The sequence below is a fragment of the Larimichthys crocea genome, chromosome XI (genome assembly GCF_000972845.2).
Source record: "Larimichthys crocea isolate SSNF chromosome XI, L_crocea_2.0, whole genome shotgun sequence".
Lineage (NCBI taxonomy): Eukaryota > Metazoa > Chordata > Actinopteri > Sciaenidae > Larimichthys > Larimichthys crocea.
Window position 1 is genome coordinate 11,667,825 of NC_040021.1, and position 144,179 is coordinate 11,812,003.

The 144,179-nt window shown below is 39.2% G+C and overlaps 5 protein-coding genes across 13 annotated transcripts; 3 read left to right on the forward strand and 2 right to left on the reverse strand.

The window, feature by feature from the left end:
- The first annotated feature begins 1,885 nt into the window (after positions 1-1,885).
- On the forward strand, positions 1,886-27,937 carry si:ch211-278j3.3 (E3 ubiquitin-protein ligase RNF19A). 3 transcript variants are annotated; one of them, XM_019266034.2, is made up of 10 exons: positions 1,886-2,189; positions 12,395-13,006; positions 13,802-14,292; positions 17,442-17,647; positions 17,792-17,939; positions 21,070-21,232; positions 21,657-21,771; positions 25,295-25,426; positions 26,091-26,340; positions 26,619-27,937. In XM_019266034.2, exons 2-10 carry the CDS (start codon positions 12,854-12,856, stop codon positions 26,902-26,904), a joined length of 1,944 nt encoding a protein of 647 aa, XP_019121579.1. In that variant the 5' UTR covers positions 1,886-2,189; positions 12,395-12,853; the 3' UTR covers positions 26,905-27,937. The 3 variants fall into 3 exon arrangements, with proteins under 3 accessions (XP_019121579.1, XP_019121577.1, XP_019121578.1); XM_019266032.2 differs by having other exon boundaries at positions 1,892-2,189; positions 26,070-26,340; XM_019266033.2 differs by having other exon boundaries at positions 1,892-2,189; positions 17,798-17,939; positions 26,070-26,340.
- Positions 27,938-30,107: 2,170 nt separating this feature from the next.
- On the forward strand, positions 30,108-108,485 carry si:dkey-71h2.2 (low density lipoprotein receptor adapter protein 1). 6 transcript variants are annotated; one of them, XR_003463176.1, is made up of 10 exons: positions 30,108-30,459; positions 51,334-51,476; positions 53,546-53,658; positions 60,617-60,731; positions 61,128-61,200; positions 61,524-61,610; positions 63,965-64,092; positions 65,438-65,472; positions 105,748-105,903; positions 107,728-108,485. XR_003463176.1 is itself a non-coding variant. In XM_010735278.3 (10 exons), the coding sequence occupies exons 1-10, from the start codon at positions 30,375-30,377 to the stop codon at positions 70,739-70,741; spliced, it is 855 nt and encodes a 284-aa protein (XP_010733580.1). In that variant the 5' UTR covers positions 30,109-30,374; the 3' UTR covers positions 70,742-74,112. The 6 variants fall into 6 exon arrangements, 4 of the variants coding, with proteins under 4 accessions (XP_027139910.1, XP_027139911.1, XP_010733580.1 ...); XR_003463177.1 differs by lacking the exons at positions 105,748-105,903; positions 107,728-108,485 and adding exons at positions 67,907-69,970; positions 70,695-70,803; XM_010735278.3 differs by lacking the exons at positions 105,748-105,903; positions 107,728-108,485 and adding exons at positions 69,942-69,970; positions 70,695-74,112 and having other exon boundaries at positions 30,109-30,459.
- fndc4a (fibronectin type III domain containing 4a) lies at positions 78,768-99,543 on the reverse strand. Of its 2 annotated transcripts, none has more exons than XM_019268573.2 (6): positions 99,020-99,543; positions 91,945-92,060; positions 90,247-90,451; positions 83,631-83,720; positions 81,676-81,809; positions 78,768-79,790 (listed from the first exon to the last, which is right to left on the reverse strand). In XM_019268573.2, the coding sequence occupies exons 2-6, from the start codon at positions 92,026-92,028 to the stop codon at positions 79,749-79,751; spliced, it is 555 nt and encodes a 184-aa protein (XP_019124118.1). In that variant the 5' UTR covers positions 92,029-92,060; positions 99,020-99,543; the 3' UTR covers positions 78,768-79,748. The 2 variants fall into 2 exon arrangements, with proteins under 2 accessions (XP_019124118.1, XP_019124117.1); XM_019268572.2 differs by having other exon boundaries at positions 98,752-99,543.
- A 150-nt stretch (positions 108,486-108,635) lies between the features above and the next one.
- blk (BLK proto-oncogene, Src family tyrosine kinase) lies at positions 108,636-116,484 on the reverse strand. The gene is made up of 14 exons (XM_019268569.2): positions 116,362-116,484; positions 114,863-114,944; positions 114,597-114,687; positions 114,418-114,448; positions 113,993-114,086; positions 113,810-113,908; positions 113,590-113,693; positions 113,328-113,477; positions 112,715-112,867; positions 112,432-112,611; positions 111,728-111,804; positions 110,714-110,864; positions 109,302-109,433; positions 108,636-109,126 (listed from the first exon to the last, which is right to left on the reverse strand). The coding sequence occupies exons 3-14, from the start codon at positions 114,684-114,686 to the stop codon at positions 108,924-108,926; spliced, it is 1,464 nt and encodes a 487-aa protein (XP_019124114.1). The 5' UTR covers position 114,687; positions 114,863-114,944; positions 116,362-116,484; the 3' UTR covers positions 108,636-108,923.
- A 3,450-nt stretch (positions 116,485-119,934) lies between these two features.
- Positions 119,935-127,880, forward strand: LOC113746878 (putative protein TPRXL). Its single transcript, XM_027284288.1, is given in 7 exon segments — positions 119,935-120,028; positions 123,398-123,631; positions 124,028-124,300; positions 126,332-126,478; positions 126,800-126,931; positions 127,214-127,338; positions 127,734-127,880. Coding segments are annotated over 7 exon segments (1,152 nt in total).
- The last annotated feature ends 16,299 nt before the right edge of the window (positions 127,881-144,179 follow it).

Below are 144,179 nucleotides of genomic sequence, written 5' to 3' on the forward strand. Positions count from 1 at the left end.
GAAACAATAGAGAAAATTTAAACAAAACATTTATTATAACTCTCATCATACTGATGGCGAAATTTCATATTCATATTCTCCCACTCTCCTTCCAAGCATGTAGGAAAAACTCACATAAAAAGCAAAAAAAGGTCATATCTAGATCTTAGTTTGGTTTGTCTGCTCTGGGCTGCTTGGCAATTCTTATGCACAGGTTATTATGCACTTGTGAAAACATACTTATGAGTATTGTTTTCCATTCCTGCAAAAAAATACTCTTAAATCGTTCACACTGGACCTTTAAAGAGTGTCTCGGTGGTCTAAAAGAATTGGATGCATAACGTATACCAATTTTTAAACATATACATAATGTACTGCAAAGATACAATGTATAGTAGCAAAACAGCTGTACAGTTGAGCAGTCACTGGTTGAAAATTCCTGCTCACTTTAATGCCACCTTGTACTTTTTGTGACAATTTGGTAAAATTTCATATATTATAAAAATACTGCTCAGGCAGATTACTTAAATTTAAAATAGCTAAATAGGCTATTCGATTTCTCGTAGTGGTACCTCCAATACCTTAATACCCTTACTTTTAATTTCTTTTTTTTAAGTTATCTATCTGTCTTCGTAATCCGAGTTTTTATTTAATTGGTATTACCATTAGTTACAAAATGACAGTATTTTGAGACCAATTTCTTTTTAAAAGTTACATTTTTTGGGTTTTATTCTGAAGGCCTGAGGCGTATACCGGATGTCGTATTGTTGCTGGCGGGATGCATCTTGACTCCATTGTATCCATCGCTCTTCCGTTTAGTGAGGTGTTTCCGTTTCCGAAAATAATTTCCGGTTTCTATACCGCACTGAATCCTGGTAGTTGTAGTTTTTATGTATGTATCAGCTGACATATTCATATTATCAAGATCCTGACTGAATTCTTTGACAGTCTGTCAAAGAATTCAGTCAGGATCTTGATAATGCCTCTGTTTCTGTGTTTTAACCAGAAACAAAAATACAATTCACTAATCTAATGGAAAGTGGACTGACCTTATTCCATAACATACAAAACCATCCACTTCCATGTCATTTAAAACTATAAGTTGCATAATAGAGAATCAAATGTGATGGAGATACAAGTAGTGCAGTGTAACATGGAGCAGAAAGAAATGCCTCAAGCAAAATTGTCACTCTATGGAAGAATATTTGCAAAGATGTAAATGTTGCATCACGTTGGCTGTCTTGTTTAGTTCATAATCTGCATTTTTTTTTTACAAACAATCAGAGGTTATAATGAGGAAGATGTTTTTCCTCTGTCCCAATATTACTTCAAACTAGTTGTATTCTGTCAGTCAATTGTGAATCTACAGAATTAATGAATCCACAGTAAATCCCACAAATTTTAATATGTATTGCTTGTTTATATTATAGCCTAAATCTATACTGAAGACTGTGCAATTGTACTGGATAAAGTCCCAGAGACTTTATCTGAGTACATTATATAGAGACAACATAAACTCCCTTTACATTTACTTTTCAGTAACTGACTCTGACAGGGTGCATCAATGGGCCTATAGACTTAACTGGGACTTAAAACTAGTCTAAAGACATACAGGTTATCCTGCTTAAAAAGTCTCCACAGGATATTTATAATGATGTCACACGTATAATATGTGTTGTACGTATGTGCTCTTACTTAACAATCCCCATGTTTCACTCTTATGAACACTGGATTTCTGAAACCAATAATTCTGTGACAAAAATGTAAAAAGTCATAGCCTGTGTTTGTGTGTGTACATTTTTATTATGGGACAGGACATTTATGAATAGGAGATCCTGGGATTCTGCGTCACCTCATTGGTTCATGTCACCGCAGTGTGCCTCCCCTCAGGCCGCTGCACAGCACAGCCATCAGTCCTGCTGCTGCTGCTGCTGCTGCTGCTGTATAAACACGGAGGAGGAGGAGGAGGAGGAGAGAAGGCATCTCCTCCCTCAGCCAGCCATCGCGGATCTCCTCTCTCCTCTAGGACCTTTCCATCACATACACAGCTTTTGACGCTCGGATATGTTTTCTGTGCGGCAGTAGAGAGGAGGAGGCGGAGGAGGAGGAGGAGGAGGTGAGGGTGCTTTCTGTGCTACTGTTTGGTCCTCAAGGAGGAGGAGCCAGTTGTTGATTCTACGCTGCAAAAGACAAGGCGCCGTGCACAGGAGGTAAGAGACCGTTTACGTAATAGAAATGTATTGTGTGTGTTTTATCTGCAGACTTTCAAACGCGCATTTAATGCGCGGCTTGATTTGATCCGCTATCACTCTGTGTCCATGAGGGCTATCTGGAGCTGGACTTGGAGGTGAATGCGAATACGTAGCCTATTAAACATGCCACTCCCTGCAATAGCATACTGATGCCCTGGACAGACCTCTCTTTAAAATATAAAAAAATATATACATATAAGTATGACAATTTTTCAATAAATATGGAGGTTAATGCAAGGCTGTTTTTGCTTATACCGCTTTCCTAACACCTTTAACTTGCAAATGCATCCCCGATATTCAGCACACAGGCCTGCTCTTATGTTTTTTTTATTTTGGATATTTGGTTAAATAACTCTTGTCTATTTAATTTGTAGAGTTAAAACACTTAATTATAGTTATAATACACATACAGTACCGCTATGGCATTCACACACAAACACAAGCTGCTTTAATGTCATACAATGTTAAATATAATCCCTTATATTGTGATTATTCAATAACATAAAGTAGCCTGCTGGTTGCTGGAGGTCACTAAGACTCAGTGCTCAGCGCCACATGGTGCAGAAACAGAGGATTTTAGTCAGGGATGCCTGTGTGTGTGTGTGTGTGTGTGTGTGTGTGTGTGTGTGTGGGCAGGCTGAGGTCACTCTCATGCCTCTGAAACCCGCATTGCTGATGTGGGCTTGTGTCCAGTGAACAGATATTTAATAGGGTGTATCATCAGGTTTCCCCCCCCACACCACCCCTCCCCTCCTCTCCTGCTAAAGGCAGAACTCCACATCAGACTGACTGAAAGCTGACCTCTGTTCACTGATTGCATAGCAACAGCTTGTTAACAAGTGTCCTCGAAAAACACTGCAAAGTGAGGGAGATAACATGATTATGATAACATGGTTCATTCAAAGGACGAAAAAAAAAACCCCAGAAGGTGTCCCGTTCCTTCCCTTTTTTGGTGTTTCAGTGGGAGAGGTTGAGGCATGGGTGCTTCAGGGCAGATGCTTGGTTGTGTAATAATCCCATCTGTCATTGTCGTTTTTTATCTGTCATCAAGAGGCAGAGTGCCTCGCTATATGCTCTGACCCATAGGCAGTCATGTGAAATCACGAAGGATATACAATCCAGAATAACTTGCACATGCATGGGATTAATTACTGTACATTTTGTCCAGATTTGAGGAATGCATGTCAAAGATTTGATTAGAGAAGATCGAAGTCACAAGCTGCTGTTTGTTTTGAATGTGAAGAGGTCTGATTGATTTAATCTGATATTCTCTTGACAAAAAAAAAAATGTCACAGAAAAAGGTCATCACTTCCTTAAAGTGTTTCACTTATAGTTTATACTTACTATACTATGATTTTAGTGTAGGTTCGCCTGTAGATATCCTACATGGGTCATCCCTAAAGTGATTAAGTAACTCACTTCTATAAAGTAAGAGGACTCACAAGAGACAAGAGTCAAATTTGGAGCTGCAGCGTCTGAGATATCCTGACTTTTTGTACCTTGTCTGAGTCAAGCTGCAAAATCACTGGGTCCTACATTTCCCATAATGCAACCAACGGCACAATCACTGGGTCCTACATTTCCCATAATGCAACCAACGGCACAATTTCATTTGACCTTTCCTGTCTAATCTTTTCAGAATCAGGTTTATTGCACACGCCAGGAATTTGACTTGGTTTTATAGGTGCATAACAAGCATTAAGTAAAAGTATAAAAAAGATTAAAAAGTATTTAAAAAATAAAAACAATATGAATATATATATGTTCTGAAAAGAAAAGAGCTGAGCAGTTTGTGCAGAAATATACACGAGGTAATGTACAAATGCAGAATGTGAATTAAACTCTTTCCTCCGGTTTGTAGCACACATTGACTGACTTGGAGACTTTCTCTTAAGAGTGAAACATGGTGGAACACCCCTTTAAAACTTTGATGCATAAACTTTTGTGTGGAAAGCGTGTGTGGATATGTGCTGCTTTTGTTGTCAGATTGGAACCGGTGTGAATCATGCTGAATCATGTAAGTACGTAAGAAAACAAGACTCCAGCCAAAACCCTTGTACACACTGTAATGATGTCCGCTGCTGGTGTTTGCCAAGGGATCAGTTTTCTTTCGCCTGTTGGAAATGAATTAAAAATGAGGGTTTGCTGCTGTGAATCAAGACTGAGACGGGTGGCCAGAGCTTTTGTTTTTGTGTGCCTGTGTAGCTACATGGAGTTGCTGTCAGTCGTAAGTTGCTTAAGCAGGTCACAAGGTCAAACATCCATCTTGTTGACGTCTTCCTGAGCTCGGTGGTCAACATCCACTTCCCCTGACTGCCCCCCAGTTTTGGGTCAGATTACTTTGATATGGAGCCTTTTAGTGAATGCTAAGTACATGGCAACTTTTGTAATTAGTAACACAGTCCAGTGGATTATAAATAAATGTAGTCTAATCTGAATACTTTTGTATTACTTCACAATCAACTGTGAAAGAATTGCACCTTATAGTAAGAAAATGGATGCAGACACAAAATATTCCACAAATATTCTTTTGTGTTTTAACATCTCAGAGCATTTATCAATGCAAATACATGTACAGTTTGTGTTACGGGTCAAATCAATCAATTTTTCATTGATGGAAAACATTGTTTTCAGTCCCGTGATGCCTTGGGTTGAGTCTGATAACAGATGCTGCATGTGTGTGGCAGCTCCGATCTCAATTTATTCATTTACCCTATTCCCCTATCGAGATCCGTGGACCCCAGAGGGTGTTACTATGACACGTTTTTAAAAATGTAATCTGGGAGTTTAGTCCCTTTCCTTATTACATTGTGAATTATAGATTTGATAATGATACGTGGTCCATAACATTATGTATAAATTATTATGACATTATAAATTCAGTGTGCACGTTAAGAGGAAATGGGCTGAATGAGTATGTTTTATAACACATTAGTCTGTTATAAATGATATCCGCTAATATAACTGCAGAGTAATTTTTCCCCCCATTTCACTCCATTCAACATGATTTTTACAATCTCCAGTGGCTACTTAACTCTCAAAAGTACTACGTGTTTGCCAGACGTTGCAGCAGATTATGATTTTACTCACACACTACTGTAAAACTGTAAAAGTATGACACACTGATGAATTCGTACAGTTTCATTACAGTTATTCAACATCATTAAATCTGATATTTAGGTTAAATATTCCAGGGTGGAAAAAAAAACATGTAGAATTAGAGATTAAGCTCTTTGTGCTCTGGCGCAGAATAGTAAAAAAGTTCTAGGACAGATTTTGTGTTTGTCCTTTAATTCTCCGTAATCCCCCCGTCCCCCCCGAGAGGACTGAAGAATTTGAAGTCTTGTACAGTCTGTGTTAGCGGATTGTTTGTTCTCTGTGGCCAGGAGTTCTCTTGAAAGTGAGGGAAAACATCAAAAGAGCGTCAGCGTCCTGTAGTGTGAAGAGTGGAGGTCGAATCTTTAAGTGTGTCTTTGGCCTCAGGAGAATTTTATGGTATACTCTTTGCGCGCACACACACACACACACACGCACACACACACACACACACACTCATTCAAGAGAAAAGAAAACCATTAAGCTGTAAACTGATGACGTACTGAGCCTTCTGAGGACTCACATTAACGACAGCAACACTCTTCGTTCTCTTACTCTCTTTACACTGCACTATCACTGAATATATTTAGAGACAGGTCATAAAGTTACAAAATATACAGTATGTTCATCCGCTTATTCTCAAACTTTATTGAACTAAATCTGGGCAAAAATTCTTAAAAATCAAAGCAAACGTATTGCTGCTTTACCATTACTTTCAATCATATGTGCCTGTGTTTCATCATCATTTTATACACATTATAGCAGTTTTTGGGAGCTCAGTGTTTCCCCTAGATCCGCTGTCATTGAGGGGTGTAAGCGCATACTTATACACTGCACATTAAATAACTTATTAAGCAACTATAACAAAGCAAAATAACAAAACACGTGAATGCTGCTCAATTCGCAAATGCAACTTTTTCTCATATTGGATTTTGACAGTAATCTTCAATAACCCTGCCTTGCCAACATTGGATTTGAATTCCCCTGACCTTCTTACCCTGCTGCTTTAGAGATGCACACAACAACTTTTTCCAAAAACAAATGTGCAGCGCCAAAAGTTACTGTATCACGATGAAACTAAGTTGCAAAAAAACCCCAAACCAAATTATCGATGAGTCACGGTTTCTCTGCTCAGATTGGCGGTAGGGCCCCTCAGCTACCTGGCTCCGCTCAGACTGAGCCACGCTGCCTTCACTTTACAATCACAGCCCCTTGCAGACAAACACCGCACCACCAAGTTAAGGGTCAGGAGCAGCCAGTCCGTCCTCTTTGGGTAATAAAAGTTAAATGCTGCCCGTGAGTCGAGACATTCCTCCAGGGGACCCGATGCAATGGGCGTCCACTAATGTATGTGTCATCTCAGGCCTGTATCAGGGGAGGATAAACGACTGAGATGATAAGTGGGTATTTATATGGTGATGACTGTCTAATTCAAGACAGATGAGAGGACTGCAGCATTTGGCCAAATGATCTCTGGAGACAGTCTCTCTTGGATAAAGGGAAATATGATAATATGTAATAACATGATAATATATTTTATGCACCACCAGACTGTGTGTATTCACATTCAAAATTAGAAAGTATCAATTCAACGTTCTTCGGGACACTCCCCACAGTTTCCCCTCAGCAACTGCACCGTCTAAGAAGCTGGAACATGCCAGTGGAGTGTTGCTTCATGTCCTTCAGGTAAGATTTTTTGTTCGCATTGTGTCACATTTAACTCCTAATGTTTGTTTGCTAGTATCTCTGCAAGGAGTTTTTACTTTGTACCGATTCTTTGATTGGTTCAATTTTATTTATTTAAGTGTCCATGTGGTGCCCAGCCCGCATGCCAGGATGGCCACATGACAAAGTACAATGCACAATGCAGAAAGAGTGTGTTCATAGCTTTTTCATTAAAGATCTTGTGACTGAGGCAAGTTATGATTTTCATAGTGTTCTCATTAGCAAATATTTTCTTGGCTTTTCCTTTAGGCCATGAGTTTTCCTTTCTTTAAAACAGAAGGCAGACAGCTTTCCTATACCACAGGCGTGCTAGTATTGCTTCAATAATAGATATAAGCATGTACATAATGGTGTCTCAGTAGCAGGACCGCTCTGGCCTGAAATGAATTTCTCTTTTTTTCTTTCTTCTTTTTCTTTAGCCAACAGAAGAATTCCCCGTCTACCTCCAGAGGAGAGTTCGCCCCAGTCCTGATTTGCTCTTTGTTGGGACCCACTGTGTTGTCGCAGTTGGAACCACTCCCATTGCCACGTTTGCCAAGGGAGACCTCACTGAAGGTCCGCTTTATCTGCTTGCTAACTACGACACGCTGGATCTTACATATCCAAAAGTGTGTGGCAACGCTCAACAGAAATTTTTACAGAATGCTGTCCTTGAGTGAGACAGCAGCCTCAAACGAAAGAGCCACGTGGAAAGATTTTATCGGGAAGTAGAGCTGTTTTGAGGTGCTACGGGTAAGTACTGCTCAAACTACCAACTACTTTGAGTAACATCTAGCTTATGAGGGCGAGAAGGAGCCATGTTGGAGAATTTGTAAAGATTAGAGAAGCAGAAATATTGAAGATCTCAATTTAAATTCTTCCTTTTTTCGTTTATTTGATATAGTGTCTTTTTGTTCGCAACTATCAGAGCGTCTTCTGTGCCACAAACGTTCTGTAAAGCGGCTGTACCATGTAGAGTTTCACTAGTTTTACAGATGTTCAGTGATGATGACAGTGAATAACGCCACACTACTTGCCTTATAGCCATTATTATCTCCAGGTTATGTTTTATGTTACCTAAAGCCTAATAACTATTTGTTACTAGTTTGAGAAGCAACAACTACCATGTGTTACAAGGCAATCTGTCAGAAAGCAAATGAAATGAATAAATAATTGTTGATGTCAATTCTGTGTGCTGGATTTCATTTTGTGTGAATGCTTTGTCTCATTTTAAAACAGAGAAGCTGATCATGGCAACTCTCTAATTAAGAACAATCGTTTTGTTTAGTAGTGCTTTTAAGAGATTAAGATAAGAAAGAAACCAACACTGAAAGAAGATCGATAAGATGATTTGACTTAATATGGTGCTTTCTTTTTTCAAGAAATCTTACCAAGTTTAATTACCTTACTGTGCTGGCAGATAAATTCACTTGTTCCCAGCCTGTCTATCTATCTATCCATTCATCTATTATACATACCAGAGCTTCAGCCAATTTACAGTCCTCGTTTAACCTAAGCTGCTAACCTAAGGCTTTGGAGTGTGGGAGGAAACCAGAGGGACCCAGAGAAAACCCACACAGACACAGCAGGAACATGCAAACTCTTCACTTTGTGTGAGGCGACAGTGCTGACCACTGCTCCACTGTGCCGCCCTCTCCGTCTTTTGTTTTCTCCTCTTCTGCTCCTTCTTCGTGTCCTTCTCTCCAGTGGATCTCTATGACTTATACACCCCTGTAATCAATAGTGTATGGATTGAAGACACTAACGTCATATTATAATCTGAGCCGATACTGAGGAGTAAGAATCTTTACACTAAAATGCAGCAAAACATTGTTTTTATGGAGCTGATGTAGCTAACAAGCGGACCATCTCATAATAAGTTACGGCATTGATAAACGCCTCACTTCACATTTATGATATATTTACATCTCTCGTATTACCTCCTTCGTTCTGTCCAAATGCATCTTTACATCTGTATGAAGACTTCCATTCACAATCTTCACTGACAAACTAAACAAGGCCCTTATTGTCCACTAACATGTTTGTGATGACTGACCTTTTGGTGGGTCAGTGAGGTTGAGGTTGTTTCTATTCAGTAGTTTTTATTGACTTTGTCTCCGCCTGAGCAGTAATGCTCATTGTGTTTGTGTATCATAAAAGACAAACAGCTTCTCATCATCGAGGAGCTCTCCTGCTTCTGCCGTTTCTATCTTTGTATCCACATAATTCGAACGTGTATGTGCATCCCTGCATAATAACATTTGTCAGTGGTCTTTTCCTTTCTGCCGTTTTAGATGGATGGATAATTCGGTTCAAGATGATGATGGTGATCTATAACGATGCAGTGATGCTCTGCATGAATTGTGAACAGGACGATTGGAGGGAAAGAACATTATTTGTGGTAAATGGAAGATTTAATCGGAGGTTGAAGAGAGAAAGAAAAGAAAAAACTCAATTCTACGCAGGCAGCCAAAAGAGTTCGGCTCATCAGTGCTCTTACTTTGGCACAGTTAGTTGGCAGTCTCAAATTCCCTTCCAAGAGTATTTTGGCCAATTCCAGGAGCTGTAACTAGTCTAAGTGGTATTGTTAAAAGGAGCTGATTCCGAACCCTTAAATCCTCAAATTATAGATATATTTGTGAAAACTGTCTTTGTTGCGAAATGTGGTTAAAACTTAAAACTTTAAACTAACTCAGCACAAAGTACTTGCTTGTTTATGTTTTTGTGTGTGTGGTTTCTATCCCATCGTTTTGGTTTGAAGATGTTTTATTTCCCGTCGATGCAATATTTTCTATGATCTGATCTGAGCTTGCCTATCTTTTATCTTTGCTCTGTTGTGTAAGAGCAGTGAGGCTTTTGTAGACAAACATTTATACAACTGTAATTCTGAACATACTGACAACTTGTCTAAGTTGTGCAGTAAATTGTGTTGTCTAATTAATAAACACCAAATTTTCAAAGTTCATACATGTATCAGCGCGCCTGTCTGTGTCTGAGCGCGTATATGTGAATGTGTAGAGACGGCATGTTCACTGCGAAGCTGTTTTGAACACGTTATGTGCGTTTGATGTGTTCATATGTGGGAATTAGATCTATAAATAAACAGCAGCACAGTGATGTTTTCATCACAGAGGTCAGTCCCTGTGGAATATGGAGAGAAGGGAAATTCACAACACAGTTACTGGGAATTGAATGGCGAAAAGATGCTGAAAGTAAAGCAGAAAAATAAATAAATGAATAAAAATATGCATAGGGAGGACTCTTATTATTATCATTAGGGTTGGCTTTACTCGACAGAATGCTTCCACTGCTTCGCTGCTTCGTTTCTTAATTTTTTAGTCCGCAAACAAAAATTTCCACGAGAGAATTGAGCCTAAACTTAGTCACTACTAGAGAGCGGCATTTAATCAATTCTGGGAAAATGCTTGCAACTGGTGATAAGGTTATAGATCTTAACTTTTGTTGAAAAAGATTAAAAACAGTATTATTTAACAATTTTCCTTGCCTTTTGTTATTATTATGGTGTATTGGCCAACATATATCCAGCAAAAATACAGAAATACAATATTTCCAGCGGAGCTACAGAGGAAAAAAATAGCTTGCATCTAAAATATCAACACTAATCATCAGTTTATGGTGCCAACTTTTCAAAAAGCAAGAATGTCTTTTCTTTACTCTTAAATTATCATATGTAATGAATGCCGCTGTAAGAGGAGCCTGCTATTCATGTCGATTTTAACATATCCACAAGACTCGAATATAAATACAGCTGCAACTCTTCGTGTCTAGAAGAAGACAGGCTAGGCACTGCAGTGTTACATAAATAAAGACTTTTTGTGCATCCCCGTTAAAAGAAAGATGAAGTGTATAGCTCCTGTAGCCATACCCTGCCTCTGGCTATGGCAAAATCATAGATTTGACTTTTCCTGAATTACAGAATTATAGAGTTCTTTAAATAGATGATGGTCTATATCGTATTTCGTGGCGCATCCGTGCTCTGATTTGATGTAATGCCAATATGGAGACATATTTTAATTGGTCTGGGGTTGCATGAATCACCTCATGCTCTCGTTTCTCTCTGGGCCTGATTATGAAAGCTCGCTCCTGCCCTAATGGAGACAGAATGAGTTGTCTGTGCTGTCTATCACTGCCTCTCCTCTGCCTCACCCTCCATCTCCCCCAATCCTTTCTGTCAAACCAGTCACAACTCTCTCCATCCATCTGCTCTTTGTGTCTCGTGGCTGTGACCTTATTGCTCGTGTCTGAGGCTGTATGACGGGCAGCGCCAGGTCGCAGAGATCCCTCAGCGTGATTTTCGGTTTTCAGTTCAGTTTTATGTCATATAAACTCTCAAGGGGATTTTAAATAAGAGATTCAGGAGTGAAATGGCACAGCTTGTTTTTGAAATGGCTATTTTGGTGACATTATTGAAAGGTCAGATTTTAAAGATACTTCCTGGCTTCCTTGTGTTTATGTGGAATAGTTTTACAGTAATTAAATATTAAATAATAGATGATGAAGACAACAAATGAAACATATAATATCATATCACAGATTGAGCTATTTTTGTGTAGAAGTCGTGTACTTGTTATTCTGTATAACAGGACTGCAGCTGGAGGGAAAAAGTTCATAGATAACATTTATATTCATGTACTCAGGGTTCAGCGAGGGGCTATCCTGCATCAAAGATGTTCAAAGGGGTAACCTTGTTTAATGTTTTATTATAGTTATGTTTAAATGTTGTTACTTAGTTTGAATGAATGCTATCAGATTATGGATATGGCATTGATGTAGGGACAATATGATTTGGATCATTAGTTTACCAATCTATAAAATGCCTTAAAACAAACAACTGTCTTCTGGCAACGCTTAGTCAGCAGTGGGATAATTTAAATAAATAAAATCTCTCATGAAGTCACAAAGAAAGAGCGAAGATTTAAGTAAAATCTTAAAAATCAACAGAATTTTGCGGAGCAATGATAATTTTCTTTCCTCATTTTGGGGTCCAATGTCTGTTTTGGTTATTGATATTAACATAATATGGGAAATGAATGCATAATTACAGATAAAATACAGTAATTAAATTGATGTTGAAAGCAATAATTGTATGTTTTTTTTATATATATGTATATCTTTAAAACAAAAACTACAATAAAACTTTTAAATTTCACTTTTCTTGCAATCATTCGGGAAAATGACATAAATGTGTGAAACTTCAACACATAAACAAATCACCATGCTGTCATCCCAGTTACATTTACTGAATTATTGCCTCATATAGCAGCTCCACTTTCCATGTCACAAAATACCTTCTGCCTAAAAGTGACAGACACTGTAATTGAATCATGTTTGTTTGTTTCAGGGTAAAGGACTGCTACCTGTGAAGAGGCCTAAAAGGATGAAGGACAGTCGGCCAATCCAGGACTAGCTCATACCGAGGAGACTGCAGCGGAGGTGGAGGAGGAAGAGGACGAGGAAAAGAGGACTGAAGCAAGACAAAGCGAATCACATGATCAGGCCTTGGAAAGGCTCCAAATCAGTGATGCTCCCCTCGGGCAGGGATTACCTCCTCCCCGTCGTCTACCTCTCCATCTCTCCCGCTCGTCCTTCCACATACAGCAGAGCAGCCGCCCAACTCCAAGACTCGGAGCCGTGAGAGCTGACTGTGCTCACCCACCCCCTCACACACACACAAACTCTCTCTCTGTCTCTCTCACACATACACACACACACACTCACAAGCCACTCACAAGCTTTCGCATCCTGCTCATGGTCGTTGGCCTGTCATCCTCAGCTGCTGCTCCCACTTTAGTCCTAAACCATGAAGAGGCCCAAGCAGCAGACAGGGCCGCTGAGCTTCCTGAACTTCTTCAGCAGGAAGCCCAAATCGGAGCCGAGGCCCGAAAAGCCCGTGGAAGCCTGGCCCAAGGAGGAGGTGGCCATCACTCTGACCCCGAGCGAGCATCCAGAGCAGGTGAGACCGAGACGTCTGATTGAGGAAGTCATTTTATATTGTTATGTTTGTTATTTTGGCTTCACTTTTCACGTTTTAGTTCAGTAGTTTTCGAATTTTTGCTAGTTTTATAAAGTCCAAAAGATGTACTGATGTGTTGAGTATTTATATATGTTTTTCATTTTTCTTTCTCACTATACTTTCTTTCCTGGTTTCAGGAAAACATGTTTCCTCAATCCAGGAATCTGTGAACGATTTTGTTAAAACACAGTTCAAATGATACAGATGATTTTAAGCACTACTACGATCAAAAACTTTTACTTTTAAAACATGGGACATAATAATGTATATGCACCTTGATGGTTCAATATCCCTCCATGTGTGTCGTCAGAAGATGAAAACAGAAAATGTTTTTTGTTCATATTAGAGATAATACGAGATATAGATGTCTAGTTTTGGTGTTGACATGAAAGTGTCTCACAAATTGTTGTGTGAGACAGAAGAAGCTGAAGAGAGGCTGTAGATCATTAACTTTGGATGTATTAGCTTCTGCTTTCTCCCTCTCCCGTTCTGTTTGGAGTGTCTGCCCAAATCCATTAGAGTGTTTATTTAATTAATTGGTAATTTCGAGAAATGATGTTGCCAAGAAACCAAGTTGTCCAAACACAATAAGTATCCACCTACATGCACGCTCACCTAAAAAATACTGATTTTGACTAGAATGTGAGGATGTTGCATTTGCATCCATTTAAAATGAAAAACCAAATTAAACCATGATTGGATTTGCTAAATCAGCAGCGCTGTAACCTTTCACAGGACCTCAACATCACAGCAGAAGAGGCTGGAGACTCAAGGGTTTCTGGAGGAGAAAGAGGAGAAGGAGGAGGTCGGCCAGCAGCAGCTGAGGTAGGCGAGGGCGGTGCCGCCACAGCTGAGTGCGTGGGTGGAGTCAGCAGTGGCTCCACCGGTGTCCTGTCCCTCTCCTCCTCCAGCCAGGAGCAGCTTTTGGATGAACACCTGGAGGAGTGCCCACTGTGCCTGCTCAGTCAACCGCGTTGCCACTTCCCACGACTCACCTCCTGTTCCCACCGAACGTGCTCTGACTGCCTCCGCCAGTACCTGCGCATTGAGATCTCAGAGAGCCGGGTGGGCATCGCGTGCCCGCAGTGCCCTGAGACGCTGGCGCCACTGGATGTCCGTGCCATTCTGGATGACCGGGCGCTGCTGGAGCGGTTTGAGGAGTACCAGTTGAGACGTTTCCTGGCTGCTGATCCAGATACACGCTGGTGCCCTGCGCCTGACTGCAGGTGAGAATCAGACCACCATCATAAGAACAATTTTATTCACATTTACACTAGAAAGTATGCCATTTTATTTCAAAATGATGAAAAAAAACTCTGGTTATGATTTACTAACAGCATTAAGTGAAGATACTTGAATATGGGAGAGGATAAAGAGCTCTCTAGATTGCCTCAACTTGCATTTTTTATTGCCATTTTGTGCCACACAGTAGCAATTCACTGTAATTACCTTAAAAAAAATGAGGGCCATAATTCAACGTTACAACATGGCAGCTCTTGTCAAACCTCTGTCATCCCACCATGAGCTTTTTGTGGTAAAACACAAGACTGGAGCAGTTTTTCTTTTCAGTGTCAGAATGATGACTTAGATTTAAAAAGATGAACCGACAGCATAGTTTGAGTTTGACACACCCGTCCTCCATTTTGATGCAAACTGCAACTGCTGTACATACCTTTGAGAATCCATTTTAATCTGAACTGAAATATATTTATTTTTATTCCTGGGGACATTCTTTTTTTTTTTTAACTCACTTAAATGTGGATTACATCATGTCGCTAGATACAGCTACTGCGATTTCATTGCAGGATCGACCTTAGCTATAATGATAAATCATACAGGGAGAAAGTCAGTGCAAGAGTCAGGGATATACTTTTCCTCCATTGACAGCAGGCCCAGTAGACCACAATGCAATGTAACCACAAGACATGTTCTGAGTTAACTGTCATCTTTTCTTCACAGCATGCACAGACACTGATACGTTGCCGTATCGCCTTCATGTTCACGGATGGGGAAACAGGATAGGGGCTGCTGATGGGAAATCATAATGTGTGTGTGTGTGTGTGTGCATGTTATGTGTATGGGTGAACATTTGTGGTCAAAAGCACGTATGCACCAGGGTTCAGGACTCAGTGGTAGACTGTCTGTCTCCCCGACTGTCAGTGCTCACAGTCTGGTCATGATGAATGAGTGGAGCAAAAAAAAAAGAAATTAATACGCCAATCTGTCTGATGCTGCAGTGAATCAGATATAATCCAGAGAAACAAAAGATTTTGAAACTATCGACAGCAAATCTGCAGAATTTCGAGTTTCACATATCCATAACATGTTTACGAGCAGAGGCCCGGCGTGTGAAGTCTTGACCTGTTATGTAAAGTGATCATACACAGTTATGGTTTGCATATACTTCCAACATATACACATTCCTCGACGTCTTAGTGACAGAAGCTTAGCTGGAGATTACGTCGGCTCTGTGTATATCCACACACTTATCTATCTCTGTGTGCACATTTTGTCGTGCTGCTGCTGCATATGTGATTCTACAGTAGCTGCAAACAGCAAAGCACAGAACGGATCTATGGTATGCAAAAAAGTGGAAATCTTTCTGTGCCCGCGTTGATGTCAAATAGCAGAACTTTAATCTATAGTTTGATGTTTGACGAAGTATTTCTGCTCCAAAAAGAAGCTTGTGAGGTTTGTTTTTCGGAGCATAGAGTGTAAATCAGCTTGTCAACTAACGTGATTAGTGAATAAAAATAGAGAACATTCCTAATTGAATTTATGTCAATTATACCACATAGTCTGTAATATTTTCTCAGTTTGGAATATCCAATTAAAGGTATCATGCGGAGTTATGTTTACATTCAGTATTTCCCACCAAAGAGTGTTCTTTGCATCTTTTAAGCCTAAATGTACTGAATGCATTTCAGACTTTATTTACATTTGCTAAAACTTCTTCCTCCCTACCTCTTCCTGTCACACTGCTGTATTTCTTGGCACATTACTGCCACCAACTCAAGCAACGGATCAATGCACAGGATGCAGACAAAACAGGGTCCTTCTCATGAAAACATCTCTCCAAAGTGCCACTAGTGTTCAAGTGTGTGTGTGTATGTGTGTGTGTGTGTAACCCTCCTGCACTTAAAAAATGTTTTGCTTATAGTACTTCACTTGGATGTTTGATCTTCACTGTGCAAAATAAATTTTGACACTGAAAGGCTGTTTTCACGTTCATCTGCGACCGGGGGAAAGTTCATCTGCGCTCGCTTTAAATTAAAGTTGAAGACGTGTTTTTGCAAGCAAGAAGCCGGTCATGGTCCGGTCATATGTATGTAAGTTACAGGAGTGTGATGTGGAAACTTGAAAGCTCCAGTGAGAACATGATGTTTCCAGGAGTTGATTAAATAGATTCAGGATTATATATATATATATTATATATATATATGTTTTTCTTTTTTTCAAAAGACTTCCATCTGTCTATGATCTACTACACAATACGCAATAAATAAAAGTGCAGCACTGCCTGTCAAGTAAAATCCGTTTGATGTGAATGTTAGCAGCCTGTGGCGTTGCTGCTGTCACATCATGTTTGGTCAGAACCTTTTTAAACATCTTCACACAACGAATTGTGGAAGGGTGTTTCAGATTTAGGAAATCCAGTTATTGTAGCCAAAAGTATGTGACTGGAGAATCAGACACAGTCAGTTTAAATCCAGTCTGACACCAAAGTAGGACCCAGCAGACTAATTATCCTCCTGTGTGTATATGTGTGTGTGGTCTTTAGCCTGATTCATTTGCCTTTCTCACAAAGCTAAAAACAACATAACGGCTGTAGATACTAGAAAAAAAAAGCCTTTTCGAATACTTCACAGCAGCTTCAAGTCCTTATGAATTATTTGTGATTACTTTCATGGTCTTTTAATATTTAAATTTATGGTAATTAACCTCTAAGGAGTGAGATTACATCCACAGGTGGAAAAATCTCTGGATCAGGTGTTGACCAGTCTCACACGTCGTTGTATCTCTCTTTGGATTGTGATTCATTGAAGCACACAGTCTACAGATGCACCGTTTGTGAGCAGACGACAATGAACAGTTCAGTGCGCTTCACCAGGCTGAACAGACGAATAATAACAAAAGGAGATCGAGCGACCGATGAGACACTTTCTGCAGCTTTTCCAGCCAACCAAAAGCTGTGACATTTAAACTAGTCTCAGCTGAACAAGTAGGGGCAACAGGGTGATTTGACCTGACTTTAAACCTCTGTGATTCCTGCTGAGGGTGTCCTAACATCAAAGATTTCCCCTTTAGGGATCAGTTAACATATTAATGATGTCCATTCTGTCATTTTTTATCTGCAGTCTGTCTCTCTCCTCAGCTATGCAGTGATAGCTTACGGCTGTGCAGAGTGTCCCAAGCTCAGCTGTGGCCGTGAGGGATGTGACACGGAGTTCTGCTACCACTGTCGGCAGCTTTGGCACCCCAACCAGACGTGTGACCAGGCCCGGCGCCAGCGAGCCCGCCACACCTCAGGCGGCAACGATGCCTCCACGCTGTACGTCTTCAATGAAGAACCAGGAGGAGGTGAGACTTTCTTTTTTGTCTTCATTCTAAACCTTTTTGTGACGGAAATGTTTCAGCCTATGGTTCTCGGATCCCTATCATGAGTGCTAAATAAATATTGCAGCACGTGTGGTCACCCCTAACACATTGACTCTGTTGCTGAAGATGCAGAGGAGATCAAAGCCTGCCCTCGCTGTGGTGCCTACATTATGAAGACCAATGACGGCAGCTGTAACCGCATGAACTGCACTGTGTGTGCCTGTCAGTTCTGCTGGCTGTGTATGCAGGAGATCACCGACGTGCACTACCTCAGGTATTCATTTAACCCACATCTGCCCACATCTAACTAAATCATATTGTATTATTTACCTGGAGAACAGGCAATACAATGAATATATAATAATACTTAAATAATAAACAAACTGTAGTGGCAACTTTCCATTAAAACGGCCGCTAAGAGGCTGAGTCGTTGATTCAAAAGAAAAGTCCACGTTGTAAGTTTTATGATATTATTATTATTAACTATAACGGAACTATACGATATGAAATTAGATTGTGCTAAAACGATAACAAGAAGTAAAACGTGATAATAAATAGTGACACGGTCAACAGAAAATACTGAGCCTGTCACCCTCTTTGTCCAAAACTCCCGCCACCAGGTAAAAAGGTAAAAATAAGGTGCGACAACAACCACACCCCCTGTGCCAGTTACCAGAAGTAAAAGTCACCTACAAACGTGTGCGATCTAAAGAAATAAACAACGCAAACTATATACACACATTTCCTTTCACCTTCTTAAATGTGCAAATTTTCTGTTTTTATCTAAACATAATATGAATATATTTTGGTTGGGGGCTTCTGGTTGCTTAAAACAAGGTTTTTTTTCCAAGGTGTCACCTTGGGCTCAAGGACATTTTTCACTATTCTCTGATACTCTGACACAGACCAAACTACAACAAGAGACAGAATAATTGATTCTAAAAAATAATCATTAGTTGCAACCCTACGATGAAAGTCCATATATATACATACGGTGAAAGTCCTGCACAACAGCACAAGAGAAAAAGCAGCAGAATTTGATCCTAGTCCCACAGCGGCATGCGGTGAGAAAATGCTTGGTGGCACAAGTCCAATTATGGCAAATATAAGATACTGAAAAACACTTTCAACTCTTCCTAAAGGACAAAAACTTGATAACTAGCTTCATTTAAACCCGTGTTCACACTATTCCATCTGTACTTTTTAAAGCGGTACCCATTCGGAGTCATCAGGAAGGCACGGACAGCGTGTCATTGTTTAGAGGCTGCACTTGTCTGGCTTTCCATTGATTTTTCCGCTCCTGGAAGGGAGTCACTGCTGACTTGTCATCAATTAATCAGCTCTATCCTCCATATTTCCATGCGGCAAAATATGTAACTCAAGCTACAACACTAGCTAGGTCAAGGTTTATAACTACAGCGTATAAAGGTGTAGATGTGTATGAATTTTTCATGTAATAATAATAATGGATTATATTTACGTAGTGCTTTATCATTGATACTCAAAGCGATACTCAGAAACAGAAGGGGGTAAAATGACCTCAACCACCAACGTGTAGCTCCCATCTGGGTGAATCCTGGCAGCCATTATGCGCCACAACGCTCACCACACATCAGTATTGATCATTTCCACGTCTTGGGTTCTGTTGCCTGACGCATGTGTTGATGCGTCAGATGAGAAACATCTGCATTGTCTTTTGGTTTCCTCTCCTCCTTCTCTCTCTCCTCTCCTCCCCGTCTGTCTTTTACACTTCAAATTACAGTGAACGTCCTTACACAAGGGCAAAGCTTTTAGCATCTCACTGCAAATCTGCCGGTTCAGAGCAACAGAGCACAACGTTAATATCTCACCATAATTCCCCCCGGCTTTTAGAACCTCAAAGTGACATTTGCAGCTGTGATACAAAGGCGTAGTTTGAGAAATAGCATTGCCCTAAGGTGCTATTTGTGTTGCTGCTATTGTCGCTGACGCTTCTACGACTTCACTGCTGCTTCATTAAGACCAAACAGCATTAGTCAGAGTTGCGCTGCTTTGCTTGGCAGTTTGAATTACACCACAACACCAAAGGCTGATACTAGATTAAGGAAGTACTTTAAGGCAAGACTTAGTGTACCTAACATCATATCAAGAAGCAGAGAATTGACTCCTCGTAAACAGACTTAAATTACAGCTCTTCCATTTATCTAACGGCAGCATGTAAGATAAATGAGTGTGTGAAATGATTGTGACTGAGGGAGCGAAGCAAAGCTGAAATGAAAAATGCAAATGATTTCATTCAGTTTGGGTAATGATGTAACGACAGCAATCAGACAGGCAGTTAATGTTGTTATGTTGTCATGTCAGTACTTATTACTTATTTGTTTACTTGTGTCTTAAAAAAAGTAATTTTTCAAAATAGTTTTTTGAGTTTATTGTTTGTGGATGAGGGTGCATGAAATGTCATGTCCTGCATGATCATTATGATTATAGGAATGGAGGGGATGATTATGAGCATGTCTTTGCGTACATATCCTGTTTGTGTGATGATAATAATAATAAATTATCGGCACAAATGAGGTGATAAAAAGGCTTTACAGCCATGCTAGTGGTTCTGTGAGTGCGCCAGTGCTTTGAGTTAAATGCTAATGTTCTTCAGTACATATTTAACAGGTTCACCATCTTAGTTTTTTTTATTTCTTAATTAGCACTACAAAGTACAAGGCTGATGGGAATTGTGTTAGTTTTTAGTCTTAAATCAAAGTATTTGGCAAATTACATCTTTGACCTGGTGATGGCACTAGGTGGAAAAGTTCTTACCAGAGCAGGGGCGTGGTAAGAACTTTTCTGGTGGCGTGAGATCACCAAAATCTGTAGGATTAATCCTCAGGTGTTCATGACTATCTGTTCAAAACTTCATACCAATCCATCCAGTAGATTTAATAATATTTAATTCTGGACCAAAGTAGTGGAGGAACTGACAGACAGAAGGTGATTGCCACCCATAGAGCAACGACACTCACGTGGCTAAAAATACTATACATTTCAGGTTTATTTATCATACACAGGGTCAGCAATACAAAGAGGAACCAGTCAGCTCAGCAATATAAGTAAAATACAAAATATACTAAAATAGAATATAGAAAATATGTTTGAATCTTATCTAAACATTGCACAAGGCACAAGTACATATGATTATACTATAGAAATAATAAAATATTGATTGTAAGAGTAAAGTGACAAATTTGCAGACAGAGTAAAGTGACAAAGGTGTTTTACAAAGAATTGAACAAAGAAGTATCTAAAGTGGCACTAACAGTCTTTCAGTTGGATTGCATGTTTTTCACATAGTCTGTAGTTAATATGAACCATTTATTTTCTGAACTCTGTGCATAATAATATTTTGGACTCCTATCTGTGTGTCTCAGTCCCTCAGGATGTACATTCTGGGGGAAGAAGCCATGGTCTCAAACCCGCAAGGTTCTGTGGCAGGTGGGCATGTTGCTCGGAGCACCAGTGGTCATCTCCCTCATAGCGGGCATCGCCATCCCAGTCATCATTGTGGGCATACCAATCTACATGGGCCGCAAGGTACGAAACAGTCAGTTAATCTCATGTCACGTCAATCCACTGGTTTGAGTTGGGTGTATTTATTTTCTGTGTGACTGGTTGGGTTTGTGCAAGTGTCAGCAAAGACGGCAGATAGTTCAAAATATACAAACTGCTCCCATACAGCTCTCGAGAATGTATAATATGAACAAATAATCAGAATATTTTATTCTGAATCAACCAATATCTTCCATCATTTTGTATCTAAAATAATCAACAGATGTAAAATCATGTTAGAGCTCTGTGATAACTTATCCAGGTCTCACAGGGTGGTATGCTTTCCCCCTGATGCATGCTGGGATGCATATATAAATGACAGGAATAAGTGGTTGCAGGGAATGAAAACAACAACAAGGAACAAATGAAATTTCCATTATCTAATTTATGGTTTATTTATGCCTTCCAGGTCCATGGTCGCTGTAAGAAAAACAATATCTCAGGAAGTAAGCACTACTTAACCGTGGCAAGTGGGGTGATGATGTCAGTGTTTGTGTCGCCAGTCATAGCAGCTGTCACTGTGGGTAAGGAACAAACAACAACATGGCCACCTTCTGTCTATGTCACTGAGAAGAGTAATCAAAGAAGAAAAGAAGAAACTAGATGAAATTGCAACAGTATATAATAAAATTCTAATATTTGAGGAAAATATTTATGTAAATCAAAAAGGTATTAAAGATAAAGATGATCCATGTGGGTTTGACCGCCACATTGCCCAGATAGCAAATATTTTGGCTGTATTATGGCATACATTTGGCATTTTTGGCTTTCTTTTGGCATTAAGAAAGCCTTTTGGCTTAACTGTGGTATGATTAGGGTTATCCATAATAGATAAGGAGGCGCCGGCAATATATGGCTGAGTTAAGGCATATTTATGACATGCCAGAAGATTGGGTGTGAGCGGGAACAGCTGATTTGGGGCTTTTCTGGGACATTTATGGCTATATTTTGGAAGTCCACAATTTGTTTTGGGTGAATTTTGGCTCCCTTTTGGTATGATTTTGGTTTTCCTAATTTGGGCCATTTTTGGCCCAGACATCCACCCATAACCTTGCCAAAATGACAAGCCAGATTTGGGCCAAAGCGAAGCCAAAAGATTTTTGCTATCTGGGTGGCTGCTCGCCATGTATTGTCCCAGATCATTCCATCCATAATATTAACTCTGGACCATAGACTGTATAAAACGTGGACGTATAATCAGTGACATTACCCACAGCTTTTCTGATGAGCTGTTGTGTAGCTCATGGGTGGTTATGGCCTTCTTCATCTTGGCATTTGTCTATCAGGATCCCAGTTAATATAAAAAACGGGCAAAGGTTTCTCAAATAAACCACAAGCGGCCACACTTTTAATTAAGCAAAACTTTTTTTTTTTTTTTGATTATTTTTGGGGGCTTTTTATGCCTTTAGTGATAGGACAGCTGAAGGTAGACAGGAAGCAGGGGGGCAGACAGAGGGGGAATGACACGCAGCAAATGGCCGTTCGATGCGGGATTCCAACCGGGGCCAGCTGCAGCGAGGACTGTAGCCTCCACACACGGGGCGGCCACTTAACCACTACGCTTAAGCAAAACTTTAAGACTTAATATAATTTGAACTGGTGAGTTATATGAAAAATGTGTACTAGTGTTGTAATACTGTTTTTTAGGGTAAATCAGCTAAAAACCCAAAAGCTTTTTTTTTGTACCAGGGTGTAAACATGTCTTATGGAGATTGACTCCTTCTGTAGCCAACCTCAAGTGGCCAATAAAGGAACTGCAGGTTTTGACACTAAGTAGGAGTGAGGAAAGAAGTGAATAAGAAGAACAGAGGGAACCCCATGCTGATTCAAAGACAAAGTCTGACTGGCCTATCACCACCACTAAAGCTAACTGATTAACATGTTATATGTTGATGTTGTTTTTTTATGTGCAGAAATTGTCCGTGAAAGCAAAACATGATTTTTTACGCTGTTCTTGTCCCAGTACATGGATGTTGTTACTTTTCCAACTGAGTTAATTGAGTTAGCTAACTAAGCTGCCGCTGGCAGGAGCTCCATATTCACCATAAGAAAACACATGAGCGTCTATTCCTTTAATGAAATCACGAGTATGTAATGCATCCAAACATAGCAGTTGATTTCATTACCACACACATACACATGTCTCTGAAGGCTTTGCTGAAGGAAACATTTGCGGCTGTTACAGAAATCCTTAAAGCTTCTGCAGCCTCTCAGCTTCCCTCTGCAGTGTCACGACCGTCACTGTACCGCACAATGACGGGCCCTCCCTTTGCACACACTCAAACACATTCAGCTGTACTGTACACTCTTTACTCTCACCTCCTACCCCTGTGTACACCCCCCCTGCACTTGCATCCCTATTTTTTCCCACTCTGTTTTCACTCTCACTTTCTCTCCGCCATATATTTTCTCACATCTCCTCTGTTTCGTGCTCTCACTGCCACTATACTTGATGTTTTGTTTCTCATATTTCAGTCACAGCTCCCTGTCTTTGACTCACACCATCTCGCGTTCACTCCCCTCTTTCTGTCAACTGTTTGGCTGGCAGGCTCATCCACTTGCCCTGGTTTTACCCCGCTGCCGAGTCAATGGCGACCCAGTGTTCCCGCTGTGTTAATGATGTCCCTTTGTTTGGTTGGCACCATGCTTTGTGTTGCCAAATTCCTATCTCAATCACAGGTTGCATAATCACACAGAGCCTCCCAGCGCTGTGTGATCACTGCTCATCGAGTCAGGGGGCTTGTTGAAAGTACTTTTGTGAAGGTTATGAAGGGGAGAGGGGATAAATCAAACATATGAAAGACAATTAGCTTTGCTGGAGTAGTTATACACTGCTGTCTTCTCATTTTGATTTGACATAAAGACAGGTGATCCATCAAAGTGAAACTTCATTATTGTTATTTTTATTGTTTTGCCATAATAAAATATAAATATGTCTTTTACAGGAGTGTTCTGGACAACATAGAAGAGATGGGACATAAAGCATAATGGCTTCGAAACAAAAAGTATATCACAGATCACATAAGATCAAAAAGATAAAACAAGCCAGAATGAAGTAACAAAAAACAACATAAAAAAACAGATATGGAGTCGATTTTTATTCCTAAAATATAAAAAAATTAAATGTATGAATATTGCTAAATCGGCTTGCCTCCATTTAAAAGAGAATGGATAGTTCTCAGCAATATTCGGAACGACAAAATTGCATAAATATGGAGATTAAGATACCAAGAATAGCTTTGTAGATCAGTGTGTTTCCACAACTTTGTTGTGTGCGGTCCACAGAGAGACGGGACGGCTCCCTCTTGTGTTTGTTTTGTGTATAGTAGTGACAATGTGATGGTATTTAAAGGAGCACTCCACTAATTTAACATAAAAGAGCATTTGCTAGTGACGTTGAGTAATCCTCCTCCTGTGACATGAGCTGTGTAATGTGTTCTGTGGAGTTTGAAAGACGGGATGATGATGGAGGGTCCACTAAATGATTGTCTTCTAAAAACTTAAGACAAATCCTTTTAGCATGGCTTTTATTTAAGGTGCCTTTTTGTATGGTTTGTTGATTTGGTTTTTAATTTTTATGCAATTGTTGTTCTTTAACTTTTTGTTTTTCTTACTGGCTTTTTAAAATGTATTAATTAAATTATTATTATTATTATTATTTATTATATTATTATTTAACTCTATCATTGTTGTACATTTCGTTTTATTTTTCTCTGCGAAGCACTTTGAGCTGCATGCTACATAACGGTGCTACATAAATAAACAAATTATTGAGTTTTGGTGGATATGGGAAGTCTAGAACCAGTTTCTTTAGTGTCTGACCCATTTTACGGATTCAAATCCAGGGGATATTTTAGCCTCTGCTGCACATAATTTTTTGATTTCTTTCTTTCAAGCCAGCTTTATTAAAATGCAATATTAAATCTCATAGAATACCCTTTCAATAATCATTTGTAAGTAAAATATACTTTGGCTCTAACTCTAAACAAATGATTTTGAGATATATATTCTGAATAGGTCTTCTTATACTTTTCTGTTTTCTTGCAGGTGTGGGTGTGCCGCTAATGCTGACATATGTCTATGGGGTCGTTCCCATGTCACTCTGTAGGAATGGTTGGTGCCGAGCACAGAGTGAGCCCCCTGAAACACACAAAATCCAACTGGAGGACTTAGCCAGCTGTGAGTACAGACATTTTGACATTCCAGGACATATGGTCAGGTTTAGGGCTTATTCACTTTCTCAGCACCAGAGGAGGAGCTGGAGGCAATTAGCTCATCTTAGCATGAAGAATGGGAGCAGAGGCTTCAAAAATCTGCCTCTAACAGCATCACTAAAGCTCGGTAATTAAAATGTTGTATTTGGATCTTTGTATAATCCGTACACAAACTGCAAGATAAAACTGACAAGCTGTTGTTTTGTGGGGAGATAAATCCTGGAACTGCGCATCAGCCAGACTTCTTGTAGTCTCCAGTGGTTGCTTGGCAGCGGCAACAAAACTCAAGAAAGTAACTGTTACTGTTTGTGTTGGTTCAAACAAACAGTTAGTGCATATATCTTATCTGAGGTGCTGGTACTGTAGGCAGTTAGAGAGACCAACTGTTTCCCCTGTTTCAGTCTGTATGCTGGGCTAAGATAATCATCTCCTGGCTTCATATAATAAAGAGTAAACAAATGCAAATAAGTGTATATGCCGAATTATAGAGCCGTGCTTCAATAACTGTGTAGTTAATTTAGGTCTTAGATCTACATAAGAACTAGGTGCATTGTAATTTCTGCTCCAAAGTGTGCCCTGATCTGATGAAGTTTCAACTTCTCTTATAGATCTTCTATTCTCTCATGTAGTCAGTGACCACTGGACGGGTCAGAACAACTCAACGGCCAGCGACACCAGCGTCCAAGAAGTCAGAGTCAGTATACAGGAAGTGGGCGTACTCCCCAGTACAAGCACTACTCCTCCAGAGCTAGATATCTATGAGGAATTGGATGAAGCCACAAAACATCACGGATACACCCAGCATGACAGCCAATCAAACTGCGAGGTGGCTATTGTGCCTGACAGCAACACTGATGACAAAGAAGCACTTCCTTTGAGGTAAATGTTCCCTCTGTCTCCTGCTAGAATTGGATGGATCGCTGTGAAATTGTTGAGAGTTAACTGGTGATCATTAAACTTTTCATCAAGCGCCGCCATCAGGTCAAAAATATAGTTATCCAATGTATGTCCAGTTATTTGCTTTAGGGCCAAAACACACATAAAACTAATGTCATTCATGAGCCTCAATACCTTAATTTAAGCATCTCAAGTCATGATTTTGTTTATTGTCGAGCAGCTTTATATTGACTTCTTTATATGTTTCAATGTCACCACAGGGAAGGAACCAATATTGAGGTCCGTGTGGAAATTGAGACCCATCCCAGAGGCGCCCGTCAGTCCAGCCTAAGTAGCATCCTGTCTAGCCGAAGCTTGTCGGTGGAGTCTCTGGGACAATCGCAGTCCCAGTCCCAAGACTACCTGTGTGCCTCAGAACTGGAAGAAAGACGAGAGGGTGGAGAAGGAGGAGAAGGAGAGGAGCAGGAGGGAAGAGAGAAACCAGGAGGGGAAGCAGGAGGAGACAACGGGACAGTTTACCCAGTCTTTGAAATAGACGGTGTATGAGGTCCTCCAGTGCAGGTTTTGTACTTGGTTGAAGATTAGTCAGGTTTTATGGAAATAATCCATGGGCTGACGTGTCACCGGATTGACCTGAAAATCGTTGTCCAAGGCCACCTCCTGCTTGTAAGACAGGCCCTCCCACCAGTTGCCTTCTAGCTCCAGCCTCTAAGGAAGACGCGGGTTTAGAGAGAGCAAATGAAAAACATGAGAGCGTGCGTGAGAGTGTGTGTATGAGATAGCATGAGACTATGACATAAGAAATTGGAGGGGGGTAAATTGTAAAAGCAGACAGGATAGCATCCATCAGTGAATCTAAAACAGAAGTGACTGAGAGCATGTTAGCTGACTAGTTCAGTCTGTTTTTTTCTATGTTGTCCTTTTCTGAAAGAGACTACCTTATACTCCCCCTCTATGATAAATCTTTCATGAAGCCCTCTCTTCGTCTGGCTGTACTCTTATACTTCTTCTAGTGACCTCACCTCTTTCTTCACACTCCCTTTACAAATAAAGAGACCACCCCCACAAGCATGATTTGTTTTATGGGGGAATTAAGAATCTAACAACTGTCGTGTCACCGAGTAAATATAAAATAATTCTCAAGCCAAGTTGCAAGACAGTAGTGGTGATTTCTTTCTACCTTAGAAAATATATTTCCAATATTTTAAGATGCAGTCGTCACACCTGAATTGGGCGACCTTAAACGGACGACGCATGCTTCACTGTTGGATGACTCTTGGGAAAGAAGTCCAGTTGAAAATGACATCTGAAAACTGTTGAAACCTGTAACTGTTGTTCTCTATTGGAGTCCAAAGTGCTCTGTGACATTATGGCCATGACTGAATTGACCAGAGGGCTTATAAATATCATTAATCTATTAATCTTAAATCCACAGTCTTCCATGGAAGGAGACAGGGCAGCAATGTCACTTTTGCATTGTTTTAGTGCAGCTTTTAGCCTTCAAGAGGCTGTTTCCTTATAAACTGTGGAGGGAGACATTGCTTCAGTTTGTAAAAAAAAAAAAAAGACAAAAAAAAAACATGGCAGCAACACTGCAGACTTTTTCTGAAGAGTCTTAAATTTTAAAAGTAGCTGCATGATTCTGCTACTTTTGCTGTGTATCCAGGTTGACACATGAAAACACACGAGCGGATTCATACACGCACACTCACTCACACACATACGCATATGCCCACACGCACAGCAGTAATGTGTAGTTGCAGTAGTGTGCGCCGCTGAGAGCATTTAAATATAAAAGACCCTCTCAAATGATCACAGAGCACCAAAATTACAACAGCAGCATGCCACCTCAGGCTAAACTCTTAATAACCCCTTCTAGATGATTTATGAGAAATACATGACTATACATGCTCTGCTTAGTTTCCTGAGTGTGAAATACTCGTGAGAGATGACTTTATAACCTGTGCTGGGTTGTGGAGAGAAATGAAATAAAGATTTCACCATGAAGGACAAAAACACATGTTTTGATTCTGTCACAACCTGATTTATCATCAGTGGAGTTGGTGAGTTTCCCTATAAGACACATGTGGACATATTTTGGGACATTTTGCCTTTATTGCATAGCTTCACAGTATATGTACAGACAGGAAACTGATGGGTGTGTTAAACATCTTAAAGCAGTGGTTCTGAATATTTTATTAGGTTTTAAAAGTCTACTTCAACACACAGCGACACATTTTTGTGTTATTTAAATCCTTCCTGAAGTGAAATGATCCAGAAAAAAAAGCAAAGATTAGAGAAACATCTGGAAAGACCGTCAATCATTTTATGGCCCATCAGATACATTTCATGACCCCCTTGTGGATGTCTGGATCCTCAGATTGGGAACCACTGTTTTAGACTGCTTGGTCACCAGCAGACCCATAATTATTTATTAGTATATGACTGGTAATTCAAAGTTTATTTTGTCAAATAAAAGTTACTATAAGTTTAATATACATTAACTACTAAAATGAATGTGAAGTAAGTAATAAGATTTATGTAATAGCACTAATAATGTAGTAGCCAGGTTTATGCCCAAACCCAACGGCGAAAATGAATGCAGTCATTTTGAGTTTATTAATACTATTATATAAATCTTATTACTTGCTTCACATTAAGTTTGATTAAGTGGATGGACATTTTCTATGCAATTGAAATGTATAAATGGCCTAAAACAAACAAACAAACAAAACCCAAGAAACAAAAAAGTAAAAAAAATATAAAAGAAATAAAAAAAAGTAACAACAGTCTTGTAATAACTGGTTGCGATCGGTAGAGGACGCCAGCATACAAAAAAACATTTGAAGCATTTGTTTAAAAAAAGAAGCTTGTAGTTTATTTATTCACAGAAGTCCTCCTTAAGATCTTGGACTTAAAAATAGCAATGGCACAGTGTGGAAACTCTATAGTTACTGTACCAAAAGTACTCGTTATTCAGAATGAACATTTCAGAATAATCTAGGCTGTATCATATTGTTGGATACTTATTGGATGCAGTAACATAATTTCAATGTATACCTGGTACAGGTAGGGCATATTTTAATTACTTGCTATACTGCTGTGTAGCTTGTGATCAGGTTTGAGCTGTAATAATACACCGTAATGTATTTGTTGATTATATTTTGTATAATTAACCAGAATATCTTAAGTAATCAGATAAATGTAGTCAAGTAAAAAGTATAATATTTCTTTTATACTCTTTTTATTTCCATCTGAGATGTAGCGGAGAAGAAATACAGTGACCGGCCACTTCATTAGTTACTCTTTTAACTAATTATATTGTATAATATTTTGCCCACCTCATTTACATACATGAGAAAGCTATAACATTAAAACAACATAATGCAGTCCAGTTTAACATCAACAACACAATACATACCAACAATAATAAACATAGAAGTTTAATTATAAAACATAGAAGTTTAATTTATTAACTTCTCTGACATTATTAAGGTCCATAAAAGACGATTTATGGCAGAGTTGTTGTATTGGATCACATTGGAATTGTACCTAATGGTCAGTTTATAGTATTAGTAATAGTAAGTGGCATAAAATGGACATTTGCACATTTCAGGCCAAACATTAAACACATTAAAGGATAATAATTCAAAACTTGACGACAGTGCCTCTAAGTGAGACTAAGTAATTAACACTGCAGTCATGTTGTGATGATGCTCTCTCCCTCACAGTGAAGAAGCCTCCTCTCTGGGAGGTGATCAGGTTGGGAGGACACGCCCTTAACTTTGGGAGGGTGCAGGAGGTGCACATGCTGCTCCTCAGCTGCTGATCAGTCTCTTGTTGGGAGAGCAAAGCTCAGATATTCAGGGTGGGAACTTGAGAACAGTGAGTGTTGCTTTTTTTCTTTGGCACATCCGCCGTCGAGCTCAGCTTGCTTGTAATTTACCACCTCCCCGTGGTCCCGGAGATTTGGGGGGGGGCGGGGATCCACCTGCCACACACACACACACCTCGGGATGGATGCCCTCAAATCCGCCGGCAGAGCGATTATCAAGAGCCCCGGAGTTCCGCGGCACACATGGGGAACTTCAAAACACGAAAGTGAGTGAGAGACAGCGTGTGTGGTGACATGTTTGGATTTGATACAGATGATGCAGAGATGCAGAGGTTTGGTGATGGGAGGTAAAATGGGAAGAAGGACAGGATGAGCCCCCCGGCTGATCGTTAACGGACTGTTGACCGAGCTTTTGTTTGTCTTGTTGCAAAATGTATCTGTGCAGGATGTGCTGTGCTATGAAAGGATGCATAGATACAAGCTGTAGTATGTGCTGTGTGTCGACGTGATACACAAAAAAATTAGTCGAGTGGTCGATCAACCGAAAGAAATTGATCGGCAAAAGTTTTTATAGTCGATTAATCGTTCCAATGATCTTAATCAAGCAGAAAAAGGCATGTATTTTCTCCACTTGTAGTTATTTGCTGTTTATTTGTCATTTTGAGTTGAATATTTTGGGGTTTTCTTTGACTGTTTGTTGGATAAAACAACATTAGTTTGGGACATTTGGACTCCTGGTGGGAATTTTTCACTTTATTTAGAAATTTCATGGAGTGAACGATCAATAAAATTCAAAAAACAGATTTCCGGTGTTCAAAAATAATTAGTTTCAGCCCTAAAGTTAAATGCTGAACTGAAATTTACATCAATTCAGATAATTTAATACCTTACAAGTCCATTGTGTAAGATTGTAGGGGGCTTTATCACCTGACTGAGCCTGTAATATCAGGAGACTTTTATATTGACAAATCATCCAATCCATTAGAATTGTATATTTCCGAGCTAATCAATGCCTTATTGATTCTGGCGTGTTTTTCTCACGGTTGCACCTTTCAAAACAATGTCAATGTCTCTGCTTTTACGCTGCTGGAAGCTTGAAATAAGAAGGAATAATGGCAGGGAAGAAGAAATGATCCAGTGCGCCGCTTCATTTCACAAAGAAAGATGACAGCAGTGTCTGTAGATATTATTTCAAACAGATTATGTGATTCTTGGATACTTGAACAGCGTTGATTTTAATTTTAGAAATGAAAATCAATGCTGTACAAATATTCTCCAATTTCATACAATTTACATGATGACAGACAGCTTGTAACTACAGCCAGCACATTGTACACTGTATTCAGACTTGGAGACAGTAAAACAGTTGCCTTAATCATGAAAAGAAACAATAAATGGCTCAGGAATCAATAAGGAAATCAATAAAGATGGATCAATAAGCAAGAATTGACAATGGCGTTGGTCCATCTCTATTTACAGGGTCCTCCTTCACGTTGTTTCCATAGTAGCCCAGATCAGACAAACCTTCTGACGTTTTGTGGTCACCATAGTTTCTCCTAAATGTTGGGAATGAGATAGTGAGGCGAGGCGGCTTCAATTGCCAGTTAAACCGCTAGATGCCCCTAAATCCTACACGTGGGTCCTTTTTTTTTTTAAGGAGGATGTAATAGGATATATTCTATAACCATTTTTCATACAGTTTGTGAGGGACAATCATGAGGTAGTTCACGGTATAATGCTGCACCACTTGAAATAAAATCCTGTGTATTTTTCGGCAATACATTAAGAAATATAGTCCCTACTGGAAAACTCTGTCTTTTAGGATGTTGTCTAAACCACAGAGGTCAATTATGAACAACTTGAAATAGATATCTTCAAAACACAACCAGTACTTTGAATAAACTTCACTGTTTGCTCTGAGTTTTTCCAATTATTCCGATAATATTCTACAAACTGTGCAAGGTTGCTCCTTGGTTACTACAGTGTGAAGTACAGGAGGTTGTGAAGCACGGACTGGGTCGGGGTCAGAGCGGCAAACCTCGTCCCATCATCGGTGACAGGCGTAGTGAGAGGCTGCTCTGCTTGCCCTGCAGCTCTGCTGTCTCACTGATGTGTGAAGTGTTGTCTTGAATGCTCTCACCCTGCAGCTCCGTCGCCTGCAAAGCTTCTCACTGCTATAAATGCAGGCATGCTGCTTTTGCCTCCTCCTGTATCCCTGCTTGGTGAATAATCAGCCGCCCGTGCCAGCTTCCATTTAAACATGACTGATTCATTTCACAGCCAGGAAGATGTTTGGATTTCTTCTCTCTAGGAAATGGTCTGCATAAATTATTGAATATTCAGTATTGAATGTTGGATTTAAAAGTTTTCTTATTGGATTAGGGCTTTAATGAGTCTCTTTGGTGGCTTTCACGCTTTATGTTTCTGATTGTGAGCACAGGACGTCAACATTAATTGACAGGTTGCACTAAAACTTCTGATGTTGGTTTCTCAAACACTGATGGATGGGAGTCATTATTTTTCCTAAGCGTCACCATATTCTCCATCATCACCATGGTGACTTGGTAACACATGATGAACAAAAGCTGACAAACAAACCGTCAGCGTGTTTAATTGAAAGACATTGTCTGTGTCACATTGTCAGAAGGAGCCTCTGCATTCTGCCTTTCTTCTCTTAATGTTACTGGCGTCAGAAAGAAAGGGAGGCAAACGGCAGAACGATCTTGTCAGAAGCAAGAAAACAGCTTCAAGATTTTAGTGCTTCATGACAGAAGCAGTTTGTGTCCAGGAGCCACTAGAGAAATCAGGCTGGAGGGGAAAAAAAAAAAAGAACACAGCAGTCACAAACAGTCCAGACAGACAGGGTGACTGCTGATGTCCAGAAGCTACTTAACAGGCAATTTGGAGAGAGGACAGCGTTTGCATGCCAGCGTGTGGCAATGCGTCAAAGCCGGCTGTCGGAATGCAAATAAGGCAACATTGCAGCTGCTTGGCACATTCCCACAAATTGGGTGTGAGTAAAGTTTTAAAAAAAAGAGAGATGAATTATTTGCCTCCTGTCTACTGACTGGAGGAAATTTCATGCAGAATGTTAATGACAATATAGAAGTTGATTTGTGGATAAACTCTACATTAACTGCACCTTGCCAAGTAGTTATAGAGTGAGATTATGTCGAGGCATAATGTAAGGACTTAGTAATGGGAAATCAATATCATAATGAATTTTAATTATCACCAGGGCAGTTGAGTTTTTTATGGAAGTTAAATATCCGTGTTCAAGAATTAGTGCTTTGTCATAAATGTGGGGGTGAGATGTGACAGGGGCATTTTTTACTACATACTACAACATGATTCATTTGGTTAGCACCTGACCTTTCTGTGAGCACCACTGTAAGGTCGAACATTTCCCTTGACCGACACCTCAATGAACAATGTGTCTCAAAAACCCCTTTCAGACTTCCCTTTTTACATTCATGGTGATTTTACATGTCGGGCCCTAGGGTGAGTATCTCTTACGCAACTCTCATGAGAACATGTGAACAGGAAACATTGTTCTTTCTTGATCCCAGCACTTTCCTGCAGGGTCACTGTTCTCTCTCGTGCACCAGGTGCTGAACATTGCACAAGCATTGTGACTTGTTTCGTAAGGGTTCTGTCAAGTCTAAAGAAACACATAACAGACCTACTGTATGTCTAAATGCCGTTATTTAACGGATAGATGAATCCAGCAATGTTACGTGTTTATGTCTGAAAAGGGCTACAAAAGCAATCCTGGATTTTCATGAAATTCACTGTAGATTTATCCATTAGGGTTGCAAAATTCTGGTTATTTTCAAAGTTGGAAACTTTCAATGGGAATTAACAGGAAAAAATGGGACTAAACACACAGAATTGTGATATTTATGAGCCTTATGCTAGCTAACCCCCAGTTACTAAATGCCCACCAATTTCCAGTTAATACCCATAAATTTCCATAATTCTCATGGAAAGTTTCCAATTTGGAATCTTAATTTCCATAATTCTCATGGAAAGTTTCCAATTTGGAATCTTTCCAAAATCTCCCAGCTTAACTTCCCATGGACAGTTTCTGGAAATTTACTAGGAAATTGTCCACCCTTTTGCAACGCTAATACCCATGGCTCTGTGCATGGTAACCTCATTTTTTTTTTATGCACCAAAACATTAATTCAACAAACCGATTTGTTGTTTGGTTCTCAAAGTACTTTTTAATACTGCATTTAACGGACCATGTATGAGTCTGACTGATCCATTACTGCCTGTTTATTACTATTGATTACAGCCATATATCTTCCAGGCTATACTAGCCATGCGAAGAGGCAACATGATTTCATTTTCACCCTCCCTTCTAATATAAAAAAGATCTATTTCTGGACATGTATGAAGTCACTCTTCAGTTCCTTGGCCAGCAAAAAAACTGACATGTACAGCACTTCCCCATCTCCCCTTGTGGCCTTGCCTTGTCATCTGTTGAGGTCAAAGCCGCTGGCAGGACGGAAGAGGACGCAGCATGTGCCTGGAGTACAAGCCATCCCTTTGGATCCAATCACATAGAAGCAGTACGCACCTCTCTGTATCTCAGAAGTCACACACACTTGCCCTTGGCTCCAAGGACATCCACGCTGTACGGTCTGCATCAATTTGTGTAGCTTTGGGACAGATTGAGTTGAATCCAATAGGACTGTGTCTCTGTGGGTTTGAGATTGTTTTTGTAATTATTTTAGTGGTGCAAATACAATAGCTTTCATCTGCTGCGCAGCCGTGTGATCAATATGGAAGAAAAAAAAATGAAAATAACTAGCTTCATTTAGTTCTTGAATACACATATCAAGTGTGCCGCTGTTATATTCTCAGGCTTTATTGCTTTGTGGAAAATGTCAGAATATGCAGTTTGTATTGCTGTGCTCTGCAGTCCAGAGAAGAGTTTGATCTGAAATTACTGGACTCAACAGTCATTATGTTTCGACTGGCTGGAAACTCTGGCAGTGAATACAGCCTGCAGTGGTATTAAACCTGATGGGGGGCTTGACTGAATGACATGCAGGAGGCAGTGGTGTCAGTTAGCGCTGACCCTCGAGGAGCAATTATCTCTCAATGGCTCGTTAAGTTTTAGGAACCCATGAGGAGGAAAATGGTGGGAATATGCAGGATAACGATGATGGAGGTTGGGATTAGTGTGGGAGATTCCTTTGCTTTCAATGTGAAGGAAAATATGAGTTGATACTAGGCACTGATGGAGTGTTTGAATTTGTGTTATGATGCAGAATAATTATCAAATACTGCTTTGTGTACCAAATCCACTTTATTCTGGCTGTGTAGGCTGGGGAAACTCATTTAAAAAGAGATGTTATATCAAATTACAGAAAACATGTTTTCTAACCACCATTAGTGATAGCCAATGACAATGGACAGAGCCTGAGTGATGTCACCCATAGGTTTCTGAGGCGCTGTTTTGAAACCGAAAAATATGTGACGCTGGCCGGCCATGTTAGACACACTGCTTCTTTCGCCTCCCGCCTAATCTAAATATTGGCAAAGACGTGGTTTATCAGCAGACCTGAGGTTGGCCGAATGACGCCTGGGTGCTTGAATAAGCCATCTCTAACGGTACTTGCCTGTCAATCAAGCGGTCACGCTGTTAATTATGCATAACCTTAAGCCTTAATTTCATTAAATGCTCTCACAGTTGTCATGAACTGTGAAATTGGCTATAGAGACCAAAACCGTTGTCTGAACCAGGCTGTAAACAAGTTTTTTTTTTTTTCGTTTGTTTTTGTTAAGATATTTTTTTGTCCTTTTTCACACGTTATTGTATAGCAACAGCTGAAGAGCGACAGGAATGTGGGGATAGAGATGGAGAATGACATGCAGCAAAGGGCCACAGGTCGGATTCGAACCCTGCCCTACCAACTGAGCTAAACAACACCCAAACTTGTTTATTTCTGCTGTGAATTTGAACGTTTGTATTATGGAGATTTGTATTACTGTATGGAGAAGTGGCCGCTCGAGTAATTACAATTTTTAGCACTTCCGCATTGGCTTCATTTTCCAGCATCGGATGTTGCCGCTTGGTGATAACCGCAAGCAGATATCTGCCAATTATCTGTTTTTCTATAGATAGATAGATATATGGGATTATTTCTGAGTTTTCAGCTGCCACCAGAATGTAATTTTGTTTGTATTTTTCATAAAGCAGCAGCTAATAATTATTTTCACTGAATAATGTGTCAATTATTATTTTTATTTTTTTTCATCAGTTGTTTATCTGTAAAATGTCAGAAGTAGTGAAAATATGTCTCTAAGGTTCTCAGAGTCCATGGTGATGTGTTCAAATATCTGTTTTTGCCTGAATAACAGTCCAGTTTTTTTTTGCTATGAAAAAGTTTATAGTGGAAGGATTTGTATTCCATTTTCACTGCCTGAATGCTTTCAGTGGTTAGCCCTCCTGGATGATGTACAGGGAAGGTTGAATTTGCATAGAGTACATGACCTTTTTACAGCAGTGCCCTGTTTATAGTAGTAAACACACACACACGCACACAAAATGTACCAAGAACAGACAGACAGAAAGAGGAAAAAGGGACAAAAATCAGGCTTGAAGGTACAGAGTGTTTTCATTTTTAGGTGGCTTTGCAGAACATCTCATGCTGAAACAGTAGAATCTATAAAAAGTACTACAGTATATTATTCCTGTATTAGTTTTAGTACAAGGTTTCTAAAGCATCAGTGTGTCTGTCTGATAAATAGCTCTGGCACCAGGCATCACTTCCAAAGCCAACAAAGGATCATCTTTGTAAAAGTGAAACTTTATCAACCTACAGTACATTAAACTGTTGGCACTATGTGCTTTCTAAACCATGAATCATTTCGAAGGATTCAAAAGATTCATGTTGTTTTTATAACCTCGCGATCTAACATTTTCAGTCATGCTGAAGAAAAAAAATGGTTATTGCATCTTGCACTCAGCAGCACCTTTACAGAATCTGCAGTTATTTGATAGACCGGGTTAAGCCAATATGTGCTCTTAGCTGTGCTTCAGTGTATAAGTGTATCATTTCCCACCTATACTCTGCATAATTCATGCTCACACACTCATCCGTCTCACCAGTCGCAGGATAGATAAGTGCTGCTAATGAGTTTTCATGCAACGTTTTTAAAGATTAGCAGCAGCCAAAGTTGTGAGGTGCTGCATGCGGGGTAGCCATGATATAAGTTATTTAAACCCACAGTGTGTCCCCTTAGGGTCCTTTTTTAAATTCATGGCTCAAAAAAATAATAATCTAGACTTCATTTGTACTTCATAACTTCAGTGATTTCCCTTTTTAAGCGCATGTTTAAAAAATGACTCAGTGAGCAAGATGTATGAATGCAGTTTTATTCAGTTGTATGAATAATAGCAGAGAGGTTTTGCGTCAGTGCATGACCTTTTTGACTCGACTCTGGCCGGAAGAGAACTACATGAGCTAAATCCCCCCCCAACAGTCTGATTAGTTGGATTATTGTCAAGCACAGCTACCTCAGTGACAGCTCTGCACAGACTGGTCTGCTTCCCACTCGGCTTTTTTCTTAGTTTTTAAGTCCTCTGAGATTTTCTTTGCATTTTTTAGTGTCTTCAGTCTCTTTTTTCTGACCTTTCCTCTAACTGCAACATCGGGTCAATATTTCACTTTTGTCCATCAGCTGTAGTGTTAATCACAACCCTGACCTCAAACTGAGATGGTGAACATTGTAAACATTATACCTGCTAAACATTATCTTTTTAGCATTGCCATTGTAAGCCATGGACGAGGACAGGATATTCTTATGAACTCTGCTCAGTGCTGCATCAAGCAAAACAGTTTGATTTCCGGGCATGAAATTACCTGGATCTTCCGCATGGCATGGCCCATAGATAAAGTACGCTACAGACTAACTTCCAGTTTAGCCCTCTGCTTACTTGAATGGGGATAAATTGATTTAATTGTAGACCTTTAAATGCTATCGGACAAAATTAATGAAACTCTTGACAGTGAAGTCATTTTGCGAGTAGGAATTTTATATTCTAGCATGCCACATGGAGGTTACTTAGGGTCAGGCTTCGTGAGGTCGCTGTAGGGACAGTGTTAAACCAACAGAATAACGCAGAAGCTTCTAAAGAGTCCGATAACTTTATCGGACCACTAAAGTGTCAACACGTTTCCTGTTTGTATATGATATAATGACCAATGAGAGACATTGAGTAGAATCATGTCATGAGTATATTGATAAATTCTCACAAAATGTATCAGTTATAGCCACTTCTTTCTCAATGTAAGATTATTTTTTTTAAATGGACCAGGGGGCATCATGTTATGGAGGCCATTGCTGTATATCACTGGCTTTTTCTGGGGGGCTTGTTGCGTGCATGTTAGCATCTTTACGTTAGCATTTAGTTTAAAGAACTGTAGTGTTGAAGTACCGGATTAAGACTCTCAGTTTCGTTAGCCTCTGTCTTTATATCTTTTCAGTCCGGTGTCCTATGGGTAGTTGCGACAGTGTGTGTTGGTTGAAAAATGTGTGTACCAATCTGTCTGTGAATCTGTTATCTGTTTGTTTTCCATCAACCTCTTCTGAATCCAGTTCAGACTACAAAGGTGCTGTTTGGCATTTTCCTCAGTCAGGATTAGATACAGCATTAAATGGATTTAGGATTTCGACACGCTGAACACGGAGCAGCTTATATGAAACATATAAGCATTTTTTTTTTTTTGTTTGGGCAGGTGAGAACAATGCTATTTTAAACTTAGAGCGGGTTGACATGTGCGTCACTACACTAAATGCTCTTCTTGTAGCACTTGTCTTCTTGTTTGTTTTTTTTTACCCGGCTGTTGCTATGGGTATTTTTGAAATTTAATAATGCCTCATTCTTTTTCTGTCTTAGGTTTAAGGTTTAGTCAAAGCTTAGCGGGTGCACATCTGTCCTCTTATTCAACAACTGTCGTCTAAGTATTAATGCTTTAAAGTCTTAAACCTTAATTCTTGGTTTAAGATAACTGAAGACGTTTTAGCCCAAGATACGTTGTATCTTAGCTTCCTCTGTAGTCAAGACAAGGGAGTTAGTGGGAAGACGGTGGAACAAAGATGTGTGAAGGATCTTACAAGATGTGTGTGTGTGTGTGTGTGTGTGTGTGTGTGTTAGTGCTGCTGTCACTTTACTTACAGTGCAGGAGGTTCGGTTGGATCTATTAAAACTTATTTTTAATTTTGCTGGGAAGGTTACAGCAAATGAAAGGAGCAGCGGGTAACTTCTATATTGATTTTGTTGTATCCTCGGCTGACAATTATCCTCCAATAACTCAATTTCAGCTAATACTGGTCTTGTGCCTTGTTACATTTGATGCTGTGAGTTCATTTTATTCACTGTTGCTCTTCACAAATATTGATTTTAAAAGCCTCGGCCTCATGTTATTAAAAACTGCTCCACATCATATTCTATATTGATTTTCTTTGCGAGACCTTTGGGTGTTGTATTATGCCAAGTGCAAAACAGTATATATATGTGTGTATATATAGTATGTGTTGTAAGTGGTTATGTTTGGTAACTCATGTTCTTTTTGAAGCCTTCTAGGTGATCTAAGCCTAAATTTGATCACTGTTAGCCAGTTTAACACTGACAACCATGAGGGCATCCTTCAGTCCAACACAGACTGAATACATGCCTGGCTCCATATTTCATCTCCATGAACACTCAGACATGTAATCAAGCCACAGCTTTATGTCTTATATATAGCTCATTGTTATTCTGTTGTGTGCCATTTCTCTGGAGTGTTTTTAGCACCAACGAGGTTTCCTGGCCTGAAGTAAAGTGAATTATGCAACACAAGGAAACTGAGAGACCCTATCTTGGGAAAGTTGCCTCTTCACACTGCTGCAGCAACATACACATAGATACACACACACACACAAATGCAGATGCCAGCTTCCTGTTTAGTGTGTACTGTGACATACTAACATCCGAGTGCTCTTTCTATTTGATGTGTGTGACAGCTGTCTGTGAAATGGGGTATGCTGTCACTCGAGTCTAAGTCTTTTTTTGGGCATGGTTTCAATTGTTATTCTGTTTGTGTGTGTGATAGAGAGAGAGAGAGAGAGAGAGAGAGGGAGAAAGATTAAGTACTGCAGATGTGTGTGTGTGTGTGTGTGTGTGTGTGTGTGTGTGCAGATCAGCTGAACCTGCTCCTCCACTGGAGAGCTAAATCCCATCTACGTGTTGTGTTCGTCTGAAAAATTCAAAACCATTCCGAACACATCGTGTGCCTATCTGAGCTCAGCACCACTCACTTTTAAAAATGACTTCATACTGTCAACGTGTAAATTTAAAACCTCTGTAGCTTAGTGTATTAACGTGGTCAAGTTATCTTTAATTATTGAGATGAGCAAACAAGTTGAGATTAGTGCTTTAACTGTTTCCTCTGATCATCTTGGTATTAATTACAAAGCAGATATTGATGATCACCATTAACGTGTAAGAAAATTGCTGCTGCTCTTTACTTAAAGTTCTTTTTAGTTTGTCTGCACATCTATTTTACATAAAGGTATTTTTTTAGGTGCCCTTGGTTAAGTTGGATGAATTGCATGAATGCAGGGACCTGATTTCCACTGGGAAAGAGGGGGACATGCTCGCCTCACTTTTCTATTTTTGTCTCTCTTTGTTTCTTTTTGATTTGCACAATAACATCCCTATAAATATATATATATTTTTTCTGTTCGGCAGCTGAAATCTAGATGAGAGAAGCTCTAACTTGATAAAAAAAATTCGATAGGTTCAGAGCATTAAGCGTTATTTCTTCTGACAGGCTGAAAAAGCAGGAGAAACCCTTTTTCTACCACTAAAGATGCACAGTGCTCTTTGTTTGGATGGAAATATAAGATTATTGTAAAGCATCAAGTGTCCGTTGCCAGGCTCAGCCAACTCCTGTTCTGGTGCTCATTCCAGCATGAATCCTGCTGATAGTGCAAACACCAACACGGGTACTTTAGGCTTGACAGTCCAGGCAGAGTGTCTCTAATAGGGCAGTCGACTTTTTTTTCTCTCATGGGTTTAGTCGACTTTAGGGGGCTGCCCTAATAGTAATGTCGGTTTGTCAGTGTGTCCACCACTTTGGTTCAGGCTGACCGTTTCAATAACTGTCAGGTGGATCACCATGAAATTTTGTACAGACCCTCATAGTCCCAAAGGATGAAGTGTACTGACTTGTAATGTGTCCTCCAGTAATATCGTGAGGTTTTGTGTGAAATTACTTGACAACCCTTGAAAGGGATTGCGAGATAATTTGGTACACAGTACATTCATGTTTCAGATAAAATGTTAACGGCTCACCAAAATGATTACATTTCATCCTAACATAATAGTCAGGTCAAAATATAAACTTGTCTAATGCAAATGACACTCCTGCCATCAGTGTGGTGAACATTATATCTGTTCAGCGTCAACATGGTGGCATTGTCAGATGGTGGGATTTAGCTCAAAGCTTATCTGCCTACGTATAGCCTCACAAAGCTGCTAGCATTATGGAAGCACAATAACCAAATTTAATATACAATATAGCTAGATTGATGTAAATACAGCAAATGGCATTCTTTGGTTGACAAACCTGACTTCATTGTGCTACAAACCTTCTGTATGCCCCTGTATGTACAGTACCTGGAGGTCACCGAATCCAGCCCTGGATTTTTTTAATGTGAATACTGTTAGTGGAGGCAAAAATACATTTTAGTTTGAATCATTTCTATAGTGTACAGCACAGTTCAAGCACTCACCTTGATTACCCCTTTATTATCCTCTGATACTCCTGAGACCTGAGAAGCCGACGTATCTGGCTGTGTCAGACCAGCATCCATCACTTAGCTGGAAGGGTCTAAAGTGTTTCTGCGCATTAGAGGGGATTCCTGCGGGAAGCCCTCATCTATTAAAGGGGCGCAGAGATAGTCTCAAATGAGATCAGCAGCTCTCGAAGGTGACTTGTTTTGCTTCAGTGTGATAATGGATGGGAAAGCTAATGATTGCCCAAGCAAATTGTTGTTTTCCTGGCACTCAGCTTGGGCAGAGGGATTGGGGAAACGTGGGGATTCTGTTTTTACCCTTGAATAAAAAAACAAATATTAAATATGAGCCTATTATTCATGAATGTATTTCTGTTGAGGGAGCTGCTTATAGTTGATGAAGATGTTGAAATGAGAGCCAGCTCACTCCAGGGAGGAAAAGATCTGTATCAGCAAAGAAAATCCCTGTTTGAATTGCTAATGAAAACAATCCTTTCATGGCGCTCAGTGATTATACTTTATGAATAAATAGCTGCGAGGAAAGATTTTCTTTAGTATAGAAGTGTCTGCATTGTTATTGAGGTTATGTTATTTTTGCCTTAACTCCCTCCTACTATCACTGGACGTCATAATAAAAGTATTGATAGAGCTCTTGATCTCCTCATACTTTACCATTTACAGTTTAGATTTTCTCATATATACACATAGAAGCAGCTTTCAAAATGTTAAAGTAATAATTATAGGATCGAATAAGCATGCCGGATGTCAGAGCTATATGGAAATCTATGAATTTAACAGACAGCAGCGGTCTACACAAACAATGGCTGCTGAGTCACTCCATAAAAATGATACAAGGCACTTTGAGTGGACATTTACTGTGCAAGTCACCTCCATATTCAATGCCCTTTAGTCAATGATTAAGTATAACTGTCAAGAGATTGTTAACAGGCTGTGTAATAAACTTTTTGCAGTGTTATGTTTGATTAATTAGTACACAGTGAAGTAGATAAATGAGTGTTTAAATGGCTTTACACATGCTTTTCTGAATAAAGCTTTTATTTAATAGGCCAATAAGTCCTCTTACCTCAACTGCTCCAAAAAATGACTCATGAGCTTTTTCTGGTCCTGCCACCCCCTTGTTGAATTTATGTAACTAAAACGATATGGTTATGGTTAGGAAATTATCATTATGGTCACAAAGAAGCTAATGTTGACTAATGTTGTCAGGCTCAAATCTGAGATCTTCTGTGTCAAAGTCAAGTGAAGCCAGTGTGGAAGTGCCAAAAACTGCAGTTCCTCAAACCTCCACATGAGGCTGGCTACAGAACATGTCATCTCTATAAGCGCCAATGTTAAAATGTCCAGCTTCACAGCAGAAATAAACATGTTTCCAGCCTGGTTCAAAGAAGAGTTTTGGTCTCTATAGCTAATTTCATCGTTCATGACAACTGTACTGATGTTGAATTCACCTGTTCAAATTATATTAAGATAATAGTTATGCATAATAAAGAGCATGGCCACTTTGACTGACAGATGGGTGCTGCTACAGGCGGCTGGTTTCAGAAACCAGGCTTCATTCTGCCTGCTTCAGATCCACCCACACTCAACATCTTTGCCCATTTTTGGATTAGCTGGCAGCTGGGGGAGGCTGGACTGCCAAGATGGTGACTGCAAGAGCTACCACACTCTGAGCTACGTGGCTCTTCAGAAGCCTGTGATGCCTTAGAAAACTCTATTTTTCTATTTTTATTTTGTCACGCAACTTATGCTTTTGATTCAAAGAAAGAACAAGTGTCCCATTAATTACCTCGACTGTGGCATCCCGCCATTGTCTAATTTGTCTCGCCACAGTTTCATCATGAACTGAAAACATTTTTACACTTGAGTTTCACTATGTAAAGAGTAAAACAAATGATGGTCAAAAGCTGCCTCAGACACGATTCATGAAATTATTATACAATCATATTTATAGACCAAACGCTGCTTAATGCTCCAAGTTCATCAACTTTTTCTGTCTGTCATTTGGTGCTGAGCAGGTAACATTTTTTTTGCCGAAAACAGTCGCCTGCTGTGCCTGGAAACGAGGTTGATGAGAGCGATAAGAGCTGAAAGACTGAAGTACTGCAGAGTCTGATGATAATTCTCTTCAGGTTTGTCGACACAAGTGACCCATTTTACATACAGTCATTTCATCCATTGTTAAGGGAAGAAGATAGTGATTATAGCTGCTGTAAGCATTTGAACAAATGACCAGTGAGGACAGGCTCATATAGGCTTGACTGTGGTGTATATAAGGGTTAGAATATGTTTTTTCAAAAGCCAGTTTAATATGCATTACTTAAGAATACTGTCCTCTTTGTGAATTGTTAATAATGTCATCCTGGCACTGAGCAGGAGGTGATATGCAGTGTTACACTTTTATTCTTCACCTCCACTACTATAAAGAAGTGCTGCTGCAGTGGCATCCCAGTCTGCTTCAAATATCACTTGACATCAACCAGATATACACACAGTGCACATCAGCACTATGTTTCCTCAGTCCTCTGGGGAAAAACACTCTTACTGGATTACAGTCAGTGTTATTCTGCACTATGATTTCTGCATCCTGGAAATGCTTTATTGCTTTAAAAAAAATTAAAAAAAATTGTGTGCTTATCTGGCTCAGTCCTTCTGCACAGCATCATGCCAGCCAACTGTCACCGTGGAGCAAATATTAGCACAATTTTCACTGCGGGACGTCGGCTATAAATAGAGTACAGGAAGTCATTCAGGAACGAAACTCAAACGTCTGTGTTGGCTTTTTAATTTGAAGCATGTAATGATGCGTGCCCGCTAAATAACCCCCCGGTTCTAATCCTATTTCATTCTCTGGACTCTTATGAAGACAAAACAAGCTTCTTAGAGTAGATAAGGCTGTTTTAATAGCATATGTGAGGATGTTGGCTTGATCCTTTCTAATTAATGATTCACAGAGCTTTTGGAGGACAGTTCCTGATTGTGGGGGTGGGGTGGGGTGGGGGTCAAGGCTTATGCATAATAAATGCAGTCACAGACAATTAGCATTCAGCACATTATAGGAAAGTCTTTCATCAAGTTGTGCTTGTGTTTTGCAGTGTCAGCTTGGGAAATAAAATTTTAGCTGCGAGTTGAATTAATGCCACTCATGTCTGGACGTTAAATATTAAGCTGCAGCTAGCAGCTGGTTAGTTTAAGTTAGCAAAATTGGAAGGAGCAGGAGCAAATAGTCTGGCTCCAGACATCCTGTGAAATCACAACTTTACTTACTTATGCTAGACCAAGTTTAAATATCCTATTTTTCTCAATTTCTGCCGTACGATTACGAAGTTTGAAGACATCAGTCAAACTGCTTCCATATTAACAGATTGTCTTAACAGCTCCCACTGTACCGTCGCTCTATTTGCTCAGCCGTGCGTATACAAGATATAAGTCCCATCGTCATTATGATTAACAGCAGATATGGTGTTTGAAGTGAAAGCAATTAAGAGTTTTGGTGAAAAGGGATTATGTTGAAAGATCCACACCAGCACTGATTAATTCAAGGACCTTCAGGGCGAATGGCATATTCATGAACCTGAATTCTTTTAGTCCAGAGAGATTTCTCCTGTCGCTAAAAACGGAAAGAAAAAGCTTAAAGGTAATTGTTTTTCTAAGTACAGACACTTGATGACTATGTTACACACCAAATTAAATATCTGATGTTCTTATGTCTATGTCTGAAAGTTAGAGATCACTGAAATCTGCAGTAAAAAAAACAACAACACATAAAAACTTGAGTTAGGGATGATAATAATAATCATAATAAAGATATTATAATGAAGAAGATTTTTGAGGTCTGCTTCTTGTTCCTGTTCTTGTTGCTATTTGCTTTGTGTTTTTGGCACCAGGCCTTCAGCAGAATATGTATGTATGTATTTATTACGTATATGCATTTATTACTAGATTTCATTTAACAAACAAACACGCCGACTAACTAAGTCAACTCCTAAAACCACTATATCTGTTCAGTGTAATACCACTAAACATACAATAAACATAGTAAATCAGAAATCTTTGGATTTTTGAGGACAAAATGAACAATATGAAGGTGTCACCATTGGCCTTCGGAACTTGTAATGACTGTTTTCCATTATTTTACAGACATTATAGAGGTTCTGTAGTAGAAATGCTCTTCCTAATCTTAAGGCAGCAGGTGCAGCGTAACATTCCTGTTCTGGCAGGTTTATTTCAGCATGAATGGAGTCAGAGTTGGCAGCATTTTAATATAGTATGACATGAGTTTTTATATCTGGGCCCCATTGGATGTGTGATATTTAGTTCAGGTGGGAGTTTTGTGTACTGCTCCAGTTCAGTGCACAGGGTAACTGTACTGTGATCTGAGCACTTTATGTGGTTTGTACACTTCTTTTGATGCCTCGCCAACTTGTTCAGTCATGTAATTTGCAGGTACCACCTCCTTGATGCTGCTGCTGGTCCATTAGTGATTCTGCGGTTGCTTGGCAACATAGGCTGATTGATCCCATGACTCTTCGTTATTGTTGATGCTGTCAACATTTGAGGAGTAGCTTGTACTGTAGCTCTGAATGAGGGGTACCTCGTGTCCTCAAACCGCTCTAATAAGCTAGTCCACCAGATGTATGGGAGGAGGGGGATTTATTTCAATCGGAGCCAGAGGAAGTGAAGATACAGTAGGTGAGAGAGGTGAGCGGAGAAATTGAATTAGATAGAAAACAGTAAGAAGAGTGAGAGCTTGAAAGGAAGGACTTAGCTTTACTTGGTTCCCCCTCAAGGCAGAATCAGGAAACCAGTTACACTCACCCCCCTTCCCACACACGCACACACACACCATCCCAGCCCACCATCTTCCCTGAATGTGCGGCCTATTTTCCCTGTCAAGGTGGTGTCCTAGATTCAAAGTTCCATCGGATGAGTAAAACTGTAAAGCAAAGAGATTATATCAAGAACGATGTGGAGGATGGGGGTGTCAGTTGAGCCTAAAGAGCAAGCTGAACGTTTCCTTACTTGTGTATTGATGTTGTACTTATTCCATTGGATTTGAACCAAGAGAGTGTGTGTGGGGGGAAAAAAATAAATAAATGACCTACTTTCTGACCTTAAGGGAAATTGAAAACGGGGAATGCTTTTGTTATTTTGACCCCGGAGCACTCACACTTACTCCAACAGTTTTTGCAATTAACTCGGATGATGGTATCTTGAGGGGAATTCGCACGCGTGTGTGTGTGCACGCCCCCTGCATGCGTGTTCATATGCCCTCTCGTGCTATAATATCGTGCCTGTGTGCACATCTGTGCGCTCTTGTTTGTGTTATTAATTAACCGTCAGTGGAGGTGTTCAGGCAGAGGAATATTCACCCGGGTACGATTTTGACTTCTCGGTGCAAATTAAATTACTGAGTGTTGCAGCTCAAAGAGACAGCTGGTGATCACTGCATGTAGCTGAAGGCATGCGGAGCTCACGGTGTCCATTAAACTACAACAGTCAGATCAGCTGCTGTGAGATGCTACACTTGTCAGACGTTTGTTCGAGTGTCGATTGTTTTACTGTGCTCAACATCTCAGGGCGGTGGTATTATAACTTGTATCTTGAGGCCCAGTGAAGCAAAATGTCATAAACTCGCTCAGTGACATAATTGTAATGCATTGATTTTTTTTTTGGTGTGTGTGTGTATGTATGTATGTGTGTGTGTGTGTGTGTGTGTGTGTGTGTGTGTGTGTGTCCCAACTGTGAGGCTTTTGTGTGAACATAATGGAATCAGTGGTCTTGCTGCAACAGCCCAGGTGTGAAAATGTTGCCAGGCATCAGTTTAATAAAGATGCAAACGTCATCAGTGCACCACCTCCGCTTCGCCCTCCCTAATCTTGTTTTGTGCTCTTTTTTAAATTAGATCACCTTGACACACTCACACACTCACACTGATGACAAATGTACAGTGTATTTAAAGTTCTGATTTTTTTTAGTCTTCCTCTATTTTATTCAAAATCTTAAAATCCAATTAGCCTCCCTGCGCTTGCTCCTGTCACTCTTATAAGTCCCGGTCCCTCTGTACACTCACACAGGATTTATTAAAAATTTAAGCGCTTCTCTTTTAGGGGGATAATATATTGGAAACCCTGCAGCATCAACATGAAGCTCTTAAATAATTCATGTGTGTAGTCTGGTGAAGGCACAACATGAACTGTAGCACTTAAGCTTTGTAGTGCTGTGACATTTTTAAAGACCAACCCAAGCAGTGAATCTTTTGACCAAGAGTGTCTGTATCACAGCTTGGGATGACCCAAACTACACTGTAGGATTGATGTTGGAGTTCATAAATGTTAAGTATGTTTGAATTGTTTGGAGGTGACCCTTCGCTAAACACCATCAAGCTTTCAATTTTGGTCTGTATACCACAATTTACCGCTTAATCTTCTGAACAGTGGATGTCCGACTTCTATAGTGAAGAACCAATGAGTTTGACATAGTAATGCTTCTTCTGGTAATGGGTTTCGCTGCGGTTTCTAGCATCAAACTTTCTCAAACCAAATAAAGAGCATGACAAAACTACTATTGTTAGTCTAAACTCTGATATAGTAGCATCTTGGCTCCCACAAAGCCGATTTTCCAATCCCAAACTGAGAATCCCAATCCCTGAGTAATCCCCAAATAAACCTTAGTCAGATATACTACCTCTATAAACAAAGTATAGACGGTAAGCTTGTTAGCTAGGCGTACGAATGTTTGCAGTTTACGTTAATCCGATAAACGCATGTTTTTAAATCACAAAAAATGCTCTGTAGTGTCTAGCTGAGTTTGCTAGCCTATAAATGAACCGTGGCTGTTTGGGGTATGGGTTTAGTGAAAGATCAATTTGTGATACCCTTTCTTTTATTTGTTTCCTCAAAGTAGCATTTTACTGCTTGAAACATCTTTTTTTTTCATTTCTATACAAAATCCTATAAGTGTTGAAGAACCATGGAGGTAGTTTTGGTCTAATTTATTTATCTTATTTATAAGATTGTTGTAGCCTTTGCTGAGAATTTTGCTGTCAACCCCAGTAGGATGAAAGTGAATGGAATTAGGTTTGTTCTTTGTTGTTTTCAGGAATAATAATTTTAAAAAATCCTCTTTGAAAAGCTGCCATTCCCATCTTTTATTACACCTTTATGTTGTCAGAGTGTTCTTGAGGAAAAAGATTGAAACCCTTTGTGCCGCTCTGCAGATGAACCTGACCTCTGACCTCCTGTGGAGAGGAGGAAGGAGAACGGATGAATCTCTTCCTCGTGGATCAATAGAGCATTAAAGAACCATTCTTAAATGGTAGTGACCCTGCCCTCTCAGGACTATATTACATTTATTATTCAAATTGCTTCAAGTATTAAAGGCACAACTTCCATGGTAGACAAAGACTGTTAATCGTCACGCACCAATCATGCAAAATGGTCAAAAGCATCAATCCACGTCCACTTTTCACCATGCCACTAAGCAGTCTCATTTAATAACATTAAATGTGCTCTCTGGTTTTGAAGCAGCCCCCATCGCATGATTGAAGATTAGTTAATAATTCAGAGTTGTTGGAAGAATTGTAAGGGGATGGTGTTCTCTGCTGTTCGCCTTCACAGCTGCATGAGGCCTGCCAGTGACAGATGGCTCGGCCCATATGGAGAATCTGACGCCAGTATAGCCCAGTATAGTGTTGAACACTGACTGTGTGTGGCTCTCTTTCTCTCTCTCTCTCTCTCTCTCTCTCTCTCTCATCTTGTTCAGACCGTCTCTCATTTCAGTGTGTGTATTATTATTATATATATAATAAGTATAATAACCTGTGTAAGCAGAAGGGAAACAAAGGAATGTTTCGGTTTGTCAGGTGGTTATGCTTTTATTGCATGGCCGTCTTTTATCGCAGCATGTGTTAACAGACTGCTTTGAAATGCTGTGGATTTAATGGATCGTGATGTAGTTATTAGGCCCATTAAATTTAAAACACAGAATGTAGTCTGCTGCATAGTGTTGTAAGTTATATTACGTCTCCCGATGCCTTACGTCTCCTTACTGCAGGGTGTCCAGGTGTTGTTGAGAGATATTTTAAGTTCTCTGCATGGTTGCAAGTCCTCCTCCCTGCCCACAGTTTTTAGCGAGAGGACAGCTTGGTGCTACCTGTTGGAAATCACAACAACAGCAGGACATTGCAGCCATTCTGTGCAGTCTATCAGAGTCCAGCTGATATTTGGGTTTGAGCGGCCTGTGAGAATCCATACTGCCTTTTTTTTAAAAACTTTTATAGAAATATTCTTATTCACTAAGAGATGAATAGGCTGTATTAAAAGTGTGAGGATCACTTGTGGATGGTTTCATATGCAAAAGAACTAATCTCACCTTGTGTTTATTCTCTCAGTCGAGTTGGTTCCAGTGTTCTCAACTTTTACGATACGACGTGCAATAATACACATATTGCAGAGCTCTGACGGAGACGTTTTCAGCACTCCAAGAAAAAAAAAATTATCATACTGAAATTTCTGTGTGATCATTGTATCACACATAATATGTGCAAAGTCTGACTCTATATCCTCAGCAATGTCTGCTCAGCTGTGATGTTACCCTGCCAACTCTCATGCCGTCTGTGCTGAGTTTTGTAAACAGTCTGCTCAACACACCATGCAGTGAAGACACGCATTCTGACAGACTTTTAAATTTATATTCCAATAGTTGACATGATTTGAAGGTGAGGGTTTTTCTAACATATGAATCCCCTTTCAAAATAAGGTTATGTTGACAATTAGAGTGGATAATTTGACATTCATCTATCATTTGCAAGCATCTTTTCACGAGTCTTTGGATAGTCAAAACATAGTTCAGACCAACACCTCACTTTATTTTGCTGCATGAAACTTTTTTATACCATATAAATACACAGCTAAAGCAAGATAGCTAAATAGCCACAGCCAGCCTTTACTACTGTATAGTGATTTAGTTTGTAAGTCGAAATTGGTAAGGCAGAAACTTAAAATTGAGAGTAAAATAAGCAAACTCAGTCCTGCTAAAAAGGAAGAAGCAGGTTAGCACTAACTGTCGTATCTGTTTTTTATTCTAGCGGAATTTCCAGTTTGACAAATCAACAATTGTTTGTTGATTGTGTGATTTATCCTTCATCACATTTCCTGGAAGGTTTATGTCAATGGGCGAGTGTGAATGGTGGTGGTGGTGGGGATAAGAGGTTACAGATAATGGATGGATAGTTTTTGTGATTAAAATTATAAGCCTAGTATGCAAAGTAAAGCCGTTATACATCGTATCCATCTATATTTCTCTTTTTTTTTTCTAACCAGAGCTGCCGGAGAACTGGACAGACACAAAGGAGACTCTGCTGGAGGGCATGGTGTTCAATGTTAAGTACCTGGGTATGACTCTGGTAGGCCAGCCCAAAGGAGAAGACATGGCCTCAGCTGCCATTCGCAGAATTGTTGCCACGGTGAGTCACCTGCTCCGTTCTGACTCATACAACCGCATAATGGTTATGTTATTTTATATGAAAGTTATATTGACTCACTGCTTGATAAATCATGCATTCTGTACCTACATTTCAAGTACTGAATACTGATATTTGCAAACAATGTTGCATCAAAGTCGCCGAAGTTGGCACCTTCAACAGCAACATGAAATTTCAACTGTGACATTGTGAAGATTTCAATTATACAGCGATGCTTTTTATAGAAATTCTCTTGTGGATTTGTGAAATTAAGCCTCAAACTACAGTGCACATTATCAGAATGACTTAACTGGGAATACTTGTCAAATTTATGTTTTTATAAATGTTGAAGTGTTGCATCAGTATAATACAACTTTTGGTACCGACGATGATAGGGAGAGTGAGTTTGAATATAAGATATACTTTGTGTCTATTATTCGATCACAGCTCAGATTGTGGACACCGTCATAATTATCCAATACCAGTATTCATGGATCATCATGACCTTTTCAAGTTAGCATCCTGGACAACAATTCAAATGTTCTGTAATTCCCACAGAAATTACTTCATTAACCTTCAACTGTGAGATTCCCTTGGTATGTAGTTTTAGTTGGGTCAATATGGTTGCATGGAAACACAAATGCTAATCCAGGATCAACAAGGAGTGCGCATCACGCAGTCAAATCAGTGATATGTTATTTATTTCACAACACAGGAGATTTCTGAGCATGGCTTTCTAAACCGGTTCAGGATCCTGTCAGTCTTCACAAGACTGTTGTTCACAGTTGCTAATAATCTCTTAAACCAGTCAGTTTGTAAACATACAAATACCTCCATTATTTGCAGATTTATATGCACACAAGCTGTATATTATATTCAAGTTCCCTCCTGTCATTTTATATTTCATCCTCACACCCGTGCAGACCTTTTTCACCGAACGCTGCCAACAATAAGAATGTCTAATCGTTTGGTAGCGCTTTCTCAGCAGAAGGAAAAGCCTGGTGCAGGCAGCCTAATCATAAACCTCCCACTTCTCAATTAGAGACTGAACCGAACTTAATGGCAGGATTAAGATTCAATTGATTTACAACCAGGACAGAAAAAGCAACTGAGTTGTCTCTGTCTGTTCCCTTGGAAACCAATCAACCTGAATGGGATTACTGAATACATTTGTGACATTTTCATTTTCTACATGCTTCAGTCAGGCATGATAAGACCCAGACCAAGGGACCAAATGTATAGAGAGAGGCTGAACTTGGCGTATCTCACGCTGACAGATTGGTTTTTGCCTTGTGGCACGACATGAGTAACAGAAACGTGGTTGTTAGCACTTCCTACATGAATGAGCTGCCACAGAATCCGTTCCCTCTCCATTATGATGTCAGTTTTCCACATTGTAAGTGCTGCGGGTTTATTTAGTAGAGTGTTCTGTTCGTTGTCACCATCTCCAGGGCATTCAGGCTCCTACAGCAAGCCATGGCACCATTCCTGTTGCCCTTCAGGAGTCCTAGTTTTTGTTCAAGCAAAGATCTTGCTCCTTTTTCATCCTCAGCTTCTCTTCACCGTTGGACCTCCTGCAAAAAATGAAAGAGCTCTCATGCAGGGTGAATGTAGAAATGTGCAGTAAATTCTGAAGTCGTTCCTCCTTTCTTCTTTCCCCTCTAATATCTCTGATATTACGTTGAACTCTGAACCTGGGTGTGAAACTAAACTGTTCTCATTTGCTAGCTAATTGCATGGTAAAGAGGTCATTGTCATTGTCAACAGGCGCTGTCACAGACTGCAAGCTCAGCCGTATTTTCTGAATCTCCAGATGGAGCAGAGCAGCAGGGGGAGTCAGTGGCTGCCAGCCCGACCTCAAGTTCTCATTCTGGGCTCTACATTGCAGCTTTCCTCCCCCCCTGTTCTGTCACCTTTTATAAATTCCCCACATTTCTGGGGCAACTCATGTAGGCTGCTTAATTTTGCTCAGCAGCTTCTGTCACATCGGAGGGTTGTTTGCTATACCTGTAACAAGATTTCCTCTGTCTGATTTTAATGTGTACATGTGTCCTTATATTTCATACCAACAGGCCAGAGCCAGTGCAAAGAAGTTTCGGAAAGTCACACTGACAGTTTCACCGAAGGGCATCGTCCTCACAGACACAGAGACTACAGACCTCATAGAAAACGTCTCCATATACAGGTAAACAAAGTGCTGAATAGATTTTGAAGAAAAAACCTGCACGGTGGTTGAGCTCCAGCAGAGCGCACATTTGTGCCGTACCAGACTTTACTTGGATTCCCATTCAATAAAGGTATTTTTAGCCGTGGTAGCTGCATGGCTCCAGGGATGGCAGTGTCAGTCTGTTCATATGTCTATCTGTTCGTTAGCCAGGCCACCCATTTGGTCCAGGCTGAAACGTTTCAAGGGCCAATGGATGAACTGCCATGAAATTGTAAAAGAACATTCATGGTTACATGCGGCACTATGGTGAGGTTGATATTTGTGCTTTTGAATGAAATGGCTTTACAACTATTGCATTTTGTCACCAACTTTGGTCCAAATATTTATGTCTCCATAAAGATGAATTGGACTCACTTTAGTGAAGTGCCACCACCAGGTCAAAATTATTATTATCCAATGTTTGCTATCATGCTGAACCAATATGTTGACCACGGTCTACACTAAAAATGCTAAACATTGGCATATTAGTCATTATGAGCATGTTACCATTACGTGTAATGCTGAAGTACAACCTCACACAGCGGACAGCATGGCAGTAGACTTTCACTGAAAAACACTTAAGAAGATTCAGCAGAGAACTGTTCAAGACGCAATTTAGTCATTGTGTCAAGCCATTTACTGTTCAACAGGAAGCTTATTCAATGTAAAAAGTGTAAGCTTTTAGATATGCTGGCTTCATGCAAATAATTAAAAAAACATCATGTAAAATCGAAATGGATGGGTTGACAGTGTGACATGTTTGATTAATCACTTTACGTGTTAATTAAATGGAAGATTTATGAACTAAATTATTACTGTTCTATTCATTTCTTTTTACTTAATGGTTCGTCACATGTGCCAACAACAGTTCTGGTACTCATTTAAGTTGAGTCCTTAAAAAAATACAAAGTGGATTCATCTGATGTACATATGATATCCTCTATATAGGTCATTGGTCACTTTCCCCTCCGTACATGGCTTGGACTCCTTTTTTGCAGGATTAAACTGAGCAGTTTTCTCCTCAGAGCTGTTGTGAGTCTCATGTTTGATCAATTCACTCAGAAACCGATAATACGGCAGCAGGAGGGGGGTCGCTGGAGGGGTGTCTGCTACTGTCTCTCTGTGTCAGTGAGAGGTAACCTTTTCCAGCACCATGCTAGGTTTCATTCTACTAAATCAGTGAAGAGAGCTTGAGTGGTGGGGGGTGCGTTTTTTGATTTGTTTGGCTGGCTTCCGCTCTCTGGATAGTTTCCTGTGATTTAGACTGGGCCTTATGTCATTGAGGATTACAGTATAAATATCATATAGCTGTACTGTGATTACAGAACAAGCTGTGATAAAGACAGGGGGTGTTAGTGAGAGATAGTGTGTGTGTGTGTGTGTGTGTGTGTGTGTGTGTGTGTGTGTGTGTGTGTGTGTGTGTGTGTGTGTGTGTGTGTGTGTGTGTGTGTGCGCGCGCGCATCCCAGTCTGATCCACCTTATCAGCGGTAACAGACCACAGGCCAGGGGAATCAGCCTCGTCTTTGATCTCCTCCTCTTTTCTCCTCCCCTTCCCCTCTTTTGCTTTTCACTGTCCTGAAATATTCCTTTTCTTTTCTGCCCGTATTAACATAAACAGAGCTCTGAATGCAGAAATACCCACGACTAATTGCCCACTTTGAAACTCTGCCGCTGCCCGTCTTTGCCAATACTCCCAAGAAATGATACAGGAGAGATGGAGAGTGCACATGATTGAGGATTGATTTTATCCCCTTTATGAGACCCCACCCCCACTTCCACCTCCTTACAAACCTTTTCTCCTCTTGCCCCTCCTTTCGTGTGTCTTATTTTACTTGCACGAAATCCATTTATTGGCCAAGAAAGGGAGTGTAGGGTGAAAGAATGTGGAGTATAGATGTAAAGAGGATCAAATCAGGCTGTTTATTGTGCATAACAGATAAAGAAGAAAACAAAGTAGATGCACAAGGTATATGTGTGCACGTACTGTAGTATGTCCATGCATGGATGGACGTATGAACATTTACATATGCACCTCACATAGCGAATGTGTGTGTTTGTAGAGTCAATTGTGTGTTCAACACTTACTGGAAGCTGGGCTGTTTCCCTCAGGGGGAAGCTTAGTGACGGATCGAAAACAGACAGGCAGACATTGTGCATCGCATTGGTAATGGGAACCTCGCAGCCATGACCCTCCCACCCCATACACCCACATCCACACACAAACAAGGCAATATCTTTCTGTATCATTGGCATTTAAGTTTTCACAGTTTGGCAACCTGATATTGAATTCAGCAGCCTTGACAGCACACTTTACAGTGCATTTAATTTGCAGCATCAGACACTCAAATTATATTACCATGAGCTTGATCTTCAGAGATGAGCAAGTCTGCCTTGTAGTGCTGCTGTAAGTCTAACTGTTGGTAGGGATTAGGCCAAGGACTAAAACACACAGGAGGTTAGATTATATTCTATAACAACAGTAAAGCTGTGTTATTTTGACAATATTGGATGACAAAGTATATTTTCTAATCAAATAGTGTATAAAATATAAAATATGGCAATATTTCACAGATGCTCATTACTGCTTATACATATATTGATATGATGATCCAACATGCCTTTGCTTTTCATTTCACTGGAACAGACAATAAACTGGAGAAATTTGTTATTTGACTATAACCAGGAAAACAAAATTTTAAGTTGAAGGACTGCCAAGCAATACAGAAGTATCCGCTACCATCAGACTAGAGATGCAGCTTCTTTCCTCAGGCTGTGAGACTCCTGAACTCATCCTTCCCACTCCAGTATAAATGATAACTCTTCTTTTGTAGCATGAAGGGGGCTACAACATCCATTTTGTTGTATGACCCTGTGTTGTAAAATGATTTTAAAAAATAGCCGTACATTCGGATGGGAAATGATCTCATGATCTCTCTTCTTGTATTAATCTAGAGAATATTTAATACCAGAGCCAGAATACAATTATCTTAGCATATAGACTTACAGTTTGTATATAAATTAACTAAACATTAAACTACATATACTGTACCATGTTACTTTGTAAGCATTGAGTTTTAAAGGTTCTGTTTTTTTGTTTGTTTGTTGATTTTTTTGTGTTAAACGAAACAATGTGTGTATTTTATGTTATTGGGTCTTGCACAGATGTATCATTCACTGACTGGATCAGTAAAAAAGTGTCTTGTTTGATATTCAGTATTGACTTTTACTGACGGTACAATGCTGCATAACCCTGGTCTAAATCCAGGTATTGAAAAACGAACACAGTCATGCTGTCTTGTTTGTCCGTGGTATTTGTATTTCTAAATAATGAAAAGAAAACACAAACAGTGATACGTGAACTTTGGCACATTGTTAGGTGTTCAGCTTCTATCTGGGCTGGTGTTACTGATTCATATTCTGACAAGAGCTCTCAGGGACCGACCAGCATATCAATCAGGAAAAAACATGCTGGTCAGAAAAGGAGAGCTGAAATCATAACTGACACCCCACCTGGTAATGATGCTCATTGCTCTGACATGCCATTAGATTTGTGAGAGACGTCTGCAGGAAAAGTGCATTGCACAAGATGTGCCAGATTTTATTTTTCCTTTTTCTTTTTGCAAAAAAAACCCAAAAAGTCTTTGATGGCTGCTTCCCTGCAGCTCAGAGCAGAGTGCTGTTTTTTCATTATCGCACATATGTCGGGTAAAAAGTTGAACAAAAGTAGTTCATTGTTCTGTTAAAGAGCATACCTGCTTTATTCGGTGTGTATATAAAAAAATGAAATGAAAATTGAGGCTTTGATGTACGAAGTTCTATTCAGGCTTTGTACTGTAAATATTTAAATATTTCCATTGATATTCCCTCTCTGCCTCACAAACGCCGGTGCTCTGCACAGCGAGGAGATCAAAGGCTTGCGGTCCACAGAGCCCCTTTGGAGATATGATGCAGACTGACAGCTCCGCTTCTGTTGTTCAAACTCTGCGATGCTGTCAATTATTTATTTTTCTTCTGTTGTTGGTTTCAAGCTGAAAGGCTTATTTTGTGAGTATGATCCATTATGTGACACATCGGTGACAGTAATTACATTTTTCCCCTCCTTTTTTTATGACAGTTGTGTCATAATGAGTGAAATCTGCATGCACCTTTTTTATTTATTTTTTCTAAGAGATCTGGCTTTATGACATATTCATCACACTCCATATGTAAATTGAAGAAGACGCCTGTGCTATACAGATGAGATCTTAAATGTGCATTCACTTCCTACGTCTTTGTTTGGAGATTCACATTATTGTCACATGGATGCCATGTTGGGGAACTATTTTCTGTGTCACACATATACTGTATGATAATGTGTGCAAGTATTGCTGTCGACAAAAGAAACAAATTGAATAATTTCCATGTTTTTCACCATTGTGTATTATTTTTTTTACACAGTTCAGTGTTAAGATTACAGCCCTATAGACTCCTGCTGATTTATTAGGGCACATAGGCTAGTTAGGCAGGAGCTGTTTGCGCACTGACCTACTTGCTCATTTCTCTTATGTTTACAGCTCAATGTTCTGGGAAATCTAGCAACATATTGTGGGCAATGAAACAGCATTTCTTGGTATCTGTCTACTGCTATATGTGATAAGAGAGAGGAGTCTGCTGAGTTCCAGGCACAAACTTTGTATCTTCAGGCTGCAGTCTTATTTTGTGGAAGCTTTTTCAATTAAATCTAGTCAAACCTCTCAGAGAGTTTAAAATAACTTTTAAAGGTGCCTTTTCATAACATTCCCATGTGTGTTTTTTTAAACTAGTTTCTTCTTTTTTATATATATATTGTCTGCATTGATTCCCTAAATTACAAGAACACAACTGCTTCACCAAAACAGCAGTTACCGTTTTAATTACTATTGTCAGTGCTGCTACGGTAATAGTGCTGCCAGTGCCACAGTAATTGTTTGCATAGTATATAATGTACTACTTTTTTATGATTAATAATTTGCACAGTTATTCATATTGTTGGAAAATAAATTGAAATTCTGAGAGTCCACACGAACAACAATTTGTTGAGGCTCAAACAATACAAGTCAAGAAATAAATAAAAATGAAGGGAGGGAGAAGGCGGTGTCGATAAGATGATAATTACGTTTATATTGAACACTTGATGGAGTACTTTACGTTACATCACACTTGTTTTTCAAACTTAAAATGGGTCAACTCTTTGAGCTTTTTCTCCGCTCATTTTTCCGCAATTAAGGCCCAAATATAAGTTGGTGCATAGACAGAAGCAGGGTGTGGAAATCCAGAGCTGGGTGTCCTGGGCATTGAAATGTGGGTCATGCATCAGCGGTTCAAGCTAGCAAACAATCTTAGATTTGAAGGCTGGTGATTTAATGCTTGTTGTTTTGATAGAAGAAATTGCTTCATATTTAGTACTTCTTTTTGAAGTGGGGCAACAAACGAGTAATGATGGCAGATCTGACTCCAGCGCTATCGTGTTTACGTTGACTGATGATGAAAAGCATTGGGAAACCCTGAGGATCAAAGTCTAAATGAGATACAATTATTAAATGTGTTGTAATCCAGAGAAAAATAACAACTTTGGCCCATTGAGTTGGGATCATGAGCGTAAAAGCACACGATCTTGTCCTTGTGTTGCTCATAATAAAGGTTGTCTGATTAATGATAGCGACAAAGGTCAAGTGCGTCACTCATTTACACATCTATTTAAAGCAGCAAACCTGATTGCACGCTGGCTGCTGGTCCAGGTAACAACCTCAGAGCGCCGTACATGGTGACTCTAGATCAATACCGCTTCTGATAACCTGAATAAAATCCGGCAAAACAAATCTGTCGGGTTTGTGTGTGTGTGTGTCGCTTCAGTGAACACATGCAGGCTGTTGTGGGGGAGCAAAATGGCTCGGTGGGCTTTGTCCGGATTGGTTTTAGATAACCATTGAAAATTAAGGTCCACTGCTGTCAGTGGATTTGCAGACTTTTGTATTTCTTGAACAGATATTAGATCCAGGAGAGATTCGCCGTGACTGTTTTTGAAATGAGGTTTCAAGTGCAATACAGTCACAGCGGGGATAATTTTGTAATCCAACGGTTTCCATTTTCCACTGACAGTAGAAATTTGGATGTTTCAACAGAAGTCGCAATCTATTTAGTAACTGTCACGAAGGTTACATCAGAAATGAGCAGTTTTCTACATTTAATTTCCTGCAGTTTCACACTCTCCAGCGGTTGATATTCTAAAAACATAAAGAAGACGTGACTCCGAGGAGCAGCATACAAGTTACCTGAATATAGAGAATTCAGCAAAAACTCTTATCTTTTACAACTTAAACCTTTTTTAAGCTATTGTGTTGGCATAGCTCCAACCTGAAATCGTTCTCATACCTCTAATATGAAATTTTCAGGGTCAGTTGACCATCTCTGCCTTGAATCCACAAAGCAATATTCTATCAGCGTCATTGTATATCAGTTGATTTTGCTTTATCCGAAAGTATGTAGTACAGTAGAGCTCAGTCACTGCTGCTCATTTGTCTCCTGCTCCACCATTCCCAGCTGTGGGACTTAAATCAGCATATTTCTCATAAGCACAGCTCTCATCCTGCTATGATTGGTTTGCTTATGCATATGCAAAAGGTTGAGCACAAAAGCAAAGTTGTGGCCTAAATTGGCATGTACACAGTGTAGGTTACCGTTTTGATGTACGACATTTGATTAAGAGCTCAGGCCTGCAGGTACATGTCGTCCTTTGTTCTGTACGTGCGTCCTATGATTTTTAAAAGGATGTTTGCCTTAAGACATCCATGTCACAAATTAATTCCTGTCTACCGCGATTGCCTGTTTATCATCATAAGTGCACTTATGCCAGGTGAATTGATAGCACTGGTGAATTATCATAATGTCTGTTTGTTTTTCCTGTCTCGTCTCTTTCAGAATCTCGTACTGCACAGCAGATAAAACTCAGGATAAGGTCTTTGCATACGTCTCCCAGAGTCAGTTCAACGAGACCCTGGAGTGTCACGCATTCCTCTGCCAAAAGAAGAAGATTGTACGTTTTCTATATAGTTTTTTTATATTTTTAGCAGAGTCACAAGGTCGGTTTGCTTTCAGACTGAGTACATACTTGAATGAACTGCACTTTAGGCAGCAAGTAGCATGAATGTAGAGGGTGTGTGGCTCCATCTGGTGGCAGTTCACCTCACAGCTCACCACTCTGTGCTATTTACTGTCTAACCATCTATTTTGAGGAATCAATAACAGACATGCTTTAGTTAATAAAAGAAGTGTTTACATTTCTAAATCTAATTATTGCAGTCGATGGCTAAATAATCAGGCTAAAGATGTTAAAGCGGAACCTTTTCATGACCTCCATATTGACTCTGTTCATTATGATTTCACTTCTTTATGTTTCATTGCTGTGTTCTTCTTGCCCTCTTCTCTCCAGGCTCAGGCTGTGACATTAACAGTAGCCCAGGCTTTTAAAGTAGCCCTTGATCTTTGGGAGATTGCTCAGGAGGGTGAGTTTACTCAACAAAGCGAAGGTGACATTGACACAGTTCAGTAAAAGGTCTTACCTCTTAAAAAACTATTAGCGAGGGAAGCCTGTAATCCGTCTGATCTTTGATTAATCTGACTGGGAATTCTTTTGGTTTTCAAACCAAGTTTGGAGGACAGTTATTGAATGTGTTTAACTACCAAAAGAACTGGAGGGAAAATGCTTCAGTTGCTCGTCCTGACCTTCACAATCTCCAAACACCACAACCAAAGGTTCAAATACTGACGTAATTCAAACCAGATTCTGTCAGGTGCAGTTTTAAGAACTGTCCTTTTCTGTCTGCAGACAAAAGCAAGAAGGCGAGGACCTGCTGTTCTTGTGCGGCAAACAACGGGCAGTCAGAGACAACAAACCCTCAGTGTGTTCCTGCAGGTAAATTCATCTGATTTTGTCCTCATCCACAGTGTGTCTCTGCACATAAAATGTAGTTTAAACAGCAGTGATGAGATGTGATTTTATTAGTAAGATGTAAATTGGACTTTGCTTCCTCCCGCAGTCCAAAAATATGCACTTAACAGGTTAATTGGTGGCTCTAAATTGCCCGTAGGTGTGCATGTGAATGGTTGCTTTGTGTGCCTTGTGATGAACTAGCCACTTGTCCAGGGTGTACCCCGCCTCTCGGCCAAAGTCAGCTGGGACAGGCTTTAAACGAGGAAACTGGAGCCACTCTCATGTCCGTCTGTGAAACATAAAGATGGGACGTAATTAACTTAATTAACGTTTTTCATAAAGATTGGAAACAGCTAGCCTGTCTTCATCTAAAGTCCCAGCTCTTCAGAGAGTACCTAACTATCCCCCTGTCACAGTACTTACTGCTGCACTGACATGTCCTTGTCGCACCGTGTCTTGATTGTTTCCCTTTTCTGTAAGTCGCTTTGGATAAAAGCATCAGCTAAATGACTAAATGTAAATGTAATGAAGTAAAACAAAATCCTTCCATCCTACCAGCAGCTCACCAATTAAGATGTCATATTGATGATACATAGTGTGACAGCACAAGAGAGCGGTATGAAACTGGCTGATGAGAATAGTTTCCAAAATATTCCCTAAACTATAGTTGAGTTATTGGGCAAACAAGAGCTTCAGTATTTTGAACTAAAAGCAACTTTCTGGAAACCATCCTCATGTTTCCCACTTTGATAGACGTCTGTCCTCTAACAAAACATGGCACATGGGGGGCGGTCCGTAGCGTAGTGGGTTAAGCAGCCGCCCCGTGTGTGGAGGCTATAGTCCTCGCTGCAGCTGGCTCCGGCTCGAATCCCGCATCGGACGGCCATCTACTGCGTGTCATTCCCACTCTTTCTGTCTGTTTTCCTGTCTATCTTCAACTGTACTATCATTAAAAAAATAATAATAATCTTTCAAAAAAAACATGACACATGGCAAGCAGTGATGATGCTCATACAGACTACACAAAGTTAGCTCTACATGTTGGCTCAACCAACAGACGGCACATGTTGAAGCACAGAAGCTCTCACACTGATAACACTAGCATTAAAAAAAAAGTAATATTAGCATGGTTAGAGAGACTGCACATTCAAAGCAATTCAGTTTGTGTAGCCGTGACTCTCATTGAAGCTCTGAACATTTGATCATAGAGTCTGATCTTATACAATTCATTTAGCAGCGACCAAGTCGAGGCAGCTTACACTACTTCACACTTTTGTGAGGGTTTCATCCTCAGCAGGTTCTGTGGAAAAACCACAAAGCCACTTTGTGCTTTGCACCACATGAAATCCACGGCACTGACCATGTCACTGGAACTGACAGCTAATTATCCACGCAGGTATGCTTCCTGCGATAAATGCACTGAAACAACTTCACAGGTCGATCTCAGAAGCTGTTAGTCACTCACTTAAGTTTGTTTTCCTTTCTGCCCCCCTGTGTCGCTTGGAAACCAATCTGTAATTAGAAAGTTTAACTTTGTAGTCAGAGGCTTGGGTTGGAATTACAACTGCAACTGGAGTCGCTAAAAAGAGTTTGTAAGTAGATGCAGATTTGGAGTAAGTACTTTCATCCTCACAGGGACAAATTCTTCCATACCGAGGCCTCCTACAGTAATCCTCACAAACCCAACAGTTTTCAGTGAACATAAAGTGCTACGCCAGTCAGATCCATTATGACTTTAAAATGACCTCCTAATGTGCGGCACGGCAGTGAGACTTGTAATTTTGAAGTTTGACACTGACCCCCCGTCTCACACACAAATTTAACGTAGCAACGTCAATCACTTCTCACAAGCACGGAGGACAGATCACCTAATTATACGACACTCATTAATCATTCAAGGGAGCGGTAGATTTTAAGTACTTTCCAATGGCTGTGACATTTATAGGTCAAAATGTTTTCCACTCCTCAGGGGGGTCAGAGGGTCTACAAAATGAGACTTAATCACCTATTCAGTTTGTTGTTAGTTAAGATCTGGCTTTGAATTTAAAATTTGCTTCCAGCGAGAGTGGCCTGAGGACAGAGAAAAATGTGATGCGAAAGCCACGGGACGACCTCAGGAGCAGCTAGAGACGTATGAAAGTTTTACAGCGATGATTAAAATTCTGCCCGTCGCAGAGAAAGCTTGCACGTACCACATGCTGGAGCTGATGTTTCACTTCTGTGCTGCAGAGTTAAGGAAACCAAATAGGATGACTCTGTTTTTCCTCTTTGCTGTCTCACCTCCTTCCACCTTATTTCCCTGTCAACATCTCATCCACACCTTCCATCTCTTTCAGATCCAGAAGCACACAAGCCCGTCGGGATGGAGGAGAAGCTCCGGAGGCCCTTCTTCTCTGCTTCACTCAGCTCGCCCTCACCTCGTAGTAACCCTACTCGAAGGCGACCGATCAAGCATGACTCTTGGGTAGGTATCACCATCTGCTTCCAAGCTGCTGATTGGCCCACAAATAATGATTAGATCAGTTTTATGGGTTGGTGACAGATTAGCTATGATATTATTTAGGTTTGCGTTAATTCATGCACTGATGCCAAACTGGACAGCATCTCATGGTACCGATCCAATACAGGTACTGTCTTCTTCCCTGTGCACCTGACAGCATAGGGCCCATTAGAATACTTGTTTATGTAAGATAACCATAAAAGTTTTCACATCAGCTTAATAAAGTCTGTGTTTGTGCTGATAGCAGTCCCACATGTTTTTTTTATTTTAAATATTTGTCTTGTTTGGGATGTTTTCCTTTTCTTTCTACATAAATTAGACATAATACAAGCAAAACAAGATTGGTATTATTAAAGAGAAGCTGCTGCAAAGTATTGCTCATGCATTTTGGAAATGGAGTCAGAGATATTAAGAATGCTTTTGGCCAGGCTGACAGAGTACAGTAAGTTAATATATTAAACTTCCGTACTATAACAGTCCAATTGTACTTCATTTTATTTGATAACCTCTGAAGTTCATGTTAAATTTACACAAATGGGGAGAATGGCGAATTATAAAATAAAGTCTTTTCAAAGTGTTAACTCGTTTCCCTCAGTAATCTACTTCTCATTTCAAATTGGACATTGACACCTGTAATAATTTAGCTCTAACTGGAGGAACTGCATGTAGATGGTTTTTAAATAACTGTGTAAACGTTCACACTGCAGAGGCTCATCACTCACCGTCCTGATGTTCAGTTACAGATTCTCAACACTAGGTGACACCATCTTCATTAGAATATCTTTCCTACAGACTGATGTCGCACAGATTCGTCATTCGTGTTCGTTGTTACATATTTTACCTGGTTTGGAGAAATTGGAGTCAGATTTCATCAGTTAGCCCAATTTGGTCTTGTGTTACTCTCTACTGTTCGTAGTTTATAATTTGTCCACCATTGCCTTACATCAAGTTGAATTTACTGTGATTTTCTTTCACGTGTGAGTTTATTTATTAGTATCTCATAAATTAGAGGAATGCAAGGCAAGGCGGTTTAAATTGGTTTGTCTCTTGCTTGCAAAATCTGTTGCAATGAAAATTGCAAAAATTGACCCATATCCATACAGACTTCCCCATTATACATGTCATGCAATATTGCCATATAAATATTGTTTATTGAGCAGTTTTTTTAGCTCATTATATGATTTATGTGTCACTTGGACAAAATAAGTTATGACAGACAGCTGACTCAGTCAAGAGGCACAGGAGCAGAAGGATTGTAATATGAACTAATTTATGTGTGTATTGATTTATATTGTTTATGTCCCAACAGGACGTGGAGGATGGACTCGATGACGCATTCTCAAGGTAACCTTTGCATATGAAACTCTGGGGATATATTCTTTAATGTATGGAAGGAGTATGAACGGAAATAGATCACCTTTTTCTGTCGAGCAATTTTGGAAGATGGCAAGTTGCACTGTGGGTGATGGTCAGCTGTCAGCAACCTCGACCTTGACAACTTTGACAACTGACTGTTTTTGAAATTCACACATACACGATTGTTTCCTGGTGTACTAAGTCGGCCTGGAGTTCTTCCTTCAAACGTAACACGACAAATGACAGTAGTTAGTGCAGGTGTAAAGCGCTCTTGTCTTTATTAAACAAGAGCTGAATAAAATAAGACTTTTAGAGTCAAGCAGCTGTCCGCTCTAATTAAGGCAAAATAAATAGCCATTTCACACAGTTGGATTTGTACAACACTCGTGTCATGTAGTTAAAAAAGCTCAGTTTTGACTCCTAAAACCCAAAAGTGATTTGTAGTCTTTAAACGATGGTTCCCTCAGCTTAAAAACAATTATATTATATCAAAATGTCTTATTAGTCTGTAATCTTTTTTTCTTTTCTTTCTTTTTTTTTTTTACTGGCAGCCATGGGATTTACAGAAAGATCCTCACAAGCTAACACAAAAATAAAGTATAATCCCACAAGAAAATGAATATTGATCCTTCCATTTTGGCCACGTTTAATCATCTATTGTTGTTACCAAACTATGTATATTCAACATAGAAGAATGGCAAAACACAAGTTGCATTAATCCACTTTGATCAGATATTTATACATTTATCTCGGTGTACTCTGTATTCAGATTCTGATATCTAAAAAATATTTGATGAACTCTATCTAATCATCAAGCAAAGGAGCCTCTGGTTTTATCTGTCTACAAATTATGACCAAAGTCCTCCAGCTTTAGAGGTTATCACTTGTGAGGTATTGCATAGGTGCAGGATATTGTCTCTATAAGAGACTGGAGTTCTGAATACCTCTTCTCCTGTGCACATTAAGTTCTAAAACCAGAATATATGATATGATTTAGCATTTTTCATCTCTCCAACATTCTGAGTTAGTTGTTTTGTGTCACATCTGTGGAGAACGAATCAAAGAACTCAAATCTCAATAAGGAAACGTGTCTTCCTCTGTATTCCACAAACCTTATATGAGATCTCCACAGGGAAAACTCTGTTACTTCCCTCGTCCTATTTTTCTTCAATATGAAGTGCCTCCTCTGATTTTCTATTTAAAAACAGGTTTATATACTGACATCATTTTTGTATTATAGTCAGAGTCAGAAGCAGATATGAAGATTTTTGTTATACCTTCCTACCAAATGAATGTCTTCTGGGATTGTTCTAAAATAGTGACACATATGGAGGAATCTAGGGAAAACTTGCTGTTCTAAATGCTGTTCTTCCCCCACAGTCCTAAAAAGTATAAAGTATTATAAGCTGTAATACATTTCCTTTCCCAAAAATTCAATCTTTTTTTATCAGATCAGGATAAAAATCAAAGACTCGTTATCTTAACAGCTTGGATTAACTGTAAATGTTGGATAAACTTGCTTTAGGTATATATACAGCCAGATATTTAAATGTATCTGTGTACCTTTTCTGCCATAGCCTTAGATAATTAAAAGGAGGTACTCTTTGATGTGTTGAGTTTATGGCCAGACATTCAGCCACATTCGTCTGAGCAAGACATCCGTTTACAGTTTTGTTCCTGGTATACAGTCGAAACCCCTTTTTATATTGTGATTCTGATGAATCCATTGACCCAGAGTGTGGCTGAATAAATATGGCAGCCACAGAAATGAGACGACACATCCTTGTCAGCATCCCCATTGTAGAGTAAAGCAGTGAGGTCCCAGTTTACTTTAACTCTGGCTGTTGATTTATCATCTAAGCCCGCAGTATATCCACATTTGTATAAGACTTTATATAACTTTCAGGCATCTAGGCTAATCAGGACTGATCTTATATAACTTGCCTTATTCTATTTGTCTTTTAAGCCTCTGTGTTATAAGAGCTGTGAACACACCATAATCTACATTTAGTACACACAAATTATCACACTCCACGCCCTCCTTAGGAATAAGGTAAATTCTCAAATAGCACAGATCTTTATTAATATTGGTGTTAATTAATGTATCCCTCCTCACTTTGTATCATGTCTGCTTCTAGTCCTGTAATAGCCTAATTAATCTTTTCACCTTTAAGGAAATAGTTGAAGCAAGACAAATTTCAGAAAATCATGTGGCACAAACCAAAAGGTAGCAGTGTGTTAATCAATAAAATGATTTTCCTGTTTTGTTGATGTTTTTATGATGGAGGGCTGTGAACCATATTTCAAAATGTAATATTATAAATCAATGTGTAATAATGCATGCGTGAATAATCTGCTGTGAGCACTAAACCGACTATAGACATCATGTGTAACTAGCGAGGTGTCTTGTGTCACTCTCCAGCCACTGCAGACAGTCGTAATGACTTCCTTTGCTGCCAGCATGATCACCACCTCTCCTGACGGATCTGTCAGGAGTACAGTGACTGAAGTCAGAAAGTGCACTCTGCAGCTCATCAGCACTTTATCGCTCAAGTGGGACGGCAATGCAACACTTTTTTTATTTTCCTTGAAAGTGTGACAGTCTGTGAAATTGTCATTTCATGGCCGCGAGATGCCTCCGGAGAGAGTAAAATGTCTCGCAGGTAGAACGCGGGACTTGATGGGTGTGATATACTGACATACGGTTGTGCTCATAAAGAGGGTGATATATTTCAGATTTTGCGTTGCAGTCTACTTACATACACACACATGGCACACTGTTTTCTAGCTCAAAACTCTCTGATAATGCCCCTCCATACACAACACACTGTTAGAAATGTAGGTCAAACAGTCCAGTGAGTGTCTGAGCCCTCTGCATGGCTTTCCATTTCCCTCATACAACCCGCTGATACATGTGTACGTGTCCTGCAGTGCTGTATTATCCCTCCATAAAAAAGAGGAGGGCAGCTCATTAAGTTCTGTTGCCTGCGGCTAATAGATCTGTTTGTTATGTTGGAGCGTGAAAACACTTAAAGTCAAATGCGTAAATGAGAGGGAGAGTTTCGCCGGCTAGGCGAGGAGGGAGATCAGAAGAGAGAGGCAGCTCATCGCTGAGGATGATCTCAGCAGGGACGAGAAAACACTGACCTCAAATTGTCAAGTGGAGGAAGGTAGAACACAGAGAGGCATCCAAATCTGACATCCCGGAGAAAATGCTTAAGGATTTGGGAGTGTTGGAGCAGACCCTCCTCTGAAGAGGTCAGCACGCGTGTCAGGCTCTACTGTGGCTGTGCATGAATAGTGGATAAGATCCTGTCCTGAAACATGACTGTGGATCCGTCATGGCTGTCACACCTCCTCAGTGATACATGTGACTTACAGCGTATCAGCAGAGGAGGGTCATGGTCTCTGTCTTATTGAATTTTCAGGGGTCACACGTTTGTCTATAGTGAATCCCTGAAAGATAGACAAAACATCTTACCAATTTGGCAACACATAAGCAGAAGATAGTGTACATAAACGTACAAGGCGACTTACAACAGTGTTATTTTTTTGTGTTTGAAAAGGTTGTGCTTTATCCAGTGTTACAGCATTAGATTTAGCTCTGCTAAGCAGTAAATCAAGGTTTCAAGCTATCATGGGAGCTTACTTATCCTGTTTACATTTTGTTTCCCAGCCTCAGCTATGAACTGTCTGGTCTTTAACAACATTGCCCTTCTTTAAAAGCTTTGCATGGCTTATAAAATAAAAGGAATTACTTGTTGACACACACATTTGAAAATGATGTAAAAGGCATAGTTTTTATCTTTTTAGGTTTGGTGTGTGTTGGCCATCTCTACTGCACAGAAAGCTGCTGTCATATCTTCATAGTTTTTGCCTCTTAACAGTCTGTGTTAGTCTGTGAGTTGGTGTTTAGCCTCTAGGGGTTGCTAGAAGTGCTTTATAGTCTTCTAACTCTAATTCTGAGGTACAACTGATGCAGCCCAACCAACGTCTGTGGAATCATTTTTAATTAACTGTATCAATGCAGGTCAGAGTTTATCTGTAATTGTTGCAATAGTTATTCAAGTGGAGGCTCAGTGCTTACAACCAGGCCAATTTGGTGCTGACAACTATTGGCCTCAACTTCAGTTGAAACGGGTTTAATTTGAATGGCTTGACTTGAATTAAAGTTGACATTGGAGTTGAAATTATGCAACTGTTGGCTTGGTACTGAAGTACTTGAATAATTAAATCTCATCTTAATGTGACATGTTCCTTTTTTTAATTTTAAGCAGCTTTCTGTGTTTCTTTTTTATGCATGGTGGAGCAGAGACACCGTATGCTGCTCATAGTCATAGCTGGTGCTCTTTCTATGAACCGTCTCTACTTCAGAGTTAGTAGTATCTGAACAAATCTTAATCTTTACTATTGAGCCACGTAGTCATGGTTTTCTCTGTTTTCTACCTGGCATGCAGCAACATGGAAGTAGACGAGATGGACACGGGTAAGTCATATGACCAGTGTGTTGTTTACATGCTTTGTATTGCAAGTTGTATGAGGCCTTATGTTTACATTTCAACTCTTTTGTCTGCCATATATATTCGGATTCAAACCCTGGGCTTCCACAGCAACGACTGAGCCTTCGCACATGGGGCGGCTGCTCTACCAACTGAGCTAAACACCTCCCCTTGTCTGCTATATTTCAACACTGAAACAGAGATCCTTGGACCACATTTAACTTATTCATCCTGTTGAATGCATCTAGATTATAAACAAAGTGGGACATATACCGTAGTTTTGGAAACATTCCTGCATCCTCAAGTATTGGGGTTTCGGTTAGGACATGCCCCCCACAGTCCTGGAGCTGAGCTGCTCATTTTTACCGGATTCTGACACCTTATTTCATAAAGTTGTCGATATAATCATTCAAATTTGGCTGGGTGGTTAATAACACTTTCTTCTTTGGGCTGACAAACTCCGTCAACTGCACGTCATGAACTTGAATAATTTCATCCATTTCATTAGAAATAAATAACTTGTGTTCACATTACACTCTGTGTGTTTGCTCCCACATCCGTTGAGTCATTCCAACATCCTCTGTGTGTCCTTGATTCATTGTATCCTTTCTTCCGTCAGTTTTAAACCTTTGCATATGCTGTGAACCCTTTTCACAAATACATATGTAGCAATATTACTTTCCTCTCTTCCTCTCTTTGTGTCTCTGTCAGACTGGCCGAGTCCCGCTCCGAACCCGTCTCTGACGATGCAGCTTTGAGTCCCCAGGAGGTCTCCGAGGATAATCTGTTATGCAACAATGATTTTGAATAACACACACCGGCAATATCTGCTCGACACCGCAGAAATTAAACGGAAATCATACCACGGCACCAAGACCAACAAAAAAAACCAACAAAACAACATTCAGCACTTGAACAGACAGCTAAACATTCACGCTTCTCAGTGCACAACCCGAATCAGAGATGATCTATTTGATATTCTTCAGCTGCTGCAGAGAAGCAGCCAGAATGAATACCCTGATATTATTATAAACTGCTTTTTCTGTGAATGCTGCCAGTCAGCGCTTACTTGACTCGAGTGTAAACAGCCATTTCCTGCTATATTCAAATTCCTACAAACTGTCAGGTGAAAAACGATGCACAGTGTGCAACACATCACTGCAAAGCAAGCAAGGCTGACACATTTCTACTCAAAGATGTTCTCTTGGAAGATGTTTGGATGAATACTATGTCCTCCTTTTAATCTAAATTTGTAAAAAGAAAAAAACTTTCCCATGTGGTTCAACTTCTGATGAAGATTTTTCTCGGCATCAAGAAGTCCAGTGTGTATATAAAGCTGGCATCTCTTTCTAAAAATATGAAAGCTCTCTGATCCTGATGTTTGCTTGATGGACTAACGGCTGCCAGTCTCTGTAGGGATTCCAGTTGTCATCAGCAAAAATGGTACAAATCCTTAATCATGTTACTGGATGAATTATACATCCATCGTTCAGTTTGTTGTGCTGATTCAAGCAGTGAAACAGCATGTGATACAGACATGCTGTGCCATGTCATCTTTTTATTAATTGCAACATAAATATGTTGGGGGGGAAAAAAGGCAAGTATAAATACTGGAAAATAAGGAAATGTTTGTGAAAGATACCAACAAATAAAACATAAGTTTTTTTTGTTTTTGTTTTTTTTCTTGCTAAAACTTCCCAACAAATTTGGGGAGACAGAATTTAGTACGCCTGTTTTTATCCCACACTTTCTGCTTCTGTATCTGCTGAGGAAGAGGATGAGGTGTAGCTGTAATATTGAAGGTCAAGAATAAACCTTGAAACTGGAGTTTAGTTTTTGCTCTATAGTGTAAGACATTTACAGTTACTTTTTCATTCAGTGTCATTATTGGGGGTAACGCAGTGCATTCAGTAGTAGCTTAGGGACCGTCAGGTAATGCACTTGACTAAGAACTACAGTTTGACATTTAAAAAGGTACTCCAGTGATTTTAGTATCGCACTTTCATAAAGTGGTGTGCTTAAAAGCTATTCGCAAAATGTGATAGAAATTGAAGCATAGCGGCAAAGATATCCTCCTATTAGTATGGGCCAAGCTCCAAAAACACACAATCCTGCATTTCCCATAATACAGTTTAACAACAACAATCCTAAACACCCACGTATTTCAAACTTAACACTTTTAGTTTGTCAGACAGGCACTGTGTTAAAAAAAACATAACTATGACATCATCGGGGTTATTTTTTTGAGACTTTGTCACGCTCCCTCAGGATGTATTCACAAGCTGAGTAATACTAATCATGATGATGGTTAAGACACTCCAACAATTAATTAATTAATAATCCATTGATAACCTTTGCTTGATGTTAACGTCAATAGAATCTCCGTTCTTATAACAAGATTGTGTTTGCACTAAAAGGCAACTTTTCTTGGACTGACGTAACCTCTAACAATCAGTTTCAGCGCTGTCGTACTTGAACATGGCTTATGTAACCAAAATTTACATCCTGTCATCTCTTCATTCAGTCTGCTGTACATAAGGATGATGTTACTGTTGAAGAATAGCGACAGTGTAGGATTATGAAGACAACCGTATGGACAGGCCAAACTATTAGAGAACAGAAACCTATTTCCATATGCCGTATTTTTTCTATGTCAGAGCTGTGTAATTTATGTACGCATATTGTATGATTCTAAATGAAGTAGGATTAATAGAATCAGGGCTTCAAACAAGTGTTTTTTCAAACATAATTATGACTTGTTGAGATGTGAATGTGTAGATGCTTGTATGTTTTGCATTAGGTTAGATGATTTGTAAATGTAATTGTGGTTTTTATTACTGCAGGAATTGCTTTATTTTTTCTAAATAGCCATTAGTAACCAACGTACAGAATACAGTTATAAATTATCCTATTCTTAAGTCAGTGACCATCTGTTACATCAATCGACGCAGTTCACATTTTTCATCTCTTGTCTGCAATCTGTGCCACAAAACATGTCCTTCGTCCCAAATCTTATAATAGACTAGTTGCTGCTCTGCTCAGATTCAGCAAATTATTTTTATCCACAGCTCAGATGACGCGCACTGTCAAGAGAATATTATAATGTGCCTCGGTCTGGCTGAAGTGGTCTTTCTCTCTGTATTCATGGCATCATGACTGAGTATCATTGTGATGGCAGGAGGCGGGAGGTAGCGGGCGGCTCTGTGTTGTTGTCATGACACCCGCTGCCGAATAATTGGATGGCTTATCAGGTTACGCCATGAAGCTTAATTGCATTGTTTCATTCCTGACTGGCTGATATAGCAGCTCCACTGCATATTTAAAGGGAGCACTGTACTGTTTGGATATCACAAATATCCCACGTAACCACTGAGCCATGTTTTCATTTTAGTATTGACTGAAGTTCAAGGTCAGCAGAGAAAATGAAGTGTTGTCATTTTGCCTTAGACTTTTCCTCACGAGTAGAAATTCTTTCTTTCTTTCTTCTTTTTTTTTTTTTGCAACATTTTGTCACCTTTTATGCTCCGTCATTGACTGACCGATTGATTCGTGTTTAGATGTTTCCGTATCCGCAGATTCAGTGCTATTGAGTGATATTTGGAGATGGGCTGATGTCCAGGAGCTCTCAGACTCAGAATTGGATTTCAATAATGACAACCAACAACATAAGAATTTTGAAGCACACGTTTTGTAGAGGTTAAGTTGTTTCTACACAGCTAAACCACAAACTGCACTATTAGATATTACACTTAGATATAGTCTTCATGCTGTATTCGCCCTTCTTAATAGAGATTTAGCCAATATAATTAACATTTACAGCCAAACCCCACTGGATCCTTATTTAGAATTCATTAATCCATGCATAAATTATATGACTGTGTGAATCGATCTAGTTGACTGTACAGGTATGTAGGCAGTATACCGTATACAGCAGAATGATGTGGCCAGATTCTCAGTAAATCTCAGCGGTTCTTTGGTGCAGCCAAGAAATGGGAGGGGAGGCGAGCGTAGAGAAGAAAAGGGGAGGCAGACCCACACTTGGAGGTATAACATGCCAATTTGAGTCTGGAGTGCACTGAATACAAATCAGCCTGTGAAGGTTTTGAGGCCAGAACACATCTAAGGCTTGTAAAAAAAAATAAGATCTTCAACTGGAAAAGGGGGAAATTGTCAGATAAGCTATTATTACCCAAATTTACCACTGACGTTTACAGTATCGGTTTACTTTTCAAAGAAGGTGCTTATTTTCTATCTATGCAATGTGGGTTTCCAACAGTGTTGTGATATTATGACAATAGCAATTTGTGTAAATACTACATGCAGTTGTCCTAAATGATGTAAAAGATTTGTACAGAATTTGGAAACTGTGATGGTTTGTTACATATTTATGCATAATAAAAAGACTTTGTACAAAAACTGAATTGCACTCCGTTGTTACAGAATATTAGAAGGCTTCTTGCAATCAAAGCAAATTCAGTCATACCACAGTTTAAAAGAGAAGATCTAGATTAAGTTTATTGATCCCTCAATGGGGAAATTCTTTTAGATTTTTATAGGCCTGAAATACAACCAAGCAAAGGGCTTATAGACTTGCAGATGTGGGAAGATGAACAGCCACGTAGCTGCGACCTTAGAGCAGTTGGTTGTTCGGTACTGTACCTTGCTTCAAGGGCACCTCACTAATGCCCAGTAAGTGAACTGGCACCTCTCCAGCAACCAATACGCACTCCATACTGTGGTCCCTGTTGCACTTGAACTCCCAAGCCTCCAGTTCCCAAGACGAGTCTCTGCAGACCCCACTGTCGCCCCCAAAAACAAGGATACAGTTTGTGCAAGCCATGATGATTGCAATGTATCTTTTACTGCAAATCATTCTGCAATTGCTCTACAAACAGCCACAGCTCAGTGTGCAGACAAACCAAAATCAAACATTTAAAGGACCACGATGAGTCTAATCACGAAACTGTTATGTACGGTTTATCTCTCAACCATTTTCCACCTGACTGTGGTCGATCCAGACCAAGGACATTCTCTTGTCTGCTTGTCTGACTCTGTCTCATTGATATCTCTATTCACTCAGCCCACTGCTCAAACCTCATTGAAAACACAAAAGAATACACTGGATGCAGATGTTGTTGTCTCATAATATTTTGTATTATTTCCATGTGAACTTTCATGCCGGAATTGAAATATTTATGCACCACATGATGATCTTAAACCATTTTATTTGTCCCAGCATATAAATGTTTGCAGCTTGTGTATAAGAATACATTCTGTAATCAAGGCAATTCAGTTTCAGGTACAATTAATATTTGTATAGCTGTACATGGAACTTGTTAGAAATATTTATCACACTGCCAAACATAAAATTAAGAATAAATAAAAAAGTCACATCACATTTATAAAAAGGTGCTTTAAAAATGAATTATTTATGTTGCACCTGGAAACCTTCACAGAGAAGGAGTCAAGAGTTTGGGTAAGAGCTTATTTCCACCATATTTTTGCTGCTGTAAAACCCTAATCAAATATGTGTGTGTGCTTCTGTGAGATGAGAGCAATCTGTGAGTGTTTGTTTAGCCTGATGACTGTTTATGGAGGTATGCAAATATCATTTTAATTTATTAAGACGTGGTTGCCGCAGCATGGCAGGGTGCCTCCAATCCTCGTTATCAGACTGCGCAGCGCCAACAGAGGAGTTTAAAAAGTAGCAGAACCTTAAAGTCTGCTGACTTTTCACTTTGAACAGGTGTAAATACAAATGACTACTCATTATTCATAGAGTAAATTTAAAAAAATACATTATTTATTTCAAATTTATCAACAACTGTCTACTTTTCCCAGCCTGCGGGGAGGTATGTAGTAAGTTGGAACCTCAGCAGCCATCTAAAGTTTGGTTTCTAATCCTGGACTTTACTATCCAGAAAACTTGACCGACCGACCTGTCTTAAATCAAAGAGTCTGTGGAGTAGCTGGCCTGTCTTCAGGAAAGAGGTCAGCCTGCAGTGAGCACAAATGAAAAGCTGTAGAATGCTGTTGTATGCTGCTCCCGTGCACTGTGTCGACAACAATGTTCACAGTTTTAGGTTTTAACATGCCGTTGCTTTGTTTTGATTAGTATTTACTAGGCTGACTGGAGATGCTGAGTCAATGACAAGAGACTGCCTGCTTCTCTCCACTTCATCTTTTTTTTTTTTTTTTTTCTGCTCTCCTTGCTGATCTTTGGCAGATCTGAGCTCACTGCAAACAGACTACCTGCACGTCACGTCAGCAGAGTGCATCACCACCAGTCAAATCTTCATGGGCAAATTGTAGTTGATTTTTATTTTTATTTTTTTAAACTTTGTGGTGCTGTTTTGATGAAATAATACGAATAAGAAAAATGAATTGGATGACTTTACATTTTTTTGCCCTGCAGTTAAAAGCAGCCCAGTCATCGTTTGGCATCCTAAGCATTGACCCAAACCACCTCTGGCCTAGACATTATTATGTTAGATAAGGTGAAAGAAAACAACTGCTCTCACTCTCTACTTCAGGAATTCTTGTTTAACTTTGGAGTAATATGTTAATTTACAGTGTCTAATTTGTGCATTTGTGTCCTGGGATCTGCGACTGAGCAGCTCTTTCCGTAGTCTAGTTTCATAACCTCATAATAAGTTGCTAATTGACTATTTAACACAAATTTGAACTGGCTAATTACGCACTGCTGATAAGATGTTCCATGCTTCCCTAACGTCCCAATGTTGTGTCGGTAATGGTCGTTTGATACTGAGAATCTGTGGAGGTCAGATACGCTAAGGTCTAAGTGAGAAAGTGGCATATGGAGGGCAATAACCTGCAAGTGCTGTGAATATGTTCTATTGTAGTCAGAAGTATGACTGTGCAGGTCATTTAGTACAGAGCTCTGAACCATCTGAAGTCTAGTTTCTGTGATATATTCGCAGTGTTAAAGTGCTATGAATAACAGAAAGAGGATAAATTGCTACATTTATAAAAAAAATTAAAAAAATAGGATTTTAGGACACGCACTAGCAGCAGTTTAACTTCAACAAACCTTATATCTCTGAAAAACATAGTGACAGCATACCATAGCGGCCTCATTAAACATAACCAGTAATAGGCCGGCATACATTTTTACTTCTATTTGAATGTCATGCCTTCTTGTCCATCTGTTTCTGCACCATTACTCAAGTAGAAATATATACAGAATAAAAAAAAGAGAGCAGAGCAGAGGAGGCTGCTAATATTGCAATGTATTTATAGATGGAGTATATACTTGGATCTCTGAATCACATTTAAAAAGTAACCAAAGGCTTATTTCAGTCACAGCAACAGCTCATAAATCACCTCAACAATTTATAGAAAGAAGTCTGCAGCTCTGCACTCAGACAGAGTTAAAAAAAACAAACAGTGTGTTCAATATTAATTATTAATCACTGGGACGCTGTAATCACTTTCTATTTTAAGACCAGCTGCACTCTTAGATACCTAAGTGTAATTATCGTTTGATTGGGAACATTCTGGTGTAAAGGCCAGGTGAAGTGTCTTGTTGAATTTAGTTCATTAAAGCACTGTAACACTCCGTCTTATCTCAGAATGTCTCGTTCGATGTGGATAATTAATCGGTGATATAACTGTAGTTTTTTAACATTTGCGTACTATAAATGAAGGCTTTATTATTTAGTAAATTCAACAGATGGATACAGTAGCTTCACAGTGTATGAATATACACATATATCTCCTCAAGCTCGAGACACAAGAGCCGGCACTTGAATTGAAAAAGCTTTCACGAGACACGAGTTGATCTCTTCAAAATCCCTGCCTGTTATCCCTTACATCATATCACAATCCAGTCGTGTCAAGTGGTTTTCTTTCCCGTCTCAAACCTATGAGTCAGAAAATCTATTGTTTGTAGATTGAAGACCTTGAATGTGACCTCAGGAAGCTTACAGTATGAAACCATATTATGATAATTCTGGAAAAGTTAGATAGTTAAAAGTTAGTTGTCTTGTGGTTTTATGCTTTGTGCACCATGAGGTTAATATTTAAGATAAATTGTGTTCTTTAAAGGACCAGGGTGCAGGATTTAGTGCATAGTTGCTGATTGCAACCCTCTCGCCTCACCCTATCCGTGAAGGAACCTATCTCAAGTCAGTGTTTGGTTTGTCCGTTCTGGGCTACTGTAGAAACATGGCGGATTCAGTGGAAGTCTCTGTGGTTTTTATCTATTATTGTAACAAAAACGTAATGATTCATATTTTCAGCTGATCATACACAAATTAAAATATACTTATGCACATTATATTTTGGCAATGTTCTTTAAAAAGAGAGAATCTGACAGACTGGACGTTTAAGGGAATATAAATTCCACCAATACATTTTTATTTCATAAATGCAACCATTTAAAGGTGCTGTTTGAGTGACAAAATACTGTAAACGTCAGGATTTTATATACCACAAACTGACTGAGGTGAGTTTTCATGTATCCATATCATTAACTAATTAATTTGTACTTTTTTTGTTTTTTTTGGTAAAACATCTTTCATGATGAGACTTGGCGAGCGTTTTTTGTGCATTACGTGCAATACTCTGCTGTATTGTGAGTCTTGGCCAGCATTTAATGCAGAAGTTGCAGACGGGTGCTGAGCAGCTTTTGTGTGAAAGTGCATTTTGTGCACCAAGTGGAAGTGATTTATGCATTTCAGTGTGTGTGTGTGTTTGTGTGTGTGTGTGAGAGAGAGAGAGAGAGAGAGACAGAGAGACTCCATTACATTAGCTGCAACTTAGTAATTGGACATTCAAAAGAAGGTTTATTTTACATTTCAGGAAATACAATTGTCAGGAAATGTACAAGATCTATTGGATGGTAAAAGATAGTGTCCTGATCTAAAAGCAGGTAAAATAGAAGAAAACATTAACAGCTTCACAGCACTGCAATCATGTTTATTTCTCCATTTGGCATCTAACTTAGAATGCACATCAAATGCTATTCTAGTACAGGCAAATGACCTGCATGCAACTTCATTTAGTGAATGCATGAAATATGTACAGACAATGTTTATGTATGAAATATGAAAAAATACAATGTTATCCAGAAAATGGTCATTTTGATATTTAGAAAAAAATTAAGACGTTGTCGTGGTGCCTCTTTTATAAATGGATTTTGGATACATGTGTTTGCTTTCTCTCCTTATTAACAATCTGCCCGCAGTGCTCAGATAATATACGTTTGTGATCAGACAATATATTAACAGCATTTGCAATGAAGAAATGTTGATTTATTTAGATGGGAGTTGTCTACAGCAGGTGAACGTGGTGTCTAATCGCACATGCCGATATCAAAAATACACTGCGTATTTAAAGTCGCGAAGCCTCCCAGAGATGATAAGTCGTACTGTGTGTTTTGTATTGCAATAACATACCAAGCACCTGGCAAATACATCAATGTTACCTGCACCATGGGTTAACATTGACTTATGTTCTATCAAACCTGCAGAATAGGTTTTTGTTAGCTAATGTGCTGTGTATGTGTGCCTGTGTGTGTGTGTGTGTGTGTGTGTGTATCCATCTGTAGTTTAGTGTTTTCCTACAAATTCTGTGTACATGCATGTGTGTCTTTTGCAAGACAGCCTTGACCAACCTTATTCACTGACCCACAGAAACTAGTCACCTTTTCAGCTTTTTTCCTCATCAGTGAGAAAGGTCGAAAATGCATTGATGGTAGAAGAAAGAGAGAGAGAGAAGAATTTAACTCCAGCTTGCTTCTGCTCAAACTTCGATGATGTTGATCGATGGCACGGAGGGATGAAACTGCAACAGGAAAGAGAAGAAAAAAAATCACGATTACTCGCCTCTAAAGCAAAGGAACAGCTTGTTTATAGAAGACACATACACTGTTAGTTCTACAATAACCTCATGTTGTATCTGGATGAAAAAATGGGAGCCATGAACCGAGCCTGTGTTAAGGCAATTTTTTCCAAATACATTAAATATGTTGGAGAATAGTTGCTGAAAACATGTGAAAAGACTTTGAACGATATATCACTGAAATGTGGTATTCAAAGTAATATCAGAAATATCAGATTTACAGTAGATTTCAATTAAAAAATCCTCAGTTTCAATTATATTTTATTGAGATGTTTTATTCAAATTGACAATAATATGGCTCTTGTCTCTATCCATACATTCACTCTCTCTTTTGCTTCCTTGAGACTTGACCTACTGTATTATTGACTCATACTAAAGAGAGTTTCTGAAGTCCTCAACAGAACTTATCTGACAGAAACTCTCCTCAACACCCAAATACCTAATGAGAGCTGGAAGGAGAGATAAGCCAACACAGTGAGAAATCCTACAACGATTGCCCCTCAGCTAATTTAAACAAGAGAACTCAATATGTCGCGATGTTAAATCCTTGCCTAAGGTCAACACTTACGGCGCAAATGACCTCGATTATGGATTGGTCATGGCCACATTACTGAGCTGTGACTGCATATACTGTATCTGTTCACTGCCATCTTAAGGTATTTCTCACACAATCAAAGCTCCACCAGTGACTCAGTTTTATCTTTTATCTTCTAAGGCATAAACAATTTTTTTTCATTCACCACTGAGCATCCCAAGATACCAACTCTGTGATATAGCACATGCAACGTATATTGTTGGAGACTGGATCCTTGGAGATTCCTGAAACATGTCATTTCCATGAGGTGCTTTATTCAATGCAAGATGTATTTTTACCCCAGTCGAATATTATTTGATGGGTATAGTTGCATCAGAATTGCAGCAGCATAGACAACAACTCTTCTCTGAAAAGGATTAAATGAATACAGTAAGAGGTCAAGATGTGCTCCAGCAAGAGTCTATATAAAGATAAATGTATGCACTAAATGTAATGGGAAAAGTTTCAGGACACTAAACATATACCAGAGAGTGGTAAGTATTTACATATAGCATGTTACTGTGAATTAAATTAGTTAAACTGTCCAAAAGACATTTAAATAGGAAGATAAATATAAAGCCAAACATTTATTTTTGTTTTCTTTTTTCACCGGTATCCATTTACTATTACTGTTTTTATATAAGAATATTTACTTTAAAGGTCCAGTGTGTAGAATTTAGGAGTATCTATTGGCAGGAATTGGATACAGTATTGATAAGTATGTTTTTATTTGTGTATAATCACCTAAAAATAAGTATCATTGTGTTTTTGTTGTCTTCAAATGAACCTTTTATATGTACAGTGAGAGCGGGTCCTCTTCCACCATCCGCCATGTTGAACCACCATTTTCTACAGTAGCCCAGAACAGACAAAACAAACACTGATCTAGATGTGACATTTTTGCTTTTTATGTGAATTTTAAGCAGAGTTTATCTTACATGCTTGGAATGAGAAAGTGAGACATGGGAGAGTTTTTATTTGGTTGCAGTATGTAACTTCTCCACTAGGTGTCTCTAAATTCTACACACTGGACCTTTTAAAGAAAACCTTTTTTCTGATGAACATTAACATTATTAGTGACTTGGTGAAAGTTGTTTCTGCGGCACGGTGCGGAACAAAAAGTAAAACATCACCTGGACACATCCAATTGACATTTTGTTGCGCATCTTTTCAGTCTACGTTTGTTCATTCAAACACAATACTAAGGTGATCGTGACATGGGCCTGCATTCATTTAGAGGAGGCGTGTGCTCACCTTGCTCCTCAGCAGCCCTCCACTGTGGTGCTCCGGCGTGCTCCTCTCGGACGACGGCTTGGCCTTCTCCTTGTTGTTGCTGGAGTCGTTGTCTTTGATGATGTCATACTGCCGGCAGAACAGGGCAATAACAGCTGCCGGGAGGTGAGGAATGGGCAACACACACACACACACATAAAAGAGGATGGGAATTCAGTCATGAGGCGGCAACTGTCACAGACATGTCAGCACTTCCTCTAACTGAACACGATGAAAGGCCATGTGGATAATGGAATTCTGCTCCCAAGGGAGACCGATGGCTGTGCCTTTATCTGAAAGCTTGGAAGACAGTAATTCTCCACAGAGTTTGCTTACTTTTTTCTCATATGCTTACAATTAAATTCCTCGCTTCAGTGAGGCTATGAATTTCTATTATAATCCTATCATTACGTATTCAGAAGCTGATATACAGTCCTGGTAATGACACCTGAGGAGTTGCAAGCAATACGCTTAGCTTAATTTACTTAATTTAATTAACTTTTTATTCATGCATCATGTAAGAGCTACACCCAAGACATTTATGGCAGGCATTACCATATTTCTACTGGGTAAATTACAGTAGCATTTGTTTTCATTTGAGGAGTAATTTGTCTGCCTTTAAATGGTTTACATTACAGTTTATTATTGTTTTAAGCACTAACCAACAGCCACTTAAGACACAGAAAGACTATATGATATAGCAGATGAGGTTACATCATACCAAACCAATTACCTAATTACTTTATAATCAAATTTTTCAGGCCTGGACCGAGCAGCGGAAAGTCACAAAGATAAGAGCTGAAAAGATGAAGATAAAAGAAAAAAACAAATAAATCCAGAATTATGAACTTGAAGCCTCACAAAACAAGTTAAATCTTGTTTTTAAGCTGGCTGCAAATGAGCCACTCCATTATCATTATGAATACGCCACATGATGTGTTTTATTCCTTCACTCCCACTCTTCGCAGCCTGCCGTGTTACTTTGGTTTCTCTCATTAGTATTATTTAACATCTCACTCTGGTGCTCGGAGGCGGGAAAGCCTTCTCCTGGCAGCCTGTCAGATGTGCCACTTCTCATTGCGCCTTAACGCTTCATTAATCAGCCCACTTCCTCAAAGGAGTAGAAAATCATACTGCGATGGAGAGCTCACATCCAGAGAGTGCTCGGAAAACTGTGATGTTGGTCTGACATCGCTGTTATGAAAAAGCCTGAAAGTGACGGGATGTTCAGATATCTTACATTTATTTGTTCTTTTTTTGTGTGTGTGTGCATGTGTTACTTCAGTTTTTCAGCTGACTTTAGACTCTTTCGAACTTCCACTTACTAGGTATCCTGTGGTCATGTGCTGTATTTCTGTTTATTAGCGGCTTATTGATGATGTGTCAATAAATTGATAATCTATAGTATGAAACCTCTCGCAGATGTGCACCATTAGTCTCCATCATTGGGCTGAAATGTTGACAATTTGCAGATCCATTAGAAAAGTCCAATTAGCTTTCAGCTTATTAAGCAAGATTTGAATGTAATTTCATTATTGATAACAACAGCTCCATAACATCTGATTTATAGATATAGATTTATAGAATTAACCCATTGATAACCTCAAAGAAAATCTAAGACACATGCATACTGTTTGACCCTGAAAGACGAGGAGCATATGGGCACATTAATACATTCTTTCTGATTAAATATTTGTAAAAAATATGGTTGACAGTGGCCTGGCAATTAAACAACTGTAATTGGACTTTGATTTCAATTTTGCATAACTGATAATATAAAATTTCAAAATAATATGAAATATGTAAAGCAAAGACAAAAAATAAAATAAAAATCTGAATAGGCAAATGTGAAATAACCACATCTGTCCTAATTTCCGTAGAAAATACTGTGTTTGTGTAGCCGATTGAGTTTTAATTATTAATATACAAAAACCTACCTGCCCACATGACCAAGACCACCACGATTATGATCATCTCTCCTGTTTGTAGATGCCGGGACTTGTCCAGGCCTTGCACAGTGGGGTCATCTAGGAGAGAGAACAGATAGGACAGTTGTTGTACCGTAAATATGGACTCCACATAAAATACTGAATACAAAGTACTAAATATTGGTTATATATTATATGGAGTATGAGAGATTACAATGCAATCCAAGATACAACATTACCAGCAACAGACTAAAACATGGCTATAGAGTTGAAGTAACCCATTTGTCTTGTTCATCATGTAAAAGCCGAACAATATCTGCTGCTTGCAGAGCTATTTTATTGGTTTATCTGATAATGTAAGATGTTCAATTTATATTCTGTCAGTGAGGTTTGACGCAAATGGACACTGCTATATCTCTCATGGCTGTTATGCCATTTAACAAAAAGTAGTAGTGGTCAGAAAATGTGCTGGGCATTACCACATATCAATCTGTAGCATTAATCCTCCTTTAAGTGGATTGACTATGGGGCTATTTCCACTCTCCAAACTATCTCTTTACTCGCATGGATGGAACTCTTCCAGGGCACCACTCTTCCCAATTGCCTCTTTTAGTGAATCAAGTTGTCAAGAATCTGGCCCCCAAATGGCAGACTGTCAGCTCTCTTCACACAGCTATTACTATTAGTGATACTACTACGTTTTTCCGTCATGGTAGCAGTGTGTGGGTGAAGAGATGAAAGGGGTGTGCACTGTGTCACAATGGAAATTTAAAGTCACAGAAAATTCCCTGATGCTAATTTATTAATATGTACTGTATGTGTCAAGTTAACAAGGTATTTTCATCACTTGTTGTAGAGATTTGGGAAGTACAAACTCGAGCAAAGCATTGCAAGGCAAGCAACCAAGACTCACAGCATTTCAAATATACATACATTTTACATAAATCATTTAGCTTGTCAAATGTTTGTCTTTAGATCTGACTGGAAAAAATTAACCCCCAGAAGTGTGGGATCTACTTGACAGCATTATCTCGCTAAGCCACGGTGGAGGGATACTTCATGGTAGTAGCATGTAGGTTTGTTGCCGGGACAGAATACTGGCAATAAACCTACACACGACTACCAGGAGGAATATATTCATTTGACTCAGCTAACTCATACCGCTGAAGTTTCAATTTAACTTTGACTGAACACGGAACGAGGACTGTAGACTTCTTTTTTATCTCTTACAGTTCTGTTGCTCAGTATCACTTCACAGCCAGTATGAAGAGGAGGAATTAATAAACCGACCAACTCTTTCAACCTACATACTGTGGATTTGAAATCCTGGATCCTAAGATTCACATGCTGGATTCACCATTTCACAGTCGTCTCTTGAGTTGATACCAGGCTGCACATAACACTTAAATGCCAGATCAGTGCTCAGGTCAGTGCTCCTGCGAGTTCCTCTCCAGTTTATTATTCCCACATGTCCTCTATCTGTCTGAACCCAACACACTCAATAATAAACTAGTTCTTCTGCATGAAAAGTTCTGCAGATTTAGTTCTGTGCACAAAGAAACTACTGGTCCAAGTGTTAGGATGGCAGTACATCAAGGGCTTTTCAGTAAACTTTTGTGTTCTGCAAGACTTTCCAACTGAACCTCTTGTTCTCGTTTACACTTTTCTGGTTGATCTAATGACCTAACTTAACTTGAAAAAGTGCTTTGGGATGTGCAGACTTTGCACCATGCTTAAATACAGTATGTATATGTTCATGTTTTCATACCACAAGTGAATAGGATTTCCCGATGACCTAAATAACCTGCTGCGGTATCATCCATATTTCATGTGATATGCTGTGTGATGTTCTTCTTGTTCAGATTGCGGTGCGTTCGGTGCACCAAAGAGTTTGTGCTCAGATAATTAGTCGACCTTCCTTCTGCTCACCCCGAATCCCATGATGTTTTTTTGTGGCTGTGAACTGTGTCGGGAAACTGTGTAACAACACACCAGGGGCCCTGTATTGGTGTCACAAAGATGCATCATGTGATTTATTCTTGCATTATGTCTCCTTGAGCTTTTTAGGTTTCATTAGACTGTAAGACATTTTAAACTGGTTCAACTTAAAAACAGAGACAGAGAGAGAAACAGTAAAGAGAGTTAACTAAATTACAGTTCAATAATTAATTTAAAGAGGTCTCAAAAGTTGTGAAAATGTAAAAACCATTACATTACAGCATTCATTTTACTGAACTTGAGAAAAAGAGTTCAATGAATTGCTTCTGTGATAACTACTAATATTAAACAAACCTCAGATTACTTGTACTTTACATTTTCTAAGTTTTAAGAGTCAGATTTTCACTCTACACAAAGAAATTACATCACTTGTGCTTAAGATTTTATACAAAAACAACAAAAGACTACTGCCTTGGACTTAAATGAATTCAATTCTACCATGTACCTTCAACAAAAAAACAATAAATCGTCACAGTTAAAAAGCTGATTAATATTTGCAGATCATTATTTTTTTGTTAATCTTCCAATCAATTCATAAGCTAACTGTATCAGTTCAGTTCTTCTTCATTTACCCACTTTTAGACAATAAGCATGCCATTAATTGTATATAAAACATTAACTAAAGATGTGAAGTTGTGTACCAGTCAAAAGAATATTTGGCAGGGAGCGAACAGAGTTGTTAATAAGGCCGCCCTGGTGTAGCTTCTGACTCAGCAAAGACAACTTGGCATCTCTTTGAAGAATCGCACAGTAATTGTGTCTGAGGGGACCACCTACCCGGTTAGATTTGACTGCTCAAGGCATTCATCCTTTGAAAACATTCTCTCTTTGCTCTCTTGTATGAAGCAGGTTGACAGCTTAGTGGCAGCAACATTTTTAGCTGGTTCATGTCTTTTGTTTGGGAATGATTTATATAACATATTTGGAGATTTTTGGTTTGAATGTGACTAAAGGATGTTAAATTTTCTTACTATTGTCACAGAGCTCTGATGAATCTTGTTATCATCATTGTAAATCATTGTAAATTCTTTGTAGTTCAAATAGTCCCTTCACTATACTGAAATTATACCTCTGAAATTAATTATATTTGAGTTACATGTACATAAATAGATACTGCTACTGAACCCTGCTCCTCAGACCACAGCACATACCTCACTCTTGAAGGGCAGGCAAACCACATAAATATATGTACTCTGATTAAAAGCTTTCCATGGAACTAATGGAATTGAAATAGACTTTGGAAAAGCATATTGATCCTGTGGAAAAAAAATCCACAGTAGCCTGTTTGAATTCAAATTCAGCAGCAACACATGGTGTGTTTCTTGCCAGGAAATGCTTAATATGAAATAGATAGATCCTGAATCTGCCCGGGCCAGGTGTACATCCAGTGGTATAGGCACTAATATGTAATCATATTATCAAAGATAATTGCATTGAGCAAAAGAAAATAAAAGTGTCATTGATTCATGGGTATCATAGCTCTGTCTCTGGGGATGCTTGGTATGTACAGCAAATCAATTTAGTTTCAATAGGAGGCACTTGGCTGTGACAGAGGATCTCTGAAATGGCTCTGTGATGTTGGAGCCAGACTAGATTAAAAAGGCTTTTAAGGAACGGTGGTCAGCAGCACGATGCTGAACAAAAAATGTCACATTAAATTATGGTGCATTAGGGTTCATGAAGAATACATATGTTGTTATTTAGGAGCAAATATTGTAAACATCCTTTCAGAGCAAACAGAAGCTTGTTAAGCCAACACAAATTAATTTGTAGCGGATCTGGGAATTCATTTTGTGTCTTTAAGGAGTTTCTCAAAGGAGTACTGTATGCTTACAAAGGTTTCTCATGTTGTTGACCATCAGTGAATCCTAATCTTGTGTTCATTCATGTATATTTAATCAGTTTGTGGTGCAATGGATGAAAGTGCATAGGAAGCAACAAAAAGCGGCAATTTCTTCCCATTAAGTGTGATCCAACCAGCTTTTATGCAACCCACAGTTTACAATAGTACCATTGCTAGTACTTTATCTTTGGAACAGTTTGAATCAGTTTATACAAGATTGAAAAAACAAATAAAACATATATAACACTTCAAACATACAGGTTTGTACCCTACTCAAGACTCACCTGAATCAGTCTACATATAGTAGTGAAGTTGATACAAGTGTAAATAAACTGAACATTTTTAGGATATGTAGCCTGAGGTACTATCTGTACCGTTAATGAGGTTACTGTGTTTGTCTCTGTAGTCATTCAGTCTGGGTCCTTATCTTAAACAGGAATAAAAAATAACAATATCATTAGGTTATCTATGAAAGGAGTATTAGTCACAGCTGCTATAGTATGTGTGGGTTTTTCCCAGGTGCATTGTATCACTCACACACAGTTTACAATAAATTTGCCAACAATATCAGAGTCAAAATACAAAAAGACAACAGAGCCAAGCATGAAAAGTGAAGCAGAGCTATAAACTTGACAAGAATTACACAAAGAAACTTGATGCGATTGGGCTTTAAAACTGGAGCATGAGAAGTCAGCAGTGCTGGCTTGAGATTTATGGAAAGCTGACACTGATTGCTTCTATACTTACAAATACAAACTCCCACAAATGAAGCTCATCCACTGAATGGGTTGTTTTTCTGACCCACTTGGATTACTCAGGGGGCTACAAATCCTGATTAATGTTGCATAGTGAATCTTTTCTAAGAGTCTTGAAAAAGTCGTAAGGCATTGACCACTGACTGGAAGTCTTTTCATGTTCAGCACTTTGTTCAGATATTGATACTAGTTAGCTTCCCAAAACCCACTGCTTTTAACTTCAAAAATAAGTACAGAGAATCACTTCCTGAGTGTTTGATGTGAAGCAGCAAGAATAGTGAGTGTGATGCCAGTGCCTGTATTAGCTTAATGGAGAGCACAGAGGCTTGTGTGTTGAACTTGAGCCTGAATTTGTTTCTTTCTCTTTGCCAGCTTAACTAATGGTACCGAACCTGAGTCAGCTGAATAGAAACATTTATGACCCACTTGTATCAGCACTTTCTATTCCCAACCCAAACCAGACCGTAAGATAACAGAGAGAAAAAATGTTTGTGTCACGCCTGGGTCTAGACCAATGTCAAATGCAATCTGTCGTTATTTTAAGAGTTAACTAGGCTTATCCCATAATTGTGGCTGAACTAATGCAGAGAAAGGAGTTTATTCTGAAATATAGACTCTGCCCAAATGCTTATAATAGAAAGAAAATACCTTTTTCCCCACTCTTTCATCATCTGCGCTGTAAGAAATTGAGAGCCACTGAACTTATTCTCTATTGGTCACGGTCACTTCATATTTCCTCCAGCCCATGAGCCGAGCCCAGACACTGAATCCAAAGTGTTTTAGAGTGTGTGTCAGAATCCTGATTAGGCACCTGGAGTGATATAGAGTTGCATAAATTCAGAGGAGCTTTCTTGCAGCCACGCTTGAAGAATCTCTCAATAATGAATTGGTGTCTAGGAGAAAATAAACCTGCATGAAGCACACAGAACCCCCTCGAGGGACGTTGTGAGAGGAGGCTTCAGGTTACTTGCACTTGTGTTGGCAGTAGCCTTTACTGTACCTCATTTTCAATGTCAGGGTGCTTAAAAGCATTCAATAGCCAGAAACGGCTTTAGCGCAACAGCAGGAAAAGCATCTGTAATGGGTTGCTCCTGTCTGTGCCTCGGGGAAAAATGCCTGTGGTTGTACCATGTACTGTAGAATTAAAAGCAAAGCATTATGTTACGTAACAGAGTGAGAATAAACACTTTAAAACTTGTTGACTTGAAGACAGATTTTGTTCAGAATACTGTGAAATTACTGTGAATAGTAATTATGCTAATATTAACAAATGCCACAAAGACACTAAAACAAACAACAAAATGTATCATTCTAGCAAGTGTTGCATATATAGTATATATAGCTCTGTGCCATAGAACTATATTATCATGAAAAAAAAAAACAAGTCAAATATGTTTTTCCTTTTTTCAGTTTAATAGAGGAATGTGTCACCCAGTGCAGCCCTGTGTTTTTTCTCTGTTTCTAGCTAGCAGTCTACCACTTTGGTACAGAAATTCATGGTCCCCAGAGGGTGAATCCCAAATCTTTATTTGCCCAAAACTTTGGGTTAAGACCAAATGCTTTCAGAGCAATGACATTCCCATCAGCCTCAGCTTTACTTTGTGTTTTGTGGTGATTCTAAAATGTTAGCATTGATAACACACTAAACTAAGATGAAGAAGCTGGTAAATATTTCCTTCTCAACATTACTGTTAGCATTGTATTCAGCTCAAAGCGCCACAGAGTACGACCTCACATAGCAGCTAACATGGCTGTAGGCTGCTACTGTATTTTCGTTATGGGTTTTTGAACAATGTCGGAGTTAAATACTGTATCTGTGGCTATACAAACACTTGTTAACAGGATACTGAAGGTTGATTGTTGGTTTTTGTATTTTCATGATGATAATAAAAAGATAATGCCAGCCTTGCCCTTTTTAATTTTAAAAGAATTTGACAAAACATAAGGCCTTATTCTTTGAATCATACTCGTTTGTAGTCCCTGAACGCAGACAGAGACATAAAAATTATCAGCACTCAGAGGAGCTTACCTTGATTGGAGCTGTTGGAGGGGAAGCGGTCTGTCTTTTTGAGGGTGCGAAAATGGACCTTTTTGCTGGCTTGGCTTTCCCCATAGAGGCCAATTGACTGGACTTGGATGATGTAGTCTGTCTCCTCCTCCAGGTCCCAGAGAACACAAGAGCGGCTGGTGGTGTTGACTTCCCGAATGAATCGTTGCATGTGTCCCTCCTGTCTCTGGGGATTGGAACAAGGATAAAAACAACACATGAATGGATTGATCTTTTGGGTAGATACAATAATCAATACAGTGGGCAGTTGAGGTGCAATCAAGGTGACCACATGGAACACCAGCCCTGCAAATGTGTCCCTTTGGAAGACACTACCCTTTATAAAAAGTCTTGTTGCTTGTAATTTCTTTACAGGGCAGTAATATAGTATCCTCATTGTCATAAAAAAACTTAAAAAACCCCAAAACAATCAGAACCTCTATATGGGCTCTAACAATGTGAGACGGAGGTGACCAACCAGAGAATATTCAAGGTGCTTGAGAACGACATGCTGAGTACTTTATTATCTTAACAGTTGGTACTTCATTTTTGCCATATGGAGTCATGACTGGAAATTGAAGCGGTGGAGTCAATATTATGATTAATTTAGACTGCAAGTGCCTTCAGTCACAAGCCTCCGAAGTCTCAGACTTTGTCTTTGACCTTGCAGAGTGTTATTAGCTCAATCAAGACCTGTGAGAATTATTCCTCCTACTTGCATGCATGCTCTTCTTAAACCGCTCTTAAACCCATCTGCACTTCAAGTGGCTTCTGGGTATGTCTACTTCTTATGTGTTTTTTATGGCCCTGCTTGACTGAGAGATCTGATTTACTCTCTGTGAACAATACATAACGTAATGATTAAACCGCCACATACACTCAAGGCAGTTACCAAATTTGTTCAAGTTCAGATGCACACCATGATGATGCACCCTAAGGAGAGGCGTTTGTGTGAGTGAATCGCAAAGTTAAATGGATGCATATTGTTTTTGCGCCGCATAAAGCATAAACATAATTACAGATGCATGTGGCATTCTGTCATACATTGTTAGCATTCATTGCTTTCCCTATTTTAAGCCTTTGAAATCTCTTCATGCTAAAAAATGCAGGTTGGCAGCTCCACATATTTGTGTGCATTCTGCCGTACCGTTGTTTTGTCTTGACAAATCCACCATGCCAAGTTTTATTCTGAAGGCAAGATTTAGTCGGCCTTTCTAAGCAAAGCTTTAAGGGCTTCCTGAAAATATACATCCAGGCGAAAACACATCTTTATTCCGCCAGGATTTTATTCACATGTGCTACTACTTACTCAGTATGCTGGACACACTCGTGACATAGTGGGGTGTTTGCTGAGCTCACGAAAGCTTGTCTATGGACTTCAGTCAGTGAATAGATTATCATTTCATTGTTTTTTTATGTGGGATGGTTTTATTCCAATATGTTTCACAGGTTGTCAAGAACTGTGACATGGCTGAAAATGGATTCCAGGTGCACTTTTTCATTCTACCTACTGGCTCAGTGGTGTGCCAACAACATTTCAGCAGGACATGGTGAGGGCTCAATGCCAAACCACAAATAGCTCCAGCCAAAAATAAAACAAATGTCATTTTCTCTGTTTGTGGGTATTCTCCTAACCTAACGACAGCCTCCCTGATTTACATTAAAACTTTAGGGACTTACCTGTTGTGAGATAGAGAAGCCAATTATTATATCTCCCTCTGGAACCTCCCAGGATACAGTTGCAGAGTCAGCTCGCAGGTGCATGACGGACACATTGACAGGAGCTGGTGGCCGGTCTAGAGGAAAGGAAATAGATACAGAAGGGTCTGTTAATCCTCCATATATCACATAGCCCATGCCATCTGTGTCCACACTGCACCTGGAAAGTCTCAAGCATTGCATTGGCACTCAACAACAACCCACAGGTGTTTGTTTTGAATCAAAAGTGAATAACCGAGTCTTAACGTCAAAGTTCATGCAGCACTAAGGGACACCAGATGTAAGGTGTAAGGTGTTTGGTGTCATGTGATCAAGCAGTGGAATACACTGAAAATTACATTTTTATTGGCTACCTGTGTTCAGCTTTCTGTAGTTATGTAGCACCTGGGTAATGATTTTGGAGTTTATTTTGTTTTCAAAATAAACAACTAAGTTAACTCTTTAACTCACTGTATGTATTGTTTGCATTTTATTAGAAACCTACAGAATTACTAAAAATCACATATTTATACATCTTTCACTTTGTCCTTCTTTTTTCTAACCAGCCTTGTCTGTCAAACTGACTGCCCTTTTAAAAAGTAACCACAGTGTCTACTTCATGTCCACCTCTATCGGACAGGGTCATGTTTCTTCACCCAGTCACTTCACGGTCATCTATCATGATTTTGGTGCTGGTGGACACGTTGATTGCGTAGCGGGACAAAAGCCTGGGAAAGCAAAAGCCAGGAGAAACAGAGGGTGACAGATCTAATAGAGGGCCTTGTACAGCTTCACAGTCTCCAAGCAAACGCTCGGGTCAGATGGATAGGTAAGATGGGATTGGCCGGGCAGATGGGGACCTGGAGGCCAATCCTCAGGGCTTTTGTCGTCGATGCAGGTCTAATGGACTTTGTGTGTTTTCACAGAAAGTGACTGTTGATGATGTTGAGAGGGTCAAGGGAGTGGAAATGTCTTGAGCTTGTCAGATATGAGAAAAATAACAGCAGAAAGAATAACTTCTGATGGGAGAAGACAATAGATATAAGCAGACACTTTGTCTAATGAGATGTGACTACACAACTGCTCTTTAAGTACCAGTAATAAGATTTCTACTTACAGCCTTCTCTAGCGGTCCACTACAAAGTGAGGATTAATTGACAGTTGTACAGTCAGTTTGTATTTCAAAGGCTTTTATTAACTTAAAGAGCATGGGCGTAACAACCCATAACACAGTTGAGATGAAAGCCAAAGACGTATGCTGTACAAGGACAATATTTCAACAGAAAAGTGCACTTAGGAGAGAAAGATGAAAGACAAAATGATGGAATTGGGAGTTATTCGAATGATTTGTGGTTTTCTATATCAGTCTCTCTCACGTCCCTCTCGTCTTATCTCCCCATGTCTCCCCTTTTATCTCTCCCTCTCTTACTGTCTCTATCACCTCTTGCACTTCTGCCTGTTTTTATCTCGGAGACGATCAATGATGGCCACTATGTTCGGCGAGAAAAGGTGACATTGAGGCAGATCTCAAGACCCTCGGGTCAGACGAGACAGTGTCGCTATCTCAGCCCTTCAGGGGAGGTCAAGGTCAGACACTAGGCACGGCGCTCGGTTCCTTTTGCCTCATGACACGCTCAAGAGATTGGTTTTGCAGAGGGGAACGAATGAGACGAACAAGAAGCCAGACTAATGCTTAGCCTGCGATACAGAGCACATGAGGAAATTAATGATCCAACGTCAGAAAGAGCAAGGACGAAAGGGGCTCTTCTATTGGTATCACCAGTATCAAGAGGTGAAGAGGTTATGTGTCTCATTTTATCCATTTAATGAGAAGCTTATTTCTGGAAGCAGGTGCTGTAATGTGTTAAAATAGACGTACAGTAGGTTAAGAGGGAGGGCAATTCACACATAGTATATAATGTCCTTGATCATAGGAGTGTGACAGTGAATGAGTCATACATATGTCTATAATATTGGTTTCTGTGTCCTTGTTCCTTGGCAGTGTCTTAATTAATTGTGTGTCATGAACATTTGATCTTATACATTTAATCTATTATCAGTAAACTTACATTGCAACATCCTGGGATAACACAGTAATTGGCACAACAAATCCCTCCTCATATTTCTAAAGCAAACACTATCAAGCCACTATCAGCGTGGCCAGTTGCCGTCAGCACATGTTGTACAGTGCGCACACTCTTCAGAATCAGGTGCGACATTTATCTAAGACAGGACACATTCATTTTCTCTTGAAGCTCATTGTCCTTTGGGTAATGGGGGTTACAGACAGCCGTGCATGCGCAATAGCACGCAGTAACCATGATGCATTGTCTGCGGGTCATTTACTGGTGATGGAGCGAGTGACGGTTTAAATGAAGCAAGCCATGAATCATCACTAATGTATAAGTGCCCTTTTCCTATATGATGTTGTTTCCTTTGCACATGGTCGAGCAGGACAAGTACATTTTCAACTAAGTATCTGGATAAGGTGACTTTTTGGACTGTAAAACTACAAACAAATATCTCTATTATTTCTGCTCATCAGCAGACAACAGAAAGCTTCATTTGTGGAGTCCAATAGTCCAGTTCTCTTCCTGATGTTCCCTCTCAGCCTGTTTGATGTTCTCTTCTGCAGTATTAAGTGTCATTGCAGATACTTCAATATTTGTTGACGGCCACGTGTCCTGAGTAAGCCCCACTCCACAGACTGAGTTATGTAAGATCTGAAATCAAACAGCAACAGGTCACAGCGGCCGAGGCGTGTGTCAGTGCAAACAAATGGTAAGACCCTCTTGGGATGTGGGCGCGCTGCCAGGTTGAATCATAGCGTGTATAGCCAAAGCCCTGCGCATTAGCTATTCCCCATCAGACTAGAGTGCACAGAGAGATAGTGAAAGTGCAGGTGGATCTCTGAATGGCTGACAAGCCACATGGAGAGGAGCCCAGTTTGAATTTGGTATTTTGCCCTCTATATTTGCTTACGAAGCACAACCGTACAATATATCCTGATTTATGCATAGCTTGTTTATTGGTTACTGTATAGTCACAGCATGAGAGATGAAATCTTTTTTTTTTTTATGGTCACAAAATAAGAGACGGCAGTCTGCTCTGACCACCATAGATAACCATAACACATAGGCTAAACATAAATAGAAAAATGAGATGTGAGTAGAAAAGATTGGAGATTACATCAGCTGTCAGATTTACCAGGAATACCAGGAACACAATTTGACAGGTGGAAATGTGTAGCCAATGCAAAATGCAGCATAACTGATTTCATTGAAGCTATCAAATATAAATGTCACCTCTCCACCTAGAGAGCTCCAATTCTGGTTACTGTCTAAAGGGCCTGAAGTCTCCTAACTATTTATGGATAGATACTGTACCTGGATGCCAAGTGGACATTGTAATTCTATATATTTTCTTTTAGAAAGAGCTGGTGACCTTTTGTAATAGTGTCAGAAATCCTCCACAGATTAACCTCGTCTTTTGACTTCTTTAGACATTTTTAACCCAGTTCTTTCTTCTGAATGATTATGCTCTCATCTACAGTGACATTTGCTCTATGACTGAAAAAGCTTCTGTTTTATTGTACAAACCATATCTGGTCTGACATGATGATGAGTACTTTCTCATTGTTTGGTAGTTTTTTTGTTATTAATGTCCCAAATGATTGATTACTCCATTGAAAACACAAAAAGTGCATAATTCATATCGCTTCAAACACACTTAAAAGGCAGAACACTATTTTATGAAGGCTGTCGACTCCCTGTATTATCTATCACATTTCAGTCTCAATTACCTCTAAGCTGGTGACAGCTTGAAGGGCTCCTTGTAATGTAATCCTTCTCTAATACATGTAATTCCTTGGTTCCCTGTAAGATAAAATATTCACTGACATCTTATAAATGAAAGCAATAACTCATAATAGGTGCCTTGAATTTTGATGTGTTGCCCAGTCAATCTTTGAACAGCTTCATCTGGATGTGCTTCAAGCACAGTCGTGGGAAGTCTAAATGTTCTCCTCTGCACAGCAGGAGGTTGTCACACAGCTGCTCGCAGGCCTCTGTGTTGCAAGTCGTCTGGTTACGGAGCTCTTAAGCAATGTCATGCTGGTTTAACTCGGCCACAGCACTCTCAGCCCCAATATTACCTTTGAAGACCATTTATTTGTTTCATCTCTAAACTCCACACCCTTCTGAAAGCCTGCCTTTCGTTCACCTTGCCATGTGGAAGCAGTGACTTCATGTGCTTAAATCTCTATCACACTATAGTGTATATGTAGTGCAGCAACAACAGTATGAAGAAGAACTGAGAAGAAGTGCTGCTGGGTCTTAATGGTCACATACACATCACAGTCGAGTGTTCTTAGGATACTTGATTTGAATTATTGCCATGTAAAATCATTTTGCAAGTTTACCTTTGACTGATTTCGAATAAAACTTGCGTTTGAATTTTTTATTGAGACCATACTTTAACCATGCCAATAAAAACAGTATAAAGTAGTTTTGTAAATGGATATAGATGGATGGTCCAACCAGGCATGGCTAATCCCTGTGCTTTTTTCTATACATTTCGGAGCCTTTCTGCGGTACGAGCACTTACTATCTCTTCCTCTATGAACACTTTGTCTTCTTTCTCACAGACTCAGAGGCTGTGAAACAGCAGTGGGACCAGATGGGACCGAGTGCCAGTCTAAGGTTAATGTAATCACCGGCCAAAACCTGAGGCTTATCCAGCCGCGAGCTATCATTACTTCATCATCTGAAAACTATAAAGGCTAGCATGCAGTGACGTGCAGGAGCAGATTTTAAGTTGTTTATTTATAGTCAGAGTTTGTAGCATTAATATTATTAGCTATTACTGGTTCTACAGATGCTAAAACAAGACACACTATCAAGTGTGAGCTACCGCATGACACCTAGAACACGAATATAAAATACTAGGATGAAGTTTTTTTTCCCACTGTGTTTTTGTAAAATGTCCGCCATGTGACAGCAGATGAAATTATGGCAACATGAGCAAACATTGGCCCTCACTCGGATGGATTCAGCTCTGATCCGAGGTTTAAGTACGGCAGATTGCCAATTTGAAGAATGATATGTACCCGGCCATCCAAATCACTCCAATAAATTCTAATTCACATTTGCTTAGTGCATAAAGCTTTGGTTAGGCATCATGTGGGATGTATTATTATTCCTGCATGCTTGTTTTCACACTGAATGCAGTCGTGACTTCAATATTTAGACAAAATGCCATTTCTGCAGGTTTTTTTACAACGGTGTCATTTTTTCCCATCTGAATTTAAAGGCCGTGTCGATTATTGTGAAATCGTGGCTCGTGTTGAAAAGCATGCCTAACAGATGAGTGAAGAGCTTTTCAGTAGGTGAGATGAAAGAAAAACAGGCTCTATTATATGCCAGCATTCACCATCCTCTGTTGCACAACATTAGCTTCACTTTCAAAATATTGAAGCAAATCCCATTAATTGCATTGTCTGTGAAGGACTTCACTGAAACGCTCTCCTTTCCTGCTTTGTTGGATTGTTGAAATTTTCATGCACAACCTCACCATGAACCAAGAAGCTTACAATTAATTAATTAGACCTTCCTCTGAATGACGTGCCACTGTAAATCCCACAGTCTCAAAGCATAAATGCAGCTTGGCGGTAATGAATTTTGAATAATTGGATTTTGGTTTACTTTGAAGCCCATTGCAACAGCCAACTTAATATTTCATGAGTGTCATCTTCAATATTCTAAACAGTAGCTTCCCCTACTCTCGACAGCCTGCGTGCAGAACTCCACCAAGATCAGAGATGCTCTTGGGTTTCACATGTCAGCACAGAATATGACAAAAGCTCTGAATATCTGTATCAGGAACACGGTGCACACACCCACAGAAACAGCAAAGTGCCAATCTGATTCTCTCAAGGCGCTATCGCATGCAGGACTCAGTTCCCTTGAGAGGCGAGGGAGGAAGTGATAAAGGTAGACAGGTAGATGAAGAGACAGAGATACTGTAGATGCATGCATGCAGACACAGATAGAGAAGATTTCTGTTAGAGAAGTGGGAAAGTTTGTCTGTAATGGAAAGAATGCAGAACATAATTATGTTGTGTGTGTGTGTGTGTGTGTGTATACACTCTTTATATAGTTCAAACCACAGATGATCTCACTCAAGCTTGATCTCACTGAAGGCAGCGTAGGCTCTGCAACCGGTGTTTCTGTGTCCTATTATTTTGGAAGATTTCAACCCACCAATGAGAAGTTTTTTTTGAGATAAAGTATATTTCAAGTGAGCAGGCACGGTGGTAAAAGGCTGGAGGTGGTTGCTGTACAGATTCTCTCCTCGGGGAAATTATTTGCAGGTTTCTTTCTGCAAACTGTATTTTATTAGAGGGCAAAGGTTATCTGAAATCAAGTGTAAAACACAAAGGATATTTTTTTTAAATAGACACCATGTCTTGTTTTCATGAAGTCAAAGAAAGTAAAGACACCTCATCTTTAAGACCTAAACGTGCTTGCAATCTGCTCTATATCCGTTTAAACAGGTGACAGTGGATAAACTGGTGTTATGATCCACACGCTGAGCATTAAAACAACATCGTAGATCTTTGACGTGTGTGAATAAACGAGCATGGCATTGAAAAGCGTCATCGGGCTCAGATTGAAAGCAGTGACTTGTTAACGTCTTGTAATACTTACATAAAGCTAATGGCGCATTTTACAGGGCTGCAAAGTGCACAATAATTGCATTGACTCCACTGTTATAGAGGCTTGTACTTACTTGCTCCTACCAAGAACATGTCGCTGCCAAAAAGCAACAGGACCACGGAGTTGACCAAAACAAGCAGACGAGCCATGTCTCGGTGGATATCGTCGCTCCTCTCAGATAATAATAATAATAATAATAATTAAGAAAAAAAAGGCGCAGATGTCCTAATGCTTGAAGGGCAACTCAATCACAGCAGTTCATATTTTTGAACATGTTGGAATTCCTTTTATGAATGAATGTGTGTGTGTGTGTGTGAGTGAATGAATGAATGGACGCTTACTGGCTGGCTCGAGCTGGTTCAGTAAATAGATAACCAGTGAAAGTACGTAACAAATTCAGATTCAGTCTTCAGAAACATTTTGTGGAGCCGAGACGGATTCTTCATTTAAATCCACAAGTCCTTCGTCCACGTTCTCGCGCAGACTGAACGAGCTGGCTGAAACTGTTGACTTCCCATATCGTCCCCGGGTTCACACACACACACACACGTGAGCTCAGGTATGAAGAGGTCGTTGTGAAGATGACGCTCTCCTGCACGGACTGAAGGGTAGAGGAGGTGGAGAGGGTGGAGAGAGAGAGAGAGAGAGAGAGAGAGAGAGAGAAGGGGGGGTACGCCGTCAGCACCAAGGGCAGCGCCTTTAAGTTTTCACCCTGCGCTCGCGCTCCTGTTCACCCCCCCATAGATCTGAATGTTGTTTATTGACGCACGCGGGGTTGGTCATCCTGCGGTAGTAGCCTCTCGTGCACAGGTAGCCTATATAACGCCTCTCACGCGCAGCATGCCATGATTAATCTCCCACGTGCCGTTAGAGGAGCAGCTATGCGGACAGCCACCACTCACACTGTAGCTCTCCAGCTGCTTTAATATTTCATTAGCAGTGCCATAAGCTAATATTTATATATATATATATATGTGTGTGTGTGTGTGTGTGTGTGTGTATATATATATATGTGTATGTGTATGTGTATATATATATATATATAATATATATATATAATATATATATATATATATATATATATATATTAACTACATTCTTTATATATATATATATATATATAATAATATATATATATATATTATATATATATATATAATATATAATACCCTGTGAATTTATCTATCATGTTTGTGTTGAATGTGTATAAGCTTCCACTCATTCACCAAACTTGAAATGTCATAAGCATGAAGTGTCTTATTCAACCCCTGTGTGTTTTTTTACACACACACCCCCAGCAGCAGCATCAGCATCAGCATCACAGCCAGCTCACCCCACACACTGCAGCAGCCCCCAAAAGACACACCATGTTATCAGGAAGATGAATCACTTTGATAAGCGGAGGCATCGCCTCATGGGACGAGCGTCACGTCAGATTGCCCGTCTGTGGAGAATCTGCCATGCAGGCGCTGTGCTGCAGTCCACACAGCGGAGAAGTCGTCACACATGTGTGGGAGACTACTATCCTACAGCTTCTAATTATGAATCAGAAGATGTGCGGATGTGGAAGAGAGATCATAATCATCTCAATAAAAAAAGGGGGGCAACAATGACGTGTTTTTGCCCCCCTTTCAAAACTTTATGTTCACGTTTTTGTCTCCTATATCACCATTCAAAAGAAAATGTAGTCACCCCCCCACCCAGCCCTCAGCCTTCCTCCTCATCCCTACAACACACACACACACACACACACACACACACACACACACACTTCTGAGGTGTTGCCATGGTTTCTATGTGCTCACCAGTCCTCAATAAGCAGGAGCAGACAGACAGAAGAATATATATAAAATATTATATAATATATATAATATATAATATATATATAAAAGAGTGGAAAAAGAGACATTTAAGCTAGATATGATATTAGATATTGGAGTTACCATGACAGCTGTCTATTTCCAGCTGACATTTCTGTGGCATTTGTCTCAATAAGAGCTTTTCAGTTTAACAAGCGTGGGGGGTTCATTGTGGTTAGCACTCACTGCATCGACTGTGTCCTTTCATGATGTGATGATGTAAAGTCAGTATACTACAGAGGCTCAGTTGAGACTCCACAGGCTTTATTTCCCTACAGTTATTTATTGAACTAATCTGTAAAGCAAAATCAGTAACATTTCGTTCTTACAGTTTAAACTTTTTTTTTTAACACAGTGGCTTGTTTCACTGAAAAATAACCTGTTCTTCAAATAGACTAATCATGGTAATGCCTCAGCTTCAGAATCAGGATAAAATCATTTTGCAGCAGTGTTTGATTTGTGAACAAGGAGCTTCATTTTAACTACATTCTTTCCAGTAAGTTGCCATGATTTTCAGAGGAGAGTGAATTCTTGGCTCACACTCAGCTGTACCCAAGACTGTACTATGCTGGAGATTTATATTCCTCACCAAAAAATCATCTTGCAGTCTTTTTTCAGTGCTGGAAGATGTTAGCCATCCCTGTATCCCTTATTAAAGAGAATCACAGAATGATGTAGCACTAACCCCTGCAATCTTTAGCAGTAACATGGGCCAAAGTTTATGCAGTGTCTTGGCTTACTTCCCTTATTTTCACATAAATTTGTCATAACAGGAAGTTGCTGACAATCAAATATTTTAAATACACTTTTATCAAACCTCTGATGCTAAAACCATCTATTATATCACTAGGGGAAAAAAAAAAGGAACAGGCTTAAACTTTTAGACAAGAAAATCCTTTAGAAGAGAAAATGATTAAAACATTTTGATCAAATCAAGAGCATGAACATTTTTCTTGTCATGTACCTCTGCAGTCACATCAACTTGATCAAGCTGCAGTCAAATGCTAGAGCCGGTGCAGGCTGTAGAAATAAGTGTGGATTAATGGTTGAGTTTACACAGGATTTAAGCCTGGAGTACCTCATGAAGTTTTCAAAAAGGCGTGAGGTAAACGGAAAATACTTCATAACTGTTTAAAGTAGTAGATAATTTGGAGATGATTTATAGCAGCATTAAGCAGAGGACTTTGGAAAAGTAACAAAAGCTTCAATCACACTTAAAAATGTGCTCAGACGATCTGTACAAGCAACACTCACGCTTATGTCTTTTTAATTTTGCATAGAAGCACTCAACATGCTCAGCACTTCACTTCTGCTTCATTCTAATTTTGGACTGAGTTGTTTGTTTTCTACATAATTGCTTGACTGCACCAGTGGGCCCCCCTGTTGCTCTGCTGTTAACTGTATGAGTGAGAGTGGTCCTTTATTTTGTGTGCGTGACCTGTGTGAAACATATAAATGAGTTCAAGCTTTGCACACAGTTCACAATAATAGATGGATTTTCAGTCTCGCTGTGGGAGCACCGTTTGTGACTGATGAGTTCTGTGGGACACACACACACACACACACACACACACACACACACACACACCCACGTACACACACACACACGTACACACACACGTACACACACACACACACCCCTGCTGGTTTTGTAATATTGAAACAGAGAATTTATTTATAACAGACTGACAGTGAAATAGTGTTGTTCTTTATGATTAAAAATCGAGAAATTCAGGCTAAAGGCTCGAGTGACTGTAGAGCAGACATGTTATCAATTGTAGCAAAAGTTATGCTTACTCATGTTTTTCTCAGAATCGATGTGACATCTTTGCATTCAGAGTCAGATGCCAATTTCCTGTGATTACAGTCAATTTTGTAGTTTACAGAAGTTGTCATTGTCTTGTTTATTGCTGTCATGTATTTTAAAAGTACCGGCCTCTGAGTTTTCTAATGGTGTCAGCTTGCCACCCCCTCAGCATCTGTTTGAGCGCGGTTGTGTTACTGACAGGGTGGTTCAGTCTTTATTTCCTCTAAGACAGTGGTTCAGGAACATTTTTGTCTGCCGTGTCCCCACAGCTCTTTCTGATAAGCTCAAGTGGCCCATAACGTTAACGTTATTTACCACTGTTGATTGTATAAAGGGAGATATTGTTTTTATATAAAAGATATATTTTAGTTTTTAGCTTGTGAGGGGATGTGTCTCCTTCACATTTAAAGAGTGTGTTTTTAATGAATAAATTAAGCAAGTAAAAGTGCAGGGGGGCTTTTTTAGAAGGCAGAGGGTCACCTTCAAAAGTCTTCCGGGTTTTGAAGCCCATTTATTCCCACTCCACTGCTTTATACTTAATGTTTTTCTCTGTATTGCTCCAACATCAATTACCTTGAAAACTTTTGAACAAGATCTCGTGAGAACACGGTTAAAAAATATCAAAAAATAACTTGCACCTTGCAGGAATAAAGACTCAAAATGTTAATTGCTTGGTGTTCAGTGCCCGGCAAAAGAACTTTATAAGTAATTTGAAGGCATAATAATGGGATTTAATAAGTGACTGCACACCTGGACTGTTCCTTTTCTTAGTTCCATTTGTCCATCCTCCTGATGACTCTCAGATACTTACATTGAAAGACTTAAAACAGTTTGCTTGATGACATCTTTTAAATTCTGAAGAGTTTCTGTCTCAAAAGTAAAGCAGTTGCATCACCATTAAGTGAAATGGCATGATGAGGAAAAAGCACCCTGTCGACCTTTCACAGTATGCTGCAAATTTATTGCATCTTATATTCAATAATAAAGGCTAAATTATAGGAATGTTTCACTTCACCTCACCTACACTTTTACACTACATTCTTCTTTTTTTAAATAGATTGAATGTAAAAAAAAATAAGTGGAGAGAAAGAATAGTGAAAGAGACAGCCATTCAAGGTCAAAGCCACATATATGAATATTTACGTTGACATTTGGTACACAAACCACTTGGAGAAGGGAGATGGTGACAGCAGGGATCTTAAACTGGGCAGGAGCACAGTGCTGCATACTGATCAGGGATGATGAGCTGTCTCATTGGTGAGCTAACAAAACACGAGATATCAGTGTGAAATGTAGCTGTAATGTAGCTTAGTGTCCAGTGAAAGCCGAGAGATAGATGCTCGCACCCATACCAAAATCCATTCATTTGTTTCTTAAAACTAATTAGATCATTTCATCCTTTAACGCTGAACAGTGGAGACAGAAGGTCTGAGACAACATTGCATGGCCACAATTCAGCCCACATTGCGTAGGCCAGCAGTATCCCTCAGTACTTTTTACTGCACCAGCGGACATGTAATTAAATTTTCCTGTAGTTACCGGTGCCCTTGACTCATCATTGCACACAACCATGGTGGTCAGTCACCACACACATTTGTGGGGGTTGGTGGGGGGTTCCTGCTGCCTCATGACTTTCAGTCTTCTTGCAGTGCAAAGACTCATATATATCAAGAAAAAATATCAGTCTAGCAGATGGCTTTCTAAATCTTTCCCAATTGAAGTCAAAATAAAGGAAAGTTCAAATAAATTGCGTGCCTGTGTGCAGATTTCTTTTATATTGGCTTCATCGGAGTAAATTCCATTAGCAAGAATAGCCTCCGCATAAGAGTTCATTTAACATTCAGAAAATATAATCAGCCTTTTGTATAGATCTACACAACATAAGCCAAGTAAGAAAATGCTTCCTTAGCTTCTTTTGTCAACATTTTTTTTTGTTTTATGTTTCGCATTAAATGTTAATGTTAATCATCCTATTGGCATTCACAGCAGCAATACATTTTTGACCACTTGGAGGCAGCTAAACAGGCTATAAATACAACACAGACACAGAGCTACATTAAAATCTATTTGGAGTTGTGTCTAGACACCTGATGAATGAAAGTGTTTCCCCGCTAAATGCTTTATTGCCTTCACTAGCTCATTGCTAACTTTAGTTGTTGGACAGATACTGCCTTTGGTGCTGGACAGTGAAGCTTTTTATCTGAAAATAGCTGCCTGTTGTGTGTGAAAACACTGATGAGAGTGATTTCAGAACGGTGAAGTTGCAGGACTTAAAAGCACGACAGGAGCTGAAAAGGGCTAAAAATGATCTGCAGAGCGTAGAGTGGCTCTGTGGCTTCAGCGTTACAAGTGTCTACTTTCACATTACACTTCCTGTCACCATTTGATGTAATATAAAAAAAAATCTGAAGTGCTCCTTTAAGAAAACGTGTGGGACATCAATCACATCAATGAGCGTCCTCACTGTTGATTGATATTCCTTAGTGGTTGTAAGTGGTTTCAGGGAGCTATATTAATACTTCATTAACAAAAAACAGCCTGTTTGCAGCGCTCGCCTGAAATCTTAAAAGGACAAGTGTGTCGGATTTAGTGGTTAGCGGTGTAGTTGCAGACTGCAAATGTAAACCCCTCCACTTACCCTCTTATTCCAAGTATGAGGGAGAAACTATGGTGGAACTGAAACACATGAAAACACAAAAGGTCCAATCTAGAGCCAGTGTTTATTTTGTCTGTTCTGTGCTACTGTAGAAACATGGGGTTGTAATATGGTGGACACGGTGGAAGTGGACCCAGGCATGTGTAAATATGTAAATATAAAAGTTTTTAGAATTTTCATATTTGAAGCTAGTCTTGTCTTAAACTTTCTTATTTAAAGCCGATATTGACAGATTGATGTGTACAAAGATTTGTTTTGAATAAAACTTTATATTACAAGCAAGAGTCCATAAATGAATAAAAAAATATTATTTTTCTTTCAAAATGAAACTCAGAGATCAGATCAAATAAAAACAAGTTTTTTGCAGGAGTTTACGAGCCATATCATATTTCTCTAACCTTATTCATGTTGCAAATGCTTATTTTGCAAAATGTCTTATAGACTTCCTCTGCTGTCGTTTCAAGAGCTCTCACATCTATTGGACCGAACACTCTTGAAGGACTCATTAATTTAATGACATCAAAGCCCAGGGGAGGAAAAATGTTTATGAGGAGCATAATCTCAAATGAACATCATTGAAAACAGCAACATTATTGGAAGATGAAAGCACATCTCTTTTCATCTGTGTTGATGTGCTCTCTCTCTCTCTCTCTCTCTCTCTCTCTCTCTCTTTTATTTTTTATTTTATCCCAGAGGACAGCACAGGGTTATCCTCACAAGATGCTAATGATGTGTTGCCTTTTGCAGGGATCAGCCATCAATCTGTGTACCAGCCACGGTTTCCCGTCATTATTCCTCTAAAGCAACAGTGATGAACAGAAGGAAGCAGAGAGGGTGACTGGGCCTCCCAACCTTTACCAACATGTCTTGTCATCTTGTGTTAACATCATGGCTCATTTCAAGGTGAGGAAGCTTATCAATCATACTACAGTGTGGCGCTTTGAAAGTAGTCCCATCCATTCATCAGCTGATAGACTGATGCCATTATATTTAGACCTGTGGTGGTGAACAAATATTAGCTGTTTCCTATAACATCTACACTATCTTGCCGCTCACGCTCAACAGATGGATTCTAACTATATTTTAATAGATTATTATTATATTTGGTGATGCTGCCAGAGGTAAACAGGAAGATTAGCAAAGAGAAATGTGAATTAATGCAAGTGTGGCAAGCAAAATCCTTTAAGAAGGGTGCTATTGTTCTACAGCAAGAATGAGGATTTTTCTTTTCTTTTTAAGCCTCCTTTTTAATCATTCGCTTTACTTAAATGTCTTCCAGCACAAAAAAAACAAAACACTCAGATGCTTTTAGATGCCAAGAAAGGCTGACAGTTAGAGAGATAACGCCTAAGTAAATACAGATAACTGTGATAGGATCAGCACGTGACCGGCCTGTCCCAGTGGTTAGAGACCACAGCTGACTCAGACCACCATGCAGGATAGGGTGATGTGAGAGCGTGTGCACAGTTGGAAGCTTTAGTTTTAGCACATAGCAGTAGGTGTGATGGTAGACTGTAGTTTGTACAAATCTGGGCCATAACTGTGACAACAAAATGTGCATATAATACCATTTGGAGGATGTGCAATATTTTTGGAGGATGCATTTCCCTGCTGTGAAGGTGAATGTTGCATTTCAGCTCAATATTCAGTGAAAACTTAGATTTAACTTTTCATTCATTAATTCCTTGTCTGTTTCCCCCTCATTTCCTGCTATTGAGGCGTAAAAACCCATATAAATCAATTTAAAAATGAATAACATATGAGACACAATGTTGGCATAATCTATAATTACAAGAATCATTTTTCAGAAGTTTTACTTAAGGCAATTTGGCTCTAGTACATTATTAGCGGCACAACAGTCTCTTTGCAGTCTAGAGCTGATTAATAATGTGAAACTGTGTGACAGTGACCTCTGCAGGATGACAAGAGTACAGTAATGACTGTATGACCTTTTCCTCCTTCAGTTTTCTCATAAACATGAGGCATACTTTCTTTCCTAACATGTCAACATTTATATTTATATATATTGTAATAAGTGATCGTCAGGAAAAGGAACCGCGTGACATTGGGGGATTGTTAATTTCCGTAATTGAAGAAGGTGAACGTTCAAGACACTACAGGCATCAAAGCTGTCATTAAACTATCCTCGACTGAATTCATAAGCAAGATTCATATTACACGGATTGCCATTGTGGCATCTGACGCTGGGATGCATTTAATGTAATTGCTGCTGACTATGTTGTTGATACAGGTCTCTCCTATTGTTAACATTTGGAAACTCTCCAAAGTTTACATACATGCTGTATAGATTAAACAAAAACTGAGCTCACTCATAATAAAAAAACGTTTTAATCACTAGTACAGACTGTTTTGATGACGCGAGAGGAAAGATGGCGGTCGTTCATGACCGTGAAGTCACTTATTACACTCGTATAAGCATACATAGACTTATAGCAGATACCACTAGTGAACAGTATTGATTAATGAGAGTTGGTGACTGTTTTTTTTCTCATGTTATTCACTGTAGATATCATGAGAAATAAAAACCAAAGGCACCATAACAGAACAAAAACCCACTTCCCTCAAAATGTCTCTCAACCACCAAATGAGAACAGACGTTGTCTCAGAGAGAGAGAGAGAAGTGAAGTGCTTCATCAATTTGCTGCATTCTAGGTGTATGGCATTTGAGGAATGCTGAGTCACACTTCCTGTTTCCTGTCCTTTCAGGCAATTCCCCTCTCTTATCTTTAAGATGCTGTCTGCGACCCCCAGGGAGGATTTAGTTAGATCATAACTACTGTAATGTAGCCGGGGTCAGCCGCCGTTAAGGGCTTCCTGTAAACTACTGTTGTCTCTCACTCTTATGACATCTTAACCTTTTATCTCATGAAGTCAGTATTTTACCTTTGGGTTGGTATTACTTCATAATTTCATTGCTGTTCAAACTAAAACAAAAAAACACGGTTAAACTAAAATTAATCTGAATCATAGTAGCTGCATGATGTTACCGTTATTATTATAATTATTATGACTGTCATCCTATGTCATCCTTGTTTGTTTTGTTTTATATGTACTACTCTTGCGTATTTTATCCCCATTTCCATCATTGCTAATAACTAAATAAAAAATAACATACAATACAATACAATATAAATAACTAAAATTAAAAAATATATACTGTCACACTACTTAACAGCTCAAAAAAATCTCCTGCCTGAAGTTTTATGTTACTAAGTGTGTGATTAACCCTTTACGAGAAATCATTATTTCAAACAAGTAAATATAGAAAGTAGACACTGAAACCTTGATTTAAAATGTCTGCTAAGAATGTTTTGAACTTAATGAAATTAAATACAAGAGAAAATTAAAATGGTCAATAATGTTAATATCTTTATTTAGAAAAAAACAAACAAAAAAACTATGCAAATATACAATAAAGCTTTTTTTAAGTATCTGCTGACTGTAAATTTTTTTAAAAAGTGCAAGTATTGTGCATGTAATCTCAGGTTGTTTGTTTCTGTACCATGCAAATGTTTAATCTATAACTTTACCTGTGTCGACTTTCCCGGGTCCAAGGCCTTTTTACATTATGCATGTACTGTATTTGTATTTCCATATTCCTTTTAACCATGGTGTATCAGTCTTAAATTTGTGTCCTCATACTCCATGGCTGTCATCACCAATGAGAGCCATCAATAACGGGAGTACAGCCAGTATAATAAAACTTCTGAATGTTTCCTTTCTGACTTGAACATGTTTTAGACGCTCTTAGCTGCTAAAGACAAAAGGAGCCATTACATTACATTCACTCAGAAGTTAGGGGTAAAAAATGTGTCCTTTGTTTAAAAAAATAAATTCTTTCAGCTATAAAGAAGATGTTCGGTTGGTCCCCGATCCATTTGAGTCTCACATCTCACTTGCAATCATGGCTGCATCTCATATTGTCCCTCCGTGGCGATAAAGAAGTCATTGAGAGTGTTCTGCAGAAATTCAAAGGTTGGCCGATTTTCAGGCTTCTGCCTCCAGCACATCATCATAATGTCATAGAGTTCCTCGGGGCAGCCATCCGGACGTGGCATCCTGTATGACCTGTCCAGGCTCCTGATCACCTCTGGGTTGGTCATCCCTGATTTTTTTCAAAAAAGAAAATGCACCCAGTTTAACATTTTATTGGATTTTTTGTCATATTTTGCAGTTTTTCTAGCTGCAGGCTAACAGAGCAATATTTGTTTCTAAACAATATAATAAAATGTATATGAGCTGAAGTACATTTTCACTCTTTCTTTTGTTACTTTGCGTACCTGGGTAAGGTATTCTTCCATAGGTGACTATCTCTGTGAGGAGGATTCCAAACGACCATACATCTGACTTGATGGTGAAAGTGCCAAAATTGATGGCCTCAGGAGCCGTCCATTTGATGGGAAATTTAGCACCTATCGTTTTCAAAGAGAGGGTAAAGAAAAAGTGAAGTTATTTACTGCCGACTGTAGTATTTGGATGTGCAACATGTACTCTGAGATGACAGAAATGGTAAGTGGTGAGATTTCACGATAATATTTTTGCCATATTCTGTATATTTCTGGTTGCAATTGTATTCTGGCAATGCTGGAAAATATTGCATTTACAGTTTTATTGACATGCATTTTAACCCCAAAATACAACCACACACATACATGAGCTCATAGACATTCCACCTTCCATACTTTTGGTTATCTATCATCATCAAATCTAAAAATTTAATTTCTTTAAATTTTACTATATCACAGCATAGATTGCCATCACAATATAAAATTGCATATGAGAACTACAGCACATTAAGTCAGAATAATGGTTGAGCTAAAGCATCTAACTTCAGTATCTAAATGATGCATTCAGGTCCATTGCCACCATCGAAGACACTGAGGTTCATCTTTCTCAAAAATTAAAATAACACGTCATGGGTGGTTGATGTGTCAACTACAGTATTTTTAGATAAAGTCATTGAAGCAGCATTGTATTATTTACCTAAATGTTCCATGCTAGTTTTTCCATTAAAGTGGGCACATCACGGCACATTTCCTGCTTCACAAAATGTGACAACTTGTTGCTTTGCTTTATTTTATACAATCTTAAATTCAATTTTAGACTGTTGGCTGGACAAAACAAGTAAAGTGCAGAAAGTACAAGTAAGTACTGATTATTAGACTAGTCAAAATATAACTAAATACATTATTAAATAATACTGTTGTATAAATGTTTCAAATATGTGTGTGAAACGTAGCTTCTTCTTTTGGAAGCTACTAGATGGTAGATGGTAGTTGATCAAATAAATAAAAACTTTAAAGTATTTATTTGGTCTTAGCACATATTCAATCAACTGTCTAGTTCCTCTGCACAACATTTATCATTTTCTTCACATTTCATCAAACTGAAGCTAACCTCTGTGATCAACTACACCACCCAGTGCAGTTCATGTTGTATGTTATATATTACTGAACTTACAGTAACTTGAGTTGTTGTCAGCAAACATGGTCAGAAGGAGAGATGGATGGTGTCAGAACACCTTTCCAGAGCATCCAGACCCACTTTAACTCCTGCTCATGTTTATTTTTAGTTTGGTTTAATTGCACTTATTCTAAGATTCTTTGGACAATATTTCTATGTCCAATGAATGTAATGTAATTTAGACTATCATGTTGTCTGGTTAAAATTCAGAGGGTGGCACATACTGCACCTTCTTGAGCTGTGTATTCTGACTCGATGATCCTGGCCAGGCCGAAGTCTGCTATCTTGCAGTGCAGGGTTTCATTGACCAGAATGTTGGCTGCACGCACATCTCGGTGGATGTAGTTCTTCTTCTCGATGTAGGCCATGCCTTCAGCTATCTGTCATATAGGAAGAAAAAAAGGAGTGTTGAATCAAAAATCAGAAAATGAAGCTGTTAATTTATGAATGTATCCCAATAAGTAACATGTGATATAATACTTACATTGTTTAACAGCGCACTGAATAAATGAACGCTTTGTACGTATACTATGTCTATGTGTCTGTCTACTTTGGTCAGTAGACTCAGTTGCGCACGTGTAATTGTGCAGCTACAGTACATGTGTACACTCATGTTTATGTGTGTGATATTGGCAGCAAAGTGGGTTTAACAGGATGTGCCAACTCTCAGGAAGTAAAAATGCTTTTTTTTTTGTTTTTGTGGAGGGCCAAAGTGTTCAGGGGGAGCTCACTGTGGATGGAAAATAGCATGATTTCCTGTCCGGATGTTAATAATTGACGTAGGGCGAGGCTTTCAAGCCAGATGAGCAAAAGCCCCACCACAGAAACCACACAGCTACTGCTGACAGTTTCCATGTGTATTCACATCATGACTGTGTGTGAAACAGCCACTCAAAGCAGTACTGTAGAGTAGCTAGTGTGTATAAATAGACATTGATTTTAATAAGAAGGCTAGTGCTTTTGTTTTTTTGTCAAAGGATGCAAAAATCAGAGAATTAAATATCAACGTCATGTCACAAACAAAAGCAGTAGTAGAGGAAAAAAAAAGTTTAAAATTATCAAGAATAACGGAAGCACTTACGCGCAAAGAGCAAAACAAAGGTTTGTGTGTTTGGTTCATTTTCAGAGATAAACCTTTTTTCTTTACCGAGAGGAGGAGGTTAATAATGTCATGAAAATGTCACATACAACCCTTTGTACGTTCACAGCGATCATGATGTTATTAGATTTAAAAGTTTCCCACCTGTGCTGACATGTCTATCAGCTTACTGAGCTTTAGCTTTTTTCCTTCGTCTGTTTTTAGGAAGTCCAGAAGACATCCTGCGGACAAAAAAAAAGAAGAAGAAGCATAACTGTATCATCATGAGAAACCACACCGAGCATTTTTAAATATAGCGGGTTATACAGAATGACATATTGAGATATCTTTTACTGGAAGCAACCACATTGATTTGCTGCTACCGCACATTTAGTGTAGCATATACTAAGCAACAAGGCTACAACTATTTCCTTTTAAGACTCCAGCAGGTATTTCTAATAATGAACACCTGCCAGGCACAATACTATAGCAATTCAACACAATTCTGCTTTACTTGTGAAATCTTTAGTTGACAGAATTCACAGGTTCTTATTTTGATAAGCAAATATACTTGGCAATATGACATTTTCTAATGCAGCTTTTCTGCTTTTCTATGTTTTATATAATAAATTCAATGTCTTTGATTTTGGACATTTGAAGACGTCACTTTGGAAATATTGGAATTTTCCCCTATTTTCTGAAATTCTTTCAAATATTTAATCGGGAAAATTATCAGATTAATCTGTAATGACAATATTCATTAGCTGCAGCCCTACTGATAAGTTGTGGCCCAACTTATAACTTTAACTTATCAACCCGCTGTTTGGAGGGACTTTAATCTTATGGTCCCCTCTTCATCTTTTTCTTACCGTTAATCATAAACTCCGTGACAATAAGAATGGGCTCCTTGGTGACCACAGCATGAAGGCGCACCAGTCGTTCATGCTGCAGCTGCTTCATCAGGTTGGCCTCCTGGAGAAAGGCCTCAGGCTCCATCGTTCCCTCCTTCAAGGTCTTAATAGCGACCTTCTGGGTGTTCTTATAGTAACCTGCAGTAAAAAACCAACACATACGTTTGAATTCACTGTACTCTTACTGTCTTGTCTTATAAAACGTTCCCTGTGATAAGATAAATTGTTAGTTTTCTCTCACCCATCCACACTTCTCCAAACTGCCCAGCACCCAGTTTCTTCACCATCTTCAAGGTCTCTCTGGGAATCTCCCATTCATCTTGTGCCCACGGCTGCTGGGGTTCCTTTGCCTTACAAGGGGCATACAGCCGCTGACACAAACCATCTGCTGTGCCTGCACCCAACAAAATACATGCGGTAAGATATATATATATTTATTTTTTGTACTTTCTTTTCTGTTGTGCTAAATTTAGTTACTGATATATACAGGTCTGATGAGCTCCTGTTTCCTAAAATAATCATTTTAAAAGCTTGTCTGTTTACGTCTTTCTCTTTAATTGTTTTGCCGTTGGCAGCCATTCTAGAGATTTGACCTTCTTATCTTATGTTCTAGTCACAGAAGTGGAAAGACTATAACTCCTCTCACACAGGAAATGCACAACACATCACAGGGTCTTACTTCCCCCTTTAATTCAAAGTGAGTGCAGACATAGAGCTCACAGCAGTGAATCAAATCTGAATTCAGATCAACACATGATTTATTTATGATTCGGAAACATTTCAAGAACTAAATGGTTTTTTTTTTTACTTATGAAGTCTGTGCATTGATGAAATGGATTCTGTTTATTACTTACGGGTGTAGTATTTAACCAGTTCCTGTAAAGATGGGAATGTGTTGGAGGGGGAGATGTAGTAGCCACCTTTGTCCAGACAGCGGATCTTGTAGTGTTTTACAACATCTCCTTGTTCTGATACATGATCTCTGACTGACAGTGAGAATGACCCTGAAGGGGGGGTATTCAGAGTTTAATACTTTAATGTTTGTGGAATTATACATATTGATTAATGATTGTGCCTTCCTGTGGATCACAAATAGAGACGGTAGATGTTAGTCACCTGCACACGTCTCACTCTCTCGAACCAGAAAGGCCCCAGGTTTATTTCCAGGAGCTAAAAGCAGCCGTTCTGTCTCTCTCCTACTTATGTCCTTGAAAAACCATCTGCAGAGGAGAGAAACACAAAACGCACGTCATGCCACAATTTAAAAACATTATTTAGCAGTGCATGAATCTTATCTGCCGTGCAGTTTGATAATATGTATGAAATTGTTTCTTACTTTTCCACCTCGAGTGTATCTGCCCTGGCAACATAATTAGATGGTATGAAGCCCTCCTGTCCAGTCAACAACGATTTAGCCACCCACCATTCTCCATTTCTACATTTCAACAGACAAATATGACAGTTAATTTTCCTTTCGTTTTGCTACTGCTGTATACTAGGGACAAGAGATGTTACTCACTCTTGTAAAACTTTAAGTTTGTCTCCCTTTTTGAAAGGTAGATCGCTGTCGTTGGTCGCCTTGAAGTCATGTTGTGCCACATACAGGCTCTCGTCTAAAGAGAATTACAGTAAAGAGTTATTTTAGAAGAAGTGAGCTGCGAATATCAACAGTAATTTCATTTTTCTGGCTACTGTTCTTGTCAGAGGAAGGAGGATTCTGTAGTTTGCATACTGTCTGTGACTTGAAAATGGCTTTCTGTCGTGGATAATCTCATCTTGTCCCCTGAAGAGCACAGAGGAAATCCAACCGAGATTTCAATCACTAAATGTAGCCTCCTATCACTGCTGCTAATGTCTCTCTGTACAGCAGCAACCGACTGCATAGACGCAGGCCCTTTATTTTTAGTAGATAGTTTGATACATGTATATATGCGTTGTGATTACCCTTATCAGAACAGGTGTTTCCACTGCGTGCCTGAAGAACAGAAAAATATATTTTTTTAAATTCATAATGCAGCAGTCAATGAAAAACACTGGCAAATAATCAAAGTAGTACAATTTAAAATCACTTTGGACTTAGTTCAAGTAAGTAAAGCTTTCGTGGTATAAAGTGGTATACTCACTATGTGATTTGACGAGACTTGAGCGTTGTGTTTTTTTTTGTAGGCCTTGTCATCTTTTACTTGTTTCTGGCCACTACAAGTGCAGCCCATCCTGCATGCAGAATGGAAATCTTCTTCCGTTATACCGCATAACTAAGCTACTGTAAGTAGATTTTACATGCTGCAGATAGCCTTGTAGTTCATTAGAAATGATCAAATACCACCATCCGTACATAAGTTACTGCTAAGAGCATCTGATAGTAAGAGCAAGTTCATTTCTTTCTTACCTGATGAGCTTTACTGAACAGTCTTTTCAGTCTCCGCTCCTCCCACTGCAGGGCCTGTGAATCTGTGAGTTCATACCCGGTGCTGAAAAATGAATAAAAACTGCTCAAAATTGCTCAATCATGAGGGAACGGTGTCTTTTTCATGTTATGTCTTGGTCACAAGTGCACTTACAACAAATTGTCTCACATAAGAGGAAGTGGATGTTTTTTCAACCTTATGTGGCTGCATTTGCATAAACAGTTTAAGAAGCAGCCATGTTGTTTTGTCAAAGTTAAAAACAGAAAAAAATGAAGTGCTAAAAATAACTGATAGTTGGCAAATGTGTGAAAGCATGTTTTTTGTATTTATGGATCACTTACTAGTGCTGTCTCTGAATCTATCTAAACAGATAGTTTCACATGTAGGATGATGTGCATGTTGAAACTTTTACATTTTAAAAGTCATAAGAACCAAAACAGCCATAATAATAGTTGTAAGAGCCGCTTTAAGTTACATCAGCTGTTGAATGTTCAACCTGAATGGATTAGTGTTTGTTAGTTAGTTAGTTAGTTAGTTTAGTGTGCCTGAGAATGGCACACTATATATTATTTGTTTGTCAGTGTTCAGAAGTCAAATTTTATGATTGCACATGCAAATTAAGCTGGTTAAAAATTACAACATAGTACACAGTACAGTCTAATACAACCAAAACCTAACAGGCTTGGCCATCATACTATATTCATAGTTTATTTGCCTGACTGTTTATTGAATGACTTTTGACTTTCAGTAAGTTTGTGTCAGTGCTCTAACAGGAATATTGGAAAATAATACTTTATTTTATTTATTAATGCCTTAAAGTCACATATATAAAAATAAAAAAATCACTGATCACAATCTATCTAAATATATCCACCAATGTGCAATTAAAACTGTGGCGGTAATTTTATATATCTGTTGAACAGTGACAAACTTTCTATAATGACTATTTATATTTATAAGTGTAAGTACATACCCCACATTTGTTTTTATGTGGAGAAACTGATCATTTGAAAGAAAACTAGCTTTATTTCCCCCACCCTTTGCAACTTTAATTTTTACATACCATATCAATAATCCATCATCGCGCCATTTCCACACACACACACACACACACACACCAGGAAATCTATTTCTTATCAATTTCAAGTGTAAAGTCATGTTACTGCTTGTGTGATAAACTTGTTAACCTGTTTTTCCCCCCTACAACTGATGGCTTTAAATGTTCTGTTCAAATTATTATTGACTATGTAACTGGTATATTATGGTATGTCAATAAAACTCCAGTTAAACTCTGAACTGTGTTCAGATGTTAAATATTTCAATGTTTTAAACACTGAAATATTTAACAGCTGAACACAGAACAAGAAATTATTCTTTTTATTTCAGAATTATTTGGTATTTATTTTACTTTTATAATATTACAGTAGCTGCGCTTGTGTTAATTAGTGTAATGTCAAATAAACATACAGCAGATAAATACCTTGAATTTGTCCCCCAGCTTCTGTCTTTAAAAGTACTCCAGATACAAAATGTCTTCAATTTCCTTATTGAAAACCAACTTGTCAGTGTGTCACTCTCACTCGCTCACTTTGTTTCTGAAAGTCTCTCTCTCTCTCTCTCTCTCTCTTGCTCTTTCCTTTCTTTTTTTTCTCTCTCTCACTCACACACACACAGTGAAGACCACAGCCTCGGGGGGGGGGGGGGGGGGGGATAGTTTACCGTAAATAGATATCAGTTTGTCTGTTTGTTTTTTGTCTACTTCCTCCCTTGCCTCTTCAAACTTCAACCTTCAAACTAGTTAACGAATGAAATGGATTAATATAGTTCATCTTTAGACTTCAGACTAATCACAACTCAGGTGAGATTTATCAATTACAATGAGGAAGTTTGCACAGAAGTGAGATAGACAGTGGAACAATGGTTGCACTCTACTGTATGTGTCTATATGGGTGTATAGGTGTGGTTTAGTGCTGGGCGCATATTCAAATGTAAAAGACTGAGTGGTTTCCATGACATATGTCTCAGTTCCTCTGGTGGTTTAAGCCACTGTTGTTCATGTCTACTGTTTTACAACCTAGCACCCTGTTATACTGTACATCTTTACAGTAAAGCAGTACACATTTTTGCCACAAGATGGACTGGTGAGCTGGTCTTGAAACCGTCTCACTGAGAAATGGTATTGGGGTATCTGCAGACATGCAAGGTCAAATGTTGAATTAAAGCGAAAATAATAAAAAATAAGATTATTGTTGTTTAAATTCTTCATATTATTCCAGATCTGCACCTTGTTATGGAATTTTCTGTCCTTAGGTTACACGAGGTCACGTGTGGGCCTTGAGGTCCTCTGCAGTATTAGTTGTTTGGCTTTGGTTGGGAACAGTAGGTGCCAGCCTATCTCAACACTGTGGTGGCCAGGGTCGAAGAGACCTATTGCTGCCTGCTTAGACATAATAGATAGCTTGCCGTTGACGGTAAACAGACATCTGTGTCTCCAGACTAGAATATGCTAACAATAACACCTGCATGAGTAAAAACATTCTCTTTGACTAATTCTGGGCGTATAGTATTTGTGGTGTTATCTTGGGGTTTAAAGTCTATCCACCAGGATGAGTTTGGCAGAATGTGAGACCGACTCAGGCACTTCTGACGTACTTTGAGAGTGTCTCTAATTCTCCTTAATCAAACATCAATAAATAATACAGCATAAGACTTCAGAGGCTCCTGAATACTTTCTTCCTTCCTGACCTCACCATTGACCTTTGACTTCAGCCATTTCTCCACAACACACATGATGTTTATCCACATTTTTCTACTTTATTTAGATGAACGTGTCTAATGGTGCTCCCCTTACTTCCTTATCACCATCCTGAAACTGGACAATAATATAATATAAGTATTACAGTGTATTACACACAGTTTTGACCCAACACAAAGCAATAATAGAGCCCAGATCACCTACATCGATACATTTGTTTCTATTTTGTGCAAATAAATATGTGAGCAATGAAAAATTAATAAACACTACTGCGTATTAAAATTGCAAAATGTAATCACAGTCAGTGTACTGATCTGATTCTGTATTAGTCTGAGGACATCTGAGGTGTGGTGTAAGTTTTCTGGTTGTCTACTCTTTGATGTTTCCCTGTTTTGACACTAGAGGGCGTAGAAAGTCATGTTTTAAACCCTGACTCTCCTAAAGTAGGCCCATTTTAAGCCACTTTGCTAGTTTCCCCCTAAATTCATGCCATATCTATTAATAGCTAACACTTGCATCGACCTCCCATAAAGAAATGATTCAACAGAGTGCTAAACTTTGGGGGCTTTTTCTTCCGTAATGCTTGTATATCTGTATCTGCTGCAGAGGATGTGAATACAGATGCACATTCTGTCACATTTGTGGAAAAGAATTGCAAACTGATGTGTGGTCAATCTATCAAAGCATAACAATGCTTTGGTTTTTCACACCATACAGCACAGTTAACCAGGTCTTTCCTATTCTCACCACACAATGCACTGAAGAGGGAATTCACCTCTCTTCTTCTTCTGTGATGGAAACAATAAACACAAAACAATGTGTCCTTGAGTGATCTAGCAGTAATTATGACCCTTCTGTTTCTGGTTTGCATGTTAAATTACTGTAGGATGATATTAAGAATGAATCAAAGAGCCTTGTAAGGAAGATATCATTCAGAGTATGTTGTAACCTATAAGTGCAGGGAACAATAAATCTTACAGCACCGGAAGTGTTTGTTTCCTATGGGGGGCTTTATCCAACACGCAACGTGGGGATATTACTCTCTGGGCAACACTTCACAGGTTTTTGTTTGGACCACCTGTGCTGTGTGTGGGGACTGTGCTTTGCTGTAGTTCTCTGAAGGAACGACCTCACTTCTCACAGACACACAAACACAGACACACACACACAGGCTGCAGGTGCATGGTGAGTGTTATTGAGTGCGTCCTGGTTACTAACTGCTGTTTCTCTTTATACTCCCGTCTTCTGGTTTTCCATCAGCCCTTGTTTTCTTCCCAGGGCCTTGGCGGATGCTTGTGTACAGCTCTGTTGGGGTCCCTAGACATTGCATCCTGCTTGCAGAAGGGTCATAAGTGGGCCCCACAGGATAACCTGAACAACGGTGGGAAAGACAGGGAGCGTGGGTCTCCTTTACTAACGCAGTCCTGGCCACCTCTGTGCCAAAAGCATACAAGCTGCCAATGAGCGCTTTCAATTCCCATTATCAGTGTGAGTGTGCACTGCATGTGGCTGTAAATGGCTGCACATGTGCTTACTGTATTTGTGTGTGAGTGGCCAAACAGGACATTCATTGTGTAAAATACAGATTAGAAATTGAATATTTACTAGATGCTGTACTGTAAGTGTTCTGATTTATTCAGACACACACACTTATCAACACACAGGAACACACTTTCCTTAATTTTAATCCCCGTCTACATCACAAGAGGCCCCTCTTTGACTTCCTGTCTGTGTGGGAACCATTTCTATCCTCTGTCACACATGGAGCGAGACGGTCTCACTCTTGCATTTGCCTTTAAAAGACAAAAGTGATTGTCAATAAACAAGAAACAATTGAACTCCTCTATTCATTCAACAGGCACTTTTGCTGTTCCTCTGGGATGTTCATGAGTTTTGGGAGCGCTTCACTTTTCCTATTGCTTTTCCTCCATTAGAAAGCTGACATAAAGGTCACTGGTTAAACTGTACTGCAGCTTTATTTGTGGATTTTAATGAAAACATTTCCTGCATATTTAAAGGCATTTTAGTGCACATGTGATTAGATGGCAGCCTTCACACTGAGTTAATTCAGCTAAATTCAGCATATTTCTGCTATTCATATTTCCTAACTTACACACATACTGTACAATGACTCGTTACTGTGATATTTTAAGTGCCAGAAACTTCAATTTCCTCAGATAAAGGGCACCTGTCACGCTCTTTGTTTAAAAAAGACACATCTGCAAGTAGGGTCTGCAGTAATGTAGTTGGGAGCAAATCTATGCAGCTGTTTCGGGGGCAAGTTGCTTTGAGGTAAACATGGCTGCGGGAAAGCCCCTCATTATTGTGCTCCGGATGACATTCCTCACTCTTCCAGTGTTTACCGTGGAAAGAGCTCTGTGCCAGCAAGCAGGTGCTTCCTCAAAAAAACTCTTTTGCTTTTCCAGAAGATTTGAGGATTGGATTTATCTCAATCAAGCATAACTGCAGCATTGTTATAAAAGACGTAATGATACATTTTAAGTAGTGGAATAGCTGTACCTTCATTTGGAAACGTTAAAAACTGATTTTGATTTCAGCAGTAGTGTTACTGACTGCTGTTTATCACATCTCCTCTTTGAGGAACAATGACACATTATACTCACAGCAGGCAGCATCTCAAACCTGCTCATATATGAAACTGACTCACTAAACATCTAGAGAAACACAGACAATTTTGACTCCTTTCAAGACTGCATGTACAATTGATTGACATCTCCTTCACCCTCCACTTAGTTTTGTTGCATTAGTGCAGAACAACTTTCACCTTTTCCTTTCTCATGGTGTAATTTGGTGAATGACATAATCCCAACATCGCTCCACCTACCTTCAACCTGAGTGGATATATAATTAACCAGTAGTAGTTAATTGAAAACACCTATGTGGATCTGCCTCTGAATTAGGCATCAAATGTTGATGTTTCTTAAAGGTTTGTTTTTTACCACAAAGGGACAGCGATAGAAGAAATCCAGACAGAAAGCCATAATATATTATGAGTTGATAAAGTTGTTTAAGCAGACATGGAGCAGCATTGGGGTTTCTGGAACAGGATATGAGTCCTATAGGCACTCTCTTTTTAGCTCTGCACGCTCTCCATCCACTGTTGTGTGTGTTATAGCTCCTAGATATTCAACTTTCTTTAGCAGCTGGTCGCTAAATCTGTCTGTTTTAACCATGTGGTGCTGAAAACAGGTATACCTGCTGCTGCTTAGAATAGGTTAATGAGACAGAGACCTAGTGTGGGCCACCTGAGTAGCTCTGCACTGGATTTATCAAATGTTTTATTCTAAATGGGACCAGAATTTAAGTAAATGAAAATCTATATGCAGGAGACTATACATTCATTATGAAAATGTTCAGTCAGACTGATTCTTGTAACTATCTCCCCCTGCTGGAATTTAGAAAGATGGCTGGTTTAATTCACTTCTGTATTGGCTTTACTCATCAGACCGGGAAGATAGTCCACTACTTATAGTAGTCCATGGGTACGATTCACAATGAGCTTCACATGGTTTAAATGCTATTGGGCCCAGAGCTGACTGAAAATGATCTTTGTTTACCACACCCCATCCTGACAGTGTGACTCTGAGATGTATCGGTTGGTATCTTGCTTGCTAACTGGATAAATGTAAACTGGAGTTTTGCGAAGCTTCGTTTTGACAGTAACTGTTTCTCCTTCAGTCATTTTGCGTAGCTAAGCTAAATACAACCTTATTGATTTTTTTTTTCATTCCTCTGAAATGCTGGTGTGACAGGAAATAAGCATACTTCCCAAAGTACTCCACAGTGGTGGACTGTTGCATGCAGGCAGCAGATGCAGTAAAAGGGAGTTTTCCAGAAGCTCCATGCAATGTTCTTGTTAGCATAGCTTGAGAAGTGTGGCTTGCTCTTCACTATGGTGTTATGCAGTCAATCAGAGTGACACCAATTATGTACAATATGTCACATGACCACAAGAGACTGCAAATGGAAACTCTGAGAGGGGCACATCCATCAGTTGTGTCTAATGGGGCTCACAGTAAAGGCAGAATGAATGAAGTCTCAATAGACAGACTGACACACTCATACAGTACCTTTTCAGAGAAGTTGATTATACTTATGGGATAGCTATTATGTTTTCAATTACCATGAACAATTCAGAGACTCAAGTGACCTGTATTCATTGTTGTGTGCATGCAATATTATCATAGCCACCAGAAAAATAACCAATCATCACCCACAAATTCTTCTTCACTGATCTGCAGAACATCTCTGGTGTTCAGTATCACTTCTGTAGCAGATGTTGATTTTGTATTTCATGAAATTTTACAAACAATTTAATTTTTGTATGGAAAGTTTTGTGATTGTGTTGAATTGCTGGACTGTTGAATTGTTTGGTTGCGGTTGTAGTCAACATTTACCATAATATAGGAGTTGTTTCCAGTATTTAAAGTAGTGTTCATCTTTCAACATACTGAAACACTGCTGAATATCAGTATTGTGCTCACTTAGTGACTCTGCATATGATACATATTTTTCCCCTAGAGATAGGTGAGTGATAAGTGATTTGTAAAATGAAATAATAGTGTTTTTCTTTTTTTACAAACTGTACTTGTGTCTCGCATGTGAATCGAAAGAATAACAAAAACTTTAAAGTACATTTAATGTCAGATACAATAAGTACAGTACATTCAGCAAAGGTAATAACCTCTGTACCACAGAGAATAATGTATTTTCTTACTGATATACACTGTTGAATGGTCTAAAATACACAATAGGTGAGGTTGTCGCAATACACAAATCCTGCCATGACTTTTTTTGCTACTTTCCAGAGATATTCATTTTCATCTGGTGGAGAGATCAATTAAAGCTTATAATGCAGTTATTTGATGATATGGTAGAGATGCTTACTCTACACTCATAACACTGTATATTGTTTACCCTCCACCTTTGCTCTTATTGCCATGAACAGGTGTGTGTCTGCATCATAGTAAGTCAAACATTCAAAATGAATATTATCAGCATTTTCTGGCTTTTCAGAAAAATACAATATCAACTAGAAAAATACATAACTTTGTATTACTTGGAACCAAAACTCAAGAAATAATGTTAATTTGATAAAATATATATTTCACAACTATTTGCCCCCCCTGGAAATTATCCTGAGAACCACCTCCATAAAAGCATAGTTTATCATTACTGTCATGTTCTGTCTGAAGCTTAGTTGCAGAAGGTATCACGTACTCAGACATATGTATGCACTGCATTTACTTAACTTTGCATAAAAAGTATGCAAACCACCTACACATAGTATGTACATTCAAGTTTTTAAGATTCCCTTATCATACAACTGTGATTAGTAGTTGTGTGTTGTGCGATCTTAGCAAAAAAAAACTTTTAGTGCTTATAAGTGCTTATACTTCTTTAGTGCTTGATTAACAAGAAAAAATCAAGCTAGAAATAATAATCTAAATCAATCCTGTTGATTTTAACAGGCATCAATATTATTGGCATTCTTGTTATTTTCACCTCATTGTACTCTTGCATCTCACTCTCTATCAGTTCTCCAGGGTCTTTCCAGAGCCACAGTCAACTTAGGATGTAATATTTTTCACAGTCTTTGTCTCAAGGCTTGTAATGTCTTCTTGGCTGTTTATTTCAGTCTCAGAATCTTCAACATCAGCATAAGCGCCATCATCAGATTCTGCCCTCACTTTGATCAAAGGATCATGTGGGATTAATGTTTCCTGAGGTGCTCCATTAGCTGCCTCTTCATTATCTGTCTTGCTTGGAGCAATATCTTCATCAGTTTCTTCCTCTGGTTCATCTGAATCTTCCTCAGCTTCATCTTCCCCATCAGCTGAATCTCCCTGGTTTCCATTACAGTCCATCTCAGTTCCCTCCTCTTTTTTGGAGCCTTCAACATCGTCTTCATCGTTGCCATGGCTTCCATTTGGGATGTTAATGCGTTCACATGGTGTCACATTTGTTTCTGTCTGTTCATTATCTTCATCCACATCTTGCTCTAGCATGTTTTCTAATATTTTCTCCACATCTTCATCTGTATCTGGTTTCAGCTCTACCACAGCATCGGGATCTTCTGTTTCATTTTCCTGAGTTAATTCATTCATGTCACTGCCTTCACGTGTTTGTTCTGCATTGTCAGGATTAGTCTCAGATTCACTGACTTTCTCCACAACCTCTTGAACTTCTCCGTTTACAAGTTGCTGCCTGTTATCTTTTGCAGATTCATCTTCTGTGTTATCAGTGGACATTTCCTTTTGAGGAATCTCATTGCCTGCCATTTCTGGCTCTCCAGATTCTTCAATCTCATCTCCTGTTTTCTCTTTTGACAGTTTCTCAACTGTGGCTGTGTCATCATTCTCATCTACAGTTTCATCATCATTCGTGGTGGCCTCCATTCCTTCTGCACAATCCTCTTCACTGCTAGCAGCAGTTTCCTCCACATCTTCACTGGCTTCCACATCCTGCTCTTTGTCAGATTCATGTTCAGTTGTGTCCGCCAAGTCTTCTGCTGCGTTTTCCTCTTCTGCAGCAGTGGTTTCACCAGCTTCTTCTTTCATTTCATCTTCACTTGTGGCAGCAATCTCCTCATCTCCAGCAACCTCATCTTCAGTTGCGTCTGCTTCAGATGGCTGTTTTGACAGTTTGTCAGCTGTGGCTGTGTCGTCATTCTCCTCTGCAGTTTCATCATTGTTTGTGGTGGCCTCCATTCCTTCTGCACAATCCTCTTCACTGCTAGCAGCAGTTTCCTCCACATCTTCACTGGCTTCCACGGCCTCCTCTTTGTCAGATTCATGTTCAGTTGTGTCCGCTACTTCTTCTGCTGCGTTTTCCTCTTCGGCAGTGGTGATTTCACCAGCTTCTTCTTTCATTTCATCTTCACTTGTAGCAGCGATCTCCTCATCTCGAGCAATCTCATCTTCAGTTGCGTCTGCTGCAGATGTCTCTTTTGACAGTCTGTCAGCTTCGTCAGCTGTGGCTGTGTCGTCATTCTCCTCTGCAGTTTCATCATTCGTGGTGGCCTCCATGCTTTCTGCAGAATCCTCTTCACTGCTAGCAGCAGTTTCCTCCACATCTTCACTGGCTTCCACAGCCTCCTCTTTGTCAGAATCATGTTCAGTTGTGTCCGCTACTTCTTCTTTTGCATTTTCCTCTTCAGCAGCTGTGGTTTCACCAGCTTCTTCTTCCATTTCATCTCCACTTGTGGCTGCAATCTCCTCATCTCCAGCAATCTCATCTTCAGTTGCGTCTGCTTCAGATGGCTCTTTTGACAGTCTGTCAGCTGTGGCTGTGTCATTATTCTCCTCTGCAGTTTCATCATCATTCGTGGTGGCCTCCATTCCTTCTGCACAATCCTCTTCACTGCTAGCAGCAGTTTCCTCCACATCTTCACTGGCTTCCACATCCTGCTCTTTGTCAGATTCATGTTCAGTTGTGTCCGCCAAGTCTTCTGCTTGATTTTCCTCTTCTGCAGCTGTGGTTTCACCAGCTTCTTCTTCCATTTCATCTCCACTTGTGGCGGCAATCTCCTCATCTTCAGTTGTTACTGCTTCGGACAGCCCTTTTGACAGTTTGTCAACTTTAGCTGTGTCGTCATTCTCCTCTGTAGTTTCATCATCATTCGTGGTGGCCTCCATTCCTTCTGCAGAATCATCTTCACTGCTAGCAGCAGTTTCCTCCACATCTTCACTGGCTTCCACAGTTTCCTCATTATCAGATTCATGTTCAGTTGTGTCTGCCAAGTCTTCTGCTGCATTATCCTCTTCAGCCACGGTGGTTTCACCAGCTTCTTCTGTCATTTCATCTTCACTTGTGGCAGCAACCTCCTCATCTCCAGCCGCATCATCTTCAGTTGCTGCTTCTTCAGCTGTTTCCTTCTCATTTGATTCAGACTCATTTGCACTGGTGGCTTCCGCAGCTTCATCATTGTCTGATTCATTTTCAGCTACAACATCAGCCTCTTCTGCTGCATCTTCACTTGTGACAGCCATATGTTTTTCCACAGCACTTGCATCTTCAACTGCATCTTTATCAACAGGCTGTTCTCCATCTTCAATCATTTCTGCTTCCACAGCCTCGTCCTCAGGTTCATCTTCAGTTGTAGCTGCCACATCAGACTCTCCTGCAGTATTTTCATCTTTGGCATCTTCTGCAAGCTCTTCCATTGATTCATCTTTACTTACGGCATCCATCTCGTTCTCTGTACCAGTCTCATCCTCAGTTGTCTCTGCTTCAGCTGGTTCATTTGATTCATCACAGGTGTCATTCTCCTCTTCATTTGCAGTGGCATCTTCTGCTGAATCATCATCACCGGTGGCAGCAGTCTCTTCTTCTCCATCATCAGCTATCCTTGCTTCCACAGCTTCTTCTTCAGATTCATTTTCAGTTGTGGCTGCCACATCAGTCTCTTCTGCTACAATTTCATCTTGAACAGTCTTTTCCTTTGATTCATCCTCACTTGTGATCTCTTTTTCTGTAGCTATCTCATCTTCAGTCTCTGCTTCTTCAGCTGGTTCCTTTGATGATTCATCAGCTGTTGCATCTGCAGAATCATCTGTACCTTTGTTACATTCATGTTCACCTGTGGCTGCAATAGTGGCTTCTTCTGCATTTTCATCTTCAGATATGGTAGTTTCAGCAGGTTCTTCCTCAAGTTCATCCTCACTTGTAACAGCAATCTCCTTTTCTACAACAAGCTCATCTTCATCATTCTCCTCTGCAGTGTTGGCATCTAAACTCTCTGCAAAATCATCGTCGCTGGTGGCAGCAGCCTCTTCAGCATCTTCAATTGCTGCCACAGCCTCCTCTTTGTCTGATTCCTGTTCAGATTTATGTTCAATTGTATCAGCACCATTTTCGGCTGCATTTTCTTTGGATTCATCTTCACTTGTGATAGCAACCTCACTGTCTTCAGCAACTTCATCTTCAGTTTCTGTCTTGCAAGATATTTCCTTTGGCAATTCATCAGCTGTGGCTGTGTCATCGTTCTCATCTGCAGATTCATCTGCAGTGTCAAGAATCTCTTCTTCCACAGCTTCCTCATTCTCAGATTCATTTTCAGTTGTGGCTACCACAGCAGTATCTTTGGCTGCAATTTCATCTTCAGCAGTCTCTTCTTTTGATTCCTCTTCACTTGTGGCAGCAATCTCTTTTTCTACAGCAATCTCATCCTCAGCTTCTTCAGCTGTGGCTGTGTCTTCATTCTCATCTGCACTTGTGGTAGCAAGCTCTTCTGTACCATCAACTGCCCCCTCTTCCACCTCTTCAGAGTCATGTTTACTTGTGAATGCCATGTCAGCCTCTTCTGCTGCATTTTCACCCTCAGCAATCTCTTCCTTCAATTCATCTTCACTAGTGGCAGCAAGCACTTCTTCATTATCAGCCGTCCCTGGTTCTTCAACATCATCTTTCTCTGATTCCTGCTCAGATAAAGATGCCACAGCTGTCTCCTCTGCGGCCATTTCATCTTCAGAAATCTCATCCTTTGATTCATCTTGTACAGCGACCTCATCTTTAGTTGTTGCTTGTTCAACTGGTTCTTCTGATGATTCAACAGCACTGGCTGTATCATCTACACTAATGGCAGCAATCTCTTCATCATGATCAACTGTTCCTTCTTCCACAGCCTCTTCTTTGTCAGATACGTCTTCACTTGTGATTGCCCTGGTGGTCTCTACTGCTGTATTTTCATCTTCAGTTGTGATGGCTTCAGAAGCGTCACCCTTAAGTTCGTCTTCAGTTGTGACATCAGTGTCTTTGTCTACAGCAAAATCATTGTCATTTGTTGCCAGCTCAGTTGGTTCCTTTAATGATTCACCATCAATTTCATCTACAGCATTATCTTCCCCTGTGACAGGATTCTCTTTTTCATTATCAACCATCTCCGTTTCCACAACATTATCTCTGTCAAATTCATCTTCAGTTGTGGCTGCAACATCAGTCTCTTCTGCTACATTGTCATCTTCAGTTATTTTGGCGGTCTCTTCCTTCAACTCATCCTCACTTGTGACAGAAATCTTGCTTCCCTCATCAATCTCATCTTCAACTGGTGTTTCTTCTGCTGGTTCCTTTGACAGTTCCTCAACTGTGGCTGTGGCGTCATCATTGTCTGCCTGGGCTACCACAATAGATTCTTCAGAATCACCTTTACCGGCAGTAGTGTCCTCTCTCTCTGTAACTGCCCCCGCTTCAATAGCCTCCTCGTTGTCAGTTTCTTCTGCTAAATTTAAATCCTCAGCTCTGGTACATTCAGTAGCTTCTTCCTCTATTATATCTCCAGATGTGTCTGGTTTCTCTGTTTCTACCATGGATTCAGCTTCATCTGTGCCTACGTCTACAGTATCATTTTCTGTTCTTTCATCTTCTTCTTTTTTGCTCATTTCCTCATTATTATCAACAGAAAAGACTTTTGCTCTTTCATGGGCTTCTGCTTCATTGTTTACGGACCCATCATCTTCATCATTTACTTCCTTTTCATTTTCTGCAACTGCAAAGTCATTTTCATTGCCACAGTGCACTTCATCCCCTTTCACTTCTTTTACAGCGTTGACAATAACTTTTTCTATAAGTGTTTCTGCTGCTTGTATTTCATTATCATATTCAGAGTTAGATGTACATTTTACTGCCTCTGTTTTGCGAGGGTGACAGTTTTTCACCACCAGAATGCTCTTTAGGTTAAAGTCCATGACAGGTGCAGTATTCATAACTTCTGCAGGAAGCAGCGGCTGTGATGTTTTCTTAATGCATGTTTCGCATGGGCAGCATTCATCATCATTTTCACTGCGCTGGTCACTGTAAGATGTGCCTGTTGCTGAATCATCACTTTTTTCTGTTTGGGATTGTTTGAGTATAACCTGCAGCCTCCGTCTTCTCTCTTCTGCTTGTGTTGTTGAAGCACGGGACATTGATTCTTTAGGTGGTTTTGGTAGGCCTGCTTGACCTTGAATTTTCCTCAGTTCTCTGTCTATACTTGTTTGGATTCTTTTGTGGACCTCAGTTTTAAGTTCACTTATCATTATGTCAAGCTGCTCATTATCATCCAAGTTCCATCGGATCTTAAACTCCCTCATTGCATGGATATAATGTGTCATGAACTGCTTTTCTATTTTACTTAATAAAGTTAAGACCCAAACAGGATCGTGATCTTTAGAAATATTTTTGATTAACTGTGGTCTTTGAACCATGAGATGACTCTCAGAACTGGTGTCGTCATGACATTCTGTTTCAACTTCCTCTGGAAATTTTTGGCCATTGCTTTCATTTTCTGAGCTCTTGTTTGAGGTTGGTGGTGATTCAGGTAGTTCCTTTGGTGTATCATTGCTTCTAATTGTGTCATCTGTTGCTGGATCATCTTCCTTTTCTTTTTCCTCATACACTCCTTCTGCTTCTCTCTCACATGTCCATTGAGCATCTGCTCCTGCTTCACCTTCACAAACTTCTTGTACTTTACTTAATGTATTTGCACTGGTGTGTGGTTGAGACACATCACCATTTACGCCATCGCTACTCTTTCCAGAGCCAGTGGAGCCACTGTTGACATCCACACCAGAAGATGATGTGTGATTGAATTCATCATCCACAAAATGATCAGCCTTGTTTAACATATGTTCATTTTCTGGAGGATCACAAAGCCAAAGAGACTGAAGGATATTCATTAACTCTTGGTATCTTTCATTCTTTTCATTTGCATTTTTAGGATTATTGTCTATTAATTGCAACTTCACAAGGCAATCCAGGAGACCTCTAGCTGAAGTACTTAGTTTACGTCCATATACTGGAGAGATTTCGGGTAAACTGTTACATCTGTCAAGTTTTGGATTTAAAAGTACTTTCATCACTTGTATGGAGGAGTTAAAGATTTTTGAGTCATCATCTCTCTGAGTACTATCTGCATTTGGTACCTCTGTGCTTGTTTGTTCAGGGACACTGTTCATCTCAACTCCTTTACTTGTATCTTTTGTATTCTCAGCTGCAGAGTCATCGTTGTTTTCAATGTCCTCTATTTTATTAATTTCCTCTGTTGTGTGGTCAGTTTTTTGTCCATCACAGTTTTCATTAAATTCCTCCATGTCATACATATTACTGTCTGCTGGTATTGTTCTCAGCCATTCATTCACAACCTCGTTGGGGGATGCATTTGGTAGGCTTGATGGGACCAGCTTAAAGTCATCAGCATTTGTGTTCTTGTGTCTGCATTTGCTGCTTTTGTCACTTTTGTTATCAGTGACACTCTTACTGATATCTGTATCTTCCAAAGGCGTATTTGTTATCCTCTTAGACACATTTGATTTTGAATCTCCAGTGACTGGAGTCTGACACATCTCTTTGACAAGATCTGAACTCGACAGAGTTTGTGACAAATCACTTTCACTTGACTCTGTGTGACAAATCACACAATGTTTATTTCCTTTTGGTTGTTGTGCATTCTGAGAGGATTCTGACACAGCAGATTTTGCAACAGACTTTGGTTTGGCAGTAACCTTTGCATTTGTTGAACCTTGCCTGCTTGACTTGCTTGTCTTGGAGTGACAACTCCTCTTATCAACTGTATCTTGTTGTTTCTCTTGCTCTACTTCCCCTGCATTTATTGGAGAAACACTGGTCTTCTCCTCAGCAGGAACACCAACAGTGGACATCTTCAGCTCCTCTTTATTTTCCGCCTGTTCATCCATTAAAATATCAGATATTTGAGATTTTCGAGTTTTTACAGACAGATTTGACTTGAGAGATAAAGAACTTTGTGGCCGCCCATCAGATTTTTTTTCCATCCCCTTGGATGCTGTTGATTTCTTTGAATGTGCAGATACCTTTGACTTTGATGACATGGCTTTAGGTGGTCTGTCTTCACTTTCCTCAACAGTTACAGTGGGTATTTCAGACCTGCTTAAGATTTCGGATTGATTTATTGACACAGGGCTAAGTGTTCTTTCATCCTTTTCATGTTTTTTTTCATCAGCATGATCAGATACTTTTGATTTCATTGATCTCAGGGACATATTTGACATTTCTGACATGGCACTTGGAGCTCTCTCCAATTTTTCTTGAGCAATTTCTTCACAAGAAGTGTCTGGACATTTTGGAGCTGTTGATTTGTTTGATTTTGTTGATTTTTTGGATTTTGCCGATTTACTTGACTTTGCATCAGTTTCTTCATTATGTCCACTCCTTTCACTATGGGTAATTACGGAAATGTTTGACTTCATGGTTCCTGCAGAAACATTTGACTTCACTGATACAACACTTGGAGTCCTAACTGTTTGATCTACATCTTCATTATGTGTTTCAGCTGTCTGTTCAGAAATGTCTGATTTCCTTGACCTCAGAGACAGTTCAGATTTTAATGATTTAATTGATATTGTACTTGGAGCCCTCTCTTCATTTTCCTCACAATCATCTGCATTTTCTTCAGTTGACATTTCAGTGGTTTTTAAAGGACTTGACTTTCCATCTTCTTCACAGTTTCCATTTAGAGAAACATGGGACACTTTTGATTTTGCAGATACTGATGTTACATTTGACCGCACTGATTTGACAGACATTGAGCTCATTGCTCTCGCCTCAGTATCTTCTGTGTTTTTGACAGTTATGTTAGGAATGTTATCTTCGGCAGGAGCCTCAGAAGCCTTTGATTTCTTTGATACTGCTGAAGCATTTGACTTTCTTGATTTTGTTGATTTGATGGAGGTACTGCTTGGTGTTCGCTCCATAGTCTCCTCATGATTTTCTTCCCCTAAAGTATTAGAGACTTTTGACTTATTAGACTTTGCAGAATTATGTGACTGTGTTGATTTGGCTGATTTAGCTGAGAGGGTGCTTGGCGGTCTAAGTACAGTTTCCTCATCATTTTCAGTGTTTTCTTCAGCTGATATGCAGCTTGTTGCTCTTTCTTCCAGTTTCTCTTTGTCATTTTCTTCATCGTACCTCTCATGGCCTTCTTCAGCTGGAACATCAGAACATTTAGACTTTTTTGATCTGGCAGAAATATTTGACTTGACTGACTGTAATGACATTGAGCTCACTCTCCCTTCATTTTCTGCATCAGCAATTTCAGTAGTGTGTTCAGAGGGCATGTCAGACGCTTTAGATTTTTTTGAAATTTTTGAAACATTTGACTTTGTTGATTTTCCTGATCTGACTGACAAATTACTTGGAGCTCTCTCTTCATGTTCCTCATGATCAGATATGTTTTCCTCAGCTGGACCATCAACTCCTTTTGACTTTGAAGGTTTGACAGAAGTAGTTGACTTTGCAGTCTTGGCTGACATTGCACTTTGTGCTCTCTCTTGAGCGCCACCTTCTTCATCAGGCATTTCAGAAGTTTTACCAGAACAAACTTCCGAAGCTTTTGATTTGATAGATTTTGAAGAAGCATGTGACTTTGCAGATTTGGCTGACATGGCACTCTGTGCTCGTTCTGCAGACTTAATAGACATTTCAGAAACGTGTGACTGGACTGATTTGGCTGACATGCAGCTTGGTGCTCTCTCTTCAGTTTGCTCTTCGTCATTTTCTTCATCAGGACTCTCAAAGTCTTCTTCAGCTGTATCATGAGCAGAACATTTTGACTTATTTGTTCTTGTAGAAAGGTCTGACTCTACTGACTTGCAGGATTTATCTGACAGGCAGCTTTGCGATCTCTCATTGATTTCCTGTTCAGTATCTTCTTTATCATTGCGTTTGGAAAGAACTTGAGAATCTTTTGACTTTGTAGATACTGCAGAAGCATTTGACTTTGTGGATCTTGCTGATATTACACTCAGGGCTTTTTCTGCAATTTCTGCATCATCGTTGTTTCCCTCAGGCTCACCTGTTGAGGCTTTTGACTTAGTAGATATTGCAGATTTTTCTGACATGGCACTTGATGCTCTTGCTTCTGCTTCATCTTGCACTTCCTCAGCATTTTGATGGACTTCAATTTCAAAGGTTTTAGATCTTGCTGATTTTCCTGACATGGTACTCGATGCTCTCTCTTGATTATCTTCCTCGACATTTTGTTCATCTTGAAGCTTAGATGTTTTTGAATGTGAAGATATTGCAGAGGTATTTGATTTGGATGACATGGCACTCTGCACTCTCTCTTGATCTTTTTCAGCCTCTTCAGCTTCCCCTTCTTCTTTAAAATCTTCATCAGTATTTTTTGACACAGGAGAATGCACACAGCCCTCAGATTTGTCCTCTGAATGTTCTTTGGGTGGAGTTTCAGAAGTTCTTGACTTTTTAGATTTCACAGAAACATTTGACTTCAGTGACATTGCACTTTGTGCTCTCTGTTCAGTTTCATTCTCATTTTCTTCATCTGGGTTTTGAATGCTTTCCTCTGCAGCTACTTCAGATGTCCCCAATTTGGATTCTGCAGAGGCATTTGATGTAGCTGACATGGCACTGGGTGTCCTTTGCTCAGTTTCCTCTTCAGCTTGTTCCTTATCTGCACCAGTAGAGACGGATCCCTTTGATTCAGTAGAGGCTTTGGATTTTGATGACATAGAACTTGATTCTCGTACTTCATCAACATCCTCCTCTGATTTATGTTGTTCAGCTGCCATTTCGGACTGCATTGATTTTTCAGATCTAGAGGATTTAGCAGACATGCTACTCAGTGGTCTGTCTTGTGTTTCCTTGTTGTCATGTGTTGGTATTTCTTCAGCTGTAACATCGAAGACATCAGATTTGGATATCGTTGAGGCATTTGAATGAACTAACATGGCACTTTTGGATCTTTTCTCTTTTACAGATTTTGTATTCTGTATTTCTTCAGACTTATTTGATCTGCCAGAGGCATTTGATTTAACAGACATGGCACTTGATTGATACCCTTGCATATCACCTTCTTCTTCAGCTTGGGCCTCAGGATCATTGGACACTCTGCAATTACAAATTGTTTTTTTAGATTTTTTGGTTCTTGACTTGCTTGAGCTTCCTATAGCATTGGATGCTCTATCTGTAGGGTTTGTGAATGCATGTTGCACAGGTGATCCTGTTTGCAACATTGCACTTGAAGCATTCGGTGGGACATCCTCCTCGTCATCATTTAGAGCCTTCTCGTGGTCTGTTAATACCCCAGAGGAAGCACTAGGAGCAGATCCTGATTGCTCCTCTTGCTCTGATGTTTGAGCAGTTTCGACATTAACTTGATCATTTAGGGGACTGTCAACACCCACTTCACAATTGTCCACTGTGGAAGCTTTGACCTTGCACTTTGGTGAGCAAGTCTCACTCCTGATGATGCAGTACTCTACAGTTTCAGCTGCCTCAACAGTCCGCTTCACACAAGTTTCTCTCTCCACTACTTGTTCTGTATGTTCTTCACTTGATCTAGACACAGTTTGCCTTTCAACCACTGTCTTTCTAGAGACCTTTTTATGTGAGGATCCACTTGAGCTGGAAGTTTGAACACACTGACTTGCTCCATGTGTCCCTGGGATGTTTTTCCAGTTGTCATATTCCTGGCAGTGACTGCAGAAGTGAGGACAGTGAGGCTCCTCTGTATGTCTGTGATGGTGCCTAGTGATGTAAGCCTCATCCTGCTCACCGGCAGAGATGTTTTCAGTTTCTGAATAGCTTCTATCATTAACTTGTGCAAAATGGGGGTTATTGTGTTCTTGGAGGTAGTCACTGGTCTTGCCTGTTTTCTTTCTTACTTTTGTAGACCAATGTAAAGTTTCGTCATTTTGTAGCCGGAAGCGCACTTTCATTTCCATGGACAAACTGCCATCTTTATTAACACAAACTCGTTTCTCTATATCATCATTTCTCATTCCATCGCCGGTGTGTGAGCAGGAATCCACAATATCTGGAGAGTCCATTCCATCTGGTAATGACTTGTCAGATGACACCGACTGCCTGGCCGATCTAGTGTCAGTTTCCAGTTTTGAACTGATGACATTTGTCTTTGTTGGTAGTCCTTGACATTAAGAAATACAGAAGAGAAAAACAAAAATAGATGACATTAATCTCTCTCGCTCTCTCATATTCACAATACAGTTATAGTGCATATTGCCTTTTCCAAACAAACAGTGCTTAGTGTGTGATTAATAATCAATCCAAACAAACAGTGCTTAGCGTGTGATTAATAATCAATTGTGATTGTGATTAATAATCAAACATATAAACAATTTTTTGTACCCTCATGTCCTTCATTGCGGCCACTGGAGCGTGACCTCATGCTAATCTTTGGAAGTTTGTCATCAGATGTTTTCCGAAAATTCTCCACAATGGAGGGGTGAGAAGGCTCACGTCCAATACAGACAAGGACACTGGGGCACTGAATAAGACTCTGAACGCTGTCAATCTGAAACAGAAGATACAAAGTAATTAGTTAGTAAGTGTAACTCTGCCCACTAAATAAGGTTTATAGGCAGACGGACACAAGCATGTTTGATTTAAAAATGTTTGGATTAAATGCCATGGACAGTGCCATCATCAGGTAGAGGCTACACCACTTATCTAGTGCAACCTTAACACCTACTACCTGTAATGTTCCTAATTGTTCTTTTGTCACACTCCCCAGTCAGCCTGTGAGAATGGTGCAATTTACCACAGATGTATTATTTTAATAAATTTGGCCTTAAAGAGGCCAGCTGCATTTATTAAGACAACATATTTACTGTTCCTCTTGTTTCCTTGTATGGTAAACATTTGTAACCCTACAGCTAAATACATATTTATGAAACTGTGGTCATGGTGGGGGTTAATTACAGCAGTGTTGGTGCTACATTCTACCCACTGTGCCTTTAATGTAGCTCTTATTTGACGAAGAATTAATCTTTTGCGGCCACTTTCCATATTATTATTCCATTTATTTATTGCTTGTATAGCATCAAGTATCCAGTTTTATGTTTTAATAAGTGTCCAGTAACCGAGTTTTAAGACATTAATATTAGTTTGTGGTCATAGGACTATAGCAAATAGAAAATATTTGTAGAGAAACATTTAGGAAACAAGTGTCATGAGAATACTTTAATTGGGTCTCGGCATTGTGCCCTCTTTTGTGCAACTGGATGCTCTAAATCCTTGCAAAAGAAGGCCATGAGTCAAGCAGCAAGTCAAGACAAGATAAATATCCTAATCCAGGATGATCTCAGGGAAACTTCACCAGATCACGTTGCATTCTCACAATAGTGAGCTGTCATTGTAACTTATAAGAACCATGGTTATTGCTCAGCAGTATTTCAAGCTTGCTGAGTGTGTGGAAGTAGTAGACTAAATGATATATATGAGAAAATATTGTGGTCTGAGCGTTGTAATCCATTAAACCAGTATCATTACTTTGATTTATTTTGCTTTAGGACACCTCATACTGTTAAAATGTGTCATGCAATATTAACACTAAGTCTCTCTCTATGTTTGCTATTAAGGTGCTTAAGAAAAGTAAATGGCTAACATCATGCAGGATAATTATCATCATCATTAAAGTCTTCTCTCTCACAGGTGATTAGCCTGAGTGGCTGAATGCTAATCTAGGAGATGGGTGTGTGCTGACCTGTTTTCCCTAGTGTCTCCATACAAAGACTTAATAAAAGCAGCTACTGTAGAGGCTACCTTTGCTTCCATACTGAAAAACACATATTGATTTTAGGATTATGCTTTTTTTGTGTGCTAATTATTACTTAAAGACACTGGGTTCTTTAAAATGAACTGTCGTAGAGGTTAAAACACAGAATACTATATTATGTCAATGTATGTATGTAACTTGTATTGGATCTTTTTATTCTTTATATGGTGAAAGCAAATAACTTGAATATCTTGCAATTTCTATTTATTTCATTTTAATAAATATCCTTTTACATTTCCATGACACATCATATTGAATACTGCTGCTTCTGTTAACTTCTGACAGCTATGAAAAATATTGAGAGTTTGTTGATTTAATTTTGCTTACAAGCAGTCAGTTTTGATGAAAGTGCAGTTTTGAATTTTAAAATCCGCTCTTGGTAAAGGCAGATGAATGGCTTCATCTGTGGTCACACAAAGCCCAGGTGAAGATAATTAATTGCCACTGTGGAAGACACATTTCTGAGACACCTCTGGTATCAAAGTAGAGGGAGTGGAGTTTCAACGTTGACCTGTTTTTCCTATCTCAAAAATAGCTCTGATTTGACCAAGATAAATGGAGTTCGGAGAGATACCCACAATCTAAATGTACTGTATGTGTGAGGGAATATCCCTGTTTCATTCCCTCATGCACACACTCTAAACATTTATCCCACTAGACTTAGATTTTGTGCAAACTAAATGAAACTGATAGTGTATGAGTGTATTTGTTGTGTAAATGTTCAAAAATTACACATATGTGGTTACAGTTGTGTTTCCTCCTTCATGAAATTATCATATTGGTAAAAGAAAACAACCTGTCAAACACAGATATTTAAATATATTTAAAAAAGAGAAAGTATTGAGTGTTTCTGTACATTTTATTTTAGAGCATGAGGTTCACTTTCCTGTTTCAGAAATAGCTTGGCACAGTATGGAATATAACTTATATGACAACAGATTTTAAAGCATAAATCATCCTATTGTGTAAATAAAGAGGGTGCACCTTTTTTTAGAGGGTTTTAACTATCCAATGTCCTTATTTATTTTCATGATGAAAGATGTACTATATTTTCTCCAATATAGAGCCAATATGTACTGTAAATGTTATGAAAATCCACCTAGAACTTAATGATATACTAATAATCATAATCCAATTATGTCGACTATTAAGAATAACTAGTAACACTGTGATCCTAAAGTTGAATCTGCCACAGTCATAAAATAACTTTTTGAAACTGTGTGTTTGCAAAGGGCTGATATTGGTATATAGTAGGGAATCAGTCCTGTCACTAGAGGCCTCTCTTTCACTCTGGTTTTCAATCTTTGGCATATAACAGCAAAGTGCAACAAGCCTTTACACCAATATACATCTTAGAGTACCCTTTAAAGCCAAATTAATGTAGACAGAACAACACAGAACACAGAAACTTCTCTTAAAAAAAGTTTCCTGCACACATAATAGAAAAAAATATCATATAACCCCTGTGCTCCAAAACTGTCTGCAGGTTATGTATATAGGTTATGAGAACATAAAGAAAAGAAGAACATGAAAACTAAACATATCTTACTTCTGGCTTCAGGTATTTATGACCTTACCTTGCGGCCTTCCAGAGTGTACAACTTCCTGATGTGATACTGCATGAGCTCCGAAACTTCTTCTAAGAAAAGCCCAAAATTGCGTAGACTCCTGCGGTGCAAAATGATGGTCTTCCTGAGTGAGGGGTCGCTGTTCTTTACCAGCACCACCCTCTGATTGTACCTGTGATGAATGTGGCGGTTGTGGCCTGAATGTGCCATAGGGTGCTCCTCTGGCCTGGCCGGTCTCCTGAGAACATACTCGTTTGGATGATGGTAGTGATATGGTGCATGAGAGGGATACAAAGATGCAGCCTGAGTCTCTAATTCTTCCAGGGCCTGGGCATGGCTATACTCAGAGCAAATGTAGCATTCCTCTGGAGATTCCTGATGAGCCACCATGCCATGTTGAGAGATCCTGGGGAGCTGACTGGTGTGATGCTTGTGGGAGCCTTCACCACCTACAGCATTGAAACACTGGAAGTTATGTTTGTGGGAGGGCATTTTGGACGATAGTCTCTTTGCTCTGGTCAAAGGATGGTCTCAGATGAGCGGCAGAAGAGGACAGGTCAGCACAGGCAAACAGTTAAAGGGGGTTGTCATGTTTCTCCAGTGCTGCACCACACATCTGCATGGCTCCCACTCATGCCAGGCTGAAAGAGACAGAACAACGTGACAGGAATCAATGTTTTCTATACATGCAACACAGCTAACCTGCATGCAGACGCGTGAACTTGCACTTTAGTTGTTCTTGGCAACCCAGCATGGCTCCTTGGCATCTCTCCAAAGTACTTATGTCTAAATTAGTACCTTAACATGTTTGATGAGATTTGAGATAAGACATGTCTGGAAAAGAGACACCTTTAAGGCTGTTGGCATAATTGGCATAATGCTGTTCTACAGCTATCCAGAAGTACTTCGTCAGACACAATTAGATTTGCTGTTTTAGTCTTGAAGACTAAATGATCTAAGAATCTTTTTTTAGTTTAAGATGAAGTACTTCTAGATATCCTAAAAGCTGCGAACAACCTTGTGGATGATTATTTTGTTGACATTAGTTAGCGAGACGAACATGCTCACATACATTTCACGTACACCTCGTTATTAAATTGGTTGACACAAATCAGATATATTCAGACTAAGAGTAAATTCATTCACAGTTTAGCAGCTGTTGAAATCACTCTTCATCGCCACTCCTGGCTATTTTTCAAAGCATGACTTATATGCTGTATGTACAGACTGCTAAGAAGATCAAACAGTAAATGCAGATAAAGATAATGAGGATACACACACAACACCCTCCAGGTGACTTTAAATAACGAGCTTAAATCTCTGCTAGCAGTGAAAGTGGACATCACCTCAGTGATTGTCACTTAAGAAAAGACAATCGTTGCCAGCTTTTCCTGCCAACAAGAATGATAGGATTACCTATAAAAAGCAGCAGTAAGTAAGCGCAATGCATTCTTACTGTTACAATACTTGGAGGTAAAGATAATTCATTGTTTCCTGATGGAAAGGGACACAAGCCCACGATGAAATGCAAATAAAAATAAGTCAAATTCTGTGACTCAAAAATAGGCCAAGCTTGACTGACACATATAAAGAACAGGTTTGGCTGATGTCCTTGTTCTTGTATTAGCAATGTTATAGATGTGCGAGTAAAGCAGCAAGTGTTTCGTCTAGCTGAACATTTTGGCAGAGAAAATAAAGTCAGTGATTGCAGTAAGTACTCTCCTGTGTGATGTTGACAACCTCTGTCTTTGAGTCTTTGTGGCTGATTCTAAATATACCTATACCTAGCGTACAAAGACATTTTTATTGTCTTAGAATATAAAGTGAAGGCTATTCTGTCCTCTGTAATCCAGAAATATGAAGTAGAATTGTATTATAGTGAATTCAGAGTTCTGAATACTTTCTTCTGTCAGTGATCACTCAGTATAACATAGTCATATCATCTTCAGCCTTACAGTTAGATAGCCCTGTATAGCCACAATGGACATTATTCGCCATATGTTTCATGACCTCAGGAACAGGAAGGCATATCATCATATCTAAAATTTACAAACAATGACATGCATTTAGAGATGCTTTTTTTTTGTTGTTGTTGTTGTAGGAAATCAACATTACAGGTGCCACAGGAGGGTTTGTGCTAATAATAAAAAGGTACAGGGAAGGTATATATTTATAAGAAAACTCACTCTATTCCAGTTATGGCAGAGAATTATTTTGCAAACTACTGCCAAGCAAATGATTGCCCTGTTTCTATTCAGTGGATTACAGATGTAAAAACTATTTTCTTTACTCACCATGACCAGGAAACATATGTGGCCTTGGATCCCTAGAATAATGCCATTTATCCCTAAGGTGTCACAGTTGCCAACTGAGGCTCCTAAAAAAAAGTTAAACCAAGGAAAATAAAAATCACATCCTGCATACTGTACATGCCAGCCTGAGTTCAAACAGTTTACCCTGGATTATTGTATCTGTTTCTTGTGCAGGTCACAACAATGACTACACGATGCAATTTCAATTCTTACATAGTTTGATCTTTGATCTTTGATCAGATTGCATTGTCACTCGTTCAACTATTAGCATGTATTTCAGTTGCTATGCAAATAACATTTCATATACAAGAGTTGAAGCAGCCCAGCCATAATGTGCAGTGTGTAGAAGATGAAGTATGTATACTCACATGGTCCATCATAGAAGAACGAAGCTGAAAATAAATAGTTCCAAAGACGCCGCATGTGAGACGTAAACTCCCAAAGAAAACACTGGAGCTCTTGCAAGCAGGGACACGAGAAAGCAGTTCAAAAGCCTCCCTCCAGAAGCAGGCCTACCTGCTAATCAGTTACATGGGAAGCTAAGGATAGAATGAAAAGCCTTGCTAATCACTCTGAGATTGGACTGAAATCTGCTGAGGCTTTGGACACATGACCTGGACTTCACCATTGCATAAAGGGAGTTAAACACGCTTTTAGAAAGCACTTGAGGGCTCAGTGACAATCTCTGACTCGGCATAATGTCCCTTCCTTTATCTGCCATTTGTCCCTTCAGTCATCTTTATAGCTGCAGTTTTTTTGCTATGATAAGCTTCTTCTTATAAGATATCCAAAATATTAAAAATTCTTATGATGTGAATGGATTCTTGTAACAATAATTTAGTATATTAATATAGCAAAAAAAAAAGGTTGCATGTCAATAATGAGAAAATATTTCTTCTTGAGATGAAACCTATGCCATTAAATTTACATCTAACAAATCAATCACCAAAAATCTTTTTTTTTTCCCAGAGTGACTGAACATCCCCAAATCTCACCTGCATTTGTTTCATGTTATGTTTGCTCCTGAAGAGATATAACCATAATTTTTGTCACGGTGACAGTGCTGACAAATAGCAGCATGGTTCAAGTCACGAAAAAGCAAATGAAACACATCACTGTCAGAACACATGTTGTGATCTGAGTGCTGGCTTTGTCACTCGTTGTCAAAATGTCACTTCATGACAGATTTCTCTCCACAGAGAGCTACAAACTAGAAATCCTTTCTTCATCATCAGACGCACTGAATCTGATAATAAACTGTACCTGTAGCTTAAATCTACTATTTGACATGATGTTATCTACAGTGAGAATAAAAACATATAGTACACTTTAAATTAAATCTAATTAAATTCATTCTTTTTTGTTTGTTTGTTTTTATAACCTGTGCTACTTTGTACATGTACTGTTTTAGTATTTTTCTGTTTTATCTCTCATGTAAAATGTCTAAGTGCTCTATAAGAAACCCAAGTAGATTTTTAGCACTTTCAAATAGCTCTTTAAATAAATTTACTTTTATGTTTATTTTTGGATTATTGATTTTTCTTCTAACCCTTCTGCAATCAAAGCAGATACAAATTTAAATACAGTATAGGAAACATCCATCAGAAGAGTTCTTTCAAGGGTCACATTAAGATAAATGGGCAAAGATGGTGGCATTTAAATTACCAATTTATTTTCCAAGGCACTGTGATACCAATAACAGAGGCTAATTAGCCTTCGTCATCGCAGCTGCCTGGTTGGCAAAGTCTCAGACAGATGTTGTAACGGAGCATGTGAAACACTCACAAGGGCAAAAATGTTTAATCATATATTTCACCTGCACTTGTTATAAGGTGAAAAGTTAAGTGTGTGGAGTTATTTTAGAGACCGTACTTTCCTCGTCTAAATATCACCTGGGGTCAGCTCGTTCTTTCTGAGGACAAAGGAACTGCCACAAAATACGTGAGTTGTTTCTTATCAGAGTCTCACAGACGGCATGTCGATCCCTCCCTGTGATGCTGGGAGTTTCAAGAAGTGCTTTATCACAGGAGCACCCACTCCCACAAAGCCTAAAGACACAAACACACACTGTGGGGCAAGCCCTCCTGTTGCCATCTGTCTTCAGTCTTAACAAGCTTGATGGGTCGTGGAGGGGTGGAGTTGACGTGCGGTGGGCAGATTTATTGTATCCTTACTCATGGGAGAAAATAGTAAAGACCCCCCCTGCTGAGTCACAACTGAGTGAGTGACTCAAAAGAACCAATGAGGACATGTTTTTTGTACTTCTTGACTGTGCTTTCTTGTGTTAGGAAGACACCTCCCCTCACTCCCCTTGAAAAAAAAGGTTACGATCAGTTTAAGCCATAAGGAAGAGGTGATTTATCTTTTAATTCAATATCTGAATTAAATATTTTTTAAGGAATTCAAGCTCTTGGAGTTTAAAGTGCCATAATTGGCTAGAACCTGAATTAATCATGATTAACAGGCATTTCAGTCTCCTGTCAGCAATGTAGCCTCCACCATGTGGAGGGTTAGGCGGAGCTCACCATCCCTCAAGCTCACATGTGAGCACTGATGCTCAGGCTTAGCACTCCCCCCTCCTGGCTGCAGTTAAAATATCAGGGCTAATTAATGTGCAACCTGCTGTGCAGCAGGTCTCCTGCTATGTTAATCACAGTGCTACGACAAATTTACACACAGGAAGCTGAAGCTTTGATAAATGGGCCCCAGTAGACTTGGAGGCTTAAAGCTGAATAGTGAATACAATGAAGACATGATAAATATTATTATTAACACTGATGGTCACAAATATTAACATTGTTATATAATTGCTTTAGGTTTGGCTAAAAGTACAACTTAAAAAAGTAATAAAGTAATTATAGGGAACCACTCATGATGAGATATTAAATAATCATTAAAATTCTGATGTACAGCACCACAACAATACAAACAACTTTGATTGTTACAGCAAAATATGAGAAATAAATACAAACAATGTAAGGTTCTAGGATTATAAATGGTGATGTTTTCTAATCTTCATTTTCTTCATCTTCATAATTTGTTTCTGAGTGTAAATTAAACAGAGGTGCAAATATCATAAGTTCGTCGCGTGATTTAAAATACCCTGTCTGCATCATTCAATTTAAACAAACCAAGAGAAGATATATAAGAAACAATTTCACATCTTTGTCACTCAACTTTAAGCTGTACAGAACCTGTGCCAATCTCATGAAAATGAATCCTGACTGGCTGGGTCCTCTGTTCACTCTTTAACCTTTACCTCAGGTCACAGCAAGGATCACAGGGAGTGAGTGTAAATATAACCAAGGCACATTTAACGTAGCAGACTGTGGACAAATCCTGCTGTACTTCCAGACAGAAAACCTCTGGAGAATGCTCATTTAAATGTCCTGTTATATTCTTCCACTTGCAGTTTTGTTTGATCTTAGCCAAGCAGAGGTAACAGAGTGTGCATTTCATATACTGTATGTAATCATTTATTGACATCACAATAAAAAGTATCACCCCATGTGTTGTACTTAAACCACCATAAATTCAGACTCTGCAGTGCATTAGCAAATGCGACAATGTGTTCAGTTTATCTTGTAACGCTTTAACAGACGAGCATAAGACATGAGGGTTAACAATCCTGTTAGTGAGGTCTAAAAATACTCAAACAGCCTCCACTACTGCATAATCATTCCACTCAGTGGCCTATCTGCTAACATGTACACATCTAAATGGCAGGTCATTATTATTTGTTTATTATTATTATAGAGTCTCTCTCTCATTCTATCATTTTATGAAGCCTCCATTTAATGTTTTTATTTATTATTTATTTATTCAGTAAAATAATTACTTACATGGTACAGACAGACTCACATCTTTCTTAATGTATCTAATAGACGACTCCATTTTTTAAATCTTAACTATGCATTAAAATACTATTCACGTTTGTAACCATGCATCCAGCATTATTCTGAAAATTATCTCTGTGTAAATAAGATCCTCTTTTAAAACATCTCTGCTACTGAGCACACATCTAAATAATTGAGAAACAATAACAATGGCTATATTTCTGCAATATAAAACATTCATTCATTGTCACGTATT

Bases quoted from the DNA above. Each gene is read 5' to 3' on its own strand.
- si:ch211-278j3.3 (XM_019266032.2), top strand. From the start codon at position 12,854: ATGAAGAGGCCCAAGCAGCAGACAGGGCCGCTGAGCTTCCTGAACTTC. The intron at 14,293-17,441 runs GTGAGAATCAGA...CTCTCTCCTCAG, and splicing joins TGCCCTGCGCCTGACTGCAG to CTATGCAGTGATAGCTTACG. The intron at 17,648-17,791 runs GTGAGACTTTCT...CTGTTGCTGAAG, and splicing joins CAATGAAGAACCAGGAGGAG to ATGCAGAGGAGATCAAAGCC.
- fndc4a (XM_019268572.2), bottom strand. From the start codon at position 98,827: ATGGCTCGTCTGCTTGTTTTGGTCAACTCCGTGGTCCTGTTGCTTTTT. The intron at 92,061-98,751 runs GTAAGTACAAGC...CCTTTCCTCTAG, and splicing joins CATGTTCTTGGTAGGAGCAA to ACCGGCCACCAGCTCCTGTC. The intron at 90,452-91,944 runs GTAAGTCCCTAA...TCCAATCCCCAG, and splicing joins GCTTCTCTATCTCACAACAG to AGACAGGAGGGACACATGCA.
- si:dkey-71h2.2 (XM_019266031.2), top strand. From the start codon at position 30,375: ATGGATGCCCTCAAATCCGCCGGCAGAGCGATTATCAAGAGCCCCGGA. The intron at 53,659-60,616 runs GTAAACAAAGTG...CGTCTCTTTCAG, and splicing joins GAAAACGTCTCCATATACAG to AATCTCGTACTGCACAGCAG. The intron at 61,611-63,964 runs GTAAATTCATCT...CATCTCTTTCAG, and splicing joins CCCTCAGTGTGTTCCTGCAG to ATCCAGAAGCACACAAGCCC.
- blk (XM_019268569.2), bottom strand. From the start codon at position 114,686: ATGGGCTGCACTTGTAGTGGCCAGAAACAAGTAAAAGATGACAAGGCC. The intron at 114,449-114,596 runs GTGAGTATACCA...TCTGTTCTTCAG, and splicing joins AAGTCTCGTCAAATCACATA to GCACGCAGTGGAAACACCTG. The intron at 113,694-113,809 runs GTAAGAAACAAT...TCTCCTCTGCAG, and splicing joins GATACACTCGAGGTGGAAAA to ATGGTTTTTCAAGGACATAA.